Here is a 144,179-nt window from a genome sequence, read left to right on the forward strand (position 1 = left end):
CAGGCTAAATACCACGGGCCAAACATAAGAAACCCCACGTGAGCACACTTCTATACCTTGAAGTGAGTAAACTGGGGGTCCGCACCTCATGAACGGGTAACCTGCGGGTATGTACGCACTTTATCTATGATATTCCTGCAGGTCTGCAGCTTTTGTATGGTGTACCTGCGTACCTCTTATTTTCCAACATTTTGAGAGCCTGAACAGAGCATTGCCACTTAAGAGAGTTGCCATCAAGTACAACACCTATAACATAGAGCCATACCAAAATCATAATGCCAACAAAAAACTTCATTAAGCACATCCAACATATCTACCAGTAGGTACACAACATTCTGGAGAATTAAAATGCCAAGTACAAGCAGCGACATGATCAACATTGGGTGCCACACAAGTTTCAGGTGGGCGACAAAGTCTGGTTGCATTTGCAAAAGGAATGCCTTACTGGAGCCTATCAGAAACTCAGACCACTTTGATATTGTCCTTACACCATTACCAAGGCTATGGGAGACAATCCATTTGAGCTTAGCATTCCCCCATTCCTTGGCCTAGATCCACTGTTCAATGTGGACCGCCTTCGACCATACCTCCCACCATTGCTAGACACATTAGACATTGCAGAACAACTCACACCTATAGAGTTAAATCCAGATTGCATGGAACAGGCCAAAACTGATCGGATCATGGACACGTAGAGCAAGAACACCCGACAACAAAGAATCCAACTATATCGAGTTTTCAAAGCAAGCCAACTCCTTCACCAGGGACCAAGTTCAGCAGAAGTTTCCTCATCTCATGGAGGAACTCAACACAATGGGGACATTGCTTCCTAAGGGGGGAGGAATGATCCAAGTGGATATTGGTGGCCACCTTCCTATTCCACTAGGTCCTCCACCACTATTTCTTTCAGTTTTTCAGTTTCCTTATTTGTAGCACAATTTACTCTTTTTGGCAATTTTTCGGGTCCTGAACTTCCAGAGCCGTTTTGATGCCCTAAATGACGTTGTTTTGGGAAAATAGGAGCAACATGGGTCCATGGATTAATATTTCTCACTCAAAAGTTGTATTCCTTGGATAGATCTTTCTAACGAGGTATTGTGCATGTCAAATGGAGATCATATGCCAAAGTTACGACCCCAGGAAGTTGATGTACAAATTTACCCAAAATGAGGCCCATAGTTTGGCGCTTCATATCCTAGGGTTAGGTTTTTGGATGTTTAGGGTTTTCCATTGTTTATAAACAATAAATAGGCCTTCCAGCCTCATTGTAAGACAATTTAGAGGCATGTAGCCGTCACATATCTTCTCAGAGATAAGCTACCATCGCTCGAGCTAGTTTATTTCAATTTCTGTTTATAAGCATGTTTCAGTATTTTGTATGAATGAAATGAAGTATTATTTCTATTGCATCTATGTATTTATGGTCATATCTATAATTTGTTTTGTTATTGTTTAAATCTTTATAATCAACTGAAAGTGCATGTATTGAATGGCTGAAGTTTGCCCAAGGATCAATGAGCAAGATTCTTCATGTCTGCCTACATTCTCAATGCAATCTGTGCCCGTCAATAGTTTCCTAGGATGGGTTGGGCATCGACACCTTCAGAGAATGCTTTGAACATATATCTCAAGTTCCTCTCACAGTGCAGTCATCTAAGAGTCATGGCCAGGCTATCTGAACACTTCATTTCCCCTTTGTACAGAATGATCTTTGAACAAGATCCACCTTGCATGGCAGAGGAAACAATGGAGGCATTGTTGAACATTGCAGATTGGTACACCTCACCCAACGGCACCTTCACCAAGATTTACAATGCATAGAAGGATCTATATTTGTTGCCAAAGTTTTCCACAGAAAATCTAGTCATGTAGGAGGTTGCATATCACATCTCGCCAGGTTTATTAGTTGGACTACAAAGGAATAAAAAGGCACCATGCTTATGCTTCGTTTGAGAATTGGGTTGTATGCGATTCAGAGTTTAAAATAAGTGGATATCAAGGTCAAGGACTTCAAGAAGTTCAATTTCAAAAACAAGAGTTTCAATCCATATCATCCACATGGCTTATGCAGGGACCACTCTACGAGAGCATACTATCCCTAGATCCATGGGGCGTTTCATTGGAAATAGGAAGACCCTTGGATGTATTGCTATAATTCCTCTAGGCTCAATGAACCAATCAACATGGCTATAGAGTGGCTAGCAACACTCAAGGCAACAACACCACAGGGAGAAAGAACAACAATAGTAGCAAGCAACAAACCTGTGCAAGACAAAGGGAAGATGAAGATTTCTAAAGGCATAGAGGTGGAGCAAAGCTACAATTTTAAGAAAGATCCACTTTTTGAGAGAGTACCTTTGGAGATATAAGTAAAGAGGCAACTTCACGATAGGAGAGGAACGCATAAAATAAGAGATAAGAAAAGACTAGAAGAAATGAAGAGGAAGTTGGAGGAAGTAGAGGAGAAGCTCAAAGAAGAAGAAGAGTTGTGCAGAAGAGAGAAGGAACCATAGAAGGGACATGAAGAAGAACAGGAATAGGAGGAAATGCAAAGCACTTAGATAGTGCAAACTGTGTCGATACAGGTTGAAGACTCAGATCCACCAGCAACAGGTGATGAACAGCATGAGTAGCTAGAGGAATAGGAACTTGCTCAACAAGATAAACTAATAGTAGAACCGATGGACACAAAGATGGTACAATCGGAACAAGATCAGGACATTGACCTCATGTCAAAAGCAACCGAGGTAACCCAACATGCTTCACTAGGTCCAGCATCAGAGCAAGTCCCCAGGGAACAAGGGGGGCTTGTTCTCCTTGAGGATGATCAAGGAAAAAATGTGTACAACATAGCCTTCAATGAGTCACAACATAGAGTTGTAGAGGCACGTATAGCGCACATCCCAGATGAGCATGCATCACTTGCACACTTTGAAGAATGGGTGATCGTGTTAGATGTGTGAAGACATCTAGCTACCTTTGTTGATGCTACAAAAGCTTATGCCGAAGCCATAAGCTCAAGTGTGACATTCCTGATAGCAGAAAATGAGTGCATGGCTAAGGAATTGCAAGCAGCCAGGAAAAGAGAGGAACAATCAATAGGATCCGCCAGAGCAGAGATGAAGAAATAGATACTTTCTAAAGTGTCGTCTCTTGAGATAGTCATGCGGAGAATGTATGATAGGTTTGTCACCGTGCACAAGGTAGTTGTCCATCTACATGGTCATCAATAGCACTGCATCAAGATATCGCGCACACTCACAAACATACATGTCATTTTCATCATGTACAAAGATGGAAAATGAGTTACAAGGGAGCCCCACTTCAATTAAACAAGATGATGAAGCCATAAGTAGATTTGGACAAAGAACGCATCCAAAATCTGATCTGGAGCAATGAGTAAGTCCCGCTGCTCATCACCAATATTGAGGCTTCGTACGCACGGTTATTCAGGAGTTTGGATTTCATCGTGAGAAAGTATGTTACCCCATCAATTGGAACACTCACCAAATCCAAAGAGAAGAACCAAGTTTGTTTGGAGCTTGACACAGACTTTGATTAGTTGATGCACATGCCCACCAGCACAGATTTGCAAAGTAGCGTAGAGAATATGCATAAATATGTCACTGATTTAGCCATGCTCAAGACTAAGATATGCATGTTACTAGATGTGTTGGACAATAGTTCTAGATCAGTATACTCGAAAGCAATGGAGGAAAGAGTCTGTTTCCATAAAGACATCAACAAACAGTATGCGGACACCATTGGGTACTACCAAGCTTGGCATCAATTCATCACTGAAGATCACGAAGAGGATGTTGACGAGTTGGTCTTTCCACAGTCGTTTGAGTCTTAGTGTTGTCTTATTTGGCTGACTCAAGCCTATTTTTGTCCCACATGGGTATATGTGGAAAATGTATTATTATTGTAAACATGATGTAAAGTGAAATTCCAAGTGTCATTAGCAGAATACAAGGAACCATATGTAATGTAAAGAGTTATATGTAATGAAGTTTAACAATCATGAGGGTAGTCCAAGAGTTAGAAAGGGGAATGTTAAGGGTCACCCCACCCTTTGTTATAAATATAACCTCATAACTCATAGAAGGGGCTTTTGGGAGCCAAGATTTTGGCTAGGAACTTCTTAGAGAAGGCTTGGAGAGTATTGTGATGAGCCTTGGCTTCTCCACAATGTAGAGCGAGTACATATCTTTGGAGGAGCAAGCAATGTTGACTATGTTATCCTCTACAATGTCCCAGGATGAGGAGGAAATCAAAGAGGTAACTCCAAATCACTTGGAGTTCAACAACTAACCCTGCTAAACTAGAGAGGGATCTCTCTAAGGATTTCATAGTCAATGACTAGAAGAGAAATGGATTTTAGGCTAGATATAATAGCTTTAGTTGAGTTTTTGAAAATTTAGTGTTTTTAGGTTGCTGGACCAGGGATGAGAAAGAGAAATTAGGTTAAGGTCTTAAAGTTTTAGAGTAGCAGGCATAAAGAGGAGCAAGATAGCAATGTCTTGTGATGGATTTAAGAGTTTGGTCAATGTAGTGTAGGGTCTAAAAATCTTATAAGGTCATAATGAGCATGTTACCATGAATTCATTAATCTAGAAGAAGAAATACACAGACATGATTTTCCACATAAACAAAGCTTTGAATATAAGGAATTCTACCTATATAATTGTAAGGAAAATCACTGAGGAAAGAAAAACATGTTAAGAGATATGGTTTCATTCATAAGAAACTAATATAGAAAGAAAACAACATCAAAAACTCATTGCGCATGTATTCCTAGAAAATAGTTGCAATTGCTCCTTGATTAACTGTGTGAAAGCATAAGATACAAGTCCTCTCCTCTATAGTCCAACCCTCCTCCATGAATGAGAAATGATACATATAGAATCAAACAAATAGTTTCCCCACCTTCAGGGGTGGAATCCCTTAGTGGTGGAACAATCTCCAAGAATCTCTCAACTAACAAGTGAGAGTGAGAAGGTTAAAAACAAACTCTTCTCCTAGACTTTGATTTAAGTTTTGCTTCATTTCTGAGGCCTAATTAACCATAAAAGAACCATATCATGCTAATTTATTTATCATTACATCATCTATACTTATAACTACTGAATTTACATCGTCAAGTTACCTTTGACCAAGTCAAACTAGAAACCTGAGAATTTTACACAATGGAATTTTTAATTAAAAACTCAGAAAATTGTAGAAGCGCAGTGCCAACTTTGAGGCCACTTTTAGATACCTTTCTGAAATCAAATTTGAAATATTAGAGAACGATCAACTAGCCGTTAGTGTCTAGTTTCTAGAACATCTTTAATTTTTTAAAATTAGCCATGGTAATGTCTTCAAAAACGGATTCTCCCAAGATGTCTCCAAAAGCGCAGTGCGTATCAAAAAGAGGGGCAGAATGTTGATTTTTGACCCCTTTTTCTCATTTTTCTCAAAATCTAAGCCCTGTCTAAGAAATATGATGAAATGGGTTTTGTGAGGAGGCCACCATATTTCCAAAAATTCAAGCCACTTGTCATTTGGAGCTCTGAGGAAAATGTGTAGCGCCAAGGCACTGCGTTTTTGTCAGGGTCAAAATTCTAGGTTTTTCTACGAAAATAGGCCTCAAAGATGGAGAGATATCTCTGTAACCATAACGATTCTTGGAAAATTAAGAGAGGTGTTTGTATATAAGGATATTTTTAAGAAAAAACTCTCTCATTTCCTAGAAATTTATTTTCATTTTCTTGGACGCCATGCCACAAAAGCATGACTAAAACAGGAAATTAACTTGAACTTTTTTTATTTTCTGACATAGGTCTCCAAGAAAGTTTCATATCTCCCAATATATAATACCTTTGTAAACCTTGAATGACATTTTTTTTCCCTTGGTATATCATTGACAAAAGCCTCTTCCAGTTTTGTCAATTTCATCTCCATTTGGGGCATAAACATGCTTTGAAGCAAAACCATCCCTGTGTGTCGCAAATGACCTCTTGATGAGTTTGTGAGGCACTGATCTATTTCATGTTAGATGGCTCAACTCTTCCTAAATGTCCTCCATTATTGTACATCTTCTTTTCAGTGTTTGTGTGGTCTCTACTTCCAAGGTAAAACCCTAGCTCACTAGGAGGAAGAATTAGGGTTTAGTTTTGGGAAAGTGGGGGATTTCGATAGCTGTGAGGAAATTTATTGAAATGAATGGGATAGGGAACTAGAAAAATTATGAGAAAATTTGGGGGGATAGTGAGGGAGGTTAGCGAATTAAGGAAAGTGGAAATTTAGTATTTGGGTGAGAGGAAGGGTTTCAAACAAGAGAAACAAAGTCCAACAGTTTAGAAAGTGTGCTTTGTCTAGGGTTTAGGTGAAAATGATGGAATTTGCGGATGGTTTTGATAGAGGGTATCTAGGAAGGTATAATTAGTATAGAAAAATGTGTATGAACAGTAGGACACAAGTTTTAACAACAATTCACCATGGAAATCATGAAATACGGAAGACTATTTTCAAAACCCTAGGAGAGGGAAATGAAGCATTGTAATCACAATTAAGAGAACTAAGAGATTATTGAGCTTCACGAGAGACCACCAACCTCTATTTTATATGACACAACCTGAATATAATGGAAGAAATTACTACAAATAGGTTTGCATCCTTGGAATGAAAACGTAGTAGTTGCCAGGATTTATGAATGAGATGACAAATTTTGATGACTTTGACCCTAATGACCTAATGGTGACACTGAGCTGAATGAGGACCATGATGATATGATTGAGATGATGATGATGATGACCATTCAGTGATGGAACATCCAACTAAGTGATGGAAATAACTGGAACATGAAAATTTTAAAAGGAGTAGCAATAGACCTAGACACTCTAGCGAGTGACCAAATTTCTATTTTGAAAACCTAAGGAAATGATAAAAATTTGACTTTGAGACCCTAATAAAAAACCTTGTAAGAGCATATTTGATCACTTGTGACTGGCAGGACTAACAACACTAACATTGGCTCTAGTTGGGGATGGAAGCTCCTTGGAGGTGTCAAGAACACTGTAGACCAAGTAGCCTTATCCATTGGGCATGGAGTAAAAAATAAAAATACCAAACTCAAAATTGAAAAATGACTGATTAACTAACTTTACTATAAAAGACACACTGGCTGAGCTTACTAATGGCAACAAACCATCGAGATCTTAAGTCCTTCACCTCGAGCTTCAAATCTTGATAATAACCACACACCTGCTGAAGATATATATACAATCATGTGAAATGATCCATCCAGTGTAACCAATCCAGCATATCGCTGCCTACTTGAATTCTACTTGTACTTTCCTCGAGCAAGAAAAAAAAAAAAATAAAAATCTAGGCAACTCTAAGTGTCCACTGAACATATGTACATGATCCATAAATACAATTAAATTCATCTCCCTTAATGACTAGAGAAAATTAGTAAAAGGATCCTGAATAATCTGAAACGTTAACCTGTCTTGAAAGTCAGCAGAAATACAAGCACACCCTTCATTTTCCAATGCAAAATTATTTTTCAGGATGAATATGTTCATTAAGTTTTTCATTCGTATCAGGAAAAATGGAAGTTTGTTCTTGAAAATCTACGTTTGAGGCAACCATATCATCAGTAGCAAAGATGTGCACATCCATAAGATCCGAGACAATCTCCTCTTATTCAAAAGCCTCCTCATTTTCTTTACCTGGAGAAAGATCATCATGTGCATGAGGCTTTAAAACGACCTCTCCTTTATCGCTGCTCTCATCTTCATCATCTGCCTGCAATGTTTGATGACTATTCTCTGCCATAATTACATTGTCTGAAACCTCCACACATGCTAGTTCAAAATTACGATTTGCACAAATCTTCTCTTGGAATAGTGTTTCAGATCCTTGTTCATGCATTACATTAGAAACCTCATCTTCGTCTTCACAAACCTGATCTTGAAATAAAAACCCAGAGAAAGAACAATTTGAAACAACAAATGAATGACTATATTCATACCTTTCATTAAAAGACTGACAAATCTGCTGCAAAGATTCATCAAACTCATAGGATGGAACATGACTATCATTCATAAGCATCATTTCTTCACTAAAATAGGGCTGAATGTTCTCTTTTTCTTCTGAAATGTTTACAACCTTTTTAATGTCATCCTTGGAGTCCTTCTCAGTTTCACTTTCATCAAAGGGAGAAAACACATGTTCTTCTTGGTGATGGAAAGGGTTCTCATATAAAGCCTCTAGGATCTCTTCAACCATGAACTCTTCATCACCATAAAAGCTTTCCAAATGATGAATAAAACCTAAAATTCTTGCAACAATCTTTTACTAACAATAAAGATGGATGTTCTTCTTTAAAATTTTCATAAAACATCACATGAAAATAAGCAAGTGAATAAATACAACGAACTAGAAAACCTTCATACCATGATCTTGCTTGTTCCTCCAAGGTGGCCATGAACATCTTCATCAGACAATCTTCAAGAAAATGAATCTACAGCCTATGTACATGCATGTGAAATTTGACCAAGTGAAGAGTAGCATGCTCTCCTTTCTCATCTTTTAACTTCGGAAATAAGTCTGCCAATCTACACAAGGCATGTGGTTTGGAAAACCTAGGATATGAGCATGATTTATGGGAGTATACCTTGTAGATATGGGATTCATATTGCAACAATGAAGTTGCCAATTCAGTCACAAATGGAGTACTTTAAACTGGCATGAAATTAATTGGAGTCGCTAGGTGGGATGCTTCATCCTTCTTGTGTCTGATCACTATCGACCATCAACAATCAAATCTAATCCTTTTTGTTCTTTCCCAGGGAAGATATGATCTTTCATCCTCGGCAACGACGCAAAAATGTTATCCTCTACAATGTCCTAGGCTTAGGAGGAAATCGAAAGAGGTAATTTCAAACCACTTGTAGTTCAACAACTAACCCTGCTAAACCAAAGAGGGATCTCTCTAAGGATTTCATACTCAATTACTCTAAGAGAAATGGATTTTAGGCTAGATATAATTGTTTTACTTGAGCTTTTGAAAATTTAGGGATTTTTGGTTACTGGACGAGGGGTGAGAAAGATAAATTAGGTTAAGGTATCAAAGGTTTACAGTAGCAGCCATAAAGAGAAGCAAGATAGCAATGTCTTATGATTTATTTAAGAGTTTGGTAAATCTAGTGTAGGGTCTGAAAAGATTAGAAGGTCATAATGAGCATGTTACCATGAATTCATTAATCTAGAAGAAGAAATACACAAACATGATTTTCCACATAAACATAGATTTGAATATAATGCATTTTGCCTATATAACTCTAAGGAAATCACTGAGGAAATCAAAACATGTTGAGAGAGATGGTTTCATTCATAAGAAACTGATATAGAAAGAAAACAACATCACAAACTCACTGCACATGTATTCTTGAAAAATAGTTGCAACTCCTCCTTGATTAACTGTGTGAAAGCATAAGATACAAGACCTCTGCTCTGAAGTCCAACCCTCCTCCCTGAATGATAAATTCTACATATAGACTCAAAAAAACAGTTTCCCCACCTTCAGGGGTCGAATCCCTAAGTGGTTGAATAGTTTCCAAGAATCTCTCAACCAACAAGTGAGAGTGAGAAGGTCAAAAACAAACTCTTCTCTTAGACTTTGATTTGAGTTTGGATTCATTTATAAGGCCTAATTAACCATAAAAAACCTATCATTCTAATTTATTCATGATTATATCATCTATACTTCGAACTACTGAAGTTACATCATCAAGTTACCTTTGACGAAGTCAAACTAGAAATCTGAGAAATTTACAGAGTGGAATTTTTAATTAAAAACTCAGAAAGTTGCAGAAGCACGATGCCAACTTTGAGGCCACTTTTAGGCACCTTTACGAAGTTAAATTTGAAATCTTAGAGAACATTCAACTAGCCTTTCCTGTCAAGTTTCTAGAACATCTTGAATTTTTTTAAATTACCCAAGGGAAGGCCTTCAAAAACTTATTCTCCCAAGGTGTCTCCAAAAGCACAATGCATGTCAAAAAGAGGGGCAGAATGTTGATTTTTGACCCCTTTTCTTCATTTCTCTCAAAATATGAGCCTTGTCTGAGAAATATTATGAAATGGGTTTTGAGAGGAGGCCACCAAATTTCAAAAATGCAAGCCAATTTTCATTTGAAGCTCTGAGGAAAATGTGTAGCGCCTTTGCAGAGTCAAAATTCTAGGTTTTTTAATGAAAATAGGCCTCAAAGATGGAGAGATATATCTGTAACCATAAATATTTTTGGAAAACATAGAGAGGTGTTAGTAGATAATGATTTGTTTGAGAAAAACCTCTGTCATTTTCTAGAAATATATTTTCATTTTCTTGGAATCCATGCCACAAAATCATGACTAAAATAGGAAATTAACTTGAACTTTTTGATTTTCTGACATAGGTCTCCAAGAAAGTTTCATATCTCCCAATATATGATACTTGTGTAAAAAATGGATGATTTTTTGTCCCTTGGTATATTATTGACAAAAACCTCTTCCACTTTTGTCAAGTTCATCTCCATTTGGTCATAAACACGCTTTGAAGCAAAACTGTCCCTGTGTGTCGCAAATGACCTCTTGATGAGTTTGTGAGGCATTGATCTCTTTGATGTTAGATGGCTCAACTCTTCAAACATGTCCTCCATTATTTTACTTCTTCTTTTCAGTGTGTGTGGTCTCTGCTTCCAAGGTGAAACCCTAGCTCACTAGGAGGAAGAATTAGGGTTTAGTTTTGGGAAAACAGGGGATTTTGATAGCTGTGAGGAAATTTAGGGAAATGAAAGGGATAGGGAACTGGAAAAATTATAAGAAAAATTGGGGGGATAGTGAGGGAGGTTAGGGAGCTAAGGAAAGTGGAAATTTAGTATTTGGGTGAGGGGAAGGGTTTCAAACAAGAAAAACACAGTCCAGTGGTTTAGAAAGTGTGCTCTATCTAGGGTTTAGGTGAAAATGATGGAATTTGAGGATGGTTTTGATAGAGGGTGTTTAGGAAGGTGTAATTAGGATAGAAAAATGTGTATGAATAGTAGGACACAAGTTTTAACAACAATTCACCATGGAAATCATGAAATCTAGAAGATTATTTTCAAAACCCTAGGAGAGGGAAATGAAGCATTGCAATCACAATTAAGAGAACTAAGAGATTATTGAGCTTCATGAGAGACCACCAACCTGTATTTGTTGCAACATAACCTGAATATAATGGAAGAAATTACTGCAAAGAGGTTTACAACCTTGGAATGGAAATGTAGTAGTTGCCAAGATTTATGAACGAGATGACAAATTTTGATGACTTCGACCCTAATGACCTAATGGTTACACTGAGCTGAATGAGGACCACGATGATATGAATGAGATGATGATGGTTAACTTTCAGTGATGGCACATCCAACTGAGTGATGGAAATAATCGGAACATGAAAATTTTAAAAGGAACAATAATAGACCTGGACACACTAGCGAGTGACCAAATTTTTATTTTGAAAACCTAAAGAAATGATACAAATTTCACTTTGAGACCCCTAACAAAAGCCTTGTCAGAGCATATTTGATCACTAGTGACTGGCAGGACTGACATGCATTAACTGACTGTAATGTTCCACTATTGGGGCTAGTGGCTGTGAATGGTGTATGTAGGGATGGAACATCCACTATATATATATATATATATATATATATATATATATATATATATATATATATATATATATAGATATGAAACAAAGCCAACGTGTCTTCATGCATATATTTTTATTGTAGTTTGACTATTCTAGTTACTTTAGCAATGTATGCTGTTTAACTTACACATTTATATATGAACTATTTTTTATATGATTGTATGAGTCTTATTGAAGTCATGTTGTTGGTTTAACTTGTCACTTTGGATTGCCGACTATTCTACTTTCCATCTTGTGATGTCATTCATCTCGTGTGTTCCTTTCAGGCTATGTAATATTATAGGCTTCTAAGGGATACACTTATTTTTCCCCTTATTGTGTTAGAACTCCCATGCATCTCACTTGAATCACTGCAAGGTCACGCACTTGCCTCCGACAAAGATATGAAAATTAACTCTGTGTTATCACTGTCAAGGCATAGCTTTACTACCCACTAGTGGGAATCTTACTCCAAACGGTCTGAGGTCTAGTTGGGACTTCTTACCAAGGAAATCCCTTGACATGTTGGTGGGTCTAGCACCGTGAACACATACTTATAGTCATCCAATCATGGGTCCACCATCAGTCATCAATGGACATGTCTTTTTATCATTATACATGTAATGTTAGCTTATGTGTTGAGTATAGGTATGCCTCCCTCATCAAAATAATGTCATGATGTAAATGTATTGTAACAGAAGATGAATCTCACTCGTTGTTCTTGATCCCAACTTGTCATAAGGTCAATGAATTAAGTCATCAATCATCATCTCTAACTTTGCACTTTAGGGGGCACTCTGTTATAGGATACTTTGTCTCATCTGATCAATAAACCTCCTAATTAGATCATTCACATCCTATTCCCCCTTTACATAATAATTGCACAAAGGCCTATTTATGACTCTCTCATTACCCACAGTTTCTTCCCAAAAGTACATCATCTCAGCCAATTTGAGGACCAATGCACCATGGCCTCTTGCTAGATAGCGTTCACCTACAGGTTATTCCAATTTGACCTGTGTTGATCACCTATAGGTTGATATCCTTGCACCTACGTTGGTTCTAGAAATTTGAGAAAAAGAGAGAGAATTTTGAAGCCTCCATTTCTAGAAGCTTCCAGGATCTCTTGTAACCATTTACCTCAAATAAATTTTTTGAATTCCATCCTATCCTAACTTAGAGTTTTCATCCCTTATCCTTAGATCTCATCCTCCCATCAAGAGTGGATCTCAATCCCAATATTGGTAAAGGGATAAGAACTCCCAAATTACCTCACTTCTCTATATATTTAAAACCTTTCATATGAAAGGGGTTGGATTTTGAACAGTGATTCTACCCTTATGCTACATTTCTGAGAGTTATCCTTTCATGCATCTAGGGTGATTGGAGGTACACTTTGTGGCAAAGGAATGACAAGTCAACAACTTGGAGGAGATCTTCTACAAGATCGGCACCTATTTATGGTTGTAACTCACTCCATTTATATCAATACAAAGATTTCTTTTGTTTTCCTATATGTGATGTTTTTATTTCGTATATTTCAATACCATGTTGATCTTTAGAATAAAGTAGACAGATGATGCTACATAGATATCGTAGTTTCATGGCTTGTGTTGTCTGGTTGTGCATGTTCTAATTTTGGCAAATTGAGTTAGGATTGGAGCGTTCAAGCCAAAGAATGAGAGAAACATAACGATAGATTCCAAGTAAGTTTCCCCCCCTCATCTACTCACTTTAAAGAAAACATTGGGTCCTTTGTCATTTTGTTGTTCTAGGTCAGCCACCAAACCTGGGGGAGATATTTATGTCCACATTCATAAATCCTGCATAACACCAAGGAAATAATGCACAAGCCCTATGTCCTTCATCTCGAATTCTCTTGCAATATCCTATATGTAAGATTTTACCATCTTCTCATCGCCTCTTAGAATTAAATCATCAACATATAATATTATAATCAACAATTTACCTTCAACCACAATATGGTAAAGGTTCGCATCTGCTTCACTTTTAGTGAAGCCCAACCTAGTGAAATAGTTGTCAATCCTAGTGTACTAAGCCCAACCTAGAGAAATAGTTGTTAATCCTAGTCTACTAAGCACATGGTGTATTTACCTTTGAGTCTACCAACATGTATATCTACTAAATGTGTCAAATCCTTCCGGCTACTATATGTACACCTCTTCCTCAATCACACAGTTGAGGAATGTTGTCCTCACATGCATCTGATGTATCTTCCATTCCATCTACATTGAAATTTCTAGAATAGATTTGATAATACCTTGGTAGTGGAGAAATGGTCTCCTCATAATCAATTTGCTCCACCTGGGAGAACCCTCTCGCCACAATTATTTCCTTTTGTTTCTCCGCACTCCCATCTGTTGCTTGCTTTACCTTGTAAATCCATTTGGAACTCATCACTGACTTGTCTGCTAGTCTTGGGACCACTTCCCAAACACTATTTTTGATAATGGATTCATACTCCTCAACCATGGCATCAACCCATACTAGTTTCTCCACTACTTCCTCCAATGAGGATGGCTCAATATCTACACTCTCACTCATCAAATCCATGCAACTAGTTTACTGATCTGGTGACCTCCTCTTCTTGCGTTGTGATGTGGGTGCTTCCACATTCTCTCTAGCATCACGCATAAATATGTCAGCCACTCTAGTGCGCTTGCTTCCATATCTGGAAGTCTCTGCATGAGTGGGTTATTCCATTCTCTGCTTCTCTGCATGTGTCTACTCCACATCATCGTGAGGTTCTTTGTTTGGAGCTAAAATCTCCTCATGTACATGTAACTGAAGCTCCCTCTCAAGGGAACATCTCATGGCCTTCTCTTCATCAAAATTCACATCTCTATGAACCACTGTCATCTTGTGATAGGGAAGGTACACCCGATAGTTGTGAGGTGTATCTATGTACCCCAAAAATATTCCCAACTCAACTGTTGCTTCTAGATTTTTCCTTACATCCTTGATAACATGATAGTAAATTGATGAACCAAAGATCCTGAAGTGTGCCACATCTGGTTTCTTAACTGAAAAATATTATTCTAGTGAACTCATGCTGAGAATCCGATGAGGACTCTTGTTCTACACATATACAATTGTCTTGCATGCTTTAGCTCACAAGTGCAACAGTAGGCTCGGATCATGTAACATCGCCCGTGTAGCTCCCACAATACTTTTGCTCTTCCTTTCAGCCATCGCATTCTGTTGTGGGTTATGGGGTGCTATTAAATCTCATCAAATTCCTTATGATGCACAAAATTTCTTTAATTCATTCGACACATACTCTCCATTGTTATCGCTCCTGAGAGCCTTCACTTTCCTGCTAGTGTATTTTCCAACAAGTGCTTTAAATTCAAAAAATTTAGAGAACGTCTGATCTTTCTTCTGGATGAAGAAAATCCAGCACTTCATGAGAAATCATCTACAAATATTAGATAATACCTATTCTTGGACATGGAGGCTATCGAGAATGGTCCACACACATTTGAGTGAACTCTTTCAAGGATCGCTTGTGCTCGACTGTGGTTATCATGAAAATTTTCTTTGGTGTACTTCCCCAATGTACACCCTTTGCGTGTATCTCTCTACTCTAATGTACCCTTGGGAAGTCATGTATAAATCTGTTGCATGATCTTCAAATATCCATGGTGTAAGTGACCCAATATTATATGCCACAACGCATCGATGTCTTGGCTCTGCACCTTCTTTGCTTTTGTTCTCAAAGCAGCACAGTCTTCTACATCCAATTTGTAGAGGTTCTTCACTCGAACCTTGATCCACTTCACTTGTCCTCAGGCTATGTGACAAAGGAAAGCCTTTCCTTTACTAAATATCACATCGTAGCCACAGTCCTCCAACATAGCAATTGAAGCCAAATTCTTCTTCATACCTGAAAAATACATGACATCTTTAATGTGAGAGGAGAATCAGACTCCCTCTGAAAAGTAATAGTACTAATGTTGGTCACGCTATACCTTCCATCATCTCCCATTTCAATGTGCATATGGAGGTCCTTCTCCTCCAAGTCACTGAAGAATTCTTTGTTTCCAATCATGTGGAATGAGGCTCCACTATCCAGATAACACACACTACCCATCACCAATGTTACCATGCAAGCGATGAGGGTGAAATAAAACTCTAATTGTGAAGAAATAACTTCACCTACCGCACCTCTTAAGGGCTTCTTTCTAGCCTTCTTGTGCGAACACTTCATGGCATAGTGTCCCAGATCATAATAGTGAAAACATTTATTCTTCGACAAGTCCTTCATCTTTCCATCCTAACTAGAATTTGATTTTGAATGGGATGAATTCCCTTTCCTTTTCTTTTCCTTTCCAGCTAAGTCACAATTCTCCTCATCATCATGCTTGGATGAGGATCATCTCTGGTGTTCTGCCAAATCTATCCTTGCACCAAGTCGAACCACAAATGCTCCCACTCTGGTAACTTCTCTCTCCCATTTATCGAATCCTAGTAGTTATGTCATCTATTGGGAAGGCCTAGAAGTGTTAAGCTGACCAAATCATCTTCAACAACTGTAACACCAACACTTCCAACCTCATCCCGACATTGGGTGAAATTGGTCAAGTACTTTGGTATTGTTTCGCCCTTCTCCATCTTGAATTTATTGGGCGTGGCCTTCAGTGCCAACTTCTTGTGGTCACTATTGTTTTGAAATACGTCTATCAAGGCCTTTCCACGTTACATATGGAGTCTCCTTACCGTGGAGGTTCGAGACAATATAATCTTGAACTCCTTTTAGGATAATCCTTCTAGCCTTTCGAACACATTTTCTCCACTCTGCCAGAGCTTGAGAATCAGTTGCTAGAGGCTTAGAATATCTTTGTCTATGAATTCCTTAAGCTCGTTGTCTTCCAACACTACTTCCATCCTTTCCTTCCAATTAATATAGTTCGGACTACCGTCAAGGGCATATTTGAGTCTCAATATGTAGAAAAACATCCTGCTGACTCTGAAGAATGATATTGCAAATTTGATTTCACCTGCAAAATACAAACTCATATTCTCCTCTTCTAGACTGATTTATTATTTGATACCATGTATAAATTCCTTGTAGATTCAAATTTTTAATTGTAATTGACTAAAGGAATAGACTTGAATCTACTCTACAAATCAATGAAAACAATTAAATGATCATGAAATCATGAAGCATACAAGAGAAATAATTCAAACAACACATTACACAATGATTTCGTGGGGAAATCCACAACTAAAAACCCTTTCTATCTTTATATTGCATTAGTCAGAAAATATGAGAAGATTACAATGCTTTACTCAAGCACGAGAAACCTCTACACTATCTCTATCTGTCTCACAACTTCTTAGACAAGCCTAGGCAAATAATTAACTAAATTTTGGCTTTCCCAAGTCCTTATTCCCTTGCATTGTTTCCTTGGGAATTAACCCCCTAGTAATTAGGGAAATTCCTTAATTGGAATTGTGCAATCCTCATAGGCCTTCCTCTGATTGTATGCACCACCTCTACAATTCAGATGATTATACAATTGACAACACACTTTCCCAGAACTCTAATCTCAACTAGGTAACTCTCAGATATGATATGCATGAGATATTTATAAGTGAATCATCAGTTAACTACTTGAACGACCTCCTACTAGTTCCTCCATTAGTTGGAACTTAGCTGAATTAATTAATTACAGCTCAAAGTAAACTCAACTAGGGCTCCTATAAACTAGGAGACATTATACATGACTCAAGTTAAACCTTCAACTCAAATTAACTAAGCCAACTAAGTCAAATTAACTTAGTTAACTAATACAAGTTGTCTTGTGATGTAGACTTACAATTTTATTCCTAATTTAATCCACAAAAAAAATTAAATTAACATTTTTTTGTTGCATTTTCAAGAAACCACAAATAGGGTTTTTAATGACAATTAGAAGCTTGATCAAATTGTTCCTTTTTCACCCAAAACATGTCCTCTCTTTCCAAAATATATGACCCAACTTCATGCATAAACCCTAATTTAATAAACTAAATGTAGTATAATAAAAATATTTAAAAATATTAACCTAAATTTGCATTTCGCAACTTACACATAACATATTTTACAAACAAAATTTCATAGGCATGAAATAAGTTAAATTATTATACTTGTAAAATAAATTAAATCAAATTACATCTAAAATCTAAGATCAACGTTTCATTGTGCTAGAGATATAAATTGTTGGTTATTAAACCCAAATAATTAAAAAGGATCATAAGAATTAATTTGATTCGCAATTGCTCAAGGAAATAATTCACCCAGGTCAAATTTACTATTTCCCATCAACATCAATAAATAAGCCATACATGCATACATTGAGTGCCTTTCTAAAAGTAAAGTTTTGTTACATAAAAATTATAATATTTCATTTTCGAACTAACATGATGAAGAGAAAAAAATGGAACATTCTATTTTCTATGGTTATAAAACTTGAATATTTTTTTCTTATATTGAAAAAAATGAATATTCCTTTTACTTATTATAAAATTAAATTTTCTTTCTATTTGAGTGGAAAGATCTGAATATAGATATGAATATTCATGTTTCATAGTGAAGTGAAAATCATTAATTAAAATAGAAACTCATAAAAATAATGAGAAGGACGACATTTTATGGAAATTTTCTTTACACTTTAAATGAAAAATGTGATATAATTTGTGTCTTAATATTGAAAAATGATTTTTAATAGTAATTTTTATTTGTATGAAAATTAATTTTATGTTTTTTTTGAGAGGATACATAATTTTTGAAGGGCAATGTGGGTTTCAATTTGGATCTTTGTTCTGGCGTTTGAGTGGGGCATTTTTGTGTTGGTTGCAAATTTTTATTGGATGGAGTAGTTTTTTGTTCTTAAGTTAGGTAGGGAAGAATTTCTTTTTTTTCAGGAAAAATTACAACTTTCTATTAATAAAAATAAAAAGTAACATCAATACATGCACAAGTGCATTCTCATATTGTCCCGAAATACCATTTGAATGTGCTTGGAGCTCTCATTGTAGAAAAGCTGGCAAAAATAACATTTACCTATATAAACTGGGTTTCTCTTTTTTAGCTTTTTCCTTTTGAACTTTGTGCTAAGCTGCAAAACTTGGAGTGGCAATAACAATAGCTAATTCTTCTACTTTTGATATTGTTGGCACTTCCTTATCTCGGTATGAACTCCCAAAAAATTGTGATCGCTTTATTCCACCTTCTTCTTGGTTGTTGCTCCTTTCTTTGTGTTGATTTCCAGGATTCTAGATCATCACTAAGTTAGTGGTTTCTCTACATGTTTGGCAAGATCCTTTTGCATCTCTTCTCCCTCATTCATTTGATATCCTTGTTGATTATGTGCCTCCGGTCGTTATTGAATCGCATTCATTTCTTCATCTTCTTCATTAGAAGAGAGTGATCTGGAAATTTCCATCCCTTTATCTTTTGTGGTCTTTTCTTTGTCTTTTTTTTCACTTGTGAGCATGAGTTCTACAGGTGCTCTGTCTAATGATAGATTTGACACCTAAAAGCATTTTTTCACAATCTAACCATTATGTCCACTCGAAGTCTTGGTGAGGCAAATTGACATGATCTGGTAGGCCTTTGGTAGGCCTTTGCTTAATTTTATCTCCACACATATGCTTGCAAATGTGAAGATACTTTTGTTCATTCTTTCTCGATCCATCTTTAGAAATCTCCAAATGAATTCCCAATGCCTTCTAGAACTCGGTGGTGTCAGAAAGGAAGAGAGAGATTATGTAACCTTACCCATACCGACATCTTTGTAACCACCATTGTTGCGGCATCAAAACCAAGAAACCATGGAGTTAGAAAGAGACCCACCCTTCCCCAAAACCATGGTCCTTCATTTATGACATATTCTGCGTCTTTTTGATTGTGAAATTAAACCACAAAAAATCCCTTTGTGCACAGGTAATATCACAATTTTTAGTCCAGTAGCAGTAGATTTATTGATGGAGATCTCAGAACTTGGGTTAAAAACTATTAAATTAGCATATAATGGCTCTAGCATAGAGAATGGTGGAAAGGTCGCTCACCTCTCGCATTTTGACTGACAGGTGCTTTCTCCATCTTCTCAACTAAGTAAGGACATTTGATTGTCAAATTTGTGGTTTTCCTATGTAGTTTGGTCACTTTCCCTCGCACTGCATCTTGGACCCTTTGGTCACTTTCCCTCGCACTGCATCTTGGACCCTTTGGTCACTTTCCCTCGCACTGCATCTTGGACCCTTTGCATGGGAAGTTGATGCAGTAGAAAGCTTGTTCACGGAGAGTTCCACCCCTCAGCCTCAAGTTTATAATGATTATAAAGTTGCATTTGATGCCATACTCATTCAATTAGGGCTTACAATAATTTTCCATCACGGCGTAGATTCCGGATATTGGATGGTATATCAAAATTTTACAGCACCTTCTTTTTCAGATTTGATACTAGACCAGAAAGATTGATTTTCCACATAAAGTCTGATACAAAAATTTGAAATTCTTCCTCAATATCCATATCTGAGAGCACAGGATTGTGTCTCCGAATTGGGAAAAAAAATATCCTATGTCGTAGTTTCAAACTCAGTCCAGCCAATCCCTTGTTTATCGGCTGACAAGATCGAGGATCAAATCGATCCAGGAGCGAGAGTACATGGCTCTGGGCGTAAAAACTAGGATGCAGATCGCAAAATAATACAAGTTAAAGGTGGTAGATCCAGCACAAAGCCACCTGATTTGCGGACTCCTGCAGTAGAAAAATGTCTTGGAATACCTCTCCATCAAAAACCTCATGTAAAAGTGGAAAAGCGTTAGCTATTTCAGATAAAGAAAATCCTGCAAAATCCTTGTTGCAGGGAACTACCAGGGATTGTCGAAGCCCTCCAAGAACCCCGTTATCAAAGAGTGCAAGCTCGACGGCGTAATCGACAGCCTGAACCCTAGTCATTGAGTTTCTTCAATCACTTCCCTTCATCTTGGCCCGAAGATATCCGGGTGGAAAGAGTTATATAATTATTATGAAATCATATTTCATGCGAACAAATATCTTATAATAGTTTAGCTCAACGCTTATATCCACACGGGGCTTAATTTTTACAATGTAAAGAAATTGCATAACATAATAATATTATAATTGCACTATGTAGATTATATATTTTAAATTTATAATTTTAACATATATTTATTGGTTTGGTTCAAAACTAGAATTGATTAAAATAAGTATCTAGAAAAGTTGAAATTTAGAAAAGTTAAATAGCGACCATGATATTATAGTTCATTGTTTAATAATCACTTTTAATTACTTCAACTTCAAAATGTAAGGCACTCTTCTCATAAAAATCATCGTGGGTTGACTCTTAATAATTTTCAATTTTACAACTTATAATTCAAAATATTAAATTTGGAATTTTAATTTAATTGATTTAATGATTTGAAATTTATGTTATATCTTTATTACATTTTTAGTTGAAAAGATTTGTTTTGGTTTTTTTAATTTTTAATTTTTAATTTTATTTTTTTAATAATTTACAAAGTAATATATAAATATAGTTTTATTGATAAATGTTAATAAATATTAATCCAACATTAAAATACTTATTTTGCAATATATTTCATATTTTGTGAGAGATTTTTCAGCGAAAATCACATGGAGTATCATTTGTGGACGCGTTTCGAACCAACTAGTGTGGTTCATCGTCAGGACAAGTTGAAGAAACAGATCCAGCTTAGCATGATAAATAGACTGAGCAGAGTCTCATCGAAAATTTAGGGAAGCGCTTGAGATTGAAAAGAGACCAAGCAATCTCAATAGAGAGGATGGCTGGAAAGTCAGTAGGTGTTGGGTCCCTGCACTCTTGTCCTAGTCGTTTTTCCGCCCTCCTCTTTAGGTTTTTTCTTTTATCTTTATTTTTAATTATTATTACTTTATTTCATTTTTACTTATTTATTTATTATTTATATTTCTTTATTTATATTTTTATTATTTTATTTTTATTTTTATTTATTTATTTATTATTATTATTATTTTTATTATTATTATTATTATTTTAATTTATTAATTTATTTATTTTTTATTATTTATTTATTTATTATTATTATTATTTATTATTATTATTATTATTTTTAATTTATTTTTTTTTTTTTGTTTATTTTTTATTTTTTTTTACTGACATTATTTTGAACTGATTTTTATTTATTTAATATTATTTAATTATTGTTCCCTTTTATTTATTTTAAAATTTTAATATTACTTTTTTTCCAATTTGCTTTTAACTTTGATAGTACTTAGAAATCAACTCCCTTTTCAATTAATTTTATATATATTTTACATTACCTTAAGGTCCTTTATATAACTAATTTTACGTTGAAATTCTAATCTAATTATTTTTAATTAATTTTCTAACTAATGTAACATATTTTGAATAAACTAACCATTAAATTATGATTGAATAAAAATACTCGTCAACCTAACCTATTATTATGATTTTAAGTATAAAAATATTTATATATATGTATAATACCAATATTAATTATTAAATAATTTAAATAAATAAATAAATTTTCTTTTCTTTTCAAATCAACCATTGAAATGATTAATCCTAACTTTTAATAACCTAGTATTATAATTATATTTATTATTTTTATAAATAAATTCCTTTTTAAAACCAACCATTTACGTAATTTAACTTATTTCCATAGAAAAATAATAATAAAAATAGTAAAAATATTAAATTAATAAATTATAATTTTGACCTGGCTCCTAAGGTCAAAATTAGCCGTTAATCATCTAGCCGTTGGAGACTCTGGTAAGGCTATTTATCATGCTAAGCTCGATCTGTTTCTTCAATTTGTCCTGACGATGAACCACACTAGTTGGTTCGAAAAGCGTCGACAAATGATACTCCATGTGATTTTCGCTGAAAAATCTCTCACAATCTTGATATGGATCACAGAAGCCTGAACTCTATATTTCATATTGTTCAAATTAAAAAATCATATAAAATTATTTAAATTATTATTATGATTTTAAACATATATACATTTTAAAAAGGCATGGAATAATATTCTTAACCATGGAAGTTTACTTGCACTTTAGTATAGAGATTTTTAATATGTAAATCGGCTTTGTTATAATTCTATGGCTTCTTATTACTATATTCTCAAAAATTAGTAATGCACTTGATATGAGATTTGATCATATGACATTTTTTAAATTAGCCAATTTAATTAAAACAGGAAAAAGAGCATAACCACTTTTTTGGCACTAAATCTCAACATGTGATTTATGTATACTACTATAAAAATTCTATAATATTTCATGGAGGTTAAATCCCTAACACCCACCCACCTAATAATTATTGATAATTAAGTCATAATTATGAAAGATAAATTCTAAAATAGACATGTTTATCCACATGATAATTAGTTCATGAACATTCTTAATAAGACTATTTGTCATTCCCTATAACCCTTAATTAATCTTTGGACTTTTTATTAATTTAGTGGTAAAATTTGTTTAATACATTTTTCCTTTTTCTAGGTTATGTTCAAGTCTCGAGATGAGTGGCGCACCTAACCTATGACTTGAGTAGTTGTGAGCCAAAGGCATCTAAGCCATCAAAATCCCTAGGGATCATACCTGACCTCAGTCACACTAGCCCTTAGCATGGCTGGCTTTTTACCCACGGATTTCGAATCGGTGACCTTTATACCACTAAGTGCCCTAACATAATACCCTATCTACTTTACAAACAACCAGATTCAAATTTTGTTAATAATTGAGATATATATCATATTTTATTAAATTTGTTTGTGTGGGAAAGAAAACCATTTTGGTACTTTTTATAAGATTTTAGCTTACCCTAAGGGCATAAGAAATTTAGTTTACTCTAAAAGCGTAATGTAAGAAGGTGATTTTATTTATTTTTGGAAAACGTTTATGATATTTTTGCAAAAAATCGTGGAATTTACATAATTTAAATGCTCAAACAATTCTTAAAAATACTAAATTCATTTTTTCATTCAAATATACCATTCAAATAATAAAACATAACAATATCACAAAAAAAAATTATGTCACTAGAACTTGACAAAGAAAACCAAAATAATTAACTTAATTAAACTATGCCTACTCTAAGAGTGACGTAGAATTATATATAAATGGTGAAGCCAATGAGGATATATATCTAATGAAGTTGTTGAGCATTCTTCATAACCTTCAATTAAATTCTGAAATTTAAATGACATAAGTTTATTCATACTTAAAATTTATGTTATATTCTTATTATATTTATAGTTGGAAAGACTAATTTTATTATAATTTGAAAAAAAAAATTAAAAACTAAGCATTATATATATATATATATATATATATATATATATATTTTTAAAGACACGCATAATATATAGTTATTTATTTTTTTAAATCATGGTGGATTAGTAACTTGTTCTTGAACCTTATCGGAAGGGTTAAAGATGTCTCTCTATGGGATTTGAAACCGAGTGAAGAGGATAAAATCTCATTGTTCCAAACACTTAATCATCCACAAAAGGACATATAATTACGTTTTTTTCTCTTCTTTTTTTTAACTAGGTTGAGCTTAGGTTGAATCCAACCCCAATATTTGATGGAAGAATGATCTACCCACTAGTGGGATGATATCACTAAGATTGTGTAAAGCTCAATAAAGCTTGGACACCCTTAGTAATATTTTAATTCCACCCAAAATAGCTCCCATCCTTAACCCCTCACCGTGAAATTTAAACATGTGATGATGTAAATTGCATATTGATATTAGTGCGCATATGCCAATATAGCATGGAATTTAGTGGTGAATGCACCATGGTAATATAGATCAAATTATTGGAGTAAATATGATATTACTTTTAGGTTTATTATTCACGACGAGGCCAATTATTATATTTCATGACATTAGTTACGAAATGTTAAAGATTAATTAGATATTATGAAGGATGACCAATTATTTCATAAAAATGTTTAGTGAAATAAAAAATTATACTTAAATTGTATTTATAGAAAAAAGTTATTTTTATAGTAAAGGGCTTTAAGTTTTTTTATTTTTTTTAAGAAGAAAAAAAAGCTTTCTTTTCATTATAAAAATAGTACAATATCAAGGATATTTCATAGTGCGGTCACCAAGTCCCCTGTGGACTAGAATGAGTTAAAATGTATTAACTTAAACTGTATATCCATAGGTTTCTCCTATATAATAACCTACATAACATATTACATCTCTATAGACTATCGATAAGATTTTTTCTACATAGAGATTCAATCTATCAAAAATATGTAAACAATATATTTCGGATGACAACAACCATAATTTGTACCATTAATTCCATCTCCAAATATAAAAAACACATAACAAAAATGAATTAAAAAAAGTGACTGATCAGATGCACTAAGAAAAAATAATTCATCAAGCATTCAACCAAGAATCTTGGACAAATGCTGCAAAATATATCTTCCCTGGACCCTTTGAAATACCTCTCTTTGACAAGAGATCCACATCCTGATTTTGTTCCCTGTAGATGTGACCAAAAGAAATATCCTAAAAAGTATTCTCCATATTATAAATTCGATGCATCCAATTAGAAAGTATTGGTGGATGAAATTGTGTATGACTCTTGACATAATCTATGATGCCCTTTGAGTCTCCATGAACATGTAATATGTCTAATCCCAACCATTTGGTGCAGATAAGAACTCCCCAAATTCCAATAATTTATGCTTGGTTGTTTGTACCATATCCACCTTCCCACCAAAAGTGGTAGTATCTTCTCACCTCAATAACAATGATGCACCACAAACACACTTCGTTTATGAACAAGCACCGTAAAAAAAACTAACTTGGAGATTCCTCCATATATCCTTTATCCTGATCAATCTCTTATGTTGCTTCATATTCCTTAGCCCAATCTCTCCACAATAAACCTCGACCTTTGGAACAATATTCCTAACATTAGCCATTTTCTGGTAAAAAAGTTTGGAATTCCTATACAACCAAATGATATGAATTATGTAGAATGGAAGGGAGCAATGTTCGTTTTGTGTGGAAAACCAAATTTTGAAGGCAATCCTCTAGTGAACTCTGCAACCAAGTCATATCAATGTTTAATACATCTAAAACCCCAATTGAAACAATTTTTTCGAAGGGATAACTCAGTAATAAGTCTCTTGAGTCCTCTGCATCTTTCATACACATAGGAAAAAAACCAAGGCCATTGAACCCCATATGAAGAAGGTTCTCCCATGTGAGAATATGATCATGAAGCACCAACAAAAAAAACATTTTAACTTATGAGGAATTTCCCACAACCAATATCTTTGAAATCAAATTCAATTAGGGCCATAGGAAGTTTACTATACATCTCTCGGGCCACAATTTGACCCTTCCTGATCTAGCTATCCCATTCCAGCTTATCATCTTCCTTGGAAATAGTAATACCTAAGACACAAAGTTGTGTGAGATACTTATCCCATTCTTCTGCTAGAATTCCAATCTCATCTGCCCTAAGCCATGAATAAAAGATGGAAAACAAATTACAAGAAACATGTATTTGACTAAGAAAATAAATACCCTTATCATGGAGGAGACTGAGTAGAGGTACAAATAATGTGTGATTGCCCAAAAATCATTTAAGGGATTCCAACCCAATCTTGATGCATGAACCATTACCAACATCCCAGCGAAGACTCCCAAGTAGCCAATGCATATTTTTCATCATTCTGCACCAAATGAAATAAGAAATTCACTTCATCACTGCTCTATCCATGATATAATTTGTAAAGTCCTGACAACTCATATATTTTTCATTGATTATTTGTGACCAGACCTTGTTGCCAAACAAAGCCCTCCAAAGTTTCTTGATAATCAGATAATTGTTGAATGTTTTAGTGTCAAAACTTTCCTATCCTCCTACTTCTACATGCTGAGCTAAAATGATCCATATAATGATGTATTTTTCCTAGCTATTTCTGGCCAGACCATAGAAATCTAGCCATGATGGCAACTATCTTATGAAGGATCTCCATGAGAAGCATAAATAAATGTAACCAAAAAACTAAAATTCTTTGGAGCACTGACCTGATAAAAATTAGATGCCCACCCATGGATAACCATCTACATGACCATACTATCAATTTCTTATCAAATTTACTGATCAACCATTCCCAGTCCTTAGTGCCATAATTGTTTGGTTTTAACTAGAATCCTAGGTAGACAAAACCTTCATCAATATGAATGTAAGAAATCTCAAATGTGTTACATATTTCCTTGATTGCCAAATCCTCCCTATCACCCGTGATTAGCACTAACTTTCTCTTATTCATATATGAAACTTGATGCCTTTCTAAAGGACATTAGAATCCCGTGGATATGTAACCATTCTTCCAACTTTGATTCATATTTGAATAGAAAATCATAAACAAATATCAATTGTGTGATGGCTATGTGTCTCACCAACTACGTGTACCCTCTTTACCATTCCCTTAGATCTTTCATCTCCCATCCTTTGAATCATATTATCAATGACAAGAAGAAAGAGGAGTGGGGATAGAACACATCCTTGACATTGTTGTTGGGTCCTTTGAGTTTTGAAATTGAATTTTGGAAAAGCTTTGATTTGATTTGATTGAAAAGAATTTGTGTAGAAGTTCATGGGAGAAAATGAAAATAATCATTTAAGAATGGCCAGATACTAAAGGAAAAGTGTAGGAAGATGAAGAAAAGCACAGTCAAGGTATTCACAAAGGCTGCCAAAGCAATATAGGTGTTCGGAATGAGCAGTTAAATTTAAGCCTATAGAATACGACGAAGAAGAATGGACATGACATTTGAGGTGAAAATGGGAATATCATGCAAGTGAGATTGCGAAAGGACATATATAATAAGATCGAGTGGAGGAAGAAAGATGAGAGGATGCTGAAATGCTACCATCGTAATAAGAGAGACCCCCTTATTGTTAGTTGTTGTTTCTGTGAATTTTGTTTTGTAATGTAATCCAAGGAGACTACTGCACTAGTGGTGATGGTTGTAATGTTGTATTGTGATGGTGCTTCTATCTATTAATAAAAGATGAAGTTGCGAGAATATCATGTTCCTATGTAATACAATAAAATAAGTGGCCCTTTTAAAATTTTCTTTTAATGTGATACTGAGTGTTATCATTTCTTTTTGTTTATGTTGTGAAACTATTATTTATGCATGGTGCCTATCTGGTAGTGGATATTGTTGTTAGGAATTCATGAGCCAAAACATCATTTTCACTATTCCTTAATGCATCTCTTTGATCCCTTATCTTTCTCAGTCTTAGACACCTTTGGTGAGACGCCTTCTTTCTTGAGTGAGGTGAAAATGTGGACATGTTGCTAGACTACAACAAACTCTTTTGTTGGCACCGTGTGTCTGAACCTAGGGTCTTTATCCATTATAGTTTGAAGCCAACAACAACCCAATGAAAGCCCTAAAAAATGTCAAAGGGAAGACATTAATGATAATTATAAAATTAGTAGTTGTTACATAAGCCATTATCCATCTTATATTTTGAATTCCAAGCCTAATCTTAGGAAGAATCAGCTATAGGAATTCTCGATGCACACAATCATAGGCCTTGACCAAATCAATATTAAGCATACAATCCTTCATCTTATGAAAATGATTGAATGTATGCATTCCTGTGTTATAGCAATGACATCCTGAATCTGTCTCCCTTCGAGAAACCAAATTGTTTTAGGAGAAATGTGCAAAGATAATGTATTTTTAATCCTGATAGAAATCAATTCTGAAATTATCTTATAAGCAGAGTTACACAATGAAATGTGCCTATAACATGCAAATTTAGTAGGGTTCAACTTCTTGGAGATAAGTGTAATAAATGTGGTGTTAATGGCCCAGAGATGTGCCCTTGAGCCTGAGACACCTTCACAACTACTAGGAGGTATATAATCGTCATATCCAAGAAGTGTATAAATAGTTATACCCCCCAGCCATCTGGCCTAGGACTTTTTTCTTTGGAAAAAGATTGCAAAAACATTGTCAATTATTCCTTCAATATCGGTCGATCCAACAAATGGTCATCTTCAGTAGAAAACATATGGGGCATGTGATTGATGAACTCTATCTTTGAAGAAAATTCTTGTCTATTTTCTTTATATGACCTACTAAAATGTCTGACAACTACCCTTTTAATACTATGTGGAAAAATATTGACCATTACCATCCCTCATACCCCTTATGGTGTTGTACTTCCTTCTTTTAGATGCTTGTTTGTGATTTTTTTTTTCTATTTTTATCACCCGCAACCACAAAAATAACCCTACTTTTCATATGCCATTCTTCTTCCTGTGACAAGTGAATATGCCTCTTCTTAGCTTCAAGCTCCATAATTTTTTTATTTGTAATGATAATAGAAATAAAGAGGTTCACAAAGGTCATTTAAATAATGAAGAGCATCTTCTATGTCAAACATTTCCTTTGTATCAACAAACTTCTTATTCTTTACTCAAGTGTTAACTTCCTTCTTTAGCATTCTCAATTTATAGCAAATGGAATCCATATAGTCCCTAGGTGGGGGAGATAGAGCCTTGTTCCATAATTTTGTACCTAATATTTCAAAGTCCTTTAGTTTCAACTATGAGGGGTTGAATTTAAAAGGATATGTTTGATACCCACAATCCCCTTCCCATGACAACATAATTTGAAGATTATCAGAATTGAAAGAGGGAATAACAAGAGATTTAATATTCTTTAGTCTGACAAGTAGTGACTTGTTAACAAATAATCTATCCAACCTTTTTGGAAATACTATCTACCCCTAGTCCACCATTTTTCCATGTAGCAACAATAGGGCAAGGAATGATGTCTCTGAGAGAATGTGAATTGAACACATCCTTGAAATAACCAGTCAACAAATCCTCCTTCTCCTTATTCCCCTAGATCTCATGCATCCCCATGGTCAAGTTCAAGTCCCCCGCCAAAATAAGGGAATTTAGATCCAAAAAAAACATAATTTACAACATGATCCCAGAAGATCCTTTGACCAATATAAGGATCATATGAATTAATAATACACATCCAAAAATTAGAACACTTCACATGTCTCGTCAAAATGATACCTGCAAAAGAGAGACAATCCTTCAATTTAATGACCATAGGATTCCACATCACTACCAATCCTCCAGAGTTACCTATTGCATTTGAAGCATCAACAAACCAGTCAGGACATCAATTAAGAAGTGTCTCCCATGATTTTTCTCAGGAGATCATAGCCTCCTGAAATAAAATCATAGAGGGTTTCTTCATCTTAATAATACCTCGAAGGGAGCTAGATTTTATGGCTACTCCAAATCCCCTAATATTTAAGGATAAAATATTCATAGAGGCACCTGATTATCAGGCATATCCCCTTTAAGTACTTGAGAGTTGGAAAATCATAGAACATGATTTATTCATAAAAAAAAATTGGATCGACATGTAACTATGACTCAGAATCCACCTCCGAAAAGGAATGAATAGGAAAATGAGGATGGGTGCACAAGGAGAACTTTTTATATTTTTTGCACTTCTTTTTCTTGTTGGTCACATTCATTCATTGCCTAGAATTTTCCAATCCTTTATTTAGCTAGAAAAAAATACTTTATTATTAATGTTTGAACACCAGTAGAATCATTTTGTGATAAGATCCCTAATTCCAATTTGGGATACATCGACAAGGAATCACCGCACAATGCATACATGAACTTAGGATGTGAATAAAGAGGATCTACAATATGAAAAATACTAAATTCCTCATTCCCTAGAGGAAGTGGAGTGACAAAGGAACTCTAAGGATACAACCTCCCCTCAATGGCTACATGATTATGATTGAATAGAGACAAGGATGTGAACCAATGTGACTAGATGCATATGAAGGGGTACCAAAATATGAATCTATAGACCTTGTAGGTGGAACCATCCACCCATTGTAATTTTCCATCTTATGTGACATGAAATCATAAATTCCAACATCATGAGAAAATTGTGGAGGGGAAGAAGGATTACTCGGAACCTTATAGTGTGGTACTAACTTCCAAATGGATGCATCATACTTTTGATACATCATCATGTGCCTATGATCATCCTTGTAGAGTGAACTATTCCCAACAAAGAAACTCTTCAGACATGCAACAAGTGACCCATCTCATGGATCTCCAGGAACCTAAACAGGATCCCCCAATAGTCAATACATAGCTGGAATGAGAATGTTCCACATCTAAGGTCAAATTCATCCAGTAATCCTCTACTAAAATCGACCTCCACCATAACCCAAGCCATTATTTTTTCTATTTGTCTAAAACTCCATCCCAAAAATAGAATTTGCTAATGATGTTCGTAATTGCCTTAATTGTCGGCTTGGTCCATAACTCCAATGGAAGGTCGAGTAATTTTTCCCAACAATATTCCTTTGAGAAATTTATTTAAATGGATTGAAACCCACATGTCACCTTTGTAAGTCTAATATCCCCTAACCATTAACCCATGGGGACGCCGAAATTATTTTAGTATCTTCAAAGATCAGAAATTGGAAACAAATCCACCCATTAAAAAATTACTTATCTTTGGCCAATATTTGAGGATAGACAATCAACAAGATTCAACCCAAGACTTTATTTTTTCCCTAGAATTTTTCATAAAATTCCAATGAACCACCAACCATATCTACTTTATTCTCTCAATGCTCTACCAAAAGGTCTCAGCTCCAAGCGACAATGTCTGAGCCCTATCCATAGCCTTGTAAATTTTATTTTTGTTCACACTAGCCACTTTATGAGAAAATTCTTGTAAGTGAACTTCCCACAATATAGTCAAACCCGCACCAATTACCTCTTGTGCATCTTGAGGAACAAATGAATTTCCCATAAGGGAGACATCAAGTGAAGAGGCGAGAGCATTCTTTTAGGATTCAACCGTAATTTCTATCAAAGACTCTCAGTCCAGTGAAGACATCTCTTGAATGGATCCAAAAGGTGTCACAATTGGATGTAGTACTAACACATCACATGCCACATTGGCACAAACTAACACCATATGAGAAACCAGGACAATACTATTGGGGGGGTGAATCAAAATTGTACTAAAAAAAATCATTCACTTGTAACAATATTGAAACACCATAAAAATATTCAACAATTAAGAATGAAATGAACCAACAATAACAACACAAACAGCAAACAAATATTATTCAAACTTTTCTTGAATTGCTTCACAAGGAAAGCTACAAATTTCTTTTACGAATTTCTCTAGTTACAACTAGTAGAAAGCTATATATCCCTGATTTATCAACTACAAATGAATGGAGCTACAACCCAAACTATTTATTAGCACCTACTGGAAGGAGATACAACCCTTCATCTACAAGCTACAACTTGCTTGACATCAATGATTCATTTTTCATCCATTTTCACACTAGAATCATGAATGCTAAATCCTTTTAAAAGATAAAAAAAATTCTCTTCACACACTCACCAATACACCTTCAACAATCTCTGGTTATTGAATAAACCAACAACTTCAATTCACCTCTACTCTTATCATGATACAATTCATCCACACACTTTGAATTCATCAATCAATTTTCCTTATAAAGAAAATTGACTGATGTTTTTTGCATGAGACATTAGTTAACTTGATCTTTAAATATTTGCATGAATTCTTTAATTTTTCCATTTACCTCTTTAACCTAGTATTTTTCATCTGATATTCAAGTTATCATTCGTCAATTTTTTATTCTGAGCTTGATCTGTAATTCTTCTACTAATTTTTTCTATTTTAGCACTTTACAATGTATAGCAGGGACTTTAGCTACAATTCCAATGTTAGTTGTCTATTAAATATAGAAAAACTACTAGATTTACTGTCAATAAAATCCATTCCACCATATTTAGACTTTATCCCCTAACTCTTTATATTTTGGCCCTATTTTCTACATAGAACCATGCACTATGACATCCTCTTAGTCCCTGAGCACTTAAATATTTATATCCATGCCTTTTCTCCTTATGCTCCACACCCTCGATCAATGTGTTTCATAAGACCCTTTGCGGACACTTGAACTTGGATCCTCGACGTATTTATCCTGGTGCTATTAACATGTGTCTCTTTATAATTCTTTGAGGTCTGCCTTATGAGATGATGTGTCCCATAGGACATCCCTATACCTATTCCCATTAGTCGCTTAATGCCCAAGTGTACATGTCAACGTGTCTTGACCCTGTCACCTTATTGTTTCCTCTCTGTGCCTTAAGAATTATTCTGAGGTCTTAGAGTTAGGGTGAGGTGTCCTGGTGGGTGCACCTACTCCATCTGAGAATCAATGAGGAACTGCCACATTTTCCATTGCCAAGTCAACCCACTAGTTCTTCACATGCACTGCTCAATCCTTTCGGGATCCTGTATGTGGGATGATGTCATGCTATTGTCATTAGTGCCACATGGTGCCTCTAGAGTGGCGAAATGTGTAACCTGGAAGTGGCCCACTAAGGTACCTCAAAACCCCAAAAATTCATGATACTTTTCCCCTTCTCATCTTCCCCACATCACTAGTGTTGACATCATATGTGATGAATACTATGTTTCCACGTAGCCTGACCTTGCTCCATTGTTATGAAAAAAACACGTGTTTTTTTCTAGCCAAACCACCCAATATGAAGCCCCTATTGCATGGTTTGTTGTAAAGAGAGGGGAGGTTTTGGAATGAACCTCTGCCATTGATATCACAATCAGTAGTATGGGGAAAACCACTCATTCTGACACCCTCCCGCATGTTAATATTTCTGCTAGCTGACCCATCGGAACTCCTCTCGATGCACTAGTCAAACATGTGGGGCACGAACCACTGCTAGACATGTTTGTCATTTAACTTTGGAAACCCACTAGGATTGCATCATCCATATCCCTCTTCTATGTGAACTCTTTTCAAAGATCTAAGGTGCTCTTATCAATATGTGTTGTATGGGGGGCTCCACCAATATCCAATAGAACTTCTTTCCACTACTACGCTATCAGAGCCACATTTTCCCAATTCTTTGGTTTGGGACTCTGCTAATTTGCTCTGCCACTTTTGGCAAGACTCCAAACTAATTGCTACTAGGACCACCTCCACCAATCTAACTCTACACATTTTGATTTTTGGGTCCCTAGCTTTGACTGGCCATATATGTTGATCTAGGAGGCCATTGTTGATCTTCCACATACCATTGGAAATATCTTTGAAATATTTATCCTTTTGCTTGGATTCCATCTACTCTTGAATTGATTTACTGCACTAGAATTTCCTTCAAAGACTCCACACTATTTCACCATGCTTTGCTAATCTTGCAGTCACCTTATATCATCCTTTGCCAACATTTCCATGATTTTTCCATTCTTTTCCATCAATTATGACACTGCACTACTAACATTCTCCCCCTTTATCATTTATGGTAACACCTTGATCAAACAAAACAAAACATCATCATGAAGTAAAACCATCATCATGAAGAAAAATGAAATATGCTTGAGCTCATAACTCTCCTTTTGGATGTTTCTCCCCCTGTGAGGGACTTCTCTTGTGATGGGTTGTTGTTGTGAAGTTAATTTGCATCATGACTTCTGCAAGAATTCTTTCTTTTGTTTGATCCCCAAGACATCTCCCCCTTTAACATTAATGGAAAAGGCATTATGGACTGCCCTTGCTAGATTACTCCCCCTGTCAATGAACGTCCCTTGTCTTGTTGATCCTATTGGCCTAGTAGCTTCATCTTGATATGTTGAAGGTATACCAGCTGTCTTTCTTCCTATGGAAGGAATATTTAGTGGATGGAAGCAAGAGGAAAAACTCCTATTCTATGCGTCAAATACTCAAAATAATTTTTGGGGAGTGGTTTGGTGAAAATATCAACATCCTCTTCTTTTATAGGAACATAATCCACTTTCACAATCTAATGGGAAACCTGCTCTCTCAAGAAATGGTATTTGACTGGAATATGCTTTGACTTAGAGTGAAAACATGATTCTTTGACATGTTGATGGCATTTGTGTCATCACAAATAATAGGAATAGGTTGATCATAAAACACTTGTACATTTTGCAAGGTTTGCTTCATCCACAATAGTTGAGTACAACAAAAAGTTGTTGCAATATATTGAGATATTCTGCTATAACAGTAGATAAAGATATTGAGGCCTTCTTCTTTCTCAACCATGAAAGTAGACATTCTATAAGAAAGAATGCACCACCACTAGTGCTATTTTGATCATCTACATCACCTGTGCAATCAATGTCAGTATAAATAATTACTGAAATTTTTGTTACCACCTGGGTACCACAATCCATAATCCATTGTGGCTTTGAGATATCCGAGAATCCTCTTGGCTGCTAGAAGAAGGCTCTATCTGGGGGTTTCTTGAAATCTTCCAACAATATGAACGACCTACATATTTTCTGGTCTTAAAGGTATTAAATATAATAGGCTACCAACAATGTATTTTTATAAAGTTTGATCCACTTCTCAAGATTCATCAATGTTACTAAGCTTGTAACTTGTAACCATTAGTGTTCTCACTAAAGAGAATTCCTCCATGCCAAACCTCTTCAATACTTCCTTGAGATATTTACCTTGTGAGATAAAAATACCTTTGGGAGTTTGGGAAATTTGCAATCCAAGGAAATAAGAAATCTCTCCAAGCATAAACATCTCAAACTCCACCTTCATATCTACCATAAATTAACATGTTAACAAATCTGAATCACTGGAAAAAATAATATCTTCAACATACACAACCACCAATATGATTTTTCTATCATTATATTTGACATATAAATTATTGTATTTGCTCCTCTTTTGAAACCATATTTGAGCAAGTAGATGTCCAACTTGAAATACTAAGCCTGAGGGGATTGCTTGAGACCATACAAGGATTTCTTAAGCTTGAAAACATAATCAGGATTATCTGTCAGATGAAAACCATATGTTTGTTCTATGTAAACTTCTTCCTATAATTATTGATTTATAAAAGGAATATTTGACATCCATTTGATATTATTGAAACAAGAAAATTCCAAAAACATTCTAATTGCCTCTAATCTAGCAACATGAGAAAAAGTTTCATGAAAATCCATGACTTCAATTTCGGCATAACCTTTATATATCAATATTTCCTTATTTCTCACCACTTCACCATGGTCATTCAATTTATTTCTGAAGACCCAGTTAGTGCCAATAACATTATTGTTTGTTGGTCTTGGTACAAGCTACCACGTTTGATTTTTCTCAATTTGGTTCAATTCTTCATGCATAACTTTTAACCAATTTTCATCTTGACTAGCTTGTGAAACATCCTTTACTTCCTCCATGGAACACAGGTTACATGTGCTTGCACAAGGGGATTGAGTAACTTCCTTCTTTTTTGAACACCTGTTTTTAAATCACCAACAATTTTGTCAGCTATGTGATATTTTTGCACATACCTTGAGGGATCTTCAGCTTGAGGATTGGAAGGATCTTCATTGTCTTCTTCTAAAGGTGCTCATGGTCCTCCTCATCATTATTGAATGGTTCATTAGAGCTGGAATTTACTGGCTGGTTGACTTCAATTTCAACATATTCATCCACTTTGACATCAATACAATAAAAAAAATCCTCTTGGTATTCTTAGTAGAGCATCTATAGCCTTTGTTATTATGCAAATATTTGAGAAAAATTCCTTCATCATCCTTAAATGCATTGAACTTACCAAGATTTTCATCATTCCTCTTCATGTGCTACGAAAAAATCTAAAATGCTTGATTGTTGCAGGTCTGCCATACCAAAGCTCATGGGGAGTTTTGTCATTGTTTGGTCTTAAATGAGCTTTATTGAGTATCACCATTTTTGTGTGAATGGCTTGAACCCAAACTCTCTTTCGAATTTCCTTTCATCCATCAAAGGTCTGGCTAGATGTTGTACAAAGCTATCTTCTCTCTCTACAACACGAATCCGTTGTGGAGTTTTTGCTATAGTGAACTGCCTCTTGATGCCATGCTTCTTGCAAAATTCATCAAACCCTTTTGAAGTAAATTCACCTCCATTATCATATCATATGCTTTTTATTTTGCAATCAGTTTCATTTCTAGCCATATCTTTGAAATATTTGAACTTCTTAAAGGCTTCATATTTTTCTCTAAGAAAAGTAACCCACATCATCCTGGTGAAATCATCAATTATAAGCATAAAATACAATTTACTTGTGGGTGATTTAGTTCTTGATGGTCCACACAAGTCCATGTGTACTAGCTAAAGTGGATTTCATGATGATATCTCCTTAGATTTGAATGGAACTTGATTTTTCTTACCTGGTTGACAAGATTTTCAAATCATATTCTCTATTTTTGATAACCTGGATAAATCCTTGACAACATTATTCTTTCTTGGTTTGTGTTGGGTTGGATGGGCCTAACCCAGGTTCAGAGGTGATTTAGCCAAGAAAATCCCAGTACTACTGGCCCTTTCGGCAACAGTCCGCAGAGCGCGGATTGAGGTCTCACCCAAAGTAGTATGGGAGGGTGCTAGAACCAAGTTTCCACACCCTGGGGATGTCTGATGGGCTTCTGGAGGTTTGCGGTCTGACCCATTGCTATGCACACTTGCTCTTCCTTTGTAACCAGTGCTATTGTTTCTACGCAGCCCTGCTCGGGGTACGACCCGTATAATACCCAAGTTCCTTGCTAATTAAATGATTACTTAACCTGTGTGTGTAAGATTTATGGTTATCATAGCATATTCAGCAATCATATCAGTGCACGTGATACAACAACTAATATAAACATAAAGAAGGTAATGCCCATCAAATACACAGAAATAAGAATCAACTTCTCTTTATTAATCTTCAATCCTAATTATAGACTCAACACCGCCCTACGCACTCAGCTGTAGGGGTCCGAGCACTCAGTTGCGGACTCTGCTAGGCCTCTACGCACTCAGCTGCAGAGCCTCTTCCTACTACTATGACCCAAGACACTTAGAATCCTACTCTAAGCTCAAACCATTCCTTTGCTATTCAATCTATTATCCACTATCTTTACAACTTAGAGCCTCGCTCTATTTATACAATCCCATGGTTCGTGGACCATGGGTAGGCCGACATGACTTTACATTACATTACATTACATTACTTTAGGGTGGACAACCCTATGAATTAACCTCTACTTCGTGCTCCGCACCCGCAATTCGCGGAGTCTTACAAAACCTTTGACCAAAACTTGGGCTTTGAGCCCCAAAACCTGCTGTGGGGGGATTCCATGCCCAACAGGCCCCCAACACAATCATCGTGACTCGTCCCGAGTCACTCTGTTGGTGTGGCGATCTTGGCATGGAGCCCCTCCAACTGTTCCCATACTACTCAGAGGTTTGTAGCGCACTGTTCTGCTGTTTGCTAGACCTGCTGCATGCGCTCTTCTGTTGCTTCTTTGTGAGGCTTCGCTATCTGTCTTAGCGCATATAGTCCCTACATCTGCACGAGCTTGCCCTCAATCTCGACTATAATGGTGAAGGCCTCATCAATCCAAGGTTGGACGCGTGCTTTAAGAAGGGCCTCTTTCTGTCTTGCAACATCCACCTGCTCCTTCAGTGCCCTTGCCTACTGCATCTTAGCCAGCTGTTGGGTGAGGATGACTATTTACACCATTCCCCTAGCACTATCATACTGCTACTGTAGTTCGCGCGCCTCTATTTCTAGGCACTGTATGTTGGGGTCCTCCTACAAGGATGTGAGGACGTCGAACACTTGGTCCAACATACTGATGCAGTCCTGCACTGCACATCCAATTTCTTCCAATCCTCTCTAAATCGTGCTAACGCGCTGTTATTTAACTTCCGGAGGAGTGGAAGGTTGCGCCTTCATCCACAGCTCAGTAATCTGGAGGTTCAACTCCAGCTGCACTTGTGTTGTTTCCTCGTGCATGCTTTGGACTCCAGTTGCCAGATAGTGGATCCACATCTCGATTGGTAGGTCCGCGGTGATGAATAATTATAGAACACACCGGCACGCTTCATCCACTATTTTCATGATCTGTCGATTCTGTGACACTAGCTCATCACACTACAAGCTGAGCTATTCGATGTTGATCTTATTTTCACTCAATACTTAGATCGTGTAACCTTCTCGGGTATGTAGCTCTATTGTTATGCTGTCCCGCAAGTGGTACAATGTGTCCCGTAGAAGGGCAACCAAATTTAGGTTGAGTCACTTGATCCGGCCCAGCACGGCTCAATCCTACTTGCTCTCTGCTATTAACACTCCCTCTGGCAGCACTATGGTGTTGGCCATTTTTGTGCACAGCAACTGCTCTGCTACTGATGTACCTATGGCGCCGTAGGCGGCTACTTTTCCTTCCTGTGAGGGTCGCACCTGAAGTTCCTGTAGCTGTGCCCTTAGGGCCCCCAACACATTCTGTTGCTCTGTCATAGCTTCCCGGAGTGCTTCCCTAGTGGCCTCGCGAACTATGTCACGATGTCATAGAGGTCACCTTCTGTCAATGTAATTGGTTCGATGTCTAGTTTGGAAGCTTTGGCCTTCTTTCGTGGGCCTGATCTTTCTGTAACACACAATCATTTCAGCTGTGTATATGTTGTGCTTGGGTTCGCACCTTCTGCCATGTCCTCTGCTCCTTGTTCTGTGGACAAGTTCGCGCCCCCTTCCCCCTGCATCATGGTGGCCCTTGTTGCCTATGTTGCTGCTGCTTTTTCGGCGGCCTTGGCCTTCTCTGCAACTACCTTCACTACCTCGTGGGCAGCCCTTACCTCTGTGGCCAATTTTTCATTGCGCTTCTGTTGGGCCAGTAGCTTGGTGGAATCCTTCTACTTTTGTGCCACTGTTCTATCCTACTCCGCCAGATTCGGGGCATGCCACTTGGGGGGCCATGATTCAAGCACAGAGAAGATGGCATCATCAATTTCGATGAAAGGAAGCTTGGTCCAGTTCCGCATTGGATCCTTATGCGCCCTGATATACACATTGTGCATATCCGCCTTGAAGTCTACAAAGGTCTGCAGACTGTTGTACACTGTGGGGGATAGGCGTAGCTTTCTGTTAATCCACATCTAGACGCTCGCCTCCATGAGCACCCAGAATATCTTAGTCTCGCGAATCCATGTGGCATCCTTCATAGCCCAGAGCAATGCATATTTTGCAGCCTCTAGCATGTCCTATTCAATATGAGGGAACTAACTGTCCTCAGGCAGTTCCCATGTCACCAATAAAATAGACAAAAGCAACCACATGTAGTGGAAGGTATTGCCTTGCTCTTGAGCCTCCTTGCAGTTAATTAGGAATTCTTCGCAGAGGAACTTAACGTAGTTGAATTGGACCCCCTCCACACATTGTTCTACCAGCACAACTACTGGTGTTGGTACCTCGTCTCTACAACATTTTCTCATCACCTTCCCGGCAAGGAGTTGGGTGGCTACGCACACCCCTTTATCTTTAATGCTACTGATTGTGTAGCCCCTCTTCTTCTTTTCCAATTTGTACTTCTTCTTCATGACCTCTGTGAGCGCCAAATCTCCTCTTTTTTCGGCTATCTCTGCGGGGTCCTTTCCCTTATAGGGAAGCCAGGAAATCCTATGGATAAGTTCTGTTGTGATGGTAATAGGCTCCTCCAGCCATAAGTACCCATCATGCATCAAGAAAAGTAGCTGCCTAATGACAAAAATTGTGATTGGTGCACAGTGAAAGTGAAAAATCCATAGTAGGTGGAGTAGTTTTGCCTTCTCCACACTGCACAGCCATTTCTGCGGCTCTAGCATTGTAACTGACCCCTCCTTGCTCTGTTTCATGAGGTTCTTGGTCTCTAAATGTGGGAACTTCTCTCTATCTGTGAGGTCCCAATCTTCAAATTTCATTGTAGGCATGCGGCCTAGGTCTAAGCCCTTAAACAAAATTCCATTTGGGAGGAGCAAGGTTTGGAGTGTGCTCTTAGCGGCATCTAAATCCTTGGGTACCTTAGCTTTCCCTTTCCATGGAGGAACGTACTCAGGCAATTTTGCTGCAGTGCACACCGGCTGGATGTCTTCTTCCATTTCTTCATCCACCTCTATCTCATCTACGAGAGCCTGTAGGTCCTCCTCCTCATCATCTGTCTCAATGGTGATAGCCTTTCCCTTTTCTTCCATGGAAAGTTTACCAAACCGCAGATTTCACGGGGGCACGTGGACTGGTCCCACTGCCTGTTTATCCTTCTTGGTCCTCAGCATCTGAGGTGATTTCAAAATTTCTGGCGCATCCCCAACCTGCACCGTAGGGTTCTACGCAACTTCCTTGGCGGTACTCTCTGCAAAACCCACACCTCTCCTAGTAGTTTTCATCTTGTTTGAACTGTCTGTGGTTGTTTGTGAACTTGGGGGCTCAAATATTGCTTGGCGCTCAACACTCTATGCTCTTTGTAGTAGCTCAAATCTCAAATGAACAAGTGTTGTCTCATGGCTAGCCCTTGGATTTTTATAGCATCTTTTGAATTTGAATTCGATCGTTCCCCCCACTTCTAAGTCATTAATGCATTCTTGGTGGTAGATCGTCCCAAATCTAGCTCTTAATTTGTACCTTAATTTCCCGCCGCCCGCTCCCTTTTGCCTTAAATTAGACATCTCGTCATGAACAGTGACACCAACGATTACTTCCCAGTCTATTTGTGCAGCAGCGCAGCCCCCCGTGCGCAGGCATGACCCTTGTGTCATGTTGTTTTTGCACGCACCTCGCTCACCAGCAGCCCCAAAACAGACTCTTTTAGAGTCCCGCGCTCTCTTTCAACTGTCTGGAGCACTGAGATTGTGCTCCCTACAATTATTCAGGTGGTCGCACCACCTATGCGAAAATTCAAATAGCCTTCCAGCATAGCCCATGAAGACTCCTTAATTGTCCATGCGACTGTCGGCGCTGTGTGTTCTACTTTATGTAGTGCACTCCCCTCTTTACTACATTTGGTGAGGTGCGTTTCTAGCCATGGCAACGGAGTCATAAATTCCCGACAACATTCTTCTAACACAGTGGTATGATCACCTGTATCTTGCCTTGTCATCCTTGGTTTATCGAGACATGCCTGCACGATCTCGTTTTCTAGCCTCTTGATCTCAGTGTCCATCAAAATGCTTTTCTTCCTCAATTGTACCTAGTCTTCTTCGAGTTCGCAAAGTATAAGGTTCCCTCATCGAATGGATTCCCGAATCCTTATATGGTCGTCCTCGCGTAGCTGTGTGATTCCTTCATCCTGGTCTTTGCGCGCTGCCATAACTGTGGGAGCTATTACATGTGGATTCCTTTTGGTATTCCCTTCAGAAATTTTGGTTCCTACTATATTTCGTACCTTTGGAATCATCTCCGCACTTAGGTTTCTGCACATGGTCCTATAGGCCCATCGAACTGTTGGCATGTGCAGGTCCCAATCAGTTCGTCTCACCTAGTGAACCTTGTTCAGTACTCCACACACCCTATTGAGTGCCTCGTCGTGGAGAATTGGTTGCGTGCGTCGCCTTTCTTACTGTTGTTGTTTGTTTTGATTCTCTAGGCTAGGGGTGGTGTGAACTTGTGCGGACTGTACAACATATGTTTGTACCCATCGAGAAAGGTGGGTGTGCAAGTTGTTCTAACCCTACTGATTGGCTTTCGTTCAGAGCTAGGGTTTTCCAAAATGTAGGCGCATCATCCTTCTGCATCCATGCTAGTCCTCAAAAGTTCCTTGATGCGTACCCCACCATCGTGTGGGTGTTGTGCACAGTGCCCACTTCAACGCACCGAACCACTACTGTTTTGGGACCGCGCTTTCAAATATGCTCAGAAATTCATCCACCACTGTTAACCCATCATATGTTGGGAACTCCCTTTCCTCTGTTGTCATGCAACACAATGACCTGATCATCATGTTGCGGTTCAGTGTTGTTACTTCGTGCAGCCGATTCTGCCATCTCTCTATCTCTTCGTATGAATCCAAAGTGCAGGAGCTTTTGTGCTTCAATGAAATCCTTCCATCTGTAGTCGGATTCACCCAATTCTTGCCTTGTGTAGTTATCTTGTAGATACAATCGATATCGTCATCACTATCATCGTCCCACACTGGTTCATTGTATCGCACTCCTTCGGCTAGATCTAGTGGTACTACTACGCGTAGTGACTTTTTCTCAAAGGTCATTTTACGCTTATTCATATTTATGACTCTATTCATATTAGTAGCCTAGTCTATTCCTAGTAGCATGGGATAGGGATTGTTGTCATCGACAATCTCTATCACTTCAAAATCCTCCTGCGTGCTCGCGCCTTCAATATCGACTGTCACCCCTTGCAATCTTCCCATGGGCAAAATATTTTTTGGTTCACCATTTGTAACTGACTAGGAGACCATTATAATGCGGGTCTACCAATGTTTTCCCATGTTTGATTTGGTAGTACATTCGCATCCGAACCCAGATCCAAGATTAGCTGATGCATTTTGTACTCGCCTATTTTCACAGTCAACCTCTTCTCCCTTCCTATGTGAAATGCATGCTTTCCAAGTTTTCGAACCACATGTGGTTCTCCTAACCCCATGCACCTAGTGATAAGTTCCTATAGCCCTTTGACTGCCTTGCTGTCGCACAGCAGTTTCATGCATGTCCCCAAAAAAGTAGTGAGCATTGAAGGATCCATCCCTGGTTCTAGTTGATCCATACTACCTGAAGTGGAGGCCTCCATGAAGCTCTTCTTAGCTTCCATGAACATCTACTTCACGCTTTCTAAGTCAAACTTAGGTTCCTTTGTAGGAGCATTGTGAACCCACGTGCTTTCTTCTGGTTTCTTCCCTTTATCATCTCCCGTGGTCATACCACTCCTCAGCATCATGTTTAAATTTGGGTCTTCTTCGCATGGTTCAGATCTCATCATTTGTAAATTCTGGGTCAGAGAGGGCTGGAGTACCCCATTTTTGCGCATCTTCACTATGAGCGAAGGGAAATCTTCTACCTCATGATCAAACTGGTTACAGTACCAACATGATATCCTATTCAGGTTTGTACAATCTCAGGCATAGTGCCCTGGCCCTCTGCAATTGTAGCAAATTATCTCGCCGCGACCCCTTCTTGGTCCCATTCCACCTCGACCCCAACTGCGCCCTTGAAACCTAGCACACACCATCCCTACATTTGGGTCAAGGGCTCACGTTTTAGCCTGTACCTTGTAGGAAGGAGTACGATCCATCATTAGTTCATAGCTTCAGTAGGTGTGTTCATCATGGCCTACCGACCTGCAGAAATTACAAAACAATTGTTGGGACGTCTGCATATACTTCTGCAATAGATGACAATTATCCATGGTGTGTTTTCCTCCTATCTGGCAGATCACGCACCATAATACGGACACCACACTTGGCTCTGCCTATGCCTCCGGCCTTAATGGCATTGGCCCTCCCCCTGCCAAGTAGTTTGCAAACACTGGATAGTGGTCCTTGTCATGCCCTTGGCCCTTGCATTTTATGCAGCATACTTCCTCATGCACCTCTGCCCAAGTTGTCCAGTCTTGTTTCAAACTTTGCATCTCCAGACATAGATTCTGCAGTTGCGTGTGGATTTTTTGGACTCCCAACCTAGGGTCTTATATAGGGGTCTCATGAAATCTCATTGCCATCTCCAACGCTTCAGCCTGGGTGGAAATTTTTTGCTGTGACAACGTCATCCTTAAGTGTGGCGTAAGTGATGCCACAAACCATGCACAATGTTGTGCATCTGTTAATGTCATATTGACTTTACGGATCGTAGTCTTCAACCTTTGGTCCAGATCCTAGGGGGTCTCACCCGAGAGCATCGCGATCTCCCTAAACCCGATGATTGATTGTGTCTTTTATTTTGGCCTGCTAAATTCCCTGTTTAGTGCGGTCTGGATCTCTGCAATTCCTACGTTTGGGTGGTCACTAGAATGCTTGATATACCATGTTAATGCGCGATCATGCAGTGCACTCACCAGTGTAGCCTTTTTAATATTATCATCCATGATTCCCTGTGCTTCCCATACTGCTCTTACCACGAACCAGAATTGGTCCGAATATTCATTTCCTACTCCTTTGAACATCAGCAATTTGATCGCATTCGCCATACTGAACTGTGGTGGGGGCAGAGGTGGAGTGGGTGGAGATGGAGGTGAGGGGGGTTAAACGGGTGGTGGTGTGGGTGGAGGTGGTAAACATGGAATTATCTGTCTTATCAAATTGACCACGCTTCTTGGAGAAACTTTTGTAAGCTCCTCCTCACTTTCCCGCGAGGGTGAAATTAAGGCACTGTTTTCCAACTCCTCACTACTTTCACTTCTGTCGATATCCCCGCCCCAAACATTAATTTACTTGCATAACCCGCTTTTCACACAATAGCATCTTAATCCAAGTGTTCAAATATTTAATATACTTACCTCGCAGTCCCTTGAGAAAATGTCGCTCTGCCTCATTATAGCTGACATTCGTGTCTACTACAAACTCAGTGATGAATCATCCTATTATTCGGTCAAGCCAGTGGTCCACAGCTTGTGCTATCTTATATTCTTATGCTTCTAGCCTATGCACTAGTTCCAAAGTCCACACTATTGGTTTGTCGAGCCTACACCTTCCCTGACTGTCTACTAACTTCACGATCCACTGATACATCTTAGATGGAAAAGATGCAAAGAAAATACCGTGGATTTTCGTATACAAGTAGCACAACAGCCACTGTTCCTTAGATACTCACGGATTTCTGTTCTCCTGTGCCACGAACTCGTGAATCTTCTTGTCCAACCACTCCTCAATTTCTCTCTTTGTTGGATTCCAGTGGCACGACATTAGACATCCTTTATGAAAATCCTGGTCCCGACAACGGAACCATTTGTTGGCTTGTATGGGCCTGGCCGAGGTTCAGAGGTGATTTAGCCAAGCAAATCACTCTACTACTGGCCCTTTTGGCAACAGTCTGCGAAGCACGGACTAAGGTCTCACCCGACGTAGTATGGGAGGGTGCTAGAACCAGGTTTTTGCACCCTGGGGATGTCTGATGGGCTTCTAGAGGTTTGCGGTCCAACCCGTCGCTATGCGCACTTGCTATTCCTTTGCAACCAATGATGTTGTTTCCACACAGCCCTGCTTGGGGTGCAAACCATATAATACTCAAGTTCCTTGCTAATTAACTAATTACTTAACTTGTGTGTGTAAGATTTATGGTTATCACAACATATTCAGCAATCATATCAGTGCACACGATACATAAAATAATATAAAAATAAAGAAGGTAATGCCCAACAAATACACAAAAATAAGAATCAACTTATCTTTATTAATCTTCAATCCCGATTACAGACTCGATACCACTCTGCACACTCAGCTACAGGGGTGTGCGCACTCAGCTGCGAACTCTACTAGGCCATTGCGCACTCAGCTGCAGAGCCTCTTCCTACTACTATGACCCAAGACACCTAGAATCCTACTCTAAGCTCGAACCATTCCTTCGCTATTCACTCTATTATCCACTATCTTTACAACTTAGAGCCTCGCTCTATTTATACAATCCCATGGTATATGGACCATGGGTAGGCCGACATGACTTTACATTACATTAGATTACTTTAGGGCGGACAGCCCTATGACTTAACCTCTACTTCACGCTTCACGCCTGCAACTCACGATGTCTTACAAAACCTTTGACCAAAACTTGAGTTTTGAGCCCCAAAACCTGCTGTGGGGGGATTCCATGCCCAACAATTTGACTATCTGATCAAAATTTAGATGTCCAAGTCTCCTATTCTACAACCAACTCTCATCAATATTTGATAAGCAACACCTCTCTTTTTTCTCTTTTAGGACATAAATATTATTGCTTGTTCTCACAACTTCAAACACTACTTAACCTACGCCAATAAACTTGATTTGAAAATTTTTATCCTTAAAAATTGTACCGTAGCCTTGATCACACATATGAGACATACTAAGCATATTTTTCTTCATTCCATCAAAAAATAAGACATTCTTGCCTTTACCTATCCCATTTGAGAGACTGACAACCTGTTACAGGGAAAAGTGTCTATTTAGAACTGCTCTTTCCCACTAAGGTGTGACAGCTGCCTTACAAACAAACAGAGAAAAACTACTTTTATTTTTCCTTTATGAATTATAGATAGAGAGGAACAGAAAGACCCACCTCTGTCTTGTGCTAATCCTTCGATTCGATCCCTCTCTTCTTTGATAGTCCTCAGCTACCTGCTCCCTTGCACGCCCATCTTCACAAAGTACCTGTGAGATCACAGAAGCATAGCACTATACAAAGACATGGGTCTATAATCATAAACAATCTAGGATCAAATGTAAATTGACCATACAAATGTAACAAGCATCAATGATACAAAAGCATGGAGGAAAACTCAAATAGCTTTTATTGATAAACAAGAAAAGATCCAGGAGGAGTTACAACCAGTTGTTCCGACCCAGCATCAACCTCCCAGCAAAGAAGCCCCTCTTCACCTCAAACAAAGCTTAGATCACCCAACAATCTGATGTTTGTCTCTAGAAACCAACAGCAATTCCTTACAATATGCAAAATTCCAGCCTCTGGATCTCTGGGATGAGGGATCCATATATAGATATCTGTAAGGGGGATGAGTCAGCTTGTGATTTTATTAGTGTCTTCTCTCTGACAGTTCTTGCTTCCACTTGGAGACTGAGGGCCTCTTACTCATCCTTGGTCGAATTCAGTGAGGCAAGTGTCACAAGAGAAGATTCTGGAAGCTTCCATTGCCTCTCCACCTCGCGGAATGACACTGCCATTTGTCATTTCTCGCCCATCGCACCCCACAGAAGGGACTTTTGAAATGCAACGCACCCTCACAGTGTATTTAGGTGAGATGCAACGCACTTAGCCAGTGGAGCAGCTGCAATGATCCTGTTTTGACCAATTCTAAGTAGTTTCTCATGGAGAACTTCTGGGAGAAGCTGTAATCTGTTGACCTTGTTCCTTTAGGGGTTAGAACAACACTTTTAGGGACTTAGGAGCCCTTGGTTTATGGACATTTCATGCTTGGGGTTGTAGGGCACAAAAATGTCTATAACAGTTGCCCCCTAAAGTATGAGGCCGTTAACCTTTTGGTGTCGGGTGAAATGCTTTATTATGAGAATCCAAAGTTCTTTCAATGCTGGGAGGAGACCTGTAATAAGATACAATACAATACATTATCTTCATAATATTTTCATGATCTAGCTAAGGCGGGCATTCCCATGCTCAGCTTTATAAATTCATTTTCATGTACATAGGACAGACAATCGTCTGAGTGTAGACTGATGATTCTAATAGAGCCATCATCCTTTAGAGTGGATGATTATATGTGCGGCAATGATGTACATTTAATGTCTTTATTTCCCTGAATATATATCGCAGCCCAGATGGATGAAACTAGATCCGGGGTCTTCAATCTCGTCCGATCTTCACTCGAAGTACAAGTCGATCCATGTGAGAAATGTTCTGAAGTCGAACATGGAAATACATCGCTTGATTACCAGTCAATGATGTAAACTGTTAACAAGCGCGAGAGGAATCACCAATAATGATAATGACCCTCAAGGTACTGCAATACAATTCACGTGGTATGAATAAAGGACTTGGCGTCGAACACCACACAAAATCTTTCGGTCGAAGGCCATTGATGTAAACCTGTCGCCGAAAGTGAGAAACTTGCCATTGAGGCATGCAAGCTTCAAAGTACTGAATGGGGTGTTCCTAGATCAACTTCTTGGATAATGAGCTGATGTCGACAAGAAGTGATCCATCACAGGAGGGCCTTAATGAATCCCACATCAATGACACAGAACGGAGCAAATGATTTTAATGGAGGTGAAAACGTTCTGGTGATATAAGGTTCAGGGTGGCGATCATGAAAGAATGGAGTATAATGTATGGTAGTGGGTGAGACACAGGTGAATTCACTGAATGACTTCTCTTGAACATATCGACGACACTGATGTGATGGATTGGTAGCATTAACCCCAAATGTGGATGGTATGGCGTGACCATGGTGATGACCGGTGAATGAAACAACCCAACCCGACTCGGACACGGAGTGGAAGTGTCATGTTCAGGAGCGACTTGCTACCAACAAAGTTTCTTCAAGTTTTCTTCCCAATTTTCCCCAGTCATTGCTGACCAGTACCTCTTTATTTTTGTCAAGCTTGAGGGCGATAACATATGCTTGTTCTATAATTTGCCCTTCGGGCAAACCCATCGCTATGTTTTAACGAGCCTAGCGATAGTGAAACTCGTTCTCGTCTATAGACAAGTTTGTCGCTATTAATCTTTTTAACGAGTTTAACGACAAAGATAACTCGGTTCTTTTCAATTTTAGAGAGTCTGAAAAGGAACGTAAAGGTAACTCCAAAATTCCTTTTTCGTCATCTAATCCCTTAAGTACGAAAAAGTATAAAACAATACAGAAGGGATGAATTTTCGATACTTTTAACGAGCCGAACAAAACAAGCGCTCAATCTTTTTGTGTAATAATCCCTCAGGTCCAAAAAGATTAAAATCTAGAGGAGGGATAGCACTTCCTATCCCTTTAACGAGCTGGAGAGGCCAATGGCTCGGCAATCTTTTCATATTTTATGAGTCAGTTGAAAAGAGCTTAAAGGAGACTCGTCTTTTGAGGAATGAGTGATAAAACGGGTAGTAGCTGATTCCAGGTAAGGTTTGGAATTTTCCAATCACAGCAGTGTCACAAGGATGGCTAGTGAAATCACTCTTCGCAGTTGTTCCTCAAAATGGGTAAACAATCAAATGGAGGTGAATGATCGGCCAATGAAAAAGTGGAGGTGACGGTGCAAACACGACCAAGGCTTTAACGACTGAAGTACTACATTCACGATGGTTATTTACCGGGGAATAGTTCATTTTCTAACGAGCTTAAATGCGGGGGGAAACATTTGCTCATGTCTTATGTTTATTTTTTAACGAGCTTGAGCTATGTGCTAAAACTACTCGATTAATCCAGTTGTGTGATAAGAATGTCTCATAAAAACGACAACTTTTAGAGTTTTTCCCCACATCCTTTCTTTATGCAAGTTAGGAAATGACCAATCCAAAAAACAGATAAATGATCGCTCTTTGCTTGCACTCCAAAAGGTTTGCATGCCCCCAGGCATAAAACAGAGTTTCAAGGTTACCCCTTCTTTAGTCCATTAAAACATTTGTTTTACCGAGAGAGGCCTACCTCTTACAGGTTACCGAAGATTGTTCCATTTACAGCGCAAACAAAAAACTTCTTCGGTGATGTCTACCGAAATAGACAAAGGTGAGTGAAGGAGGCTACTCCACTCACATAACTTTGACAAGAGAATCTTGTTCTAGAATAACCCCCTCTTCCAATCACAGACGGGGGTACAGACTAGCCATATTCTCTCGCGGAAACCTACCCTATACCCGAAGTTTTCCTGCCGAAGAAGACTAGGGTGCATGCCCCCTGGGTTTCAGTCATGTCCCCCCGAATCACTCGCGCTCATCGGGTGGACAAACTAGAGATTGAGACATTTCTTGCGTGAAAAGACCATTCAGGGATGGTACATGACTATTTGCTATGTGTGATCTGGGAAATGAAAGCTGGTCTACGAGCTTGACCACTCTTCCTTCGTGCAGAAAACACATCACTCTAAAGAGTGATGAGACAATGGCTCTCATGCAATAAATATAGTCTCGTCCAAGGAGTAGATTGTAATCCAGGGGTCCTTGAACTACCATTACGTTCATGTGAACGGTTTTCCCTCTCAATGTTATGGGCACATCGGGAAGGATCCCTAACGGTCGACTGGTTCCTTTATCAAATCCTGTTAGATTTCTCATCTCAGGCAAAAGCGATGGCAAACCAAGCGCTTTCCAAGCAGTTGAGGAAAGGATACTCACAGAAGCCCCCTCATCTATGATAGTACCAGCCATAACCATTCTATATATTTGAACAATGATTCGGAATGGTACACTAGCTGGTAAATGGGGTCTGCCTAGTTGATTCCAGTTGAAGGAGACAACTAGGTTGCTTGGAGGTGGGACTGAATAGACGGCCGGGTACGACTTTGACGAACTTCCTTCCTATGGGAAAGGAACGGGTAAATTGCCCCCATGTTCATTGGAGTCTGTGCTTATGAAAAGAATTTGGACGGTGTCATCCTTGTTCTCTTCAGTGACTGTATCATCCAAAGATGGAACCTCTGAAGGCAAGACCGGGTCAACTGCCACCTCGACCTTTTGACTTTCATCTGGTATGGGTTCAGATGGTTTATCTTCAATGATAGATGCTTCGGCCGACCACCTGAGCGGGCCAGCTGGATTTTCAACTAGTGATGGACTCGGCAAGAGTTTTTTATATCCAGGAGGAAGTCGTAACGGTGAAACTGAACGATCATCCAAAACTCTTTTAGCTTCGTCTGAGAAGGGACAACGGTGGAAGGCATGATCGCCTTCGCACAATTTACAAGGAAATCTATATTTTCCTTTTTTTCATGGGGCTTCACTCTCACTAGTTGACAGTGTGTTTCCAACATGATCATCAGAGGTTGATGACACCGGGTTGTGCAAACGAGGAGACTAGTCCCTTAAGATCCGAGGGATGCAAGGACAATCTCTGTGATAGTGGTCTCCTTTGCAAATGACACATGGCAATTTAGGCCTGGTCGGTGCAGTGTGTGGATTTTTGCTAGACGACACTCGTTTGCCCCCATTCGCTTTTGGCTCCTTCTTCTTCTTCTCTTTCTTCTTCTTTTCCTTCTTCTCCTTAGGTACTTGACTTTTGGCTTTACCAGCCCCATCAAGCGAAGAGGAAGGAGGAGAGGAAGAATTAGAGGAAGTAGAATGTTGGTGGGTAACTCTGGACTCATCTAATTTCTGATTCGATTGTTCAGGAATTGTGGCGTTCTGAATGACAGAGGTTGAGAAGAGCCATACAGGTAAACCAATTGTCAGTCCTGGAAGCGACAATGTGGCCATATGGGGTGCACCAACATCTCCCCAAGAGGAGAAGGGACTAGGATTTCCTCCAAGGGGAATCCCTTGGTTGGTGGATTCCATTTTCTCAACCCAAGATCAACGTAGGAAAGGCTAATGAATATTCCGTTTAAAATAAATTTTAGACGCTTTGACACAACTTGTTTTTTCAATTTTTAAGAGTCGAGAAAAAACAAAAGATGACTCTAGTCTCCTTCGATTTTTAATGAGCCTGAAGTGACAAGTGCTCTGATGGACCTTTTCTGTTAAGGAGTCTGAAAAGGAACGAAAGGGACTGCTCTGGAAGTCTAGGTAGAGGGAGTACCAAACCAATCACAAAACTGCAGAATACTTTTTACGGTACGACAGTCAATCTTCCCGAATGCTGTGTTCAGTGCATTGCGATCGATAGGGTGGAAGACACGGCTTCTTATGGATAAAGGATTAAGCCTATTGGGGTCTCCCAAAATATACTCGACGGTACGTGGGAGCATAAGTCCGTACTGGCACTTATCGTCTCAAAGTGGAGGAATCACCCAACCATCAGTGAGAACAATAGTTACCAGGCTTTACGACGCCGGAATACGTCTCTAGCTTAGACTTCTAAATGTTGTGCGTTAAGTTCCAAAGCATTGTTAGATTCATTGAATTTATTTTAAGTTGATCTTGTTTATGAAGTTTGTCTTTCGGGTTCACCACGAGATGTAGATGTAATTCCTAAAATGCAATCTAAGATGATAAACAAACTTTTTATCTCTTTTATGCAATGAAAATCCTAGCTACTAGGGAAAAGAAAGACAGAATCTTTTCATAAAGAGCAAAGAGCACACTCTAAGTGCACTTTCCTAAATCAAGCCAATCAGACTGTCTATATGCAAATTACACATGCATGTATTTGTTTTCGAATTTCTTAGTATATGGATGCTAAAAAGAAAGTTGATGCACAAATCTGAATTTATTTTCAAACGATAAATATCAACAAGCTTCTTTTCGAAATAAAAAATGGAGACGATTACAACACCTTACGATTTTGAACTGAATACTTGTTCTTGACACTAGAAAATTACAAATTCAGACCAAAAGCAATAGTAACAGGATAATCGACCATCAGCAGCAATCAAACTTTTTCCTACAATCGAAATCGACACTTGCGACAGATTCAAATCAAAGGACGACAGTACGACTATGCTACTTTTGCAAAGGAGAACTGTAAATGACTCAACAAACACACAAAAACATCTACAGTTCTTTTGTACAAAGGAGGCAAAATAACAGCAAGGAAAAGGGGTTTCAAACAAACATATACTAATCACAGGAAACAAGATTTAGGAATAGAACTGGAAAGAATGAAACACAGAAGCCACAGCTACACAGAACTAGTCTGATCAGTGCACCTGTAACACAGAGAATCTGAAATGCAGCGTAGGTTGTCCACTCGGGAAGTGCGCTGAAATTTAGAATCTTTGAACAGTACCTGCGCTGGGCCAGAAACGAGACTCTGTTCGGGTTCCGGGTCACAGTTTGTAGTTCAGTTCTTGGGTTTTGGCCGAGTAAAAAGCAATCAGTAATGCAACAATCAGGGGTAGATCTAAGGAGGATCTACGAGCTATCACAAGGGAAATCAGATAGCTTGTGAATCAGTTGTTTAAATAGCAGTTATCTACTTTGCATTTGTTATGGCAAATGCAGTTCGAATGCTACTTGTAAGTTTATGAAACAAACAACAAAGAATGATAAACAAACAAACTAATTACTTCCCCAGTGGAGTCGCCATTTTGTTACAGGGAAAAGTGTCTATTTAGAACTGCTCTATCCCACTAAGGTGTGACAGCTGCCTTAGAAACAAACAAAGAAAAACTACTTTTGTTTTTCCTTTATGAATTATAGATAGAGAGGAACAGAAAGACCAACCTCTGTCTTGTGCTAATCCTTCGATTCGATCCCTCTCTTCTTTGATAGTCCTCAACTACCTGCTCCCTTGCATGCCCAGCTTCACAAAGTACCTGTAAGATCACAGAAGCATAGCACTATACAAAGACATGGGTCTATAATCATAAACAATCTAGGATCAGATGTAAATTGACCATACAAATGTAACAAGCATCAATGATACAAAAGCATGGAGGAAAACTCAAATAGCTTTTATTGATAAACAAGAAAAGATCCAGGAGGAGTTACAACCAGTTGTTCCAACCCAGCATCAACCTCCCAGCAAAGAAGCCCCTCTTCACCTCAAACAAAGCTTAGATCACCCAACAATCTGATGTTTGTCTCTAGAAACCAACAACAATTCCTTACAATATGCAAAATTCCAGCCTCTGGATCTCTGGGATGAGGGATCCATATATAGATATCTGTAAGGGGGATGAGTCAGCTTGTGATTTGATTAGTATCTTCTCTCTGACAGTTCTTGCTTCCACTTGGAGACTGAGGACCTCTTACTCATCCTTGGTCGAATTCAGTGAGGCAAGTGTCACAGGAGAAGATTCTGGAAGCTTCCATTGCCTCTCCACCTCGCGGAATGACACTGCCATTTGTCATATCTCACCCATTGCACCCCACAGGAGGGACTTTTGAAATGCAACGCACCCTCATAGTGTATTTAGGTGAGATGCAACGCACTTAGCCAGTGGAGCAGCTGCAATGATCCTGTTTTGACCAATTCTGAGTAGTTTCTCATGGAGAACTTCTAGGAGAAGCTGTAATCTGTTGACCTTGTTCCTTTAGGGGTTAGAACAACACTTTTAGGGACTTAGGAGCCCTTGGTTTATGGACATTTCATGCTTGGGGTTGTAGGGCACAAAAATGTCTATAACACAACCCCATTACCAAGAATCTTACCAGGTGCATTGTTACCAAAGGTTACACTTCCATTTTCAACTGATTTTCATGTCAAGAATTTGTTTATGTCTCCTAACATGTTCCTAGAATAGCCACTATCCACATACCAATGACTTCCTTCATTATGAGCATACAAAACAATATCACATTGTTCCATGCTCACCTTTTCTTTTCAGACCTTAGGCACTTGATTAATTTTCTCAATAATTGATTGAGGCCTCTTCTCCTTAAGTTTGCAATTAGTTGTTGTCTAAAAATTATTAAATTTAAAACATTGTATCAAATTGTTCAAAGGAGAAAAAAAATTATTGTACCTAGGTATGCAAATATGTTGCTTTCTTATTCTTGTTCTATGTTTTGTCTATATGATCAATTCACTCTACAAATTGCTGCTTTATGGTCATAATTGGTGTATGTAAAATAATAACCTAGAATAATATCAACATACTAAGAGAACTATCTTCTTTTAATGGTTGGATTAATTTTTGAGTTTTTCAATTCGCCTTTCTCGTGTCGTTATTTGGAAAATTTCTCTCTTTAATTCTATGCTATTGATCATTCTTTAACTGGTCACTAGATTGTGTGGTATATTTATCATTTTGTTGCTACACTGTCTCTCCTTTTGCTGTTGGTACAAAAGTGATTGATTTCTTACCCTTTGATTATTCTCTTGCACTGGATTTAGCCTCAAATCCAAGACCAGTTTGATCTTTGGAAACTCTTTGTGCTTCAAAAAGTTCATTTGATTTATCAAACTCTTTTCTAATTTTTTTATTAAAGCTCAACTAGGTTTTTTCCTCCTCTAATTATTTTCTCCGAAAAACAATTTCACCCTCTATCCTTTCACAAGCTTGAATCTTCTCATTCAAATGTTGATTTAAAGATTCTTGAATCTTATTTCCTTCTTCAATTTGAAGGAGAAATCATTCAACAACTTTATATTTTTTTTTTAATTAGTGACTCCTTCTGAGATTTATTTTTTCTTTCTCAGCCTTTTTACTTATTCAAGTGCACTAACCAGTTCTCCTTCCATATCTACTTTAGCCTATTCTTCATTAGAATTAATGGCTTCAACTTGTATATTTTCTATAGCCATAAGCATGAATTCTTTTTTACTTTCATCATCTTTTTCCTCATCTGAGGATTGGCTGACTTCACTTTTAGAGGAGTTTTCTTCTTGCATATAGAGACTCCTCTTCTTAGCCTTCTTTCTTTCCTTTTGTACTTTCCTTAATTTTTCTCTTGGATCATAGTCCTTCTTCTTCTTTTTAGGAAATTTTGAAGCATAATTACCAACTTAGCCACAATTGAAACACACAAAAGGTAACTTACATTTATATTTACCAGAGCCTCTCTTGAGCTTCCTCCCAAACTTGGCTTCTTTTTCATCTGATTGACAACATGAATCATCATGTTCTTCCTTTGGTTTCTTATATACTTTGAAGTTTGGTTCTTTGGTGGCAGGCTTGCCATTTGAAATTATCATCTCATAAGTAGTAAGGTGCCAAGTAGTTGATCTAGTGTGAGAGTATTCTAATTGGTAATCTCTTTAATGGTTGAAAACATGGGATTAAATATCTTAGGAAAAGATCTCAACACTTTTTGAACTACTACATATTCTTCCAATTTCTCATCAAGGTCATTTATGGTGTTGACAACCTCATCAACTATTAAAAAGTATTTTTCAAGGTCTTCATCATCATGCATCTTCAAATACTTAAATTGAATTCTAAAAACTTGATGCATTAGAGATATTTTGAGGTCTAAAATGGGCCTCCTAAGGAATATTATAGATTAATAGTGGAAATAATAAGATAATATTAGATTACATCATCAAATTTTAGCGAGAAAAGAAAAAAAACTATTTTTCAACTTATTCCCCTAAGGTATTACTCAAATTTTAAGCAGGAGCACTCATTGGATGTATAATTTTATTCCCCATCCAAGGAGTACCAATGTTTCATACTTTTGATGGACCCCTCTACTATAAAAATGAAAAATACATGAAAAACTATGATTGCAATAATGTTTTGCATGTATTTCTCATTTTTCGTGTAGCAGGGTCCACAAAAAGTATGCAACATGGGTATTCCTTGGATGAAGAATTTAATTTTTCACCTAATGAGTTCTCTCACTTGAAATTTGAGTAAAACCATAGGGAGATAGGTTGGAAATACGAGTTGAAAAAGTGTTTTTTTTTTTTTTCATTTTTTAATATTTTTACCTTTTACTCCAAACATGGCGAATCATCCCCCATGGTTGACGTCATCATCTTGAATCCTATTGGTTATTATAAAGTTGATTTTGGTTGTAATTTTTTGTTTTGAGACCCATTTTAAACCTCAAAATTTTTGTAATGTTTAGCTTTCTTTACCTTGTTGTCACCTTCATAGCAGCTACTCATCTTGTCCCAGATAGCTTTGGTAGTTGTGCAGTCTGTTACTTTGACAAGTTTTGATTCAAGCAGGCTAGAAAACAAGGCATTCATGGATTTAGCATTGCATGTGAACTCTATATTTTGATATTTATTCATCAGAGTCGGACGATTTTAATATTCTTCTTTCGCAACATCCCATACATTAGCTCCGAGTGATTGAATGTAGGTTTTCATCCTTACTTTCCAAAACACATAGTTTGTTCCATTGAGCATAGGTACCCTATTGTTAAATCATCCTTCCTAGCTTTCCATTGTCTTTGATCTTTCTTCCAACTATCAAAATCTATATGAAGTAACTTGGCTCTGAAACCAATTGTTAGAAACCATGACAATACTGAAATGGTGGTTGAATCAATATTGTAGGAATTTAAAAATATTTCTCTCACTTGTAACAATATTAAGACACCATAAAAAGCTTAAAAAATTAATTCATATGAGCATGACATGAACCAACATAAAAAATACAAATAGCACACAAACATTCTTCAAATTTTACTTCAATATTGTAACAAGGAAAGCTACAACTTTCTTTTACAAATTTCTCTGGCTAAAACTCCCTAATTTATCAACTACAACTGAATGGAGCTACAACCCCAAATATTTCCCAGCACCTACTAGAAGGAGCTACAACCCCTGATATGCAAGCTACAACTAGCTTGACATCAATTATTTATTTTTCATCCATTTTCACACTAGAACCATGAATTCCAAATCCTTTTACAAAATAAAACAACTTGTCTCTTCACATACTCGCCAAGACACCTTCAACAATCTTTGATTATTGAACACACTAGCAACATCAATTCACCTCTGCTCACACCCTACTACAATGCATCCACACACTTTGAATTCTTCAATCAATTAGGCTTATAAAGAATCTTGACTGATATTTTTAGCATGAGACATTATTTAACTTGCTCTTTAAATCTTTGCATGAAGTCTTAATTGTTTCCTTTGACCTCTTTAACTTAGTCTTCTGCATATGATCTTAAAGTTCTCATTCACCAATATATTGTTATGAGCTTGATTTCTAATTTTTTTTGTTAATTTTTTTATTTTGGCGCTTTACAGGGTTTATGAAGGACTTTAGTTGCACTTCCAACTTTAGCTATCTGCTAAATATAGAAAACAATATGAAATTTACTACCAATAACATCCATGCCACCATAGTTAGCCTTTATCCATTGGCACTTTATATTTTGGCCCTATTTTCTATTAGGTTCCTATACCAATAGGATTCATTTTTCATGGTTGACTATAGAAGAGCCAAATATGTTCATCCCTGCATGCTGCAAAGGTTCCCTAATTTTGTAAACAAATCAAGAAAATTAAAAAATGAAAAGAGGGTATGCCCTAAAAGAAAAATCAAAGGGAAAAAAGAGTAAATTGGTCAGAAAAAATGATAAAAATGAACCCCAAACCAAAAGACCAAGAAAGTGTCCTATTTTAAATGCCACTAAAATTTATTGTTGGAGAATTTCATTGTGTAGAGGTGTTTGATTCTGCATATAGTTGATGAATAGCTAGACAGTCCAATCCTGGCTAGATCATATTTGAATTTACTTATCTTTAGAATAGAGAATAAAGGTCTGTCCAAATAGTTCAAGCTTGGCAGATGAGTAAACAGGTAGAGAAACAAAGGAGCCCAACTGCTTAATCTGGGTCCTTGGAAGAGATAAGGGTAGATTTAGATAGGAAGACATTCAAAAGAAAAGAGGAAAATCAGGGTTTGCTAGTCCAAATGCACCCAATCAAAAGGAAGAAAAATGCTAGGTGTATTAGGCTGGGTAAGTAGTTTGAGGTTATAGAAGCAAGTTGGTGATCATTTTTGTCTTGTCTAGAAAGACTTATCTCATGTATGTCACAAAAAACCATGGCAAGGTGATTGCAAGACAGTGGAAGCATGACTAATTTCCCCTATCATTCCCCCAGAAATCATTTGCTAACATCCCCTCAAGGACCTTGGGATCTGCCCAATAGTCCTATTTCACTTCATTCTTTGAGAAATGCCAAGTTGAACTCTGAGTTTACTTAGTGAAAAGAAGCCACATTTCTTGTGTAAAAGATCTTACCATTTTTTCATTTCCCTTAAAACCTAAGTTATTACCTTATCAACTTAGCGTTTCCTATCCATAAAATCATATTGACACTAACTCTATTATTTAGCTCCTTTATCATTCCCCATCCCTATTTTACAAAAAACTATATAAAAAACCCAAAAAATACCTAAATATCCTTTCCCTTGGCAACTATAGCCATATAACACAAGTTTGGGGATTATTGGTCCATTTGGGACCTTAATAATAACCCTTCCGCGTTCATAAATCATTAGGGGTTAATTTAACATTTGGTTAAATTAATAACCGCACTTGAAACTTCCACCTAAACCATACATTAACCCCCGGCACGCATGTATATATTAGGATTTTGTTTGACATTTGGTTAAGCGAATAACCATAACCCCTGCGCCAAACATAAAAAAGCCATAATCCAAAGTTTTAACCCCGCAAATATTAAAACATTAAAATATTACGGCGGGCCCCATATCATAAATTGTCCGGCACCTATCACCGCCCGTCGACCATCTGATCCTGCGCTGTAGATCCAACGGCTGGCGGCAATATTGGAGCCCCTCATCTGCCGAGAGTTAGCTTCTGGGGGATGGGCGGTGTTGCTGCCGTACCCCTGCCACGCATTGGCTTCCCGGCATGATCGGAGCCCCCTCTTGCAAAACCACCATTGGCCAAAGGCGGTGCAGGGAATACCACTTATCGCCCAGCTGCCTGTCCCCTGACGTCAAGCCCACGTCACCCGATGATGTCGCGTCCACGTCCCCCGCCACTGCTCTGCACCAGCGCCACATCATCTGTTGACATCACCACCCCGCCACCATTTCATCTGCCACGTCATCCCACACGTCATCTGCCACGTCATCCTCCGTACCGGCTACACGATAAAAATATGTCATGATGATGTCATCACAAAAAGCGCCAAAAAGCACTAAAATGCTCAAATTTTGTTAAAAGTTGTGAAAACGACGGTTTTACGTTCATTTTTATTTTTGCGCTAGTGGAGACCGTGCATGCAAATTGTGACCGATTCACCTCCAGAACGTTAATTCGCCACCCAGACGAGTTCATCCTGCAAACTTGGCCCCCTCCAGCTCAGTGTTGTACCTGCACTTATACCAGTCGCCTCTAAAACAGGTATTTACCCATTGTTCAATCTATCACTCGCCAATGGCAATCAATTCAGACTATACATGAGCAAATAGAATTTATAGGTCAAGCTCAATTTGAGACTCAAAAGGCTAGAGCATCATTGGGAAATATGCCCAAGCAAGCTAATCGAATGATCCAATTTTTGAACACTCATACTAAAGAGTAGCTGGCAGCTCTAGATATCAGGAACAGGACAGACACCATTTTGATAGTGACAAAGGTGCTGACCCTGAGGAATTTTGTACAGACTCTAGAAAGAAAATGCCAAGAAATGCAGGCAGAAATAAATGCCTTCAAAATAAAGTTTTCAATATTGCAGAGCAAAGGATTACCCAGCTTGTTAACCAGCAGTGGAAGACTGCTAACACATGAACAGTATGCCAACAGGGTAAATAATTATGTCTCCAATCAAATTACAGCATCCTCAAGCACATCAGAAGAAACAGGGCCTCCCTCTGGACAAAGTCTTTATGATAAATTAGAAAATCTGTTCTACACTGAACATGAGATAAACCACATTTTTGAGGTTCAGCCCAATTTCTATAGATATACTGAAGCTGATGAAACACTCATAAAAATACAAAGACATCAGTTGCCAACAGAAGACTGGTGGCAGAGAATGCTGGAAATTTTACCAAGGTGATTTTGTTTCTGTTTCCTCTTTTTTGGTCAGCTACAGGTCAGCAAATTCAAAGGCACGGGCCACCTGTCAGAGAGTAAAAACAGCAGAAAGAAGAAGTCAAATTGTGACTGCAGCTCATTAATGAAAAACCAAGCACTGATGACAAGGCCAGGACAGCAACACAGCAAGGCATCAAGGCAGCAAAAGCAGGAAACGCAGAGTAAAGACGCAGCTACCAGCCGACTCACTCAGTCCAAAAAGTCAAATATCTCTGACAAATTAGACAACCAGCACACCAACATTTACTGCGGCATTCATTTCTCTCATTTACTTCTTCTGAAGAGTTGGTGAAGGAAGTTATTGCATGAGAACTTATCTACAAGATATTTTGTGTCTCATTTTTGTATAAATACCTCCCCATAAGATGTGTTTGGGGTTGGTGATTTTCTCTCTTGACCGCGCTATAATTCTGAGACTCTCTAATACAAAGGTTGTTGAAGTTCACTGTTGCTGGACCGTCTGAATGTGGATTTGATGTTCTGGGAACTGCTACAGAATTCCTCTGTCTTTCTATGGATCAATAAGTTGCTCTAACCTGCGTTTATGTTTTTTGTGTTTGCAAATTTCATAGATGTTTCATGATCTTAGTAATAGAGAAAATGAATAGCCCAAAATTTGTTTAAATACACTCAGTGTTCAATATATGCTATTAATTATGTTTTCTTCAGAGTTAGTCATAAATAGGAATTCTTAGCTGCTCTTGTTTTCACTAATTCTTTCATTTTGAATACTATTTAGGAATTCTTAACTGCTCCCTGATAATATTCAAGCACCTTCCCTCTGCCAGCATGATCAAGGATCCTTGACTGCCCTTCATCCACTGGCTTACATTCCATAAACTTCCAGATCTAAAAATTGTTCCAAGACTGATTATCTTTCTCTGTAGCATTGCCCTTTACCAAAGAAACACCTTCAGTAGTGCACCATCATTGACCCCATTTCCCAATAGATAAACTATTTTGGACTTGCATCCCAGCTCTATTTGAGATCACCATCCAATAAACTAAAAACCAAACTTTGTGCATCATAACTAGCCTAAAATACTTCAAAACAAAGTTAAATTACAAAGAGGGAGCCCTCTCTAGTTGCAGATTGGCTAGAATTTGCAGCTAAAGGATTGGTTAGTGGTTACCTCGGTCGTATTCCCTTCTGGAGGCAGGGAACAACCTGAGTGATAACATCATTGGCGACTCCGTTGGGGACCTGAATGACTGTTTGTAACTACTGTCTATTTTCTAAAGCTACAGATGGAGCCTGAAGTTAGCCAGGTAGCCTTTGAAACTGTTCTTGCTGTGCATTTATAGGAGTAAATAAAAGCTTCTTCAGTCAATCTCCAGTCTAGCTTTAGCCTTTAAACAGTTGTCCCAAAGATTTGATCAATTTCCCTGTTTCAACATATTCAAAGGAAAGCCCAAGGCCTCCTATATTTCACGGAATTTCCTGCAGAATATTGTAAAAAACTGTGATCTTCAAACATTTCCAGAAAATACCAAAAAACAAATTTAGAAGCTGGCTCTAAAGAAGAAAACTTGTTACACCAGGTCAGACCCTGACCCAGATCCTCCAGCTATTTTTGAAAATCCTAACTTGATCTCTAAGACCCTTAGAAAACAAGAAAAACTAGAAAAATTTGCTAATTTACACCTTGATATACTTCAGCAAAACCCTACTACATCTGATATTACTCCTGGGAGAGTAGTAGTCCTTTCTATAGCCTATCCTAGTTCTTCATCCACACCACAAAGTATCCTCTCCACTCCCCCATCCACTGCACATATTTCCACTACTGTCCCTGCTATTCCAGCTGTCTTATTTCTTCCTATTGTCCCATTTATCCCTGTAAATATGGCAAACCATTATGCTCCTCTGCAGTTACCTGGAAATCCAAGGGCTATGCCTTAGGATTATCAGAGAAAAATCACATATTTTGATGGTACGGGCTCCTATACAGCCCAACAACACACTAAGAAAAGGCAAGATTATTTTGAGAATTATGAAATCAATGATGACAATGTGAGAATGAAGATATTTGTCCAAAGTCTAACTGGTGATGTTAGGATCTGGTTTAGAGCACTTGTTGTAAATTATATAGCCAATTCAGAAGCTCTTTATCAATCTTTTTTAAACAGATGGGAAAAGAAGAAAGACCCTTTACACATTTTAACATAATATGACAATTTGAAAAGAGGCCCACAAGAATCCATCCAAGACTATTGTGCTAGGTTCAACAATGTCTATAATGCTATTCCTCAGAACCTTAGACCTCCACCTAATCTGGCCTTGATCAAATTCCCTAATTTAGCAGACATGCAGAATATAGCTATTAGCAGACATGCAGAATATAGCTATTAGTGTGGAGGAAAACCTAATTGATAAACGAAATTAGGCAAGAGCTGAAAGAAGAACAACTTTCAAAGAAGAGCCTTCAGCATTTGAACAAAAACTTGATGCAATCATCAAAGGTATGGATAGACTTGGAGATAAAGTGGAAACTATTGAAAGGAAATCATCTTGGGAAGGTCAACCAAGCAACACTGCAAGAAACCCAAACTTTAGAAAAAATCAAAATCCAAATGTTGGAAGGGCTGGCCTTGACCAGAACATCAGACCTCCATTTCAAGAGAACTATGTCGAAGCCTCAACATCTAGTGAACCAACAGAGGACACCCAAATCAATCTAATGGGTTTGAACAGTGAACAACAAATTTTCCTAACCCAAGATGACCAAGAAGCTCATAATTTTAATCAATTTCAAACCAAATCTGGAGAGTCATTTGATTTCAGAGAATCTAGTGAACCAACAGAGGACACCCAAATCAATCTAATGGGTTTGAACAGTGAACAACAAATTTTCCTAACCCAAGATGACCAAGAAGCTCATAATTTTAATCAATTTCAAACCAAATCTGGAGAGTCATTTGATTTCAGAGAAGGGTATGATACAACGGTCTATGAGGTTCATAAACAATATAAATTAAGAAGAAGAACCATAGATGTGCCTGAAACTACCAAGCTGGAGGATACCAAGCAGCCAAAGAAAACAAAGGATAGAGTTGTCCTAACAAAACTCCCTGTTAAAACAGACTCAGACCCAAAGGAAGCCACTGTGGAAGACATATCAGTAGTACAGCCCACAAAGAATCAACCATCCACACCCTCTCCTCCAAAAGAAAATATAACCAGCCCTTCTGAAAATAATTTCAAAACAGATTTACCTCAAAATAGCACTCATGATGAAGAGAAGGTCACTGAAAAAAGTGCAGAAAAGGAAAAGTTTGTTTTCCATAACACAAGGATTCAAGTGGAGAAACCTTTTAGTCTAGAGACATAAATAGGCAAACTGAAAATAGCCCTTCCTCTATCTGAATTGGCTAAACATGAAGTTTACAGAGAGCAAATCAATAGGTCACTCCAAATACCAGAGAATAGGGATGCAGTCAACGTTTTAGATGACCAACTAGAACTGATTTTTGGTCTTGAAGTTAATGGTAAAACAGTAGATGGAGGGGTTCTTCCGTTCTATGTGAGCTTAAATATTCATGACAAAATGATGCATAATGCAATGTTTGATTCGGGAGCTTTCCATAACCTAATGCCTAAGTCGGTGATGGAAAGGCTAGACCTAGATATTACAAGGCCATACAAAGATTTTTTCTCATTTGATTCCAGCCAGGTCAGGTGTCTAGGCCTAATTAAAGACCTTTGTGTATCCTTAGTCGAATATCCAACGAAAACAATCTTGATGGATGTGGTGGTAGCTGATATTCCACCTAAGTATGGTATGCTTTTGTCCAGATCTTGGGGTGCAAAACTCCAAGGATCTTTGCAGTTAGACATGTCCTATGCCACTATTTCAATCTTTGGCCAGCCAAAGAGATTATACCAGGAAACACTAATGAAATATGTGGTTAGCAGTCAAGAGAAACCCCAAAACTTCCCCATCTATTTGATGCATTCTGACATGGATTCATTCATTTTATATAATGCTGAGATATGTCCCAAAACTGATGTCAAACTCCTAAAAACAGCACAAACAAAAAGCATAAATGAACAATCTAGTGCCCAAGATCAAAAAAATATTGATATGATTGATGCAACAAAGGAAAATGACATATCATATGAGCTGCAAGAGTCAAATCTACCCATTGAACAAGCTTCCAAAGCTCTTAAGGCTAGTCATAACCAAGAAATATTATGCTACTTAGAGTTTGATGGCTCAGTGAACAAATTAGGAGTAGGGGTAGGGGTTTGGATACACAACATGAAAAACGACCATGCTGAAGGTCATGCATATAGGCTAAATTTCACGTGTACAAACAATATAGCTGAGTATGAAGCCCTTTTGTTAGGACTCAAACTGATCAGAGATCTAGGGGCAACCAAGGTGTCAATTCTAGGGGATTCAGATTTGATTATACAACAGATGAAGGGAAATTTTGTTACAAATGATCTTAGGTTGAGAGCTTACAGAGGGACAGCCATCGAAATACTTAACACCTTCTCAGAATCTCAGCTCACCAAAATTCAAAGAAAGCACAATTTACATGCACATAGTTTGGCAACCTTTGCCAGCACTTGCCAGCTTCCATTCGAGCCTAATCACCACTTCACTGCTGAAATCAAACACAAACCTGTTGTCCCTGATAATGTCAAAAATTGGTAGGTATTTGAAAATGATACACAAATAAATAATTTCCTGACTTTGAAAGAGGAATTCTCAACCATAAACATTGATACAAGCACTATTGATGATCAACACCAAATAGAAAAAAGTGAGCAAAATATATCAACTGAAACAACAAATCTAATTTTGCATCCAACAACCTTTGACTATAAAAATTTACAAAAGCTGAAGAAAATGGACCTTGATAAAATGGCTGAGGGAGAATCTGAAGTAATTGAGCTAAAGGATAATTTTCTGCGCATGGGATTAACTCCTTTAGAGGATATATTTGATTCAAATGATATTCCAAGAAAGCCAAAAATGCAACCACTAAATGCAGAAATCGAGGACTGCAACATTGGAACCACAGAAAATCCCAAAATGGTAAAACTGTCCAAAACATTGCCTCATGATCAAAAGCTGAAATACATTGAGTTGTTTAAGGAGTTCCAAGATGTCTTTGCCTGGAGCTATGAGGACCTCAAGTCCTATGATACCTCTGTCATCCAACATACTATACCTTTGAAAGAGAATCAAAAACCTTTTAAACAAAAGCTTAGAAGGGTGAATCCTGTCCTCCTTCCCCTGATTGAAAAGGAAGTTAAACGAATGTATGAGGCTGGAATCATTGCACCTATCAGGTTCTCAGAGTGGATTTCAAATCTAGTGCCTACTAGGAAGAAAACGGGAGAGATAAGACTGTGTGTTGACTTAAGAAATTTGAACAAAGTCTCTCTCAAAGACCACTACCCCTTACCAAAAATGGATCATATCCTACAAAGGGTAGTGGGGGCTTCTAGGATCTCACTGTTAGATGGATTCTCAAGATTTAATCAGATTTTAGTCCACCTGGATGATCAAGACAAAACTGCCTTTACAACACCTTGGGGAACTTTCAAATATGTGAAAATGCCTTTTGGACTAAAAAATGCAGGGTCCACATTTCAAAGGGCAATGGACATAGCCTTTGCCAAAGAGATCCATGATTTCCTAGTCATATACCTTGATGACCTCACTGCTTTTTCAAAATCAGACCAAGAACATTTAGAACATTTGAGACAAGTGTTCCTAATTTGCAGAAAATATGGCATATCATTGAACCCAAAGAAATCACTGTTTGGCCTAGAAGAAGGCAAACTCCTAGGTCATATAATTTCAAAAGATGGCATTAGAATTGACCCGGACATAATACAAGCTATCCTCCAAGTGCCTCACCCAAGAAACATAAAAGAACTGCAAGCTTTTTTAGGAAAGATCAACTTCCTAAGGAGATTCATTCCCAATTTGGCCGAGTTAATAAGACAGTTGAATAATATGCTGAAGAAAGATTCTAAAGTCAAATGGACAATGGAAGCTAAACAAGCCTTTAAGGACATCAAAACAGCTTTAGCAAAAACACCAGTCCTCACAAGCCCCATGTTTGATAGAGACTTCATGATTTTTTCCTTTGCATCTGAGCATACTATTGCTGCTGTCCTATTGCAAAAAGATGACCAAGGGTGTGAGAAGCCCATTTCTTTTTTCAGCAAAGCACTTAGAGATGCACCTTTAAAATATCAGATCATGGAAAAACAAGCTTATGCCCCTATAAAAGCCATCAAGGATTTCAGATTTTATATCTTGTACTCACATGTGATAGCTTATGTCCCTAATGCCGTGGTCAAAGACATTCTGACTCAAGAAGGAATAGAAGGTAAAAGGGGCAAGTGGATAGCTAACATTTTAGAATATGACATTGAAATTAAGCCAACCAAACTGATAAAAGGACAGGGATTAGCCAAGCTGATGGCTAAAATCAATTTTCAAGCCCTTGACATCAATGAACTGGATAACGAACAAGAGATGGCGACTCCACAGATCAATCAAGCCTTTTTACAATCACCTTGGTATGCTGATATAGTTTATATATTGTTAAACCTGCAAGCTCCTCCAGGGTTATCCAGGACTAAAAAGAGATTCTTGAAAATGAAAGCTTCAAAGTTTTGTATCACAGATGATGTGTTGTTTCGGAAAAACCATGAAGGTATTTTGCTAAATTGCCTAATACATGATGAAACTAACAAAGTACTCAAGGAATTTCATGCAGGAGACTGTGGAGGACACTTGTATTGGAAGTCAATAGCTAATAAAATTCTAAGAGCTAGTATTTATTGGCCCTCCCTATTTGCTGATGTGAAAAAATTTGTAACCTCTTTCCACAAATGCCAAATTTTTGAAGGCAAGAAAAAGTTGCTCCCTTTGCCCCTCAAACCCATTTCAACTGAGAGACCATTTCAACAATGGGGTTTAGACTTCATTGGAGAAATCCACCCTTCCTCCTCTGGCCAACACAGGTGGATTTTGACAGCCACAGACTATTTTACCAAGTGGATAGAAGCTTCCCCTTGCAAGCAAGCCAATGACTCAATCATCATGCAATTCTTGGAAACCAACATCTTGTCTAGATTTGGATGTCCAGAGAAGATTATTACTGACAATGCTGCAGCCTTCAAATCCAAAAGAATGATCAATTTTTGCCACAAGTACCACATTACCTTCGGCCACTCCACAGCCTATTACCCTCAAGGTAATGGTCTAGCTAAGTCCTCCAACAAAAGCCTCATCAACATCATCAAAAAGGTCTTGGAGGACAATAAAAATAATTGGCATAAGAAGCTTGTAAATGCACTATGGGCAGACAGATTGACCACTAAAAGATCTATTGGAACCAGCCCATATGAATTGGTTTATGGCATGGAGGCAAGATTCCCTTCATCTTTGGGAATCCCAGTGATAAAGTTGCTACAAGAAATACAAGCAGAACCTAATGATATTCAAAGAAGGATCAATCAAACTATTCACTTGCAGCAGACTAGAGAGGAAGTATATCAGAGAAGTCAGGTTCTACAAGAAAAACTGAAAAGGATGTTTGATAAAAGAACCAAAGCAGAGGATTTCTTCATTGGGGATAAAGTTTTAAAGTGGGATTGTAGAAGAGAGGATAAAGGCAAACATGGGAAATTTGATTTTCTTTGGAAAGGACCATTTCTTATTCAGACTGTACAAGGAAACAACACCTATTTTCTGAAAAGCTTGGATGGCACACAGGCAGATGAAGGGCCAGTAAATAGTCGAATGCTGAAGCATTATTTTGACTAGATTTTTTGAAAAATCAGCACTATAGTTTGTACATAATAGTGTTTTCTTTCTGAAAATTTATTACAGCAATATGATAGGGGGTGACATGCAGCAAATTTTGAGGAAAGATGAGGAATTGTGACACCTAATGGTATGGCACTTTGAGTATATCACAAGAAGTTACAAAGAGACTTGGGAGCTGTAAAAATGATGGCAAATGTTCAGACAAAGTAAGCCAAACACAACTACAACTAAGTAAATGAATTCATGAGAAACACCCAAATTCTGCAGAAGCATCATTTAGTGCACAACAAAGGAGGAATTTCAGATTACAACAAGAGTTGAAAATAAGGCCATCTGACCCGCTGTTCTTGACTTTTCACTAGGAAAAGCCATCCGCAGGTGGAGCCACTGTTAGGTTCCTATACCAATAGGCTTCATTTTTCATGATTGACTGTAGAAGAGCCAAATATGTTCATCCTTGCATGCTGCAAAGGTTCCATATTTTGTAAACAAATCAAAAAAATTAAAAAATAAAAGAGGGTATGCCCTAAAAGAAAAATCAAAGGGAAAAAAGAGTAAATTGGTCAGAAAAAATGATAAAAATGAACCCCAAACCAAAAGACCAAGAAAGTGTGCTAGTTTAAATGCCACTACTGTTTATTGTTGGAGAATTTCATTGTGTGGAGGTGTTTGATTCTACATACAGTTGATGAATAACTAGATAGTCCAATCCTGGCTAGATCATATTTGAATTTACTTGTCTTTAGAATAGAGAATAAAAGTCTGTCCAAATAGTTCAAGCTTGGCAGATGAGTAAACAGGTAGAGAAACAAAGGAGCCCAACTGCTTAATCTGGGCCCTTGGAAGAGATAAGGGTAGATTTAGATAGGAAGACATTTAAAAGAAAAAGAGGAAAATCAGGGTTTGCTAGTCCAAATGCACCCAATCAAAAGGAAGAAAAATGCTAGGTGTATTAGGCTGGGTAGGCAGTGTGAGGTTGCAAAATCAAGTTGGTGATCATTTTTGTCTTGTCTAGAAAGACTTATCTCATGTATGTCACAAAAAACCATGGCAAGGTGACTACAGGACAGTGGAAGCATGACTAATTTCCCCTATCATTCCCCCAGGAGTCATTTGTTAACATCCCCTCAAGGACCTTGGGATCTGCCCAATAGTCCTATTTCACTTCATTTTTTGAGAAATGCCAAGTTGAACTCTGAGTTTACTTAGTGAAAAGAAGCCACATTTCTTGTGTAAAAGATCTTACCATTTTTTCATTTCCCTTAAAACCTAAGTTATTACCTTATCAACTTAGCGTTTCCTATCCATAAAATCATATTGACACTAACTCTATTATTTAGCTCCTTTATCATTCCCCATCCCTATTTTACAAAAAACTATATAAAAAACCTAAAAAATTACCTAAATATCCTTTCCCTTGGCAACTATATCCATATAATACAAGTTTGGGGATTGTTGGTCCATTTGGGACCTTAATAATAACCCTTCCGCGTTCATAAATCATTAGGGGTTAATTTAACATCTGGTTAAATTAATAACCGCACTTGAAACCTCCACCTAAACCATACATTAACCCGTGGCGTGCATGTATATATCAGGATTTCATTTGACATTTGGTTAAGCGAATAAGCATAACCCCTGCACCAAACACAAAAAACCCATAATCCAAAGTTTTAACCCCGTAAATATTAAAACATTAAAATATTACGGCGGGCCCCGTATCATAAACTATCCACCACCTATCACTGCCCGTCGACCGTCGGATCCCCCGCCGTAGATCCAACGACTGGCGGCAATATCGGAGCCCCTCATCTACCGGGAGTTAGCGTCCGGGGAATGGGCGATATTGCTGCTGTACCCCTGCCACGCGTTGGCTTCCCGGCATGATCGGAGCCCCCTCCTGCAAAACCACCATGGGCCAAAGGCGGTGCGGGGAACACAGCTTACCGCTCAGCTGCTTGTCCCCTGACGTCAAGCCCACGTCACCCGATGACGTCTCATCCACATCGCTCGCCACTGCTCTGCACTAGTGCCACATCATCTGTTGACATCACCACCCTGCCACCGTGTCATCTGCCACGTCATCCCACACATCATCTACCATGTCATTTTCCGTACCCGCTACATGACAAAAATATGTCATGATGACGTCATCACAAAAAGTGCTAAAATGCCCAAATTTTGTTAAAAGTCGTGAAAACGACGGTTTTACGTTCATTTTTATTTTTGTGCTAGTGGAGACCGTGCATGAAAATTGCAACCAATTCGCCTCCAGAACATTAATTCGCCACCCAGACGAGTTCATCCTGCAAACTCACCCCCCCCAGCTCAGTGTTGTACCTGCAGTTGTACCAGTCACCTCTGAAACAGGTATTTACCCATTGTTCGCCCGTAAACCCCATTTTTTAAAATTTCTCCATTTGAAATCGACTGAGCAACTAGAATTCAAAGTAAATTGCACTCCTGCCTATGAATATTTTAATTCACTGTGTGAGCCATTGATTCAAAAGACAACCTCCAAGCTTTTCCCTCCTTTGCAAATTGGCCATTAAACCACACTTTCAGCCCATTTCTGCTGGCAGAGTCTCCAAAACTACCCATGCATTGAGTTAAATTGCCAAAATCTCCAGCAAAAGAGCACCATGTCCTCTGTTTCATCCAGCTGCCCAATTTAACCCTGCAAAATTTGTCTTTCTGCTCTGAATTCTGCTTAGTGAGACCATTTCTATATCAAAGCTTAGTCTGCAAATTCCCTGGGAAAGGCTTCAGAGCCAGTGTTCTACTGTTTGTTGTTGCACAACCCGAGTTTCAAATTACAAACACAGAAAAATTAAAGATGGCCACTCCAGCAACCTTGAATATCACTCCTCTCAATGCACCCCACAAGGAATTAGAAGCACCACCTTTGGCTGATAGGGACCACTTAATCCAAGATTTGGTTGGTAACAGAAACCAACTACAGACATTCTGTGAGCTGAGGAACAGTTATTTGAACAACAGTGATATTTATGGGATATGGGAATCAAATTCGCCCATATACTTCCTCCCTTCTGTCAATGTCTTCCCTAAAATAATTCGCCTTTGCTGTGAAAACTATGAGCCAACTCAAAGGGAAGTCAAGTCTCCATCTGCGAGTATCCTCTTTCATATAACTCCTGACTCCATCAATCAAATGCTGAACTTCAAGCAAACTCAGCTTCTGGTCCCTCTTTCTATGAGATTCCTGCTTGATGAAGGTCCCAAACTCTCCAGCTCAGAGATAGCCCAAATTGCCCAAGTATTCATGAGAGCAGACCACCAGCCTACAGGGCCACATCCTTTTCTCTATGTATGCTTCAATGAAGTGGGTAAATTAATAGTAGATATGATATCCTATGTTCTGGGTTTCAAGAAAAGTGAACATATTGATCAAACCATATTGGTCTTGTTGTCTGCATTAAGCCCAGGACAGCCCCCTGTTGTCAAATACAATTATGCCAAATTCATTGCCAATAAGATACATGACCAACAACTGAAACTGGATAGCGAGGGAGTCTTCGAATAATCATCCTACATCTATCATCTATTCATGTATTATCAGCTAGACTGTTTCCAATGCCCCATCATAAGATTGGACTCCAAAGGAGAAAAAAGGTCTGTGATTTTTTGGACCTCAGTCTTTCATGAAGTCCGCAACTCTCCCTACTCTTACTATGAGTTCATTGACCTGTTTGTCTATCTAGTCTCTTCTCTCCTAATGAGAAACCCCCCTGCTAGGTTATCCTATGACATGCAGAAAATATTGCAGCTTTCAAAAAACTACAAAATAGGTGACTGGTACTTTTACCAGAATCACACTGTCATCAGGATATATGGTTGTGAGCTCTATCCCTACAGGCTACCAAGATATGTGCTAATGAGACTGTTTGCCTTGGAATATTACAGGCAATTTATCAACTCTGATTTAACTCATTTTCATAGCACCAAGAAAAAGGCTCAGTTGAAATTCAAAGACCAACTAGGCCCCTTTGTCATGAACAAAAAAGAAGGATTGCAAGATGCTGATCAAATATTGGGGGAAAAACTCAGGTTAAAAAGAAGTTTTTGGTGGGTACTTTATGACCCAAATGGTTTTATCAATGCTAGAAAAATAAAATATAGGTTGTCAGCCTATGAACATTGTAAAATCCCACAAATAGAACAATTTGCCAACCAAGATGAGTGGGTGGCAGGGACACTAGTTGAAGAATTCACCCAAGAAGAAATAATGGAGCAAAATGTGAAAGATTTGGAAAAGACTCTTGACTTGGATTATTTTGAGCAGGTAACATTAAAACTGCCATAGCAAGTTGGAGAAGGCACATTAGCTGCTGCTCCACAAGCCGCCCAAGAAAGGTCTACACCAGCAATAGGGACAGCAAAGGGCAAGGAGGTAGTTGATGCAGAGCAAGAAACAATGACAGAACAGCCAAATACTTCAAAGGAACAGATTCAAGGGCAAACCCCTCCACTACAGACAGAGGCTCCATAGGTACCAGCTTTATAGACTCCTCTCAATGAGGAAAGAGGCAAGAAACGGGACAGGGAAGAAACCACACCTACTAGTGGGTCAACAAAGCAGCCAGAGGCCAAAAGGTAGAGAGTAGATCCTCAAATTGAAGAGGAAGTTAGTGAAGAAGTCATAGAGAGCCCAAGGAGGGAGAGGGAAACCAGCCAGCAAACATCCATCAGCTCTCACAAACAAGAAACAGAAAGGCAACATGGTATGGAGGTGTCCTCCTCGAGGCAGCAAGGTGCACAACCATCTGGTATCAAAGGAATTTTTATGGAAATCAAGGCCCACAATGAGTTATTGAGAATACATTTGTATGATAAATTTCTCAAGACAACACCCTCCAAACAACAGAGATTAATGGCAACTTATGACATTAAGGAGGAGAAAATGATTTTAAGTCATTTCAAGCCTAAGATACCACAACCACAGACAGCTGCAGATTACATAAAGACAAACCTAGAGATCCTCGCCAAGGACATACACCTGATGGACCAAATTTAGCTACACAAGCAGACATGTGAAATGGTCTATGCTACTCTAGCAGACAAGGCAATGCTGGCCCACCAATTGAAGGAATCATTGAAAAATACATCTAATCAATTAGATTTGGAGAGAATGTCTTCCTTGGCCAAAGAAAACAGAATAAAGACATTGGAGGAAATTATTATGGAACTAGGGCATGATCCTAAGGATGCCAAGGGCATCAAATCCCTCATAAAGAAAAAGGAAGAAGATATTGTTGCACTTAGAAAGCATCTAAGGCTGCCTGCAACCATGCACCCTCAAACTATAGAACTTGTACAAGAAAAAGAAGGTGAAGATACAATGGATTTGCTAATGAGGATGAATCAAAGGATAATTCAAATGGAGGAAGAATTGGAGAAAGAATTGCAAGGCAAGCAGGGAGATTTGACCTCCCAGCCACCTGTAACAGCTCCAACAGTCCCCACTGCCCTTCCCACAGCAGCAGCAGAAATTCCTCCTATCATTCCAGCATCAACAACAGGTACATCAACTACAGATGCTTCAACAGCGGCAGCAAAAACAACACCAGGATCTAGCATGAGTATGGAAGAAATGATGCAAGCAGTCAAAGAGCTAGAAGTCTAGATGACAGAGCTGAAAGAGGCCAAAGAAAAGTTGGCCAAGCTAGAAGTAAGCTATGACAAGTCCAAGGTAACGGTGGCTGAGAAAACAAGGGAAATAAAGGCCCTGGACAATAAAATAAAGTCCTTAGAAAAAGAGCTTACTCTAGATAAAACTCTAGTTGAAATCAAGAAAATCTTATGGGCCAAAATTGGCCAATCTATCACTGATCAATGGAAATCAATTCAGACTATACATGAGCAAATAGAATTGATAGGCCAAGCTCAATTTGAGACTCAAAAGGCTAGAGCATCATTGAGAAATATGCCCGAGGAAGCCAATAGAATGATCCAATTTTTGAACACTCATACTAAAGAGCAGCTGGCAGCTCTAGATATTAGGAATAGGACAGACACCATTTTGATAGTGAAAAAGGTGCTTACCCTGAGGAATTTTGTACAGACTCTAGAAAGAAAATGCCAAGAAATGCAGGTAGAAATAAATGCCTTCAAACTAAAGTTTTCAACATTGCAGAGCAAAGGATTATCCAGCTTGTTAACCAGCAGTGGAAGACTGCTACCACATGAACAGTATGCCAACAGGGTAAATAATTATGTCTCCAATCAAATTACAACATCCTCAAGCACTTCAGAAGAAACAGGGCCTCCCTCTGGATAGAGTCTTTATGATAAATTAGAAAATTTGTTCTACATTGAACATGAGATAAATCATCTTTTTGAGGTTCAGCCCAATTTCTATAGATATACTGAAACTGATGAAACACTCCTAAAAATACAAAGACATCAGTTGCCAACAGAAGACTGGTGGCAGAGAATGCTAGAAATTTTACCAAGGTGATTTTGTTTCTGTTTCCTCTTTTTTGGTCAGGTATAGGTCAGAAAATTCAAAGGCACGGGCCACCTGTCAGAGAGTAAAAACAACAGAAAGAAGAAGTCAAATTGTGACTGCAGCTCATTAATGAAAAACCAAGCACTGATGACAAGGCCAGGACAATAACACAGCAAGGCACCAAGGCAGTAAAAGCAGGAAACGCAGAGTAAAGACGCAGCTACCAGCCGACTCACTCAGTTTAAAAGGTCAAATATCTCTGACAAATTAGACAGCCAGCACACCAACATTTACTGCGGCATTCATTTCTCTCATTTACTTCTTCTAAAGAGTCGGTGAAGGAAGTTATTGCATGAGAACTTATCTACAAGATATTTTGTGTCTCATTTCTGTATAAATAACTCCCCATAAGATGTATTTGGGGTTGGTGATTTTCTCTATGGACTGTGCTGTAATTCTGAGACTCTCTAATACAAAGGTTGTTGAAGTTCACTATTGCTGGACCATCTGAATGTGGATTTGATGTTCTGGGAATTGCTACAGAATTCCTGTGTCTTTCTATGGATCAATAAGTTGCTCTAACCTGTGTTTATGTTTTCTGTGTTTGCAAATTTCATACATGTTTCATGATCTTAGTAATAGAGAAAAGGAATAGCCCAAAATTTGTTTAGATACACTCTATGTTCAATCTCTGCTATTAATTATGTTTTCTTCAGAGTTAGTCATAAATAGGAATTCTTAGCTGCTCTTGTTTTCACTAATTCTTTCATTTTGAATACAATTTAGGAATTCTTAACTGCTCCCTGATAATATTCAAGAACCTTCCCTCTGCCAGCATGATCAAGGATCCTTGACTGTCCTTCATCCACTGGCTTACATTCCATAAACTTCCAGATCTAAAAATTGTTCCAAGACTGATTATCTTGCTTTGTAGCATTGCCCTTTACCAAAGAAACACCTTCAGTAGTACACCATCATTGACCCCATTTCCCAATGGATAAATTGTTTTGTGTTGGAAATAATACTGAGAGGGGGGGTGAATCAGTATTATCTAATACTTTTAATAAATCTTCTTTATTTGTTCTTTGAATTATTTTTGCATGTCAGTACCATAAAATAATGAGCATGAACAAAGAAAACAGATAGTCACACCAAAGAACACAAGATGTAAGGTGGAAACCCAATGTGGGTGAAAACCACCTGCTGCAATATGTCTCTATCTTCTTTCAAATTAGAAACTCCTTTTACAATGGTTTTGTACTGGTGCAGTCCTTTACCAGTACGCAGGCTGCAACCTGCAGAGAGCTACAACTCTCTCTCGTTTTCCAGTCTCTCCTGGAAGGGAGCTACAACCCCCTACTTCTTTTCTTACAAGGACCACTTTTCATAAAATTTCAAACTGGATTCATAAGCATCAAATGATCATCAAGTATAAGAGAATCACCCAGTCAACTGTAGTAACCAGATCAACAATAATAGAACCAAACCCAGAACACAGCAATGATAAACAAAGATTTTAAGAGAAGTAAGCACCCTGCTCAACTGCTCGCCTGCTTACGTAAGCATCCTGCTCAACTGCTTGCCTGCTTACAGTACGCATCCTGCTCAACTACTCACCTGCTTACAGTACGCACCCTGCTCAACTGCTCGCCTGCTTACGTACGCATCCTGCTCAACTGCTCGCCTGCGTACCTCACTCTGAGTCCATTGAACTGCCTGCAGACCTCTACACTTGCAACCCTTCTGTGCCTGCGTATGTACGCACCCGCAACCCTTCTGTGCCTGCGTATGTACGCACCTACAACCCTTCTGTGCCTGCGTATGTACGCACCTGCAACCCTTCTGTGCCTGCGTATGTACGCACCTGCAACCCTTCTGTGCCTGTGTATGTACGCACCTGCAACCCTTCTGTGCCTGCATATGTACGCACCTGCAACCCTTCTGTGCCTGCGTATGTACGCACCTGCAACCCTTCTGTGCCTGCGTATGTACGCACCTGCAACCCTTCTGTGCCTGCGTATGTACGCACCCGAAACGCTTCGTTCCTACGTATGTACGCACTTTCACATTTTATGGTTCAGTAGAGGAGAGTAAGGCCAAATAGCTTGAAGCTTCTGCAACTGTTCTTCTTGTTTGTACACCTGCTTCTTTTTGCCCCATAATCTGAGATTCTGGATGATTCTTCTGAACATATCTGGATGGAGTCTTTTCTTCTATTCTTGTTTGCTCCTCTGGTTCTTCTTGAGGTTCTTCTTGAGGTTCTTCTTCTTCATCATTCTGTCATTGGGGGTAGCCTTCATCTTCTTCGATGTCTTCATGATGTACTTGCCTAGGAATGTATCCCTTCTCATCAACCACTACATCAATGCTGTCAACAATTCTGTCAAGTCTTTTATTGTAGCATTTGTATGCTTTTCTATGTGGAGAGTAACCAAGAAGAATGCCTTCATCTGCTCTAGGTTCAAGTTTGCCAAGCTGCTCATCAGTATTCTTGATATAGCATTTGCTCCCAAAGATTTTGAAGTGCTTTACCGAAGGAGTCCTACCACTCCAGAGCTCATGAGGAGTTTGAGTGCTGTTCACCCGGACATTTGTTTTGTTGAGAATAACAACCGCAGCATGTGCAGCTTCACCCCAGAAAGTTGCGGGAGTTCCTGACTCATCAAGCATAGCACGAGCCATTTGTTGGACTGTTCTGTTCATTCTTTCCACAACTCCATTTTGCTGAGGAGTTCTTGCTGTAGAGAATTCTCTTCTTATCCCATGTTCTTCACAGAAATCGAAAAATTCATTTGAAGTAAATTCCCCACCTCTGTCGGATCTGAGGCACTTAATTTTGTGACCTGATTCATTTTCAACCAAGGCTTTGAAGGATTTGAATTTTTCGAATGCTTCATCTTTGTGCTTCATAAGTCCTAACCAGACAAACCTGGAGAAATTGTCAATGAATAATATCAAGTATTCTTCTCCTCGAGGTGTTCTTTTCCTGAAAGGATCACATGTATCTGTATGTACTAGCTCAAGAGGCATGCTAGCTGATCCTTCTTTCTCTGGAAAGTTAGTTCTGGTTTGTTTTCCAAACTGACATGATTTGCATATGGTGTTGTCAGGAATTTTGATATCTGGAAGATCGTGAACTGCCTGATATTTGCATGCTTTCCTTATTTGTGAAAAACTTAGATGTCCCAACCTCCGATGCCATAACCAGTGCTCATCATCCTTGCTCAGATAGCATTGTTGTTGTCCTTCTTCAAATATGTACAGATTATTTGGAGTTCTTTTGCCTTTGATCACTGTTTTACCTGTATCAAGATCACGAACAAGACATCCATTTGATCCGAATATAACCTCGGTTCTTTGATCACACATCTGGCTGACACTTAGAAGATTATGCTTCAATCCATCAACATACAAAACATTTCCAGCCTTGACCTTTTCTTTTAACTGAGCAATGCCTTTTCCTTTTATAGTTGCAGGAGTATCATTTCCAAAAGAGACTTTCTTTCCTTTTTCTAGAGCAGAATATGACTCAAGTTTTTCTTTATCACTTGTCATATGCTTCGAACATCCACTGTCAATGTACCATAGATTTTCCTGTCCCTCTGCATAAAATGCTATCCCACATCTTTCTGTTTGTGGTTCCTTTATTCTCTATGTTTTGGTGCTTGAGGCTTGTTCCTTTTTCTGCTGAAACCTGCTCCTGCATTCAGAGTCTTCATGACCAAAGTTATTGCAAATAGAACATTCAACTTCATTTTCAAGAACCGAAAAGTTGTTATAGGTCCTTTTTGTAATCCCGGTCATACTTCTTTGTTTTTGAGCTTCCCTAGTCATGATCGTTTTATATGCAACACATTGAGCTGCTTTGTGACCAAAGTTATGGCAAGAAAAGCATTGTCCATTGAAGAAACTTCTGCGGTTATCGAATCTACCAACCAATTGATTGTAATTTCTATTTTCATCTATTCTTGAACCAAATTGAGAAGATTTTACCTGTGGCTGGTTGTAGCTTTTGTTCACTCTTAAGATGGATTGCCCCTGATAGTTTCTGTTTGTAATTCGTCCCTGCTTTACCTGATGATCTTCATTGTGCTTTTGCTCATTTCTTCTTGCTGCATCAAGATAACTTTTTGAGGTGGATGCTTGAGAAGTTTCTCCATTATAGCCCAGACCTGTCTTGTTTAGTGGAGACCGCTGCACATTGATAATCTCATCCAAAGTTTTAGATCCTTTGACAAACTTGAGATTAATAGCTTTTGTTTTCTCAATCTCTTTACTAAGACCAACAATTTCACCTTCTAATTTTTCAAGATGTTTTTCCTTTTCATCAATTTGAAATTGTAGAGTATCAATGATCATGTTCTTTTCTTCTATACATCTCTTGAGTCTAGTAATTTCATCATAAAGGTTATCCACATCTATAGCATCCAGATAATCATCATCTTCAAATGCCATTAACAACTTATATTCATTACCTTGTTCATCTTCATCACTGTTTGATAGACCATCACTATCTTCATGAGTGTAGTAGCTTTTCTTATTTGCATTCTGTTTCTTGTTCCATCTAGCAGGTTCCTTTCCTTTATCCTTATAAGGACATTTTGCAGCATAATGACCTACTCTTCCACAAGCAAAGCATTTAAAAGGTAACTTACCTCTGAACCTTCCAGAACCCCTTTGAAGATTTCTGACAAAATTTGATTCTTCTTCCTCTTCTTCTGGGACATGGCTCGCTTCATAATAATCTCCTTTGCCTGATGCCTTGAAAGCAGCTTCTCTTCTGTCTGATGGACCTCCCTTTCTCATTTCGTAAGCAGTTAGAATTCCATGTAGCTGAGACATAGTAAGAATTCGTAGATTTTCCTTTTCTTCTATTGCAGATACTTTAGATTCAAACTTGGGGGACAATGATCTTAGAACCTTTTCAACCACAATAGCCTCTTTTATTTCTTCACCCAAATTTTTCATACAGTTAACAACCTCATCTACCCAAAGAAAATAGTTAGCCACACTTTCATCATTATACATTTTGAGAGTCTCATACTGAATTCTGAGAGTTTGAAGTTTAGCACGCTTTACCTGTTCATCTCCTTCATAGCTCGTGACAATTTTGTCCCATATCTCTTTTGCGGATTTATAGTGCATTACCTTCATGAATTCTGATTGAGATATACATCCTAATAGAGTACTGACTGCTTTCGCATTTGTTTCATACTTCTTTTTCTCGGCTGCATCGATAGGAGTAGCTGAAGGAAAAGTGTAGCCTGTCTCTACGATGTCCCAAACTTCTGTACCAAGAGATTGAAGATAGGCAGTAACTCTTACCTTCCAATAATTGAAGTTTGTCCCATCAAAAACCGGTGGCCTGATTGATGCTTCTCTCTCGTAGTTGCTCATGATGAACGATCTACCTTCAAGCGATCAAGCTTCTCTGAAGGACCTGCTCTGATACCAATTGTTGGAAATAATACTGAGAGGGGGGGTGAATCAGTATTATCTAATACTTTTAATAAATCTTCTTTATTTGTTCTTTGAATTATTTTTGCATGTCAGTACCATAAAATAATGAGCATGAACAAAGAAAACAGATAGTCACACCAAAGAACACAAGATGTAAGGTGGAAACCCAATGTGGGTGAAAACCACCTGCTGCAATATGTCTCTATCTTCTTTCAAATTAGAAAATCCTTTTACAATGGTTTTGTACTGGTGCAGTCCTTTACCAGTACGCAGGCTGCAACCTGCAGAGAGCTACAACTCTCTCTCATTTTCCAGTCTCTCCTTGAAGGGAGCTACAACCCCCTACTTCTTTTCTTACAAGGACCACTTTTCATAAATTTTCAAACTGGATTCATAAGCATCAAATGATCATCAAGTATAAGAGAATCACCCAGTCAACTGTAGTAACCAGATCAACAATAATAGAACCAAACCCAGAACACAATAATGATAAACAAAGATTTTAAGAGAAGTAAGCACCCTGCTCAACTGCTCGCTTGCTTACGTAAGCACCCTGCTCAACTGCTTGCCTGCTTACAGTACGCACCCTGCTCAACTGCTCACCTGCTTACAGTACACACCCTGCTCAACTGCTCGCCTGCTTACGTACGCACCCTGCTCAACTGCTCGCTTGCGTACCTCGCTCTGAGTCCATTGAACTGCCTGCGGACCTCTGCACCTGCAACCCTTCTGTGCCTGCGTATGTACGCACCTGCAACCCTTCTGTGCCTGCGTATGTACGCACCTGCAACCCTTCTGTGCCTGCGTATGTACACACCTGCAACCCTTCTGTGCCTGCGTATGTACGCACCTGCAACCCTTCTGTGCCTGCGTATGTATGCACCTGCAACCCTTCTGTGCCTGCGTATGTACGCACCTGCAACCCTTCTGTGCCTGCGTATGTACGCACCTGCAACCCTTCTGTGCCTGCGTATGTACGCACCTGCAACCCTTCTGTGCCTACGTATGTACGCACCTGCAACCCTTCTGTGCCTGCGTATGTACGCACCTGCAACCCTTCTGTGCCTGCATATGTACGCACCCAAAACGCTTCGTTCCTGTGTATGTACGCACTTTTCTCTCACTGTACCTGCGTACCTTCGGGCATAGATGATTTCAAGATTTCAGAAATAACCCAGACAGTCAGATCTACAGATCTGAACATGCGCCGAAGAGATCTCAATCCATCAGTAGATTCACCTTATTTAGATCTAGACATACTCCCAAGAGATCATAATATTTCAGATCTAGCCCTCATAAGATATTCAACCCAAAACATGCTCAAGCCAAATGATCTCCTTTGCTTTATATAGGAAAGCTCTTCCTTAAATCATGGATCAATACCACGGGCCGACACCATAATAACACAATACTGTCGGCTAAATACCAAGAGTAAAACATAAGAAAACCCCACATGTGAATTTCTTTGCCTTGAAATGTGTGCACTGGGGGTACGCACCTCCTGAACGTGATAACTGCGGGTATGTACGCACTTTATGTAACACTGACCTGCGTGTACGCACCTTATGTAAGGTGTACTTGCGTACCCCTTATTTTCTTCAATATTTGATAGCTGATCATCAATCTCTACTGCTGACTTGAAGTACTGTGATCTATCACCTGAATGGGTTGCCATCAAGGACAACACTTTAGCCATAATGCCAACATTTTGGACTTGCATCCTAGCTCTATTTGAGATCACCATCCAATAAACTAAAAACCAAACTCTGTGCATCATAACTAGCCTAAAATACTTCAAAACAAAGTTAAATTACAAAGAGAGAGCCCTCTTTGGTTGCAAATTGGCTAGAATCTGCAGCTAAAAGATTGGTTAGTGGTTACCTCGGCCGTATTCCCTTCTGGAGGTAGGGAACAACCTGAGTGATAACATTTTCCACATAGAACCATGCATTGTGACCTCATCTTAGTCCTTGTGTGCTTAAATACTTATTTGTGTGCCTTTTCTCCTTAATATCTTTAGCCCCAGCCATTGTGCTTCATAAGAACCTTTGCAGGTGCTTGAACTTGCCACCTTGTTACCTTTATCCTGATGCTATTAACTTGTGCCTCTTTATAATTCTTTGAGGTCTGTCTTATGGGATGATGTGTCCCATGGGGCTGCCTTGCGCCTCTTTTCATTGGTCACTTGTTGCCTGGTTGTACATGTCAACGTATCCCTGCCTTGTCACCCTACAGGTTCCCTTGTGTTCCTTAATAATTTTTTTGTGGTCTTAGAGTCTGGATGAGGTGTCCTAGTGGGTCCGTCCACTCCACCTGAGAACTAATGAGGAACTGCCACATTTTTTTCTACCAAGATAGCATGATGCTCAGTTAGCCCAATGGTTCTTTGCATGTACTACTCAATACTTTTGGGATCATGCCTATGGGATGACATCGTTCTATTGTCATCAGTTCCACATGGCACCTCTGAAGTGGTGACACGCTTCAACCAGAAATGGCCAACTAGGGTACCTGAAAATGCCAAAACTTCATGACACATGTCCCCTTCTCACTTCCCCACATCAGCAACATTAACGCCATCTATGATGAATAATATGATACCATGTAGCCTCGTCTTGTTCCATTGTTAAGGAAACCACTTATGGTTTGTTATTATGCAACCATATCACAAAACCAAAGAAAATATAGATAAACGAATTGAAAATTAGCCTCTTCGAGAGGGAAAGTCCCTTTACATCACACAAATGAACAATTCTTGGATGACACAAATGACAAGACCTCCTATGTATATATAGGAGTATAAGGGGTCACAATATAATCAAATCCTACATAACAATAATAATGTAAGGGCATAACAATAACAATACTGAGCTTCTATGGGGCACAATAATAACAATATGGGGCTACATGGGCATAGCAATAACAATAAGGGGGCTACACTAACAATAATAATGAGGCTACACTAGTATTTTAGGGACCTAACATGCCCCTCTCCTTAAAAAAAAAGGTGTTTTCCTCAATGCTTGAGTAGTTCTAGATGCTTATGTATAAAATTCTTATCCTCCCATGTGGAATCTTCAGTGGGTAAGTTATTCCACTTAATAAGATACTTTGAAATTGAAGGATTATGTAGCTATCGGGTTCTTGTTTATGTGACTACTTCGGGCTCCAATATTATTTTTCCTTCTTCATCAAGTTCTAGAAATATTTTTTGAATTGGGGTCTTGTCACAGATAACCTTATTTAAGAATGAAACATGGAAAACTGGGTGTACTTGAGAAGATGCGGGAAAATCCAATTTCTATGCCATAGTACCAATCATTTGAAACACCTTGTAATGACCATAGTACTTCAGTGATAATTTATTATCCTTCTTAACTTTCTTGAGGGACATTTGTTTGTATGGTTTTAGTCGTAAAAATACCTAGTTTCCCACGTCAAAACTTCTTTCACTATGATATTGGTATGCCTGTTACTTCATTCGATTTTGTACCAAAGTTTGGTTTTCCTTTTAGAGTTGGATAACTTTCTATTGATGCTCGATGTGATCTTACACTGCTTGAACCTTATAATTTACTCTTAAAGATAATGTGATGGACAATGGATGATATCCATAAAGTGCCATAAAAGGGGCCATTTTTGTTGCAATAGAGAAGGAAGTGTTATACCACGATATAGTTAGAGGTGACCAATTGACCCATTGTGTTTCTTTATCAATTACAAAGAAACGAATATATCATTCCAAACATTTGTTCACTATATCAGTTTTCCTATTATATTGAGGATGATAAGATGAGATATGAGCTAATTGAGTACCAAGACAAGAAAATAATTCCATCCAAAATTTTCCAATGAAAATGGGATCTTTGTCACATACAATAATTTTTAGGTTTCCATGTGGCTTTTGAATTGTTTCCATAAATGAAGAAGCAACTATACTAGCTTTAAAAGGATGAGATAATGCACAAAAGTGTGCAAACTTAGTAAGTCTATCAACCACCACAGTGATGACCAATCTTGCCTTCAGACTTGGGTAAACCCATGACAAAATCCATTGAGACATCTTCCCAATGCAGACTTGGAATGGATTAAGGGAGGTTTACAAAGTGCATAAATAGAAGAGGGATTAGGATAACACAAGTAGGATGACACAATCCCAGAATGTGGCTAGAGTTAAATGATGGGCATGTTCAGTGGTGTATCGCACCCCACACATCCCATCAACACATAGAGAGGAGTTTCGAGGGGTTAGCCAGTGGAAGCAATAACATGTAGGAGGGTGTTGGAATGGGTGGTTTTCCCATACTGCCAAGATCATCAGATTAATGATGGAGGTTCATTCTAACATTGTCCCTCTCTATACCATAAACCACGCAACAAGGATGTTGGAATGGGTGGTTTGTCCTACACAAATGTTATGTCCCTATAATTCTAGTGTAGCCTCCTTATTGTTATTGTTAGTGTAGCCCCCTTATTGCAATTTTTGTTCCCATGTAGCCCCCATATTGTTATTATTGTTCCCCATAGAAGCCTGCTATTGTTATTGGTTTTCCCTTACATTATTATTGAGGCTTTGATTATATTATGATGCCTTAGACTCCTATAAATACAAAGGAGGTCTTGTCATTTGTATCATCTAATAATTTTTCATTTATGTTATGTAAAGGAGGTTTCCCCCTCAAAGAGGCTAATTTCAAGTCATTGATCTATCTTTTCTTCTATTTTTTGATTTGTTTGCATAACATTTTGTATCAGAGCTTTGGATTCTAGGGTTTCACTGCTTCAAATAGGCCATCTTAGAATTTTCATTATAAAGTTTTTTCTACAAGGCTTAAAAGACTAAAATTTTGACCATGTGGAGCTGGAATCTTGGGGAACTTCGTATCAAAATTTCAGATATTCGTTTGCTATATGTTCTGAGATATGGTTTGAAGAAGTTAGGGTTTTTGAATGCTCTAGAATTCATTCTCAAATAGGTGACCTAGGGAAAATCGTCATAACTTTCTCTATAAGAATCAAATTTGAATTTCATAAAAGGGGACTGAAGTAAAACAAACATTAGTATTTTTTGTATAATTATCAGGAAGGAAGATAGAAATAGTGACACATGTCATTTCATATAATTTTGCTCTACTGAACTAGTCCATAACTAGGTCATCATGGGAGATTAGGCATAACTTTATCTTTTGGAATCCAATATCGTTCTGAATTATGGCATTGGAAAGAAAACTCATAGTGCTAAAATAGGACAAAATTTTAGACCTTGGTGAAATTATAGAGATACAATCATTTCAAGATCGAGCTTAAAAGCAAGAAAAATGTGTGTTTTTTTTTAATTGCATAACCTTTGTTTGAAAAATCAGTTTGAAGTGATTCCAAGGGAATATTGAAGCATAGATATCAGTATTTGGTTCTAAAATTCCTGCCATAAAAAAGAATCCTATACCCATTAAGCCCTTAGAAAGATCTACTATGACAGATGAAGAGGAATATTTGCAACACGATATATCAAAATTATGGGACGAAATGCAACAAATTTCACCATGACAAAGAGTTTTGAGGGAAGGTTTGAAAATTTTCTTACAAGAAATTCTTCCTAATGGAAACAAGGTATTCCATGAAACTCGTGATGAGAACAAAATGAACATTACTCATGATTTTAGAGAATCTAACTTTGGGTTGAATACCAACCACATCCCAAAGATAGATATGAGGAAGTTTTATGGCAAGGATTCGATAACATGGATACTACAAATGGAGCAATATTTTGATCTTCATGATGTGTAACACTCAAAACAATGTACAGATTTCATCTTTATTTTTAGAACCTAATCCATTTGTATAGTATCAATGTATTTGTTCTCATAAACCATTTTTCACTTGTTCAATGTTTACATAAGAGATGATGGTACATTAGGAGGATACAAAGATAAACACCTTCTTTAGCCAATTGATAAATATCAAACAAAAGGGTCCAATGGCAGAGAAAACTAAGGACTTCCAAAAATTGAATATCAAAATAATAGATATTCCATAGGAGCATAGGATTGATTTCTTCATAGGGACTTTAAAGGATAACATCCAACATGAGGTTCGTCTTTGGGAACCTAATTCATTGGAGATGACATTTGGGGTGGAAAGAAAAGTTGAAAGAAAAATTAATGCAACAAGGAAGTATACCACTCACAATTATAAAGATGGAAGTGTTGTTTCTCACAGCCTTCCACATCCTTCAAGGTTGACACCACAATAAATGGAGTAGAAAAAGAGAAACATGGTTTTGTTACAGTTCTGATAACAAATACACTAATAGTAATAAGTGTGCTAAGAAGAAATTACTTTACATAGTTTGTGAAGAGGAGAAAGAAAAGGAACAAGAAACATCAAAAGAAGAGGATATATAACAAGAACTAACCATGGAAAAAAAAGAAATGAATTTGACCATATCTTGTAATGTAGTGGAGGAAATTAATACTCCTCAAACTCTCGAGATAGAAGGATATATCAAGAAGAAAAAATCAATAGTGTTGATTGATTCGGGTAGTACCCATAATTTTATTAATTGTAAGATAGCCAATGAATTCAATTTATTTCTATATCTAGCAATAGAGTGTCAAGTGATGGTTGCAAATGGAGGAACTATAAATTTCTCTTGAAATTTCCATAATATCAATCTAACCATAGGAAAATATGTATTGAATAATCCAATGTTTTCCACTCCAATGGGTGGTTTTTTTTGTTGTACTAGGAGTCCAATGGTTACAATTTTTGGGGATGATAGCTTTTAATTTTCATGAAATTTTCTTGAAATTTATTTGGGAAGGGAAGGAAATTGAATTAAGCGATATTGCAGGGAAACAAGGGAAGATAATAAACTCTAATGGCATGATAAAGATTTTGAATAAATAACAAGAAGGAACAATTGCACAATTATTCTCATTAGAGGTTCAAACATTGAAATCATACATTTATCCATATCTGCAAAAAGTATTGGAAAATCATTCCAACGTATTTGAGACTTCCAAAGGCCTCCCACCTATTCGTGATTATGATCATGTTATTCAATTGATTCCAGGAAGTTTTCGTCTAAAAATCAAGGTTTACAAATATCCCTATTCCCAAGAGAGTTAAATGAAACATATGGTTACAAAAATGATAGAAGCCAGTATAATTCAACCTAGCCAATGTTCGTTCTCTTCTCCAGTGGTATTGGTACACAAGAAGGATGGATCATGGTGTATGTGTCTAAATTATAGGGAGCTCAACAAGATCACTATTAAGGATAAATTTCCCATTCTTTTCGTCGATAAATTGTTGAATGAATTACATGGAACAATTTACTTAAACAAGCTCGATCTTTGTTCAAGATATCATCAAATTAGAATGAAGACAGAAGACATTCCAAAAACAACATTAAGAACTCATGAAGGTCATTATAAATTTTTGGTCATGCCTTTTGGCCTTACTAATGCACCTTCCACATTTCAAGGCTTGATGAATTTCATTTTCAAACCCTTCCTTAGAAAATTTGTGTTAGTACTTTTTGATGATATACTAATCTACAACATGTCATGGAAGGATCATGTTCAACCTCTTGACAAGGTGCTCAAACTGTTGGAGGAGAAATAATTAAATGAAAAAGCCTCCAAATGCTACTTTGGATTACAAGAGGTGGAATATTTGGGTCATATTGTATCTTATGAGGGTGTTAAGGTAGATCCTAACAAACCTAAATCCATTAAGGAATGTTAAATCCCCACAACCCTAAAACATCTTTGAGGATTTCTTGGGTTGATAGGGTGTTATTGAAAGTTTTTTAAGACTTATGGGAGAATAGAAAGGTGTCTAACAACATTACTAAATAAAAATGCATTTTCTTAGACTCCAGAAGCAACTAAGTCCTTTGAACATCTTAAAGAGGCAATGTGCCAAGCATAGGTCTTAGCTACACCAGACTTCACAAAAACCTTTATTATGGAATGTGATGCCTCAAGAAATACAATTGGTGTTGTTTTAATCCAAGAAGGAAGACCCATGTTTTTTAAATTTATCCAATCAAGGGAAATTATTTACACAAACCTACTTATGAGAAGGAAATGTTGGCAATACTACATGCACTAAAGCAATGGTGACCTTACCTAATGGGAAGACAATTCAAGGTAAAAATAGATCATGATAGTATTAAATAATTTTTGGAACAAAGATTATATTCGAAAGAGTAGCAAAAATGGGTCACAAATATGTTGGGTTATGACTTTATCATCTACAAAAAGGGAATCAAAATTGTTTTCACAAATACACTCTAAAGAAAGGATGAGGATGTGGAAACGTTGCTTTGTGCCATTTCTATTATCTAGCTTGATTAGATAAATGAAGCAAGGGATGAATGGAAGAATGAGAAAAAGGTGGGGAAATTCATTTAAAAGTTACAAAAAGATCCCAGTACATATGATCAATTTATCTGGAAAAATGATTCATTATGGTACAATTATCACTTATATCTATGTAAGAATTCCGAACTCAAACAAAATATTATTTTGGAATTACACATCTCTCCCTTATGAAGACACTCATGATTTTTAAAAACTTACCAAAGGGTTAAGAAGGAATTTTTTTAGGATGGCCTTAAATATGATATCCAGAAGTTTGTGGCAGAATGTTTAGTTTGCCAACAAAGACCTCAGTTTTGTTACAACTTATCAGGATGAGTTGTATAGGGGCCTTCACCAATAGCCAATATAACTGCTTTCCACTACTGCGTTGTTATATCCATATTTCCCTGACACTTTTGTTAGTGACTATGTCAATTTTCTCCACCACTTTTGGCAATACACCAAAATAACTACTACTAGGACCACCTCCACTAATATAACTCTATACATTTTGACATTTAGGGACCCTAGATTTTACTAGCCATATCTACTAATCCATGAGGCCATTTTTGATCTTCCACATACCATTGGAAAGATCTTTCACAACTCTACCCATATGCTTGGGTTCCATCCACTCTTGAAGTGATCTGCTGAACTAGAATTTCCTTCAAATTATGTACACTATTTAACCATGTTCTTCTCATCTTGCAATCACCTTATGTCATCCTTTTCAAACCTTGCCATGCTTTTCCACAAATCAAAACACATTTCTAACACTCCTGTTAACAAAGATGAGAGGGAGAGCTGGTGGAAATGTATGGTGAAATCTAGACAGATGATTCCACCATGTCAACCCATCAACTTGCTAGTTCAAGAGAGTCAGCCAATATGACTATCAAGGGAAATAAAATTTCCTTGATACCCTAATAGATACAACGCCAACCTATGAACTGTACCAAAATATTATGGGCAACATGGGATTCCTAATGCCATCAACAACCATACAACCAACACTCCCCTTTCATAAACAAGAGTCCTTGAGATATATATTGCGAAGCTGAGAGGCAAAGGGATATTAATAAATGGCCCCTAGAGATTCTGAATTGGCTATGAAAATGGATCTAAAAGATCTCAAATTTAATATATCACCAACCCATCGATACACATCTCACCTCAAGCCACAACAACCATCACCTGAGAAATACCCGGGATATCCATAATAAATGTGGCAATTATCACCTGAGTAGGAGAAGCCAATTAAAAATGCATACCCCTAGAAGCATAAAATTGAGGAAATGGTTGTCCAGATCACAACACGCAATGATGTTATAGAAGCACCATGAAAAAATATTGAGGAAAACCCTCGATAATGTCATACCCTACACCATCCAATAATGATGCACCTACTACTACATGAAGATGGAAATGCTATGTAATAGGTTCTACGCCAACCTCTCAATACCTATAACAATAACTTCTATACAACAAAACAATTATATGTTAAAACTGTATAGACTCCTCCCAATGAAACATCGAAAGAGAAATATGGCGAGGCAGTATGATGCGTAAAAACACCAATTATCCAGGTGGATGTTGGTGGCCACCCACCTTTCCCACTTGGACCCCCACAAATGTGTCTTTCATTTTTTCAGTTCCCTTATTTGTAGCACAATTTACTATTTTTAGCAGTTTTTCGAGTCCTGAACTTCCAGAGCCGTTTTTAGGCCCTAAACGATGTTTTTTGGGAAATCTAGGAGCAACATGGGTCCATGGACCGATGTTTCTCTTCCCGAAATGATAGTCCTCAGATAGATCTTTCTAACGAGCTATTGTGCACATCAAACAAAGATCGTATGCCAAAGTTACGACACCAGGAAGTTGATGTACCAATTTACCCAAACGGGGCCCACAGTTTGGCGCTTCATCTTCTAGGGTTAGGATTTTGGATGTTTAGGGTTTTCCATTGTTTCTCAACAATAAGTAGGCCTTCAAGCCTCATTGCAACACAATTCAGAGGCATGTAGCTGCCACATCTCTACTCAGAGATAAAGCTACCATCGCCCTAGCTGGTTTATTTCCATTTTTGTTTGTAAGAATATTTCAGTATTTCACATTAATGAAATGAAGTATTATTTCCACTGCATCTCTGTATTTATGGTTATTTCTGTAATTTGTTGCGTTCTAGTTTAAATCCAGATTAGTGGTATCAGAGTAGTCTGCTTTTTCTCTGTTTTTCTTTGCATGTCCCCAACGAGGTTGGGATATAAGGAGTTAGGGCTTGAACTGCCCGAACCTTTGCAAGACCAGCCTCACAAATATCAATGGCCTCCCATGGAAGATGAAAAGAAAGACGAGGGGCCAGGAGATCCTATCAAAATTTTGCTCGAAGAAGCCCTCGAGCAGCAAAAGAAAATGATGATGGACAACTTTGCCCAAATCCTTCAACAGCTACCCAGAGGCGACATATCAGCTTCCAACAATGACTCTGGAAACACCACACTGTTTAAGGTACAAGTTAATTTTGAAATCGCCATATTCGAGGGTCAGATAGATGCAGATGTTGTAGATAAATCATTAAATCTGCTAGAGGGTTATTCTTTTGTTCATGATTTTTCTAGTCGGGAAAAGATTATTTTCGCTCTTCTCAAAGCAGCCCCCCACGTTAAGGACTTGTGGGAAACCTACTGCGAGAAAAAGGATGAAAGTACAAGATCACTATTTTCAGCCGCACCCACTTGGAATTCATTCCGGGATGCCATTAAGGATCAGTACTACTTTGTCAAAAGCTATGAGGACAAATACATAAAGTGGACCACGCTGTGATAGGGAAGGGACCAAGATGTGCCGGAGTTCACAAACATTTTTTATACCCTTCGCATATAGTTGGGTATCAAGGACCCTAAGCTACATTTGTTACTCAAATATTGTGGCTGGCTACATAGATACATCCAGGAAGAGATGGAGTTCCTGAACATCTCCTCGCTCAGCACGACGTACCGATACGCTGTCAAAATCGAGCAGAAGTTCAAACAAAAGAAGCGAGACTTTGGATTTGCAAATCTGAAGCAAGGGAAAGGCTTCCCCAAATCACAGAACCAAAGACAAAGCTAAGACTAGGCAACCCAAGACAGCCCGTCGAAGCCACAAGAAAAGAACAACACCACGAAGTCGAAGAAGGACACAGGAACATGGTCTGAGTTCCATAAGAGCCCCAGTCACAACACAAGTGAGTGTCGGACCAAGCAGTCACTGGTGGTCAAGTTGAAGGCTTCTGAATCAGATGCATGTTCCGGCCCTGAGTCAAAACCCGACAAAGGGAATGCCAAAGGGAAGCAGATCATTGATGCGTAGCCCAGTTCCATTGTTGCCACAGCCAAGATCCATAAGAATGAACCCAAAGATCCAGAGGAGAAGGAACATCTTTTCCACTCATAGATGTGGGTGAAGGGTTTGCCGCTGCAATTCATTGTTGACAATGGGAGCCAAAAGAACCTCATTTCAACAGAGGTCATGAAGCGGTTGGGCCTACAAACTACACCACACATACAGCTGTATAGTATCAGGTGGCTTCACCAAGGACGAGATCTCCGAGCTCACCAGCAGTGCTACCTTCCCTACAGCATCAAACCCTTCACAGATGAGGTATTGTGTGATGTTGCACCTCTTGATGTTTGTGATGTACTATTAGACCAACCATACTTATGGAGGTGACATGCTATGTATGAGTCAAGGCCTCGCGTTGTTATTATTACTTTGTGTAATTAATTATACAAGATACCAGAGGTAGCCCCACCTACCACCACATATTTGATCGCTGCTAAGAAAGGCAGCATGCTCATCTCCTAGACTAGGAAATTCATTTTTCGTCTGGTTCGCTCCCAAAGTAAGGGGAAGATCGTCGCCACATCCATGACCCCCATCAGATACAGATACAAATACAGATCAGCATTTGATTATTATCTCCTCTAATCAGGATTAGCTTTCATTGGTATTTTCTTTTTTTCTTCGATTTTTCACATCTTACTCGAGGTATGGGCTCATTCTGGTGATTTCCACTTGGTTTGGTTCAATAATTCAGTTTGTTGTCTACAAGTGTGTGTTTTGAAATTACACAGTGATGGAAGAATTGGAATTATTAGTTTCTAACTGTAAGGTATTATTAGCACTATTTCTTTTTGTTTTATCATGGTTTCTGGATGCATGAAGGTATCTCAAGTCTTTTTGTTAGATGGAGGTGTTCAATATCTTCCTCATTATGGTAGAGAATGAATGCACTTTGACTCTTCCTTGTCCATGTAATTTATGGTATTTATTATGTTGAGATGGATCACAGTTTTGTTCTCCCTCATGATGTCTCAACTAGTGGTTTATTTGGATATTTGTGCTCTTGGAGAGTTGTCCAATGTCAACACTCCTTGCACACGAAACTCAATTTCACTTTTGTTGTGAGAATCACTCTTTAGGTGTTTTCCTCCTTTGGCATTATAAGCACTTATGGATTCTTAAGTTTTCATGTTTCATCCCTCTCTAGTCATTGGTTTGTGGGGAAATATGGTGTTACTATTTCTTTGGCATTCGGTTGTTCTATTCAGTGTTCTTCAGTGAGGTATAGATTGTTGTGTCTCCTACTATTTTGTGGAGTGATTCTTGATAATATATATCTCTTTGTTGTTTTATGCGAAGTTAGTTTCTTGCGAATCAGACTCTGGTCAATATGTAATATAGTTACTTTAATGAATATGAAGTGAAGTAGTTCAAAACAAATTATCTCAAAAAAATTCAACAATATAAATTTTCATTATGTAAAAAAAATTCAATTTCAAACTCAGTGATCTTCTCGCTTTTCTCAAGTTTTCTTACCTTTTTTTTCTTCTTTTTTTGTTTTTTTGTTTTTTGTTTTTTTTTCCTCTTGGTATACCTTTTGATATTATTTCAAATGTGCAAAATATACTAAATATTATATGCTAATGAAATGTACAATATTTATTTCCACTACCTATAGAGGATTAGAGTAATTTGTTTTTCAAATTCATCCATGGTAAATTTGATGCCAAGATCCATTAGAGTGTCCCATTTTTTTGTAATTTGTTAAAATGAATTTATTCATTAATGTATTGGTGTACATGACCAAATATATTAAAACTCCACTACATTTATTTCAAAATTTGATAACAATGTGACAATGTAATAAAAATAAGGTTTGTTATCTCAAACATATGTCGTACATCATTTTTTATAGCACAAAATTTTGCTTCACAGCTATTTGCTGTTATTGACAAAATTTGCAACAAAAGAAAATTATAATAATAAATGCCCGAAAAACTGTTGAATGGGTGATATTTCACCTTGAAGGAGAGTTATAGGTGGAAAATAGTGGAAGAAAGTAATAAAAATAAATATGAAGATGAGGGATGGAAATTGGGTATAAAAAGAGGAAAAGGAATTTAAAATGACATTAGGGGGCAACACATTGCTTTACGCATGCACAATTATAGACAAGAAGCATAGTTTTCTATCTTTATATTAATGCAAGTATGGGTTTGTATTAAATGTGGATTTTTAGTTTAGTTTTTTAAAAAAAACATATAGGATTAGTTGAGTGGTATTGCTTGAATGGTTGAGTGTTTTGATCTTCATGTAAGAGGTCCTAGCATTGATCCCTGTTACCCATATTTCAGTAGGGTACCCAAAACGTTTTGACAAAGGACCACACCATTTGTAAGCCCAGATATGTCTAATATTTTGGCATTGTAGGCTATGTACAATGAATTGTAAAATTTATCCTACTCCCCTTAGGTTAATAATTATGATAGGGATTCTTAGTTTATTCTTCATGTTGATTGGTTTTATTGCTTTTCTAATTGCACCATGGTGTGTGGTAACTTCCTTTCTTGATGGATATGATCATGTCCTAGGCTGGTATTCAGGCATCATGGAGGAAGATCCATTAGGACACATGGCTTAAATTAACACTTGTTGCATTAGCCCTATAAAGGTGACAACATTCTGTAAAGGTGGAAATATCCATCTCATTATTGTGTTAGTGCAACTAACTTTTATTCCCTACATGGACCAATTCTCTTATGTGTGCACACCTATTTGGCCATGACCATCATTCTTCATGGAAGTCTTACAATTCAAAATGATTTTTTTCTCCATGAGGTAGCCTTTCACACTCTCCAAGACAAGGAAATAGGTCTATTTCACTCTCCTAGGAAATCCAAATCATGTCCAAGTCAAAGAATCTAATATTTCTTCTTTAAAGTGCCTTTTCAAACATTGTTTTACCATCAAAGGGGGGTTTACTTCTCTTGGAGAAGTTGTGAGGGTTAAATATGAAAATGTGGCACATGTTATGAGAAAACTAAAGGTCATGCAAGCAAAGAACACTTCTATGGACCATGACTAAGCCGACAAGCAAGGAATTGAAGCATCAAAAGGTAGAAGTAAGCAAAATCAAGCATAAAAAAACAAGTCATCCATGTCAAATGAGTTGCTAGGGGTCATAAAATAAAACTTAAGGGAATGTTGAGCTACATGAGGGAGATGTTGGACTACTCCTAACCTATAAATATTATTCTAGGCTAAGGCAAGTTGTTTTTTAGGGGAAAATTTCACATCTAAGGTAAATCAAATTTCTTTACTAAGAAAATTGAGCCTCTTTAGTGGAACATCAGGGTTTTAGGAAATGTCTAGTTAATTTTTTAATGATTTAGTTTCCAAGTCTATTGTGGATCACAATTCAACCCTTTTTGAGGTTTCTTAAAAATTCTCTAAGAACGAAAAGCAGAAGAGATGTTGAGAACCTATTATATAAATGGAGAGCTCACACTCCTCCCAAATCGCAGTGAATCTATTGAGATCATTTTTTTGGTAGTGTAATATTTTCATGAAGGTTTGGTGTTAAATTTGATGTCTCTTTTTCTTGGAAACATTGTCTTAAGTTAAGACTACTACAAGGAAATCAAGATTTATCCATTCAAGCGAAACTTTGTCACTTGTTCTCTCACTTTTATAATGTTGGTATGAGTCCTTGTTGGGTCATACCCTAGAGGTTTCTCAACAAGGATTTTAATAGTATTTCATTCCATAGTTGATCTTATGGTTGAAGTCTTTTTCCTTGAAGGGATCACTTCTAGTAGGGCTTGTTTTCATATCTTGTAGTGATTATAAAGAAGGTAAGTTAACTTATATTGTTCTAACTTATTTGCCTAATCCAAAAGAATTGAATAACTAACTTAAGTGGGGAGTTCATGTTAACTCCATTATACCATAATGGAGATAAGGAATTAGCACTAAATGCAACAAACAACCATTTTTTTCTCCCAAATTCAAGTTATTGTAATTTTATTTATTCATATTATATAAAAATCCAAAATAGAAAAATACAACATAGAAAAAAGAATATATGAGATAAGAATACCAAAAATAGTCTCATATTAAGGTGGATTTCTTGGTTTTTGTCCCTATTTAGAAACATATAATAGCATAATACAAATAATCTCTCTCTTTTTTTGGATGATTTTCTCTAACATCATTTATTGGGAATTTTTTGAAGGTCTTCCCAAATCTATAATAAAATTATAGCCATGTTCTACAATTATTTGTGAAGCCCTAACCTAATGTTTGAAGGAATTAAGGTGAGATCTCACCAAGTAAACCATAATTTTACTTCTCATTGGTTTTAATTGCATATTCATATTATTTAGAAGCATTTTCAGCCTCCTAAATTCTTGGAAAGTGCCATACTTTGATTGGGACGAAATTTGGGCATAACACTAGAGAGATTATCCCTACAATTTATGCAATTTATATTTAAAGTTTTTGTATCATTATATGTATTTGTGAAAATATATTTTTGGGTTCTTATTTCATTAATATTTCATAGGCAAAGTATTATCACCCATGGATACTTCATCCTAGTGTGTTTCCACGCTCTTGAAAGGCTTGAAAATCACTCCAAGCTTATGTTTCATGTAGACATTTATCATTGAGAAGTGTTAAAAATGTTGGAAAACAACAATATTTTCCTCTTTTAGGTCATATTATTAAGATGAAATTAAAGAGAGATCATCTTATTTGGTGTGTGCTTCGTTACCTCATCTTGTGACATCGAAGGTAATATTTACTTAAGTTATTTCACTCTTTCTCAAGTGTTGGTTTGTATTTTCTAGGTTATTTACTTACATATCATACTTATCACTTTTGTTCATTTAAATCTTAAACTTAATCATATTTAGGTTTCCTAGGAAGTAGTCTACCAACTTATTGATGAAGAAATCAAGGTATTGGGATAGACCTTGTGGCATTGTAGGACTTGGCCTAAAGTAAGATGATTTTGTGTTGAGGTGAGAATGGGTAAACATTACGTGTTTTTACCACTTAAAGTCTTGACCAGACCTTGTTGAAGTTTCTAATCCACGTGGTAACATTTTTTTGGTGCCATTTCTAGGGAGGGGTTCTATCATCCTTATGTTCCAACAACATTATATTTATAAGTGTGAATCATCCCCTCCATAACTAACATTTTTTTACGTTATTGCTGAGGATAAGGTCATCTATATTGACATTCCAATGACATTATATTTCAAAATATGATTTATCCCTTTTTAAGGTCAATCATTCTAGTGCTTTAATAATACTCTCAGAGTAAGTGTTTCTTTTGTTACTTGTCTTTGTACCTTCGTGAGATCTGTACAACTAACTTGAAATGCCTCATCTAGTGAATCCACAATAACAAATCACAACAAAGGGGTAATCTATAAGAAGAAACCCCATTATTTGTGTCCCCAAGCCTAAACATGTCTATCAAAGGAATAGCATACAAAGCGTAGGTCATCAAAGAAAATAATAAATCAATCTTTGAAGCTTTCAGTGATATCAAAAGACTATTGAAAATTATTTAATCACTCAACATCTAATGGTTTCTCTATAATTGAAAAAATCATTCAAACCTTTTGATTTCACTTACATTTCTTTCCGGAATCATTGAAAGAGATGTCCACCTTTAGTGGTGACAATATTATTGGGGTAAGATATCATTGGGATGCATTCATAGAGGATATAACCATATTGGAATTTTGTCATTTAAATGTCTTATTTAAATGTTTTTCCTTATCATTAAAGAAAAATTTCAGGAAATGTTTACTAACTTTTCTTGGTGGTAAAATTGTTTCATTTAATGCGTGTTGAATTATGGTTTAATAGATGGGTTGAAAAAAAGGATGTTCATTTTCTTTTGAATGGTTTGACTAATATTAAAAGGAATGAAATGAATCTATTGATTAATTTAATTAAATATTTGACAAGGTTGTGTAGGAAACCCATAGAGACACCAACACATTTCAGAATCCACCTTCATATATTACATAAATACTCTCCATGGTCACTTTTGCTTCTTATTTAATGAAGCCAAACCCAAAAGATTAGATGAAGCTAAAGGAAATACAAAGACCATGGATGAAAGTTGGGTGTTGTGATAGATTCTAGATATTCTTATCTGCTTCATGAATGTGGATTGAAGACAAGAAAAATATTCCATCCTAAAAGCCTCCTCCACCCTCTACAAATCCTCTAACATTGTTGGTTGATAAGTTCATGGAACTTGAGACCACCATCACCAAGAATCAAACTTCCATGTAGGAAAAGGATATTACAGTTGGGCAAAGGTCAACAAAAAAATAAGTTTCCACTGAGGACTATATTTTTAAGGCCACCCCAAAATCAAAGGTGCCCTAGCTCATTATATCCAACCAACATGGTGAAGCATCCTCATCCATGTTTTAAAAAATGTTGTAATGCCTTCCGTTTGAAAAACTTGTGCATTTTATTAAAAATTATTAGATAATATGTTACATGTTTCTAAAATACTTGCAAGATGGTATTTGGAGGAAAATATCTCCACAATGAAGATACGAATATGTCTCAAGTAAACAATGCATGAGTTGACAGGGAACATAGATATTTGGTGAAATTCATATGCCAAATGAAATCAAACAAATGTTCACTAATAGGTTTAAGGGGATGACATATGACAAAAGGAAAAGAAAGGGTCCAGGCCAACTGGAAATGTCAACTCCCCCCAAAAAAATGTGTCAACCTTAAGCCCCTTAGAGTGAAAGTGTTAAATAATACTCAACATCTCTTCAAGTAACTTTTGATATGATAGTTTTGGTAAATAATCTAAAAGTTTCAATGCCCATAAGGGAACTAGACAAGTTTCTAGAAATCAAGAAACAAATTGAAAAGGTGGTATAGTCCAATATTAAAGAAAGTCCAACTTCAAGTACATAAGAATGGAAATATGGCCCTATTATGATGCAAACAATGACTAGAAAAGGGGCTAAAAATATGATGAATCAACCATTTTTCATCTCACTAATACTTATGGATTAGATATTGCATAATTGTATGTTGTATTTTTGAGCCAACATCAATGTGATAACCCTAGAAGTCATGAAGAAATTGTGACTAGGGATTTCAAAGCCTTCTAGAAATATTTGTGTGATAGATTCCTTGGAAGTTCTTACATGTGTTATTAGTAATTATGTCTAGGTTCATTTCGCAACACATCCAAATATGTTCTTAGAGATCAACATTGTGTTTATTGATTGATCTATAAATCGTTGTGTATTTTCCACCAGAAAATTCATCACAATAGATATACAGAGGTATAATGAAAATCCAAAGTCTACACTATGAGGGTTAATTTTTGACTAGATTTCTAGATTCACTATTTACTGTGTTATACTTATGCATCCAATATATTAAAGATATAAAATAGTAGCAAACAAAAATATAATCACTCACAACCATAATAACATGAGATATGACATAGGATACCTGTAGAATACCCAGTTACTTCAATGAATTACATAGGTTACATGGTACCCAAAATTTTCTTTTTTTCCTTTTATTAGCTTGATAATAACCTATGATACCATTTTATCACATACATGTACTAAATTTATCCTAACCACACTTGCATAAACTTGGTTTCATTTCTCATACATTTTTTCAATCACTTTACATGTAAACCTTTATTCAAATACTTTGTATACAACCAATTAGGTAGTATTTTTATTGTATACATTTTTTCAGACATTTTGTATGAAATCAAATTAGAAACATTACAATAATTCCACTTCTAATATACTAACTAAAATATACCACTCAATCATGCAACTTTTGATTTTTCTCTTTGAGGTATTTTATCAAATAGTTTGTATACGAATGGTAATAAAACACCTTTAACACATTTCTTCAATTTTTTGCATGCAAATAGGCATATATCAGCTACAAAAATAATATCATATAATAATACTATCCCCACCCACAAAACAATTTTTTTATTAGGCATCACATCAAATTTTTTGCATGAAATGAATCATTAAAACATTTAGGCATTTCTTCAAATGTTTTGCATGCAAACTAATATAGAAAATTCCTTAAGACATATCTTCAAAATTATAGTAGTACAGGTTCTAAACGTTGAACTAGATGATCAGTGGGAGTTTCCCTCAATAGTTCAATTTTCAGCCTCTGGAACCTCCCAAATTAAAAGTTATAATATAAATGCTAACCTGACATGTTTGATGTATGATTTTAGGAGCATTCGGGAAGCTCGACTTCCTCTGATCATATATCATAAAATATCATAACCCAAGATCTAAAAGTTGGATCAAATGATCAGCTACATTTTCCATAACTATGGTCCAAGTTTCAACTTCTGGAAACTCCTAGAAGAAAAGCTATAGCAAAAATTCTAACATGACTTGTTTAATGCACAAATTGAAGAGAATTTAGGACATGGAAAATTTTAGGGGCTAATATTCACGGGTGGGCTAATTTTCTTTGATTTTTACACAAAAAGATTCACCAATTTCCATTTTTTATGAAAATGATTAACCCAAATTTTAAAATATAAAATTATTTTACCTTACAAATTGCCAACATTATATAGAGACTATATATAAAATCATTATAAATTTGAATTATTTTACGAATATATCAATAAACATTTTATAGTTTGCATATTGGGTACTAATGAGATTCACCATTGTTTTTAAACTTCAAGAAAATTTCCATCCTTAAAATTTTCCCTGATTTAGGAAGATCAAATTCCTTTGACCATATATCCTAAAATGTTGTGACCCAAGATATAAAAGTTATACTAAATGACCAATGAGATTCCCCTCACTATGGTATAAGGTTCATATTCTGGAACTTTTGAGGATAAATGTTATAACATAAATTCCAGCATGACCTATTTAAACATGCATTTAGGAAGCTCAACTTCCCTTGATCATATTTCCTAAAACATCGTGACCAAAGATCTAAAACCTGGACCAAAGGATCAGTACAATTTCCCCTCAATATGGTCCAAGTATCAACTTTTGGAACCTTCCAGAAGAAATGTTATAGTAGAAAAATGAGAAATTGTAATCACAGAGCCCTACATGTCCACATGCAACATATTAACTTGTACATAAAAATCAAGACATGTTTCTTACAACCTCAAGGTAGAATTTCAATATAATCCATAAAAAGATCAAGGCATTTTCCGTATTGATTCCATGCAACAATTTCCTACAACCATGAAAAATTATCACATAGATATACCTTAATTTCAATAAAGAACTAATCATTGTATTCATAACTCACAATTAATAGCACATACCTGACATCTAGAAATTGTTGAAACTAAAGGCGGTGTTAGTGTCAGTCTTTACAGCCTTCCTCCAGTGATAAAACATGCTCTAACAAAGTGATTTTAATGTGTCAAGATCAAATTTTGTCATTTCAGTGAGTCTTCAAGCAAAAATTTGGTCACTAGGCATTGGGTCTAGGGTTTTATTTTACCCTTGTTAAAGTTGTCCAAATGTCGGTCCATGTCACAGTTCAGCTGAGTGTACCATCATTCAGAGAGTTTTCATTATCATGTCAAGTCCCACTTGGTCATTTTACACCTTGTTCATGCTTCAGTTGCGCCTAGGCAAGGTTCATTTCCCTCTCCTAGGGTTTTGAAGCTAATTTCTCTTGGATGGTCAAATCATCATAAAAACTTGTATCCTAATGTTCATACACCTTCCCCTATCCAGAATGTACCTTATCAAACACTTCCCATCACTGAGATCCCCCAAATTCCTCATTTTCGCACAAACCCTAGTTTCTTGCTACAACCTGGCAATCTTCTAGGTTGGGCCTATGTTGTGCCTTTTTGGACCCCTTCCCCTCACTCAATCTTCGAAATTCCACTTTCCCCTGCTTCCTAACATCCCTCCCTACTTCCCAAAATTTCCGAAAGAATTTAGAAGCTCCCTATCCCCTTCATTTCGCTTCATTTCGAAAAATCCCTTGTTCCACACATCGAGGTAGGTTTCACTCAAATGATGTTTCTAAGAAATCAAAGATGAATTTGGGAAAACTGAGAGAGGTTTTTGTCCAAAACATGCCAAGGAAGAAAAAAATCCTTCACTTTTTTCACAGGTGTCATGGTTTTTGATAAATCCCAAAGATATAGTTGCCTCAGGAGAATTGATGCACCTCTGAAGTGATCTTGGGAAAATCAAATTTTCTCCTATCTCAATTGGCCACATGACTTGCTTGATACGTAAAATGATACCTGGACACACATAGCTTTCCAATGAGCTATCATGAGCTCAATTTGGAGTTGAGGAAGGCATTCAAAAGTTGACTGTAACAGCACTTTGACTTTAGGCAGCCTCATTTGGCACGTTTTGACCAGTCTTGGGATATTTGATTTTTGATAAGGAAAATGAACTCAAAATTAAAACATATTGGTTGGGTTGGAAAGTAGACTCAAAGACCTTTCCAAAGAGCTATCCTGCGCCCAATTTTGACACCAGGAAGGCCTCCAAAAGTCACCTGGAAAAGAGAATGACGCATAGAGGGAGTGCGGTGCACTGGGAGAGGTTTTCCAGTGTAAAATTTACACTGGCGCAGCACACACAGAGAGCGCGACGCACAGGGAAAAAAGGGCCTGAAATTGTGCCAAATTGCCTCAAATTTCTTTTGAAGCCCATCAAATTGCAAGGTATGGCCTTATGACACCTCTTGTCCATCAAATTTGTCAATGATATGGTGTTTATGAGATGTTTAAATGTCACCCAAAAGCATAAGGTCGACCATGAAAAAATCACCAAGAAAACGATGGCTGGGGTTGCAAAAATGTGAGGATGCCACCAAGGTTCTACTCCCCTCCCTTTGTCCCCTCACTCCTCATCACTCTCACCCCCATTCCATCATGTCTCCTAAGAAAACCCCCTAAAAACGCCACTAAGACCCTACCCCTGGTTTTCCAAGCAAATTGGTGTCATTTTACAATGCGCGGGACACTCAGGGCGCGCGGCGCACTGGGAGCCTGGCCACAGTGTTAATATTACACTGGCATGGCGCATACCTGGCGTGCGGCACACTGGGCAAAGTGCGCGGTGCACAGGCCTATGAGCCTAAAAAACCACCAAATCACCCTAATTTTTATGTATGGCCCTCAAATTTGGAGAAGTGGCCCTAATACCTTCATCATTGACACTTAATTCAAAGAGAAACATGATTTTGGTGACCATAAATCAATGCAATTTTTTCTTAAAAAGCAAACAAACATGACACAAAAAGGGTCAAAAAAGCTAGGGTTTTCCTACAGTGACCTTGTTGCTAAAGCATGCTCTTACCCTACCCTTATCAAACTAATTCCCCTGTAGCACTTTCCCTAATAATCACCCTAGCTCCACTGTGATCATATTCATTTGTTCCCCCTATTCCTACCTCAAAAATACCCAAACCATACCTCAATAATATCCAAACCCTATCCCATCAAAACTATACCCAAAATACTCCTAAATCCCAGATAACTTTCTCCTCTTAAATCCCTATTCCCCTTTCATCATTCCCCTCCTAACACTCCCCATTTTATTGTCCCCTTGGTGACAGATTCTCAGGGCAACCACCAGTTTCATTGGATTCAGAGGGCAGCAAAGGAAAACTCAGGGTGCACACAGCAGTAATGGCATCAGGAATTTCATCAGATTATGAGGGGGATACCCACAGTGACACAGCTTGAGGAGAAAGATGCTAAGATCAAAGAGCTTAGGGACAATGTTTCTGAGGCCCATTTCATGGTTTGATTCCTAGAGCAGGATAATAAGCAATTGAAGGTGATTTAGATGAGCATCAAGAGCAAGTGACAAGGACGAATCCAAAGACTAGAGGACTCAAAAGGGAACTTCAGCAACAAAGGGAGTAGATGTCTTCAGTTGACCTAATTGCAGGAGAAATCAATAAAGACCAGGAGTCCAACCTTGAGAGGGTCAACATGCATTTGTAGAGGCTGTTGGACAAAGCAAACAAGGAGAAAGACATGCTGAGGTGCATGACTCATCACTACCAGGCCCGCAACATGAGTTCCAAAGCAAGAATCAGGAGCCTAAAGGCAAAATTGAGCAAAGCTAGAAAAGAGGCAAAAGAGGCAAAAGAGGCAAAAGAGTAAGATAGACTTAGAATCTTGGCTGAGGCTTCCTTGGCTCAGCATGGCACCCCATAGATGACCTCCAGCCCAAATTTCAAAAAATTTGGGACAATTTTGTGTTTTTGGAAATTTTTGTGCAAAAAACAGGGTTTTTCTCCCTGTGCGTCGCGCAAGGCGCACGACGCTAAAATTATAGAACTCAGATCGAGGAATGGCTTGCATATTTGGATTCAACATCAAAAAATACGTCTACTGGTGTCCGGGCAAGAAATTTTGACAAGTTTTGGGTCTCCTAAAGGTCAAAAAACACCCAAACATGGCCTCTTTGCCACTTTTTGGACACACAGAAAGCACTCGTGGGAGAATGAAGATTTGGAGGGGAAAATGAGCACCAAATTCAGAAATTCCAGTCGGGTTAGAAATTATACAGGCCAAGCTTTCCAACAAGCCCACTTGGACACATTTTGGACACCTGCAAGTGCCCCAAAACAGGCCCCAAAGTAGCGCGACGCACAGAGAAAAGTGCGTGGCGAACACAGGAAATTTTGCCCAGTTTGCTCCCGTTTCGTGAAATTTCGGGCCGCGACTTCTCCAAGTGGGCCCGGTCATCCATTCTTTATTTTTCTGGCACCAAAGGTGGCTTTTGAAGAGTTTTCTCTCTAGGTGGGCATCTATCCAAGTGGCGAAGAATGCAAAGGGTCACCACAGCCAAATGTCATGCTTGAGAGCACTGCACCTGTAGCTGATGGTTGGCTCTCCATCTCCATTTCAAAATGATTTGAGTAACTACCCAACCCCTGGGCATTCCATCTCTTCTCTACACTTTCTATATATTGTATGTATTTCATTTGCAAAGGGTTGGCTGGATTGTAACTTCTGAGAGACTGTGGGAAAGAAACTCTGTTTCTGCACTGTGTATTTTTTACAGAGAGTTTAATGAAAGGCAGCGGCTCTGTTTCATGAGATTCTTGTGGTCGTGAGTGTAGAAAATGTGTTCTTATGTTCCATATGTATCTTGTTATGTTTCTTAATTCATTTCATGTTTCATTTCAGTGAAATTTTCTAAGTGAGATTAGGTAGAATTCAATTTATATTGCTCTGCCTGTGGGAAAATTTCATATGCAGTGTTATTCTTCTGTTGAAAAGGATTCATGCGACCATGCCCTTTTCACCATCTTCAGCAATCTTTCCATTTCACATCACCTTAAGTTGAAATTGCTACACTTCCCGCCTACATTGCCTCATGGAATAATCTGTGCCTTCATTCTCAATTCTCTGTTCTTTACTAAGCGCCAGTCCCATATACATCTCAGAAGTTCAATCACTTCGAAAATCTTTTCGAAAATCCCTTTTCACTTACTAGCCTAAGGAAAATATTGCATTGCAAGTCATCTCAGACCATTTTGCTTATCCATTCACTGAGTGTGACTTGGAGAGAGCCCTCTCCTGCTCTCGTAGGGCTAGCTACGAGACTGAGCGTGGTTTGTGGTTACCCTAATTTTTTCCTTCCTTCAGCCTAAGGCAGATTTAGGTGCTAACATAGTGGCTACCATACTCAGGACGAATTGGTTTACTTGTAGATTGTTTTTCCCCCGTACATTTCTCAAGTTCAGAGCTGATTGTTGATAGTGAACAACAATCGGACATAAGAAGACGACTGAAATCATTGACCTGGCGACTCCATTCACTGAAGAATCCATGCAATCAGTCCTTCATGGTGACTCCACTGCAGAGGGATCAGTAGCTTTGAGATTTCTTAGGATGGATCAGATTGCAAGAAGATACGCTCCCATGAGCTGAGATCACATCCCAGGTTTTCCAAATAAAATGCCCAAGGTAGATTGGTTAAAGAATTTGCCTGTGTTCAGAAATGTGGAAGGTAATGACGCTGCTCTTCATCTAGTGAAATTTCACATTCATGTGCATAAATTAAAGATCGATTTTCCTGAAGACTGTTTGTTGAAATTGTTTATGGCTACTCTAGAAGACGAAGCCCGATCTTGGTATGAAAGTTTGCCACCTGCTTCCATTTATTGTCTAAAGGATTTTCATTCAATATTCTTTGAGAAGTATAAAGAATCTTATCCATCATTAAATCTAGTTCATGATTGTTGCAAACATGCTTCTACTTTTATTAAAAGCCTTGACAAATACTATGAGGATGATAATTTTATGGATTATGAGATCATGGAAGCCTTGTACGAGAATCCATTTCGGCAACATGAAGAGAAACTAGAGGAGTCCCATCAAGATGCTCAGGAAACTTTGCAGTATGATCAAGAAGGTGGTGGTGGATCTTCCTCCTGTTTCAAAAATGATGGCAGTCCTGTAAGCAGCTTCATAGATCAGCAGGTTGAAGATTTCCATATGGCTGGAAATGAGGAAAGAAGAAGTTTTATTTCAGGTCTGGTGGAAATAAAGGATGATATTCAAGAAAACAATGTTCCAATCTCAGATAATGGGGATGATAAATTAGATCAAGAGACAGATTGTGATGAGGAAAGAGAGAGTTGCATGGTTGAGGTTGCCTCAAATGGAGAAAACATAGTTACAGACCTAACTATCCTTATCTCACCAGAACTAGATCTTCATGAGGAGGTAGCTCATTCCCTCTATGAACAGCAATATGAGATCTTTGTTCAAGTAAGTGAAAAAGTTTCCTTGGATGAATTTATGGTAGATGATATAAATGATTGTGTTGGGTTTCAAGAATCACTTGAAGTTTCTTTTCTCATGATTGATGGATGCAAAGACAATCTGCCTATCTTGTCATATGAAGATGACCTACAATACATTCAGGCTACCGAAGAGCAGAACATTCAGAATTGTCTTTCAGACTCTTCCTCATATTCTTCATGTTTTGAAGTGTTCTTTGAAGAGGAAATCCGCTCATCTGCTTGCTCAGAATTTTTTGAGGACCAGGAACATACTTTTTCTGAAGTACATTATGAAGGAAGATCAGTATCAAAAGAAAAAGACACCTTGCTCCTTTAGCAGGAGGTAAATCTTCATGTTTTTCATGATCCAATGGCAAATCTATTATAGTCAACCATGAAGGTGATTATTGCAGTATTCAGTGATGAAGGAGATTAGGGTCAATTAGTTTTTTGGATGCCCAATTACAAGTATCTATGGTTGACCAGAAGATCTGATCAGGAGAATCAATCAAGGAGTCATCTACTTGATTGGTTACATTGGAAGACACATTACACATGATTTTACATATTGCATTAGTACGCAGGTGGCTGTCATCTTGATTTGAAACCCTCGAATCTTGATGGACTGCTGCCATTGAACAAGCTTTGTAAATACTTGTTTTAGTTAAGTCAGTCATGAGTCATTTCCTTTTGCATAGAGTCAAGTTTTTCAGTCATTTCAGTTCGCATTGAGTCAATTTGAGTCAAGTTTCAGTCAATAAATTGAGTCATGTTGGTTTGTCAGAATAATGGACTCCATAGCCCAATGGACGAAGGCACTGTTTGCTCACCCAAAGATCTGCAGTTCTTGGCACCTCCAAGGAGCTGCCATCCCTATTGGAGCCAATGTTAGTGTCAGTCTTTATAGCCATCCTCCAGTGATCAAACATGCTCTTACAAAGTGATTTTAATGTGTCAAGGTCAAATTTTGTCATTTCAGTGAGTCTTCAAGCAAAATTTTGTCACTAGGCATTGGGTCTAGGGTTTGATTTTACCCTTGTCAAAGTTGTCCAAATTTCAGTCCATGTCACAGTTCAGCTGAGTGTACCATCATTCAGAGAGTTTTCATTATCATTTCAAGTCCCACTGGGTAATTTTACACCTTGTTCATGCTTCAGTTGCGCCTAGGCAAGGTTCATTTCCCTCTCCTAGGGTTTTGAAGCTAATTTCTCTTGGATGGTCAAATCATCATAAAAACTTGTATCCTGATGTTCATACACCTTCCCCTATCTAGAATGTACCTAATCAAACACTTCCCATCACTGAGATCCCCCAAATTCCTCATTTTCGCACAAACCCTAGTTTCTTGCTACAACCTGGCAATCTTCTAGGTTGGGCCTGTGTTGTGCCTTTTTGGACTCCTTCCCCTCACTCAATCTTTGAAATTACACTTTCCCCTGCTTCCTAACATCCCTCCCTACTTCCCAAAATTTCTGGGAGAATTTAGAAGCTCCCTATCCCCTTCATTTCGCTTCATTTCGACAAATCCCTTGTTCCACACATCGGGGTAGGTTTCACTCAAATGATGTATTTGAGAAATCAAAGATGAATTTGAGACAAATGAGAGAGGTTTTTGTCCAAAACATTCCAAGAAAGAAAAACCTCCTTCACTTTTTACACAGGTGTCATGGTTTTGGAAAAATATCAGAAATATAGTTGCCTCGAGAGAATTGATGCACCTCTGAAGTGATCTTGGGAAAGTCAAATTTTCTCCTAGCGCAGTTGGCCAAATGACTTGCTTGATGAGTTAAATGATAACTAGACACAGATATTTCCAATGAGCTATCATGAGCTCAATTTGGAGTTGAGGAAGGCATTCCAAAGTTTACTGTAACAGCACTCTACCTTTATGCAGTCTCATTTGGCACATTTTGACCAGTCTTGGGAGATTTCATTTTTTATAGAGCAAATGAACTCCAAATTGACAACTTCTGGTTGGGTTGGAAATTAGACTCAAATACCTTTCCAATGAGCTATCCTACATCCAATTTGGACACCGGGAAGGCCTCCAAATGTCACCTGGCAAAGAGCATGACGCACAGAGGGAGCGCAGCGCACTGGGAGAGGTTTTCCAGTGTAAAATTTACACTGGCGCGGCGCACACAGAGAGCGGGGCGCACAGGGAAAAAGGGGCCTGAAATTGTGCCAAATTGCCTCAAATTTCTTGTGAAGCCCATCAAATTGCAAGGTATGGCCTTATGACACCTCTTGTCCATCAAATTTGTCAATGATATGGTGTTTATGAGATGTTTAAATGTCACCCAAAAGCATAAGGTCAACCATGAAAAAGTCACCAAGAAAATGATGGCTGGGGTTGCAAAAATGTGAGGATGCCACCAAGGTTCTACTTCCCTCAATTTTTCCCCTCACTCCTCATCACTCTCACCCCCATTCCATTATGTCTCCTAAGAAAACCCCCTAAAAACGCCACTAAGACCCTACCCCTAGTTTTCCAAGAAAATTGGTGTCATTTTACAGTGCGTGGCGCACACACAAGGTGGCATGGCGCACTCAGGGTGCGTAGCACACTGGGAGCTTGGCCATAGTGTTAATATTACACTGGCGCGGCACATACCCTACGCGCGGCGCACAGACCTATGAGCCTAAAAAACCACCAAATCGCCCTAATTTTTATGTATGGCCCTCAAATTTGGAGAAGTGGCCCTAATACCTTCATCATTGACATTTAATTCAAAGAGAAACATGATTTTGGTAACCATAAATCAAATGCAATTTTTTTTTAAAAAGAAAACAAACATGACACAAAAAGGGTCAAAAAAGCTAGGGTTTTGCTACAGTGACCTTATTGCTAAAGCATGCTCTTACCATACCCTTATCAAACTAATTCCCCTGTAGCACTTTCCCTAATAATCACCCTAGCTCCACTGTGATCATATTCATTTGTTCCCCCTATTCCTACCTCAAGAATACCCAAACCCTACCTCAATAATATCCAAACCCTATCCCATCAAAACTATACCCAAAATACTCCTAAATCCCTGATAACTTTCTCCTCTTAAATCCTTATTCCCCTTTCATCATTCCTCTCCTAACACTCCCCATTTTATTGTCCCCTTGGTGACAGATTCTCAGGGCAACCACCAGTTTCATTGGATTCAGAGGGCAGCAAAGGAAAACTCAGGGTACACACAGCAGTAATGGCATCAGGAATTTCATCAGATTATGAGGGGAACACTCACAGTGACAAAGCTTGAGGAGAAAGATGCTAAGATCAAAGAGCTTAGGGACAATGTTTCTAAGGCCCATTTCATGGTTTGATTCCTAGAGTAGGATAATAAACAATTGAAGGTGATTCAGATGCGCATCAAGAGCAAGTGACAAGGAAGAATCCAAAGACTAGAGGACTCAAAAGGGAACTTCAGCAACAAAGGGAGCAGATGTCTTCAGTTGACCTGATTGCAGGAGAAATCAATAAAGACCAGGAGTCCAACCTTGAGAGGGTCAAAATGCATTTGGAGAGGCTATTGGACAAAGCAAATAGGGAGAAAGACATGCTGAGGTGCATGACTCAACACTACTAGGCCCACAACATGAGTTCCAAAGCAAGAATCAGGAGCCTAAAGGCAAAATTGAACAAAGCGAGAAAAGAGGCAAAAGAGTAAGATAGACTTAGAATCTTGGCTGAGGCTTCCTTGGCTCAGCATGGCACCCCATAGAGGACCTCCAGCCCAAGTTTCAAAAAATTTGGGACAATTTTGTGTTTTTGGAAATTTTTGTGCAAAAAACAGGGTTTTTCTCCCTGTGCGTCGCGCAAGGCACGCGGTGCTAAAACTCTAGAACTCAGATCGAGGAACGGCTTGCATATTTGGATTCCGCATCAAAAAATACGTCTACTGGTGTCAAGGCAAGAAATTTTGACAAGTTTTGGGTCTCCTAAAGGTCAAAAAACACCCAAAAATGGCTTCTCTGCCACTTTTTGGATACACAGAAAGCAGTCTTGGGAGAATGAAGATTTGGAGGGGCAAATGAGCACCAAATTCAGAAATTCTAGTGGGGTTAGAAAGTAGACATGCAAAGATTTTGAAAAATTCCACTTGGGAACATTTTGGACACCTGCAAGTGCCCCAAAACAGGCCCCAATGTATAATGACGCACAGAGAAAAGCATGCGGCGCACAGAGGAAATTTTGCCCAGTTTGCTCCTGTTTCGTGAAATTTCGGGTCGCGACTTCTCCAAGTGGGCCCAGTCATCCATTCTTCGGTTCTTTGGCACAAAAGGTAGTTTTTGAAGAGTTTTCTCTCCAGGTGGGCATCTATCCAAGTGGCGAAGAATGCAAAGGGTCACCACAACCGAATGTCATGCTTGAGAGCGCTGCACCTGTAGCTGACGGTTGGCTCTCCATCTCCATTTCGAAATGATTTGAGTAACTGCCCAACCCATGGGCATTCCATCTCTTCTCTGCACTTTCTATATATTGTATGTATTTCATTTGCAAAGGGTTGGATGGCTTGTAACTTCTGAGAGATTGTGGGAAAGAAACTCTGTTTCTGCACTGTGTATTTTTGACAGAGAGTTTAATGAAAGGCAGCGGCTCTGTTTCATGAGATTCTTGTGGTTGTGAGTGTAGAAGATGTGTTCTTATGTTCCATATGTATCTTGTTATGTTTCTTAATTCATTTCATGTTTCATTTCAGTGAAATTTTCTAAGTGAGATTAGGTAGAATTCAATTTATATTGCTTTGCCTGTGGGAAAATTTCATATGCAGTGTTATTCTTCTGTTGAAAAGGATTCATGCGACCATGCCCTTTTCACCATCTTCAGCAATATTTCCATTCCGCGTCACCTTAAGTTGAAATTGCCGCGCTTCCCGCCTACCTTGCCTCACGGAATAATCGGTGCCTTCATTCTCAATTCTCTGTTCTTTGCTAAGCGCGAGTCCCATATACATCTCAGAAGTTCAGTCACTTCGAAAATCTTTTCCAAAATCCCTTTTCACTTACTAGCCTAAGGCAAATATCGCATTGCAAGTCATCTCAGATCATTTTTCTTATCCATTCGCTGAGTGTGACTCGGAGAGAGCCCTCTCCTGCTCTCGTAGGGCTAGCTATGAGACTTAGTGTGGTTTGTGGTTACCCTAATTTTTGCATTCCTTCAGCCTAAGGCAGATTTAGGTGCTAATAGGTGGGACCTTGATTTTCCACCCAACCATAGAGTAGTTGCAACCTCTATTTTCTACGATAGTCACTCTCGATCCAGATCAATGATATAAGGGGATTCTTCATCAAAAATCAGTTGGAAGTCATGATCAACACTAGGAGTATGGGATTTTTTGTTACAGGTGGTTTATCAACCAAAAAATCCAAGTTTGTCCTTCATCCAATTTCTTGCATTCCCATTAGAGAGCCTTTTCTTTTGTTGTTCAAATGCCATTTTATCATTTTTTGTGTGTGTCTCTTCATGTTCCTCATGGAATATTCTTCAAGATATTTCTTGATAGCTGCACATTTGATTAAGAAATGGTGCCAACTAACACCACTTAGGTTCTTCTTTCGTTTCCCCTATAGATCATAGATTTGTGGTACCACTTATTAGGCCATTCAAATAAATTTATAATAATTTATAGTCAAAATATAATTTCATATAGTTAGATGGATTATACCATGGGTGTTACAAACACCACCCCATTAAGGGGAACACTGTCCTAAGTGTTCATAGAAGAAAAATACCAAAACAAAATTGAGCTTTATAAACAGATCTTACATCCATTTATTCAACACAAAATGATGGGTACAACACCCTTATTTTGTTAGCCATCTCTCAGGTGTCCTCATTAGGTCGAAAATGTTTCCACCGCAATTTGAACTTCTCTATTACTCGATTTTGGAGTGCAATTTGCCTCCAATTTCTAGCCATACCATTCACTCTGCTTAGTCCTCCTTCAGGAAACAATTTCATCTCATTAATTTTTGAGACACATCCATGCACTCCTGATCCAAACCAGTATGTACATAATTCTAAAAAACCAATTCATATTTTGATTTATGGCATCCCCTTCTTTGTTACAAAAGTCCCTTATGTGATTTGTTTCTTCTTCTATGTATTCACTCACCTTCCAAGTTCATGCTTCCCCTTATCTTCTTCCTCTATCCACTGAGTAATACATCCATTGGTAAGGCTTCCTCATATAGGAAGAATTCTATCAACCAAGGTATCCCTTTGATCAGAATCTGGATTAGGGGCAAAAATTTTCTCAACCATCAAAGTGTTCAGAATCGCTCAAAAACTGAACGACCGCATCTATCTCATCGATATGATCCCAACACAAGTCGTTTCACTCAAAACAGAGCTCGTATGAGAAATATTGAGACTTATGTCCACTTTTCCAAACAAAACAAAAAAATTGCAAAAAAAAAAATCAGTCACTGCCCAGTTAGTAATCTGTATTGCTGACGTGGCAGGTGACTGTGCAAGTCAAAGTTTGGTCAATAGTGAATGAGGTCACGCCAAGTGTCGCTTTATGAATGGTCGACAGTTTGATGTGTTGGTTGTTTTTTATTAGCCATCGAAGGACCAATGAGAAGGTGACATGTGGCAAGCCTGGAGGCCACCACATGTCTCTCCCCAAGGGCCTAGTACATTGGCACAATGTAAAAGGTTATTTGGAAGGCCAACGGAGTCGAACACGCGACCTTGCCCACACAAACACCAAGCTTTACCACTATGCTGCAACAATGTTTCTTATGAAACTACAGGCGTGCTTGCTATTTAAAGAGTAACACATGGCAGATTGGGGGAGGAGATGGCCAACCCCGTGGGCCAGCCCCCTCTGCATACGATTGACACCACAAAACCTGGAGCCAGTGCTAACGCTAACTGCGCTAATTAATGTGATAAGTCGGGATTAGTGCTAATCCAAATAGGCTAATCCCTTAATTAATTTTGGATTAAGTTGGCGGCAGTTTTAGCAGGCCCGATAAATTTGACGTTGTTCCAATTTTGGCAATGCTAATTGGAGTTTCTCTAGATTTGGTGGAGTTTTCCTAGGGAAAACTGAAGAGACCATAACTTTTGCAATTTTTGACCAATTTTGGCTAAAAAAGAGTCATTCCTAGATGATTTGGATGCTTTGAACACAATAAAATAGGTTGCAAAGGTAGAAAGGCACTTCTTTATGTCATCTTTCTACCTTGAAGTTTAAGCAAGCCTAGGGCCACCAAGAGAGGAGGTCAAGACTAGATCAACTGAAGTCCAACTACAAAGCTTGGATAGTCATTTATGGAGTTTTTGGGTCTTCTGAATCCAATGGAGTAGGTTGCAAAGCCATTGGAGCACTGTAGGTGCATGTAATTAGAGAATTGACCATTAATTGAAAAAGGGCCTAGCCATTGAAGTAGGTCCAAGGAGATGTAGCACAGGAGGAGTGAAATCCTTTATCAACTTTGTGTTATGAGTTGTTACGTTTTACTTCTCCATATTTTACTTGTTGTATATTTGTTTTAAACAACTAATTAACCTCATAAACTACTCATAAACGACACTCAACACTTGACACATAATTCCTCACATTTTGGTTAATTTGAGACGATCCTAAACATATTTTTTTTAATATTAATAAGGGAGCTTGCATAGCGTTAACAAGTTTTCACAACATTTAGATCAAGTTGGTATCAGAGCCAGGTTAGCTGATTTTAACCCTGAGATGGTTTTCCAAGGTTAGCTAGAAAATTAGCTATTAGTTTTGTATTTGTGCAAGGAGAATTTAACTGTGTGCAAGTTTATGTGTGTAAGCTGAAGAAGGGAGATGCTCTAAGATTCTTCTTTGTTGAGAAACTTTTTGAAGATTTGTGAAGATATTTGATGCATTACGAGTGTGATGGGGGCTTCAAAAAGTGATGTTTCTAATCCATCTTCCTTAGCAAGACTCTTTGATTTAGAGATGTTGCAAGATCGTATCATCATGAGAGATATGGTGCAAGAGATGAATCCAGATAGGAAGGAGAACAATATACCTCAAGAGGAGTTGATGGCCATGAAGGAGGGGAAGCAAGAGATTCTTGAAAAGATACATGAGATGGAGATTCAACTCCATGATGCCAAGGAAACCCTAGCCAAGTATGTGCATGAAAATGAGGTATGCAATTCAAGTTTATCTTCAATTTCCTCTCAAAATGAATGTTTTGGTTCTTTTGAAAGATACACTAGAGGAATAAGGTCCAACGTATTGATGAAGATGGGTTATGAAGGTAAAGGGTTAGGAAAACATGCACAAGGCATAGTTGATCTAGGTGGATATTGGTGGCCACTCACCAATTCCACTTGGACCCCCACCATTGTTTCTTTCAACTTTTCAGTTTCTTTAATTGTAGCACAATTTACTATTTTTAGCAGTTTTTCGGGTCATGAAATTCTGGAGCCTTTTTGAGGCCCTAAACAACCTTTTTTGCGAAACCTAGGAGCAACATGGGTCCATGTACCATTGTTACTCTTCCTAAAGTTGTATTCCTCGATAGATCTTTCTAATGAGGTACAGTGCACGTCAAACAGAGATCATATGCCAAAGTTACGACCCTGGGAAGTTGATGTACCAATTTACCCAAAACGAGGCCCATAGTTTGGCACTTCATCTCCTAGGGTTAGGTTTTTGGATGTTTAGGGTTTCCATTGTTTCTCAACAATAAATAGGCCTTCGAGCCTCATTGTAAGACAGTTCAGAGGCATGTAGCCACCACATCTCTTCTTAGAGATAAGCTACCATCGCCCTAGCTAGTTTGCTTCCATTTCTGTTTGTAAGCATCTTTAAGTATTTTATAGTAATGAAATGAAGTATTATTTCTGCTGTATCTCTGTATGTATGGTTATATCTATAATTTGTTGCATTCCTATTTAACTTCGGATTAGTAGTATCAAAGCAGTCTGCTCTTTCTCTGTCTTTCTTTGCATGTCCCCAATGAGGTAGGGATATAAGGAATTAGGGCTTGAACTAGTCGAACCTTTGCAAGACCAACCTTGAAAATCTCGATGGACTCCCATGGTGGATCAAAATAAAGACGAGGGGGTAGGAGATCCTATCAAAATCTTGCTCGAAGAGGCCCTCGAGTGACAAGGGAATGCAATGATGGACAACTTTGCCCAGAGCCTTCAGTGGCTACCCAGGAGCGACACATCTACTTCCAAAAACTACTCTGGAAGCCCCACACCCTTTAAGGTACAAGTTAACTTTGACATTCCCATATTTTAGGGTCAAATAGATGCAAACGTTGTAGATAAATGGTTAAATCTGCTAGAAGGGTATTTTTCTATTCTTGATTTTTCCGTCCGGGAAAAGATTACTTTCACTCTTCTCAAAGCCACCCCCCACATCAAGGACTGGTGGGAAACCTACTGTGAGAAGAAGGATGAAAGTATGGCCTCACTGTTTTCAGCTGCACCCACTTGGAATTCATTCTGGGTTGTCATCAAGGAGCAGTGCTACCCTATCGAAACCTATGAGGATCATTACATAAAGTGGACCACACTGCGGCAGGGAAGAGACCAAGACGTGCCTGAGTTTACTAATATTTTCCATACCCTTCGCACAAAGTTGGGTATCAAGGATTCAGAGAAAAATTTGGTACTCACATTTCGTGGCTTCTTGCATAAGTACATCCAGGAAGAAATAGAATTCCTAAACATCTCCTCACTTGGCACGACATACCGATATGCCGTCAAGATCGAGAAAAAGTTTAAACAAAAGAAGGGAGACTTTGGATCTGCTAATCCGAAGCAAGGGAAAGGTGCCCCCAAACTGCAGAACAAACGATAAAGCCAAGGTGGGGCGGCCCAAGACAACTCGCCAAAGCTGCAAGCAAAGAACAACGCCACGGGGACAAAAAAGGACATGAGAAAGTGGTGTGAGTTCCATAAGAGCTCCACTCACAACACAAGTTAGTGTTGGGCCAAGCAGTCACCGGCGGCTGAGATAAAGGTTTCAGAATCAGATGCATGTTCTGACTCTGAGTCAGAACCCAACAAGGGAAATTACAATGGGAAGTAGATTATCGATGCGGAGCCCAACACCACCATTACCACCATGAAGATCTAGAAGGAGGAACCTGAAGATCCAGAGGAGGAGGGGCACCTCTTCCACTCCCAGATGTGGGTAAAGGGGTCCCCGCTATAGTTCATTGTCGACAACGGGAGCCAAAAGAACCTCATTTAGGCAGAGTTCGTGAAGCGGTTGGGCTTACTAACCACAACACATCCACAATAGTACACCATCGAGTGGATTCACCAAGGATGGGATCTTCGCATGAGCCAGCAGTGTCGCCTTCCATACAACATCAAGCCATTCATGGATGAGGTATTTTGTGATGTTGCTCCCCTTGATGTTTGTAATGTATTATTAGGCCAACCATACTTGTGGAAGCGACATGTTGTGTATGAATTAAGGCCCTATGCTGTTATTGTTACTTTGGGAAATAAGTTGTACAGGATACCGGAGGTAGCACCGCCTACTGCCATCTCTTTGGTTACTACAAAACAATGAGGTGAGCTCATTTTCAAAATCGAGAAATTTGTTTTCCTGATGATACGCCCTCAAGGAAATAAGAATACAATGGCCACAACCTCCAGACAGGGTCCATTTGCACGACAACTACAGATGGACAAGGTCGTGGAGGAGTACAAGGACATCTTCACCTCCCCCGTAGGGGTTCCTCTGCACTATCAGGTCATGCACTCCATGGATCTGACCCCAAGTGCGCCGCTGCCCAATGGACCAATCTATCAATGCTCTGTTCTGGAGAACAATGAAATCAAGAGGTAGATTTAGGAGCTGTTGCAGAATGGTCACATTTATCCGAGTTCATCGCCCTGTGGGAGCCCAATCATGTTGGTACAGAAGAAGGATGGGACTTGGAGACTCTGTATTGACTATTGGGCGCTGAACAAGATCACTGTCCATAATAGGTACCTGATCCCACGAATTGATGATCTCTTGGACCAACTGAAGGGGGGAAAATATTTTATCAAGATTAATTTGAATTCAGGATATCACCAGGCACCAATCGAACCCTTTGATGTGTGGAAGACTGCCTTCAAAGCCAAGGAGGGCCTTTTTGAATGGTTGGTTATGCCATTCGAATTGACGAATGCTCCTGCAACATTCATGAGGCTAATGGATGACATCTTACAACCATTCATCAACTCATTTGTAGTGGTATACTTGGATGACATCCTGATCTTCAGCCAGAGTTGGGAAGAGCACCTCCACCACATCCAACAGGTTCTCCAAACACTATAGCAACACAAGTTATGTGCCAATTTGGAGAAATGAACTTTTGCATGACCCAAGTTCAGTATCTGGGATACATTATTGATGAACGCGGGGTGCATGTGGATCCAACCAAGATCCAAGTCATTTAGGATTGGCCATCTCCAACCACTTTGATAGAGCTCCGCATATTTCTGGGTCTTGCCAACTTCTACTGCAGGTTCGTGTTGGGATTTTCTCATATCACTTGGCCCTTGAGTCAAGTCACCAAGGGAGGAGCGAAAGAAAAATTATTTTGGTTTGAATCTCAACAGAAGGCATTCACAGAGTTGAAAGATCACCTCTGCTCGGCACCAGTGCTCACATTACCGGACTTGCAACAACCATTTGAGGTCAAGACAAATGCCTTTGACTATGCTATTGGGGCAATCCTTACTTAATATGGGCATCAAGTGGCATATCACAATGAGACACTTTCAGACATAGTCTGAAAGTATCCCACTTATGACAAAGAGATGTATTCCATTGTGCAGGCCTGCTGACAATGGAAGCATTACATTTGGGGGAAGGAAACGGTCATCCACACAAACCACCGAACCTTGCAGTTCATATAGACCCAAGGGAAATTGTAGAATGATTACCATGAGAAGTGGTGCACATACTGACAACTATTCCATTTGAATATCAAGTATAAGAAGGTAAACATAAATAATGTTGCAGATTGCCTCAGTCAACCACCGATCGTGGCATTAACCACCATGCTCAACTCTTATGGGCATGAAACTTATGATTGGCCACTTCTCTACAAAAGTGACCCAGAATTTGGCCACACATACTAGACACTCTTGGAGGGTCAACATGCTCCAGATTTTCACATCCAGGATGCCCTGTTATGCCACCCAGGTCACCTTTGTGTTCCTTCAAGCAATCGTGCCAAGATGATTTGGGAAGCACACTACAGTCGGGCTGCTAGGCATTTCGAGGTCGAGAAAATGATGGAAGTATTGCATAAGTACTTCTATTGGCCGAATCTTCGACAGGATGTCAGGAAGTATAACAGATCATGTAATGCTTGTGCCATTTCCAAACCGACCATCAAGAAGCAAGGCCTGTATACCCCATTACCTACCCCTAGTCGAACTTGGGAATCCATCTCCATGCATTACATGTTGGGCCTTCCTTCTGCTAAGCATGGAAACAACTGTGTTTTTGTGGTCGTCGACAGGTTCTCGAAAATGGCCATTATGGCAGCCAGCGAGAAGAATATCACAACAGAAGCCACTGCTAAACTCTTCTTTGAACGAGTGTGGGTACACTTTGGGATCCCATAATCTATCATCTCATATCAGGAAAATAGGTTCCTTAGTACATTTTGGTCTAGTCGTTGGTCGATGCTGGACAGCAAACTCACTAAGTCCACAACCTTCCATCCCCAAACTGATGGCGAGCCAGAGGTTGTCAACAAGATGATCATACACATTTTGCGCGTGTACAACTCAAAGAGTCCACACACATGGGATGAGAGCCTCCCCTATGTTTAGGATAGCTATAACTGGGCTCTCCATAGATTGACTGGCCACAACCCTTTTCAAGTGGACTTGTGATTCCAGCCACTATGTCCCATTGATGTGGCCATGCCATTTGCAGCTACTTAGGCAGATTCAGCTCATGTACAATCTGAAATAGGTAAGGCAAATAGCTTCATTGAGCACATCCAACATATTTCCCAGAAGGTCCACAACATTTTGGAGAAATCAAATGCCAGGTACAAGCAACGACATGATCAACGCCGGGTGCCACACAAGTTTCAGGTGAGCGACAAAGTCTGGTTGCATTTACAAAAGGAACGCCTTACCGGAGCCTATAAGAAACTTAGACCACTCCGATATGGTCCTTACACCATTACCAAGGCTATGGGAGATAATGCATTTGAGCTTAGCATTCCCCCATTCCTTGGCCTGCACCCAGTGTTCAATGTGGACTGCCTTCGGCCATACTTTCCACCATTACTAGACACATCCGACATTGCATAACAACTCACACCCACAGAGTTAAATCTAGATTACATGGAACAAGATACAACTGATCAAATCATGGACACACAGATCAAGCACACTCACTAGCAAAATATCCAAATGTATCGAGTTCTCAAAGTAGGCCAACTCCTTTGCTAGGGCAGGTGGCTCATAGGGACCAAGTTCAGCAGAAGTTTCCTCATCTCATGGAGGAACTCAACGCAATGGGGACCATTGCTTCCTAAGGGGGGAGGAATGATCCAGGTGGATACTGGTGGCCACCGGCCAATTCCACTTAGACCCCCACCATTGTTTCTTTCAACTTTTCAGTTTCCTTACTTGTAAGACAATTTATTATTTTTAGCCGTTTTTCGGGTCCTGAACTTCCAGAGCCGTTTCGAGGCCCTAAACGAATTTTTTTGGAACACTGGGAGAAACATGGGTCCATGGACCAATGTTACTCTTCCAAAAGTTGTAGTCATCAGATAGATCTTTCTAACGAGGTATTGTGCACGTCAAACAGAGATCATATGCCAAAGTTACACCCCTGGGAAATTGATGTACCAATTTACCCAAAATGGGGCACATAGTTTGGCACTTCATCTCCTAGGGTTAGGTTTTTGGATGTTTAGGGTTTTCCATTGTTTCTCAACAATAAATAGGCCTTCAAGCCTCATTGTAAGACAGTTGAGAGGCATGTAGCAGCCACATCTCTTCTCAAAGATAAGCTACCATCGCCCTAGCTAGTTTATTTCCATTTATGTTTGTAAGCATATTTCAATATTTTACAGTAATGAAATTAAGTATTATTTCTGCTGCATCTTTGTATATATTGTTATATCTGTAATTTGTTGCATTCCTGTTTAAATCCAGATTAGTAGTTGAGACAATTTTTGTTGAGGAAAAGCCTAGGTATTTGGGTCTTGGTTATGGACAAGATGATGGAGAATGCTCCAAAGCCAAGGAGGCGCATGAAGGTGTTCCAAGAAGGACTTTCATTACATGTTCATTACCTCAAGCTTGTGAAGTTTGTGTTCATGAGGAATGAAAATATTTTATACCCACTTTGCAAAAAGATGCTCATAAGCATGCAACTAGTGGAAATGGAAAACAAGAGGATTTTGAAAGCTCTAAGGTCATTGAAACCATTGTTGGTATTCCAAAGAGAGCCACTACCTCATCAAATTCACCTCTTCAAGAAGGTGAAAAAGGTGAATGTGCAAGGTATAAATATGTCTTTAATCAAGTTTCTTTTGATTATGATAAACATGGTAAATCTTCACATAAGCTTTGGAGAAAATTTACATGTTCCTTTTGTGGTTTGAATAACCATACTATTTCAAGATGTTGGAAGAGGATAGCCATACACAGGAAAATTTCAAAACAAAAGATATAGAAAGCCAAAGGTCCATTGGATAATGGAAACCATGTTGAAAGGAAGCTGCAATTATTTTGCACTCATTGCCATAAGGAAGGTCAATTATTTTGTAGACAAGTGTTGGACTTTGCATCCAGCAAGTCATCCCCAACATTTCAAGAAGGTGGAGAGAGATTTTGGAAAGAATGGAAAGGAGGATTCCATAATTAGTTTGGGTCAGAAGGATACACATGATGAAGTGCAGTTGAAAGAAGTGTCATTGAAATGGTTTGGTAAGAGATGGTTAGATTTCTTAACCAATTAAGGCCTTGCATTTCTTTTGACAATTCATGCAAATCTTGCCTTATTGATGCATTTCCTTTTTATTTGGATGCATTTCTTTTCTCCTGAAAGTACGCTGCATATTGCATGAAGCAAGATGTTGGAAAAGTAGAGCTATGTTGAATCACTTAGATGCAGCAAAGATGGCAATTTGCAACTACAAATTTGCATGCATGTTGCATTCTTGAACTTGCATGTTATACCAGGAAGGTGTTCGAAGGTGGAGTATGTTGACTCACTTTATTGCAGCAAATTTGGTCATTTCATCTCTTTAAGTACTCATACATACCAATGGGATTATTGTACTTGTGAGAGAGTTGAGAATTGTTATAAATGGATAAGAGTTTGTGTGTGTGAACAGTGGAATTTTTAATAGTTTCATTGTGCTTGAACATGCATGAGTGATTAAATTGTGTTGGTTGATTTCTTTGTTAACATGTATGTTGTCAAATTGAGAATGTTGATCATTTGCACATGCATGCATGTCGGCTTGTGTGGTTGATTTATTTTTACATGTATGTTATATTGACTTGGAAGAGTTGATTTTGTCTCCAAAAATGAAAGGGAGATGTGACAAATTGTTTCATGAGAATGTGGAATTCTTGTTGTAAATCATCAAGTTGTTGTACATGCTTTTGCTTGACTTGAAAGTTAGTTGTTTGAAGAAGCATGTTTTGTCGACTTGTGTTTAGTCGATGGTTTATACACCAATATGTAAGAGTACATGGCGATGTTCACATGATGTGACATTTGTTGCTTTGAAGAAGCAAAAGGAAGAGGTCGTCAAGTAATATTCTTGCATGAGTGATTTTCAATGTTAATGGTGTTTCTTGTGATAAGATGTCACAGGATTTTGGAAGGTCTACACTTGAGAAAGAGGCACATGATTAGCCTTCATTCTCAAATCATGACATGAGAAGCATGTTAATACTGGAGGATGATGGAATCAAGAAGCGAAAGTGGACAAAAATGCCAAAAAAAAAATTGCAGCCGTTATAGACCATTTGATGTGTTGATGCCAAGAAGCGAAATAGATGGCAAATGCATTCTTCCAAATGTGGAAATTGGAACCATGGACGTAAAAGAATGGTCATTTATTTTCTTGTTATTACTGATTCTGGAACTCATTATTGTAATTCACTCAAATGGGCCTAGCTTGGAAAAGTGGTTTCCAAGGAGAAACTTGCATCACATGCATGTGTTGCAAAGGAGGATCATGATTCTCAGTGGGAAGGCCATCAATCAGCTTTCCAAGAACCGAAGGATTGCTTTGGTACAGTAGGGTGTTTAATCAACAAGAAACCAGGAAGTGTTGGATTGGGTCAGTAGCAAAAGGAGAACATTGGTTGGAGTGCCAAGCCATTTGCAAGGCAAGGTATGTCAGTGAACCCAAGTGGTTGTCATGGAGATTTTCCCAAGTAGAATCAATTGATAGAACTGGGGAAGGAGAATATTATTCAACTCTCATAAGATAACAAGATTTTGTGAGTCCAAAAGCCTGTCAGTGGGAAGGAGTGAACAGAATCTGGATTAGGGGCAAAAATTTTCTCAAACATCAAAGTGCTCAGAATCCTTCAAAAATTGAACAACCGTGTTTGTATCTGTGATACAATCCCAACACAACTCATTTCACTCAAAACAGAGCTCGTATGAGTAAAATAGAGACTTCTGTCTGCTTTTCCAAACAGAAGAATTTTGTAAAAAAAAAGTTACAGTCACTGTCGAGTCACCAGTTTGTACTGCTAACATGGCAGATGACTATGTAGGTCAAAGTTTGGTCAACAGTGAATGAGGTCACACCAAGTTGATCTTTATGAATGATCGATAGTTTGATGCGTTGGTTTTTTTATTGGCCATCAGAGGACCAATGAGAAGGTGACATGTAGCAATCCCAGAGTCCACCATGTTTCCCTCCTCAAGAGCCTAGCAGGTTGGCGCAGTGTAAAAGGTTATTTGGAAGGCCAGTGGAATCGAACCCGTGACCTCGCCCACACAAACCCCAAGCTTTATGACTATGCCGCAATAATTTTTCTTACCAAACTATGGGCATGCTTGCTATTTAAAGAGTAACACGTGCCAGATTAGAGGAGGAGAGGGCCAACCCCCTCTACATATGACCGACACCACAAAACCCAGAGCTAGCACTAACACTAACTACAGTAATTAACGTGATAAGTGGGAATTAACGCTAATCCAAACATGCTTATCCCTTAATTAATTGCGGATTAATTTGGCGGTAGTTTTAGCAGGCCTGATAAATCTAGTGCTGCTCCAATTTTGGCATGGCTAACTGGAGTTTCTCCAAATTTGGTGGAGTTTTCCTAGGGAAAACTAAAGAGACCATAAATTTTGCAATATTCGACCAATTTTGGCTAAAAAATAGTCATTCCTAGATGATTTGAATGCTCTGAACACAATGGAATAGGTTTTAGAGGAAAAAAGGCACTTTTGTTTGTGATTTTTCTACATTGACTAGGGCCACGAAGAGAGAGGAGGTCAAGTCTAGATCAGCTGAAGTCCAATTGTAGAGCTTGGATAGTCATTTTCATGGTTTTTGGGTCTTCTAAATCCAATGGAGCAGGTTGAAAAGCCATTGGAGCACTGTAGGTGAATGTAATCAGAGAATTGAACATTAATCCAAAGAGGGCCTACCTATTGAAGCAGGTCCAAGGCGATGTAGCCCAGGAGGGGTGAACTCCTTTATCAACTTTATGTTATGAGTTGATGTGTTTTAATTCTCTGAATTTTACTTGCTGTCAAGCAGTAAAAAGGGTTGTTTTTACCTCTATTTACCCTACATTAATTGTCAATCCAGGAATGATTTGTTATTTGAAAGAGTGTACTCAGTTTGAGGCGGTCATTTTTCAGAGAAATCTTGGTAGTATAGTGCTCTCAATACAAGAGTAAACGGATGCTTAGAATGAAACTTATTTGCAAAAAGAAACATAGGATTCAAATAATGCATTCAGAAAATTAATCAGTCAAGGGTACAGTAATAGTAACTCTTTCCTTTGTAAACTGATACAATCAAAAAGGCACTCAAAGGAAGGATCGTCAAACTGGGAACTAGACAGCGTATGTCAATGTTCGCTACAGTCTTAGTCCTTCTTCACACCAAAGTAATGGTAATCTTCACTTGACAGGAAATAGAAAAACAACTATCTCTATTTAACCGGATTGAACAGCAAACCCTTAATCTACGGAAATGAATGCAGCAAGAATTATAATCTAGAGAAATTAAGTAACAGCTTTCGAGATGAACAGCAAATAGAAATGGAACAGTAGACTGTTAGAAATAAAGTATGGAATATCAACTCGAATCTGAATGTACAACAACCCAAATTAAACATGCAACACACTTAACATCAAGGAGAACAGTAATCTGAGCTTCGATACAGTACGCATGAATCATAGTTATAAAGTAATAGTAATTATAATGGAACAGTAGTTGTAACGAAACAACAATTCTAAATGAACAACAGTCACAATTTAAGAATAAATCATACGGTAGTACCAATTTAGGAACATACAGCACTGTTGAACTATAATTGAATGGCAATCTATAAGGAACAACAGTGTTAGATCAATTTTCAAAAGGAACAACAATGTGATACAATGCTAGAACGATAACATAGCATTCTTGTTACAGATAACAATAGTATTTAACCAAGTACATATAACAGAGCTGATATGTAAAACAGTAAAGCAAATCAGATTACTGAATAGAGTAAATGAAAGAAATCAAACCACACATGAATTAGAAATATGATACAGGAGTGAGTGATGTTTTCGGGAAAAGTGTCTATTCAGAATGACCCTATCCCACAGGGTTGTGACAGTGACCTCAGAAACAAACAAGGAAAACTACTCTTGTATTCTCCTTTATGAACTATAAACGAAGATGATTAAGATGAACTGACCTGTGTCTTGCGCTAGTTGTTCGATCCAATCTATCCTCTCTTTGCCAGCTTCCACAGATCTGTTCCCTCACTTGCCCAGCGTCACCAAGTTCCAGCAAGTTCACAGAAGAGAGAAACTACACAAAGACATAGATTTATGTTCATAAAAAGCTTAGGATCAGATTTAAGCTAAACATACAAATATAACACACATCAGATATACAAGCATGTAGGAGAAACTCAAGTAGTTTTATTGATAAAACAAGAAGATCCAGGAGGAGTTACAACCGATGAGTCCTGATCCAGCATCAGCCTCCCAGCATAGAATCCCTTCTTCACCTCCAACAAAGCATAAATCACCCAATACTCTGATGTCAATCACAAAACCAACAACAATTCTCTGCAATGTACAAAATTCCAGCCTCTGGATCTCTTGGTGAGGGATCCATATATAGATGTATGCAAAGAGGATGAGTCATCCCATGAGTTGATTAGTGGCTTCTCTCTATCAGTTCTTGCTTCCACTTGGAGACTGAGAGCCTCTTACTCATCACTGGTCGAATTCAGTGAGGCAAGTGTCATTGGAGAAGATTCTGGAAGCTTCCATTGTCTCTCCACCTCGTTGAATGACTCTGCCACTTGTCATTTCCCACTCAACGCACCCTGGTAGTGCATTCAAGTGTGTTGCAATGTAGTTAGCCAGTGTATTTGGGTGCTTTGCAACGCAGCCAGCTAGTGGAGCATCTAAATTGATCCTGATTTGACTAGTTTTGAGCAGTTTCTGGTGGAGAACTTCTGGGAGAAGCTGTAATTTGTTGGCCTTGTTTCTTTAGGAGCTAGAACAACATCTTTAGGGACTTAGGATCCCTTGGTTTATGGACATCTCATGCTTATAGCTGTAAGGCACAAAAATGTCTATAACAGTTGCCCCCTAAAGTATGAGGCCGTTTATCGGGTGAAATGCTTTATTAGGAGGATCCGAAGTTCTTCTGATGCTGGGGAGGAGACCTGTAATAAGATACAATACAATACATTATCTTCATACTGTTTTCATGATCTAGCTGAGGCGGGCATTCCCATGCTCAGCTTTATAAATTCATTTTTATGTACATAGGACAGACAATCGTCTGATGGTAGACTGATGATTCTGATGAAGTCATCATCCTTTTGGTAGGATGATTATCTGTGCTGCAATGCTGTACATGTCAATGTTTTTATTTTTCCTGAATATGTATCGCAGCCCGGATGGATGAAACTAGATCCAGGGTCTTCAATCTCACCCGATCTTCACTCGAAGTACAAGTCGATCCATGTGAGAAATGTTTTGAAGTCGAACATGGAAAGACATCGCTTGATTACCAGTTGATGATGTAAACTGTTAACAAGCGCGAGAGGAATCACCGATAAGGATGATGACCCTCAAGGTACTGCAGTACAATTCACATGGTGTGAATAAAGGACTTGGCGTCGAACACCACACAAAATCTTTCGGTCGAAGGTCATTGATGTATACCTGTCGCCGGAAGTGAGAAACTTGCCATTGAGGCATGCAAGCTTCAAAGTACTGAATGGGGTGTTCCTAGATCAACTTCTCGGATAATGATCTGATGTCGACAAGAAGCGATCCATCAAAGGAGGGCCTTGATGAATCCCACATCAATGACATGGAATGGAGCAAATGATTTTGATGGAGGTGAAAACGATCTGATGATATATGGTTCAGGATGGCGGTCATGAAGGAATGAAGTATAATGTATGGTAGTGGATGGAACACGGGTGACTTCTCTGGATGACTTCTCTTGAACATGTCGGCGACACTTATGCGATGGATTGGTAGCATTTATCCCAAATGTGGATGGTATGGCATGACCATGGTGATGTGATCGGTGAATGAAACAACCCAACCCGACTCAAGCACGGAGTGGAAGTGTCATGTTCAAGAGCGACTTGCTACCAATAAAGATTCTTTGAGTTTACTTCCCAATTTTTCCCCAGTCATTTCTGACCAGTACCTCTTTATTTTTGTCAAGCTTGAGGAGGATAACATATGCTTGTTCTATAATTGCCCTTCGGGCAAACCCATCGCTATGTTTTAACGAGCCTAGCGATAGTGAAACTCGTTCTCGTCTAAAGACATGTTTGTCGCTATTAATCTTTTTAACGAGCCTAACGACAAAGATAACTCGGTCCTTTTCTTTTTTAGGGAGTCTGAAAAGGTACGTAAAGATAACTCCGGAATTCCTTTTTCGTCATCTAATCCCTTAAGTCCGAAAAAGTATAAAATAATACAGAAGGGATGAATTTTCGATAATTTTAACGAGCCGAATAAAACAAGCGCTCGATCTTTTTGTGCAATAATCCCTCAGGTCCAAAAAGATTAAAATCTAGAGGAGGGATAGCGCTTCCGGTCGCTTTAACGAGCTGGAAGGCCAAAACTCGGCAATCTTTTCATATTTTACGAGTCAGATGAAAAGAGCTTAAAGGAGACTCATCTTTTGAGGAACGAGTGATAAAACGGGTAGCAGTTGATTCCAGGTAAGGTTTGGAATTTTCCAATCACGGCAGTGTCACAAGGATGGCTAGTGAAATCACTCTTCGCAGCTATTCCTCAAAATGGGTAAACAATCAAATGGAGGTGAACAATCAGCCAATGGAAAAGTGGAGGTGACGGTGCAAACACAACCAAGGCTTTAATGGCTGAAAATGCTTCATTCACAATGGTTATTTACCGGAGGATAGTTCATTTTTTAACGAGCTTAAACGCGGATTGAAACACTTGCTCGGTCTTATGTTTATTTTTTAATGAGCTTGAACTATGTGCTAAAACTGCTCGATTAGATGGTCTTGTTTTGATTTTTACCATAAACAGCTTTGTCTTTTCAAAGATAGTACTGTATTTTCAACTGCTTCATCAAACTAGTTAGAAATGAACAACATTTGCTTGAAAATGAGATTAAAACGCTAATATTTTACTTTGAACTACGTAAAAGCAATTAAAAAGTGTTTTTACCTCTCATTTTACCATTTCATTTGAACTTGGTTTGTTGGAGCTTTGGAGGTGCCTTTTCCCCCTTGATTTTCATCAGCTAATTTCGGGAGATTCTGTGGACGATTCTCGGCGCCGTTTGGACCAGGTAGGAGCTAAACCCGAGCTCTTTCATTTCATGGTTTCCTTTTTGCATTATGTGCTTCATTCTCTACTTTTCTGAGCCCCTGGGGTTTGATGGGTTCGTTCTGCCATCAATGCACCCCAAGTACATCGAAACCTGCGCTGAATGTTGGCTAGCATGAAGGCAGTTTGACATTCAACGCAGGTGGAACACTGCTGCAGGTGCGTTGGGCGCAGAAAAGGAATTTGTTGCACAGTTCTTTATGGAATTTTTACCTGTTTCTCATCAAAATCAGGATCTAATCTCCTCTCTTGTTTGTTTTTGCAGAGATATTGGAGCAAAATGACCCTTACATGGCAAGAACGAGAACATGAAGAAGAGGACATGATTGCCCTACATGATCCTGTTACAGTGAACGCGCTGCGGAACTGTGGCTTGCTGAAGTTCTTCCGCATCTCTAGCATGAGACAGCAGATCAACCTGCTGCAGTATTTGCTCGATGCTTGGGATCCTATCAACCAAGTTTTCCAGATTAGGGGCAAATCTATCCCCTTGACTGCAGTAGACATTTACTTCTTGACTGGCTTGTCGAGGCGGGGTGCCCCCATCTCTTTGTCAGGTTCGGCCAGAGGAAGTGACTCTGTGAGAGATTATGTCCACCAGTATTGCAGGGAAGGATCTCAGCCGAGTAAAGACGGCAAGATCATCATCCGTGATGTTACTGACAGGTCCCTTAGGTCTATCCTGTTTACTTTTGGTAGGATGGCCGGTAGTGCGTCTCTTCACGTAGCCAACAGATCCTATATGCAGCATGCCTTGGAATGCCTCCAACTAAAAATATTCAACTGGTGCGATGCAGTACTTCTTGTGATGAAAAGTTAGTTGACCAAGATAAAGGACGGGAAGTTGAAGAACTTTGGGTTCAGTTCCATTTTGACCGCCTTTGCCTTGGAGAAGATACCACTGATGCAGTCGCAGTACATTGCGCTCGACTTACCTTCTCCTACTGAACCACGCATGCAGAGATGGGTTGACCATATGTCTAGGCATGCTGGTCAATCTCAGATTTCTTTCTCTGATACCTTCTTCAGCTGGTTTGATCATCAGGAGATGGTCTATTCCGAGTATCCATATGCCGGCATGGACTTCCGGGGTGATCCAGATTTGGTACTGCCGGATGGCGAGCAGTGGGGCGCTATTGGTAAAATCTTTGACCATATCACTATTTACTATTTTTATTTATAATGTCCTTGTGCTTTATTCTATCAAGACTTTAACCAAACTCATGTGTACATGCAGATGTTGGTCCTGTTCGTCCAGTAGTTCGCCTGAGAGTGCCAGCCGTTGCCCCAGCAGGAGAGGCTGCCGGGAGGGTTATTCTTCGTGACCTTGATGTGGCCGAGACTCTCACAGCTGTGCAGGAGCAGGTTGAGAGCCTTACTCTCGGTATTCCAGATGTGAGGATCAACGAGCTACCTTTGCAGTTACAGCAGCATACTACTGGTGTGCCCAGACGATGGACTCGTCTCTTACGCATGATCGCATAGGCTGTGACTTGCTATCACGAGCATCATTAGACTAGGGTGCCCACTAGCATTTTGAGATTTAGGTCGTGTGATCGATTTTGTCTTGGTTACAGAACATTATATGTAAACCATAAACAGCTATATATGTATTTTTTATTTTCGGAGTTTTTATTCTGGTTGAGTTATGTGATCCACATGTAGAACATTGATGATGTGTTTCTTTTTATAAATGTTGCAAATGTCTATCTAACACATAGTTTGCTAATGATTCAGTTAATGTGTTTAAGTTTCTGGAAATACGCTGGTATTGAATAAGATCAAATTGTCTTTCCAAAATCTTAACCCTTAGGAACATGCGATAAATAGCTGGGTTTCGGACGGAATATATACCATTGAGTTGTAGTATTGCGAGCTGTGAGTCTAGCCTAACGATTAGCCGGCGTATACCATGAGTGATGGCATCAGAGAGAAGTTCTATCAACGCACTATATTCAGCGATATTGTTTGTTGATTGACCAATACATACACCTCTGAAACTTACCAACTCGCCGCTTGGATCAAAAATGGCCCAGGCTGCGGAGGACAGGTTCCGCGAACTACGACTCGCTCCATCGGCATATCCAACACATTGTTCCAATGGGTTTGACATCTGCAATAAATGTAAAAAGGTGGATTACTCGACCAAAACAAACACTCTTAGCGAAAACAAAAATATAACAAAAGCATATTGGTCACTACTAGGCGTAGTAACGCTTGAGGTACAACCCATTACGGGGTTGCACCAGTGGAATCCCGTCGTAATCCATCAACTCATAGGCTCCTTTTGCTAACACTCGTTTAACAATATAGGGGCCCATCTATAAAGAGTTAAATTTACCTGCTCCCAGTTTATCGGATTCTTGGTCGTAAAGCAAGACCAAGTCACCTTCCGAGAAGACATGGGGTTTGACATTTTTGTCGAACTGCGCCTTGACTCATTTCTTATGGGCTTCGTTGGCCAACGCGGCGTCACGATAGGTTTCATCCAATTGGATTAATTCCAAGAAACGAGCTTCTTCTTCTGAAGTTCCAGGGAGGAAATCGATTGCGGGTTTGAGAGACGAGATTTCACACTGGACTGGTAAGACTGCTTCCAGGCCATATACCAGTTGGAAGGGTGTGAACCCGGTCGCATTCCTTACCGATGTTCGGTAAGCCCACAAAGCTGAGTACAGGATTAGGTGCCATCTTCTTTTGTGAACTCCGATCATCCTTTGCAGCATGCGCTTTAGGACCTTGTTGATCGCTTCAACTTGTCCGTTGGCTTGCGGATAATATGGAGTAGAGTTGTCGTGAGATAGCCCTAGTTTGGTAGCTAATTCAACCATCATGTGATTGCGAAAATGCGATCCATGATCTGTGACTATAGCCTGTGGTACGCCGAATCTGGCGACTACATGATTGAAAAAGAAAAGGGCAGTTGTTTCACCAGTATTATCTAATGTAGGCATCGCCTCGACCCATTTGGTGAAATAGTCCATGGCGACTATAATATACCCATGCCCCTCGGTCGAGGTGGGGTTACATGTCATGAAATCGATGCCCCATTTGGCGAATGGCCCAACAGCAACTATTGGCTGTAAAGGTGCGGGTGGTCTTCTGGTTTTGCTATCAAAAATTTGACAAGCATGGCGACTTCTGACTACGGTTATGCAATCTTTGAGCATGGTTGACCAGAAGTATCCTGCTCGTAAGATTTTTTGTGCTGTAGCATATCCAGATTCATGCCCCCCACACGCGCCTGAATGACACTCATTCAGGGCTTTTTCGGCTTCCTCATGGGTGAGGCACCTCCTCAGAACCGTATCAATACCACGACGGTAAAGTGTATCACCGATGATCATGTAGTCTTTTGCTTGGTATCGAATACGTTTTGTTCAGAGTGAGAGGTATTTGGCCTGAATTTTTGGGTTTGGAGATAAATGATTATGTCTCCATACCACTCATTGCTTGCAGATATCAGAAACAAACTCTTGTCCACGATTGATTCTTCGGATGTTTCATCGTTGGATGGTGATGGGAGATCGCATAATAATTCTGCGAAAACTAGAGTTTTCTTTGACTTGGATTTTACAAATTCCAGATCAAACTCTTGAAGGATTACTATCCATTTTGAATATTTTCCCCCCAGTAACTGTCGCGACAATATATAAGTCATGGGGTTGCAATTTGACAGAATGGTAGTTTTCCGAAAGAGGACATACTGTCGAAATCTTTGCATTGCTTGAACCGCTGCAAGCGCTAGTTTTTCAACATAAGAATATTTGCTTTCTGTATCATTTAAGTTCTTACTTAAATAATAAATAGGATGTTCTATTCCATCGACTTCTTGAACTAAAACCATTGCGATGGTCGTATCTGCTGCAGCCAGATACAGGTTAAAGTCTCTTTGATAATCAGGGGCATACATTAATGATGCTTTCATTAGGGAATCTTTTAAAGCATCAAAGGAAGCTTGCGCGACCTGATCCCAGTTAAAGGGTACCTCCTTTTTCAAAAGACGTGTATAACCTTTAGCAAGTTCGAGGTAATTTGGAATGAACCTCCTCAGAAAGTTTGCTTTCCCTTGGAGTTTCTGAATCTGAAGCAAATTCGAAGGTGGAGGCAAATTTATGATTGCCTGGACCTTGCAAGGGTCGAGACGAATCCCATCCTTGGAGACTACAAAGCCAAGTAAACGACCAGAACTGACGCAAAATACACATTTGTGCAGATTGAGTCGTATCTTGTAGTGTTGGCAACGTAGAAATATTGCTCTTAAATGCTGCGGATGATCAGTCCGCTTTCGCGAATGAGCCGGAAGGTCGTCGAGATAAGGTTGAACGATGTTTTTGATGTCATGGAAGGCATAATTCATTGCCCTCTGAAACGTCGCCCCTGCGTTCTTTAAACCAAAGGGTAATTTTCGATATGCGAATGTGCCCCACGGACAAATGAATGCAGTCTTTGACTGGTCTTGTGGGCGGATATTTATTTGATTATACCCGAAGAATCCATCCATGAATGAAAAGATTTCGCATCCGGCGCATTCATCAATTATCTGGTCGATAAAGGGTGTAGGGTAGTTGTCTTTTGGACAAGCTTGATTTACATCCCTATAATCGACGCACACTCTAATTGTCCCCTGTTTTTTCATAACCGGGACAATGTTCGATACCCAATCGGTTAGCGGAACCGGGTAGATGAAACCAGCATGCAGGAGTTTTTCAACTTCTGCCTTAATGGCAGCGGCTTTCTTGGGGTGCACCTGCCTCAGTCGTTGCCGTACTGGTTTAACATCTGGATACATCTTGATTTCGTGTTCAACGATACTCGAGTCGATGCCTGGCATTTCACTGTACGACCAGGCAAAGACATCTCTGAATTCGCGAAAAAGAGCGTTATATATTTCCAGTTCTGAAAGAGAACAACATTTTCCGACATAAATATTCTCTACAATATCTGTTTTGGTCAAGATATTTATGGCTATAGTCTCTTCAATGTTGGATAAGTTTCGCTCGGAATCCACCATCTTTACAGTATTTGATAGAAAATCAATTACTGAAGGATGGTAGAGGTCATTTTGAGTATCTTCTTCGTAATTTGGAAGAAGAGAACGATGGTGGGAATCATTCCATGGTGCTCCTTCAACTACCATAGCTTGGAGAATTCCTTCGTCGGTGTCATGCACTTGCGACCAAGGATCTAAAGGAGTACCATATTCTCTAGACCTATCCATCCAAACGCTCGAGGAGCGTTGATTTGGGTTTGCCTCCCATGCCCGAAACATTGATTGCTATAATATTTCTATTGGGCTCGGGGGCAAAACCATTTCATGATCCATTTGAATATCGTTTTCTGAGATCTTTGCGGAAGATATCATATTGCAGGTTCCTATCGATGCTACTTCCGCCAAATCAATTGGAGGTGGAAGAGCGAAAGTTCCCATTAGTATAGGATCTTTTAGTAGGCCTACTCCGATATTCTGAAGCGAATGGGGGTTTCCATGGATCATGGGAATGCTTCCCATAACTCGTGAACCATTGGGGAGGAAGTTTTTTTGGTCGACGATTGTAATCCGTCCCTGAAAGGGAAATGCAATCTTTCTAAAATAGGTTGACACAACAGCTGCCATGGCATATATCCACGGTCTTCCCAGTATGATGTTGTAATCAAGATTCCCATCGATGACTTCAACATCTATTTCTATTGTTTTCCCTCCTAGTTCAACTTTCAAGTTATTTAGGATACCGTACGGGGTATACGTCCTTCCGTCGAATGCTTTTAATGTTGTCGCAGATCGCGACAAGGTTGGAGATCCTAAAGTTTTCCAGCAACTCATCGACATAATACACGTAGATGCTCCCTCATCAATAATCGTTCGGTGAACAGTTTTGTTGAGGGCTTTCACTTGAACAAGGAAAGCTAATTGAGCTGGTAACTGAGGATCGTACCCTTTGTGGTCGAAGGATACAAGATTGGAATCCTTTGGATCAATCCCACCAATGGCTGATAACAAAGCATGCCTTTGGGATGGGTAGTTTTGTAGTACTTCAAGAGTCGACATAGCGGATGGCGATTGGGCCAAATCTTCCACTATGTTATAATGCTGCGCCGCTCTAGCACGAGGATTAAATGTCGACTTGTGTACTACTCCCTTCGGCGGTTTTATTGTCAATTCAGGGATGGTGGGTGGTACAACTTCAGTTGAAGTTGTTGTCGAACTACTTGGTTGATCTTTATCCTTGTTGTTCGACAGCTGAGGATTCCCGTAATCTTTGTTCCTTGTCGAGATCAAAGCATCATTTCGCTGTTTCGAAATCGACAACATTAGCACTTGAGACGGGGAAGCATTTCCACTTTCAACCAGATTTGTTCCTGGATTCGGAAATGGATCGGTTAACACTGCTGAGGTTTTCGAACTTTTAAAGAATCTCTTAAGCTCAGCTTTGTATGGACATTCTTTCGTCCAATGATCCTCATCGCATATCATGCAACCTGTAGAGGGTTTCCTATTCCTAGGAGGGTTTGAAGAATATTTTCCAGGAGATTGCTCATCCTGTTTCTTCTTCTTCCCTTTTCCTTTCTTCCTACTTCCTGGTTTTTTGGTTTCCTTGCCTTTATCTGTCGATACGGCATTTACTCCCGAAGCAAGAAGTTCGTCTTTTGCATTTTGACCTGAAACCTTACGAGCCTTTTTGGATGCGACCCTTGTCGATTTCGTGTCTGTCATGCCAATCACGCCATCGTCGGCATGAGAGTCATTGTTTGATTTAGGAGGAGGAGGAATCGAGGATTCCGGTCTAGGGGCGTCAGGTATTTTGTCGTAGAGCGTGCCGGACTGAGTGTAAATCAAATCCAGATATTGTGCACGAGCGATCACTTGCTCTTCTGTTACGACTCCCCCCTTTGCCACATCTTCCGTGATGGAAGGTAGTAATGACTTGATAAACCATTCAGCTAATAGCTGATCGGGAACGTACGTTTTTACCATCCTACGACGACGCCGCCACTCATGTATATGATCAGATATGTGAGTGGCTGTTGTCTGTTTAAAGTTGGTAAGCAGTTCTGTTCCCGTTTCATACCTTATCGGTAATTGAAAATGGGTTAAAAAGGTTGTGGCTAAGGTGCTGAAGTTGTCGAACGAAGCTCTAGGCAATTCAATGTACCATTTTTCCACCGGACCTGTTAATGTCCTCTGAAAAAGGCGAAGCCTTATCGAATCATTATTTAAAGTGTTTGACGAACACCATAGATGAAATGTCATCACGTGATTCGATGGATCTTCACCCGAATTTCCATTAAATTTAGGAATATCTGATGGAAGTTTGTGTGGAATCGCTGGCCACCAAGGGGCGTAAGCAATTGGATCGTTTGTTAGCCGGTTTAAATCAGGTAACTCTAAAGTTTCCACGAATGGTAACTATTGATTCAGGTTAGGTGAAGCATACCCAGGATACGACGGAATCGCTTGAGCAATTGGTCTTTGCATACTGGCATAATGCATTTGATGCTGGTATGTTTGGTAAGGTTGGTGGACTTGACCATTATAAAATGGTTGATTTTGACCATTTTGAATGTACGGCTGTCCACTGTTTGCAAAGATCTGTTGCTCAGCACCTTGGTATACTTGTTGGAATTGTGGTTGTTGGTATTGCACCAGCCACGGTTGTGAAGCCATGTGTTGTTGCCCGATACTAACCGTTTGACCAAGGTGAGGGGTAATTGTACCCATCTGGGCCTGTGTCGCCCCACCAGTTGGCGATTGTGGTTGAGTCGCAGGGTCAATGGGCTGTTGTATTACAACCTGAGAAACTTGAGGTTGACACACAACAGGCAGTGCTTGAACTTGCGACACAGTCACAATAGCTGGCGTAGTGGGTATGTTCGACACAGGTACGCATTGTTGCATCGAATATACAACCCTTGGTTGTTGGGGTAGTATAGGTACCCAACCACTTGATGTAATTCCAGTATAACCTGAATGCTTTTGTGAACTCCCGTATGGATATCCTCCCGGAGGTGGTAACGAAAGGGCATATTGCCCCCCATACGGTGGTAATCCAGAACTCAAGGGAATTGTTTGCCCTTGGGGACCGGACTGCCCAAATTGACCTCCAAATGGATCAATTTGTTGAGACTCAACATAAGAGTTTCCGGATATAATTCCGGATGAACAAACAGGAATGGAACAGACTGTCAAAATAGCCCCTGGATGGGCTCCTTCTAGCGGTTGTGAGCTAGTCGGGATAGATGGTACGCCGACAAACATTGTCGGAGTGATAGCAGGGAGCTCCGCCGTCGCTGTGTCAGAAGACACAGTCCTAGATGTTGACGGTTGTTCAGACATTTGTAGTCTATCCAAAATATTACCTAGCGATTCTACAGGAACTTCCGCTTGTGGTAGACTAACTTCTGATGTCGAAGGAAATAGAGTGACCCCGACTCCAAAATGTGTTGGAGTACTTGCTTGCGGATCTTCTACAATTTCCTCTATCGCAATCAAACCAGGTGGAAGGGGAAGACCGTCAGGTCCGTAAAATATTTCTGGTGCCGAAGAGACAGCGACAGATGTTTGAAAAGTAAGACTCTCTGAACCGGTTATGGATGGAACTGGTTCAGTAACACAAGTGCTTGTTCTCAAACTAGGATCAGTATCACTGTCCTTCTGTGGTTGTCGAACTTCTTCTGTTGAGGCAGGGATTCCAGAAATGCTTGGAGTAACCGGAGTCTCTAATGTCGTTGAAACACTTGTTCTAACTTTGATTGGAGACTTGGATCCAGTTAAACGAGTCCGCTTTGTCCGTACTGGTTTCGCTTCCGGAGACAAAGATGGTTGACTCGTAAGCCTCTGCGAACGACGAGGTTTTAATTGACTTTCTTCCACGATTGCGGATTACTCGATCAACTAAAATAAAAGGGAAAGTATGTTTCTATGTTAAATGAATTTTAGATGCTTTTGACACAACTTGCTTTTTCAGTTTTAAAGAGTCGAGAAAAAACAAAAGATGACTCTAGTCTCCTTCGATTTTTAATGAGCCTGAAGCGACAAGTGCTCAGATGGACCTTTTCAGTTAAGGAGTGTGAAAAGGAACAAAAGGGACTGCTCTGGAGGTCTAGGTAGAGGGAGTGCCAAACCGATCGCAAAACTGCAGAATACTTTTTAGGGTACGGGCGGTCAATCTTCCCGAATGCTGTGTTCAGTGCATTGCGATCAGTAGGGCGGCCGACACGGCTTCCTATGGATAAAGGTTTTATGCCTATAGGGGTCTCCCAATATATACTCGACGGTACGTGGGAGCACAAATCCGTACTGGCACTTATCGTCTCAAAGTGGAGGAATCACCCAACCAACAGTGAGGACAACAGTTACCAGGCTTTACGACGCCAGAATACGTCTCTAGCCTAGACCTCTAGATGTTGTGCGTTAAGTTACAAAGCGTTGTTAAGTTCATTGAATTTATTTTAGGTTGATCTTTCTTATGAAGTTTGCCTTTTGGGTTCACCACGAGATGTAGATGTAATTCCTAAAATGCAATCTAAAGATGATAAGCAAGCTTTTCTCTTTTCAACAATGAAAATCCTAGCTACAAGGGGAAAAGAAAGATACAATCTTTTCTCAAAGAGCAAAGAGCACACTGTAAATGCACTTTTCCTAAATCAAGCCATACAAATTGTCAATATGCAAATGCACTTGTGCATGTATTTGTTTTTCACTTTCTTAATATTGATGCCTAAAAAGAAAGTTGTTGCACAATTTTGAATTCGATTTCAAGTGAAAAACACAAACAAGCTTCTTTTCGAAATCAAAAGGTAGAGACGATTACGACACTTTATGATTTTGAAGTAAACACTTGTTTCGACACTAGAAATTCACAAATTCAAACCAAAGGCAAAAGCAAAAGCGTAATCGACTGTCAACAGCAAATAAACTTTCCCCTAAGATCAAAATGACACTTACGATAGATCTAGATCTAAGGGCGACAGTATGACCAGTTTACTTTTGCAATGGGAAACTGTAAATGACGTAACAAACACATAAAAACAAATACAGTTTCTTTTATACAACTGAGGTGGAATTAAGGCAAAGAAAAGGGGCTTTTAGACAGACAAACACACTGATCACAGGCTGCAAAAATCAGAGGCAAAACTGAAAAAAGTGAGCAAAGAACCTCAGCTAGGCAGGGCTAGGCTGATCAACGCACCTGTTACACAGAGAAACTGAATTGCAACGCAGGTAGCCCTCTCGGGAACTGCGCTGAAATGCAGAGTCTCTTCACAGAGCCTGCGCTGAAGCAGAAACGAGAATTTTCTCTGGGTTCTGGGTCACGGTTTGCAGTTTAATCTATGGTTTTTGGCCGGATAAAAGCAATCAAATGTGCACAATCAGAGGGTTGATTTACAAGAGGTTTGAGAGCTATCACAAAGGGTAATCAGATCATTTGTGAGTCAACTGTTCAGATCATAAACAGGCCCAATGAATGGACTAGAGTAGCAGATGTCTACTTTGCATTTGTAAATGTCAAATGCAGTTCGATTCGCCACTCCTAAGTTTATGAGATGAACAACAATAGAAACACAAATAAACTAACTAGACATTATCCCCAGTGGAGTCGCCATTTTGTTTTCGGGAAAAGTGTCTATTCAGAACGAACCTATCCCACAGGGTTGTGACAGTGACCTCAGAAACAAACAAGGAAAACTACTCTTGTATTCTCCTTTATGAACTATAAACGAAGATGATTAAGATGAACCGACTTGTGTCTTGTGCTAGTTGTTCGATCCAATCTATCCTCTCTTTGCCAGCTTCCAAAGATCTGTTCCCTCACTTGCCCAGCGTCACCAAGTTCCTGCAAGTTCACAGAAGAGAGAAACTACACAAAGACATAGATTTATGTTCATAAAAAGCTTAGGATCGGATTTAAGCTAAACATACAAATATAACACACATCAGATATACAAGCATGTAGGAGAAACTCAAGTAGTTTTATTGATAAAACAAGAAGATCCAGGAGGAGTTACAACCGATGAGTCCTGATCCAGCATCAGCCTCCCAGCATAGAATCCCTTCTTCACCTCCAAAAAAGCATAAATCACCCAATACTCTGATGTCAATCACAAAACCAACAGCAATTCTCTGCAATGTACAAAATTCCAGCCTCTGGATCTCTTGGTGAGGGATCCATATATAGATGTATGCAAAGAGGATGAGTCATACCATGAGTTGATTAGTGGCTTCTCTCTGTCAGTTCTTGCTTCCACTTGGAGACTAAGAGCCTCTTACTCATCACTGGTCGAATTCAGTGATGCAAGTGTCATTGGAGAAGATTCTGGAAGCTTCCATTGTCTCTCCACCTCGTTGAATGACTCTGCCACTTGTCATTTCCCGCTCAACGCACCCTAGTAGTGCATTCAAGTGCGTTGCAACGCACCTAGCCAGTGTATTTGGGTGCTTTGCAACGCAGCGAGCTAGTGGAGCATCTGAATTGATCCTGATTTGACTAGTTTTGAGCAGTTTCTGGTGGAGAACTTCCGGGAGAAGCTGTAATTTGTTGGCCTTGTTTCTTTAGGAGCTGGAACAACATCTTTAGGGACTTAGGATCCCTTGGTTTATGGACATCTCATGCTTATAGCTGTAAGGCACAAAAATGTCTATAACAAGTGATCCACCAGGGCTGGGCCCTTAGCCTCTGGGGACACACCACTTGAAATTACTCTAGAATCAAAGATAGAATGGCAACTAGATTTACATTAAAATGTCAAAACAGAGTTATAGTGGATCGATCTTCAACGAGAATCGATGATCAAAGTTCCAAATACAAATAAAAGTTACATAAACTAACAATCAGTCCCCCTCGGGCTAGCGGTGCTACCCCTTCTTATAACAGCCGAACGACGATACCAACAATACAGAGAATTGTTAAGATAGCGATCCCTCAGGATCCTTCGATCCTGAGCGATTCGCCAATCTGTTAATTTGCAGTTATCCTTCTGTTCTATTGCACCGATTGGAGATTCCCTTTTCCTTTTTCTGGCTGTTACGCTCCAATTTGGATCGCCTTGTTTGAACGCAGTTCCCTACCGAAGGGACAACAGTTAACTTGGTCTTGTTCTTTCTTTTGGGATGATGGTCTTCCGTTTTCTCCTTTTTCTGCCTAGAAAAAGGTAATTATTAGCTATTTCATATTACATATAAATCTTCTAGATTCTATCATATTCTTGTGTCATATGCCTAGCTCATGATGTGAAAAGGTTTCGAGTTTTGAAGAAAAGATAACAAAGTAAATGAAAATAGCATACCTTCTCCAGTGCCCAAAGCTTGCTATATATGTGTTTTAAAAAACTAATTAACCTAATAAATTGCTCATAAAAGACACTCAACACTTGACACATAATTCCTCACATTTTGGTTAATTTGAGACGATCCTAAACACAATTTTTTTTTAATATTGATGAGGGAGCTCGCATAGCATTAACAAGTTTTCCCAACTTTCAGATCACCCTTTGGCTTGCTTTAATAACACAAAACATGTTTCATAGCACACCTCATGAAAATTAATGTATATCACAAGGTTCCAATGTCACCACAATGGCCTAGTTTCTAAAGTCTTTAGCTACATTATGCTATTGCACACTTTGATGTCATTAAGTTAATGTTGTTTACCTTGTAGTCAACCTCATATACATGTGTTGGGCACTCCAATGATTCTCATTCATGAAAAACATATGAATTTGATGAGATTCAATCATAAAAAAGTTTAAATCGTATTAAATAATAATTTAAATTGAAATCTCTTTTAAAATGATGATTGATACTTATCTCTGTGGATTCCTCTTTTCTTCTTATCTGTTTGGTTTATCAGTTGAAACAGGAACCTAATGTTGTCTGTGCACCACAAAATTTTTAGCTAAGTTTGTCTTCAACTCTAAGTCACTTAGTGGTTCTCATCCCTAAGGAAAGCACACAGCAGTGGTCACATTTCTCCCCACATTACTTTTGTATATCTCCCAACAGGCTTCCTCATGCTCACCTCCTAGAGAGAATAGGCATATTTATTTTCACAATATATACTCACCTTTATGGGCCTAGGAAATACCATTCCGAGTAGTCTACCTGGCGAAAGGCTTTCTTAGATGGGCCCCATTAGTCACTCACCCTTTTGGGCCCAGGAAATTCCCATTCTGAGTAGTCTACCAGTCCAAGGGATTTCTTGCATGACCCCCATTCCAGTCACTCAATCTTCCTAGCCCAAGAAACCCCCATTCCACGTAGTCTACTTATGCAAGGGATTTCCAGTGTGGGGTATCCATTATATCATTACAACATAGTAGCCATTTTTCATTCTCTATTGACATGTGCATGGATTCTTAATGCCAAGTCACAGTTTCGCGTGCCTCCCTCCACTACTCATGGAGTCTTATAGTCAAGGTCCCGATTATGACTTACTCCCATGGGTTAAACAAGGTGCCACATGTAGTCCTAGCTCCATCAAGCCACCTATATCAAAATATTTAATTTATTTCATGACGTATACTCAGAATATCAACCCATAAATTTTAATTTCCAAATCCTTGCTTCATCCAGAAGGCTAATCTCATAATTATGAGAGTATCAGTCGTGTTATTGGGCTCCTTTGTTGGTGGTTTTAATATATCATGGTGGCTTTGATTTACCACCATTCAAACACTTTTCCTACAACCTAATGTTTCAATCATCCAATAGTTTTCAATGTTCCTACATACATATATAATTACATAAATTCACAACAACCATAAGTGATTTTGAAATTGTTACACCCACAACAATTCTACCACTTTGGTTCAAATAAATTGAAATGGTACTATACATGTGCATCACATTTATTAAAAATAATTTCATTATTTAATTTAATATTCTTTCCAATATATGAATACTTTATGTCCAAGAAATTCATATATCTCAATTCATCATCACTTTAATTCACCATTTGAATCAGCAAACATTACAAAAGCCATTGCAATATTTCATAGCAAAGGCTCCCTTCCTTCACCATACCACTTCCTAAGTATCCATGCAATCATGAATAATTTGGAAGCAAAAATTTTTCAAAATTTGAAGGAATTCCTACCCAATTCCTTCATTTCTACCTCTTTACCTAGGCTCACCACTCACTCCATTTACTTGGATGTCATTCCTAGTGTTTTCGGCTAAAACCTTTTGAAGGGTCCAACTAGCTTATGATCTTCCTACTATCCACAATGCTCATTAGTTGTTGAAATGGTTTCAATATCACACATATTAATCATAATTTCATCAACTTAGCTATTTATGAATTTCAATGAATGCTCCATAAAGGAATTTTCATTTGCATTCACTTCCAACGTGCCCTCATCCATGCTAAACACATATTGTCAATTTCTAGCCTTTATTATTTTCATTCATGCACGCAAAAAAGGTCAGAAGCATCAACATAAGCACAATGACAATTGTAGTTAACAAAAACATGTCACTTTGTATACCAACCCAATGGATATCCCATGTGGCATGGAATTCATTAAAAAACATCACTATGCTACCCACAACATATAAAATACAAATTCCATTTTCACACCATTCACATAGTGATAATATTCTAAATATTAACCACTTATCTTGTCATTATGACGGTTATCAACCAAATAATTTTTGAACCAAAAGGTATCATTATAATTTCATTGCATTTTCTCTTTTTCATAAAACAAAGAATGCATATAACAACCATGTACAATTTTGGTTAAGAGAACTCCCTTCTTACGCCATTTTCAAGGTTGTTACATTGTTTACCATTTTGTTCAAGAAGACTCATCCAAGTCCATTTTATTTGTTTTTTCATCTTCTTTTGTCTCCTTACTTCCATTTATCTTATGCACAAGGTATAGCAAAGGTCCTACACTTCCAATGCTTTTGTTTGCTATCTAACTCTTCTCCAGAGCTCTTTTTTCTTTTACTTCTCACACCCAACCAACCCCCAATAACAAACCAC

Source organism: Pinus tabuliformis, chromosome 2_1 (genome assembly GCF_031772625.1).
Source record: "Pinus tabuliformis cultivar Carrire ecotype Pingquan chromosome 2_1, CPIR1, whole genome shotgun sequence".
Taxonomy (NCBI): domain Eukaryota; kingdom Viridiplantae; phylum Streptophyta; class Pinopsida; order Pinales; family Pinaceae; genus Pinus; species Pinus tabuliformis.